Source organism: Octopus sinensis, linkage group LG17 (genome assembly GCF_006345805.1).
Source record: "Octopus sinensis linkage group LG17, ASM634580v1, whole genome shotgun sequence".
Lineage (NCBI taxonomy): Eukaryota > Metazoa > Mollusca > Cephalopoda > Octopoda > Octopodidae > Octopus > Octopus sinensis.
Window position 1 is genome coordinate 43,143,603 of NC_043013.1, and position 105,451 is coordinate 43,249,053.

The 105,451-nt window shown below is 38.8% G+C and overlaps 2 protein-coding genes and 1 long non-coding RNA gene across 6 annotated transcripts; 1 reads left to right on the forward strand and 2 right to left on the reverse strand.

The window, feature by feature from the left end:
• The first annotated feature begins 9,572 nt into the window (after nucleotides 1-9,572).
• LOC115220742 (SAFB-like transcription modulator) lies at nucleotides 9,573-73,188 on the forward strand. Of its 4 annotated transcripts, XM_036510530.1 has the most exons (21): nucleotides 9,573-9,876; nucleotides 14,627-14,629; nucleotides 18,569-18,620; nucleotides 25,439-25,464; nucleotides 32,308-32,553; nucleotides 37,946-37,979; nucleotides 40,337-40,547; nucleotides 45,505-45,539; nucleotides 46,439-46,467; nucleotides 48,661-49,178; nucleotides 50,027-50,067; nucleotides 52,260-52,351; nucleotides 53,986-54,135; nucleotides 57,216-57,294; nucleotides 59,585-59,775; nucleotides 61,609-61,868; nucleotides 64,944-65,042; nucleotides 67,714-67,857; nucleotides 69,838-70,041; nucleotides 71,542-71,678; nucleotides 72,543-73,188. In XM_036510530.1, exons 1-21 carry the CDS (start codon nucleotides 9,781-9,783, stop codon nucleotides 72,962-72,964), a joined length of 3,069 nt encoding a protein of 1,022 aa, XP_036366423.1. In that variant the 5' UTR covers nucleotides 9,573-9,780; the 3' UTR covers nucleotides 72,965-73,188. The 4 variants fall into 4 exon arrangements, with proteins under 4 accessions (XP_036366423.1, XP_029646746.1, XP_036366424.1 ...); XM_029790886.2 differs by lacking the exon at nucleotides 14,627-14,629; XM_036510531.1 differs by lacking the exon at nucleotides 32,308-32,553 and having other exon boundaries at nucleotides 9,578-9,876.
• On the reverse strand, nucleotides 40,904-68,107 carry LOC118766784. Its single transcript, XR_005002698.1, has 4 exons — nucleotides 68,073-68,107; nucleotides 67,456-67,461; nucleotides 57,149-57,151; nucleotides 40,904-41,052 (listed from the first exon to the last, which is right to left on the reverse strand). It is a non-coding gene; the product is annotated as an uncharacterized LOC118766784 (long non-coding RNA).
• A 13,855-nt stretch (nucleotides 73,189-87,043) lies between the features above and the next one.
• On the reverse strand, nucleotides 87,044-96,497 carry LOC115221011 (lysine-specific demethylase 8-like). Its single transcript, XM_029791228.2, has 2 exons — nucleotides 96,271-96,497; nucleotides 87,044-90,267 (listed from the first exon to the last, which is right to left on the reverse strand). The coding sequence occupies exon 2, from the start codon at nucleotides 90,251-90,253 to the stop codon at nucleotides 88,727-88,729; it is 1,527 nt and encodes a 508-aa protein (XP_029647088.1). The 5' UTR covers nucleotides 90,254-90,267; nucleotides 96,271-96,497; the 3' UTR covers nucleotides 87,044-88,726.
• Nucleotides 96,498-105,451: the final 8,954 nt, after the last annotated feature.

Sequence of the window (105,451 nt, forward strand, 5' to 3'; positions counted from 1 at the left end):
TGATATTAAGAATTGCGATGAGCCCCAGCTTAGAAATGTATCTGATAAAGCCTTGGGAATTCTGAACACTTAAGTAAGCATCTAAGGATGCACAATGCTTTTGATGTTACAAGCAAGGACCTAATGAAATTACAGGATATTTTAAACTCTTGAATGTGCCACATAAAATTAGTCATGATTAAAGCAGGATTCATGAAGCCCAACAATTGGTAAATGTTTGTTGTTGGTATTTATTAAGTGACACAATAAAGCTGAAATGTACTGACAACCAAAGTCTTCTAAATCAAAAGAGCACATCTGTTGGTAGGAATGGGATGCTGAATAATACAATGTGAACATGTGTGTGTGTGTGTGTGTGTGTACATGCATGTCTGTGTGTCATGTACTGCGGATGGATGAGGAGAGATGTGTGAAGAAGTGCCGCTCCCAAATAGTTGAAGGAATCAGGGGAAGAGGTAGACCCAGGAAGACATGGGACGAGGTAGTCAAGCATGACCTCAGAGCGTTGGGCCTCACTGAGGCAATGGCGAAGGACCGAGATCTCTGGAGATATGCTGCGACTGCAAAGACCCGGGATGCTTCCGGCACCAGTTCCGCATAGCCCCTGCCCATTCAAAGTACCTTGGATCCCAGAACATCTCGCTGTGCTTGAGTAGACCTGTTGAGTCAAGTGCATGTACATGAACATTGAAACAAATATCAATGGAAATAGTAGTTGTGATACCTGTGCCGGTGGCACATAAAAAGCACCATCCAAACGTGGCCGTTGCCAGTGCCGCCTCGACTGGCTTCTGTGCTGGTGGCACATAAAAAGCACCATCCGAACGTGGCCGATGCCAGCGCCGCCTTAGCTGGCTTCCGTGCCGGTGGCACGTTAAAAGCACCACCCAATCGTGGCCGATGCCAGACCCCTCTGGCACCTGTATAGGTGGCACGTAAAAAGCACCCACTACACTCGCGAAGTGGTTGGCGTTAGGAAGGGCATCCAGCTGTAGAAACACTGCCAGATCAGACTGGAGCCTGGTGCAGCCCCTGGCTTCCCAGACCCCGGTCGAACCGTCCAACCCGTGCTAGCGCGGAAAACGGACGTTAAACGATGATGATGATGATCTTCTCCTCTGGTGTAACATGTGGCAGAAGCTTCTTAATTATTGCTTCTATTACACTTCTGACATTGTACAGCTGTGACAGATCTAAATTACACAGCAGCAACTTCCAAGAATTGTTTAAAATCCTGCAAGATAGTGAATTACTTCTTCCTGATCCACAATTGATATTAATCTTCCTGATTAATATCAATTTAAACCAGTGGCTTAGCATATAGAAAAAATCTGATATAAGAGGGATGACCACTAGGTGGACATCCAATATGCTAAATGTAGACCCCATATGGTCTGACCACCAAGAAAAGATTGTTCTCAAGAAAATTCAGCAAACGCCAGACCCTAACCCTGACCCCAACCTTGTACCTATTGGTTTGCAGGTAAACTGTTTCCTGGAGGTGCCTGCAACAGCTGCTAGTTGTTGCTGTTGACTGTAATATTTTAGTGCTTTGGGCACAAGTATATCTTTTTCACACAGCTACTTGTGTGTTAAATATTGATATTGTAGGTTACGGAAACACATTTGATATCAATTTCTCTACTGTCTTAATCACAATGCTTCTTGGAGCTGGATCGATAGTACCATTATTGTTGGAAGGAAATCTTTCCTTTCCAGTTTGTAACAAAGTTTTGGTATACTGACCATACAACTAATCCCCCAAACAATGGACTTTCATAGAGTTGTAGGCAGATTAGTTATTTTTAACTAGAGTCCACAATGATGACAATTTAAGGCAGGTATGAATTTCGTTGACTTTTGTTCTGTTTGGGATCATTTGTAGGGTTTTTTTCTTCTTCTTCTTCTTCTTCTTCTTCATCATCGTTTAACGTCCGTTTTCCATGCTAGCATGGGTTGGACGGTTCGACCAGGTTCTGGGAAGCCAGGAGACTGCACCAAGCTCCACTCTGATCTGGCAGTGTTTCTACAGCTGGATGCCCTTCCTAATGCCAACCACTCCATGAGTGTAGTGGGTGCTTTTTACATGCCACCAGCACAGGGGCCAGAGGAAGCTGGCAACGGCCATGATCAGTTGGTGCCACCAGCACAGGTATCACAACTACAATTTCCATTTGATTTTTAGTTTGATGTTGATGTACTTGACTCAATAGGTCTCCTCAAGCACAGCAGGTCGCCCTACAATCCAAGGTAAGCACAGCAGGCCGTCCTACGATCCAAGGTACTTTGGATGGGCTGGGGCTGCTATGTGAAGCTGGTGCAGAAAACAGCTATGATGTTTGTCAAAATGAATTCCTGGCACTGAAGAATGATTCAGGAGTAAAAAATGTTTGATGAGAAATCAATCACCTGAAATAGGCTTTTGTAACTTTAGTGTATTAAGTTATTACTTATGAATATAAAATAACCTCTTTATTCAAATTTTAGTATCCATAAACTTTTTCTGTAGCTATTAAACTTGTAAAAGACCATTACAAGTAAAATGTTCCTTTTATTTATTATCTTTTACTTTGGTAAATATATCTGTTAAAATGAGATGTCAGTGATATTTTCATTTTTACGTAATTTAGATGACAGTTTATTCACTGCATCCAGCATATTTCCTAATCAATGTAGACAAATTGTTACAATGTCCAATACTTCAGTAGTCTTCCTGAGAAAACCTCTCACACAGATGCAAAGTGCTAAAAGTACACACACACACACACACACATATGACTTTTGCAAGGTGTTTGACTTGGTGGACAGGGATGTGCTTTATACGATGCTGGATCTACAAAGTATACCTCCTGAACTAATTGGGCTGATGATGGCTTTGTATACCAGAACAATCAGTGCAGTTTTGATTGGGAGCTCAACATCTGACTTTTCCCTAATTAGATCTGGGATTCATCTGAGTTGTGTTTTGGCTCCCACTCTGTTCAATGCCTGCATTGATTGGATACTCAGCTGAATGGTGGCTTGATTGAGATATAGTGCACTCATTGGCAAAACTAAGATTATAGACTCAGATTTTGCTGATGATGCAGTTATTCTTGCTGAATCACTGGATATCTTAAGGAGCATTCCCCTTTCACTGACAGAGGAAACAGAACCACTTGGCCCTAGAGTCTCTTGGGTCAAGACAAAGATATAGTCTGCCAGCTTCCTGGAGGGCTCCATCTCATTTGTCTCTGTTGCAGGTGAGACTGTCAAAGTTGTTAACCACTTCACTTATCTCAGCAGTGAGATTCATAACAGTGTTAGCTCCAAGTCTGAAGCCCTGAAAAGACTTGAGTGAGCTGGTGGATTCACAGACTTATTGGACAAGGGTGTTTGGCACTGCCGATATCTGTGCAGGAGGACAAAAGTTCAGGTCTTTAAGTCACTAGTCCTCCTTACCCTGCTCTATAGTTGCAAGATTTGGACACTGTCTGGGGCCCTTAGGTGCTGCCAGAAGTTCTTTGGTACCAGGATGCTTTGCAGGATTATGGGTTACCATGTTCTCTTCATTGTGCATCTGGCTGGGTTGACAGCTCACAATGGTAAACCAATTATTTAAAAAAAAGAAAGAAAGAAAAGGATCTAGAAAAAGAGAGAAAAGGGTGCATGGGTTATAATAGATTGAGAACTTCAGAGCTAAAGCAAGCGCATGAATCTTTATCCTAAAGCTGGCGCTCCAGCATGGGCACAGTCAACTGACAAACAAGTGAAAGAGTAAAGAATATGTAACAGGTGAAGTGAGATAAGATAATAATTTCTAGATGTTTCTCTATTCTATTGTCTTTCATATTCATCTTGAAAAACCTTGACCTCAGCTCTTTCCCTATTTTTTCAGATGGGCAAGCCATGTACTGTATTTTAACATATGTAAAGAACCCTTTTTTGTCAAATATTAGGTTAAAAAAATATGGGAGTTTCTTATAGTATTGTAATCCCTTACAAAACCTTTTTTCCAAATTTTAAGTCCCCAAAATTAGGGGGTTCTTTATACATGTTAAAATATGGTATTCACCTCTTTAGGGTAATCTGAAAGGGAAATCTACGGCACTCTGTTAACAGGCGTGATTAATGCCTTAAGTTTAATATTACTACAGTTGGTTCTCCTGGGATGAGTTGAGCCTTGCTTTCCGTAGATGTTCACAGAAAGCACCACCACCTGGGGTTTAAAGAGCAATGGAGTGGAATTCATGCACTGTGGCTGATCTCTCTCCTCCACACGAACACACATATATAAATACACACACATATTAATATTTGTTTTTATGTTCAGTTATAATAAAAACAATTTTACATTAATCTGATTGGGTTAATTTATACTTTTATAGAGTACAAATGCTTTATCCTTAAACAGAAATGTTGTTGCAGTCAGTGACTTTGAAATTTCAGCCAGCTATGATGGCTGAAACTTCGAAGTCACTGTCAACATCATTCTCATTTGAGAATAGTTTGGATCATATGGTGACCTGCTGTGCTTGAGAAGACTTATTGAGTCAAGTACATCAACACCAAAATAAAAATCAAATGGAAATTGTAGTTGTGATACCCGTGCCAGTGGCATGTAAAAAGCACCAACCGATCATGGCTGTTGCCAGCTACCCCTGGCCTCTGTGCCGGTGGCACAAAAAAAACACCCACTAAACTGAGAGTGGTTGGTGTTAGGAAGGGCATCCAGCTGTAGAAACACTGCCAGATCAGGCTGGAGCCTGGTGCAGCCTCCTGGCTTTCCAGACCCCGGTCAAACCATCCAACTCATGCTAGCATGGAAAACGGATGTTAAATGATGATGATGATATATATATATATATACTATTCTCAAACAGGAATGATGTTTATATAATCCAATTTCTCTCACCATCACTTACTATAGTCACTTCTTTCTCCATCTCTAAGCATCTCCCCTCATACTCTTATGAAACATCCCCCTCTATACCACCTATACTCCCTCCCCCCCTACCTTGTGGGTAGGTTCAGATGCATTTCAAGCACTATTTCTCTTTCCTTCTTTTCTTACTGGGGTAACCAAATATCTTCCCTATAGTAAGACCCCTATCTCTATCCTTCTTAACCTCTCAACCAGCACAAAGCCACCTCCTTCAGAACCATTCCATCTCAGCTGAGGAGATCTTTGTCTTGCAAGTTACTTGGCAACCTGCTGGTGTTGGTGCCACATAAAAAGCACCCAGTACACTCTAAAGTGGTTGGCATTAAGAAGAGCATCCAGCTGTAGAAACCATGTCAAAGCCAACAGCAGAACCCAGTGCAGTTCTCTGGCCTTGCCAGCTCCTGTCAAACCATCCAACCCATGCCAGCATGGAACTCCCAGCTCCTATCAAGTGGTCATTCTTCTGGAACATTGTCCTCATCACATTTAAGCATTACTCAGTTACTCCAGTTCTCTATGATACTCTTAGAAACATCATCTCTTTTACTGGTGTTAGTAAACAATAAAGCTGTAACTACCATAATCAAGGCAGAATATACCATGATAGCTTTCAAACAATGAACCAGCATGGAAGCCTTTCTGTGGTTACTTGAGCTGCTAAAAATTGTTGTGAAGTCTTCTTGAAATTACTTGCCTTTTGTTCTTGTAGGAATGAAATGTCTGATTTTATTATGCACCAAGTTTGACAGTCGTCAACTCTAATGTTTTATCCTGACAATTCTTTGTTTTACAACATTGAAGGGTTACATCATCCCTTTTTGAAATGCAATTCATGGTGTGAGTTTTCTCTTGTAAATCAATTATTGTGAACCCATGGATAGATCAAAAATTTGTGTTGTTTATGAATATGAATTCCATCGTGGAATCAATTCATCCTAAACAGCTTGAAACATCAATGAGGTTTTTGATGAAGATATGGCGAATGAATACACTGTACGATCATGGTTTAAGAAGTTCTGGTCTGGTGACTTTTCTCTTGAAAATCAGCCCCATGGCAGACCTGAGATCAGGATGGATAATGATGAGCTGGAAACTATGCTTGAGTTGGCAGCAAGGTTTGATGTTTCGATTCCAACTGCATTGGACCATTTGAAACAAATCAGCAAGGTAAAGAAGCTGGACAAGTGGTTACTGCACAAACTGAACGAGTATCAAATGATACGTCGTCTTGAAACTTGCTGTTCTTTGCTGTCACAGCGTAAAACCAAACCATTTTTGCATTGTATTGTTATGTGTGATGAAAAATGGATTCTTTTCAACAATAGCAAGCGTTCTTCATGGTGGTTGGATAGGGACACTGCTAAAATGCAATCCAAAAAAGAATATTCACCAAAAAAAAGCTAATGGTGTCTGTTTGCTGGTGTCATCCATTACTTTTTCATGAGACTTGGTAAATCACTTACAGCAGATGTATACATCAACCAACTGGATGAAATGATGAGTGAACTTGCAATTAAATAACCGAGATTGGTCAATAGAGACATGCCAATTCTCTTGCAAGACACTGCTCGACCAGATGTTGCACAAAGAACTTTGCTCAAGTTACAGGAACTGAACTTGGAAGTACTCTGTCATCCACCATACCTTACACCAACTGACTATCACGTTTTCCAAGCATTAGACAACTTTTAGCAAGTAAAAAACTTCAAATTTGAAGAAGATGCAAAAACAGCCTCTTGTGATTTCATCACCTCTTGCTCTCCAGAATTGTTTATTGCCAGCATAAGTAAGCTACTGATAAAATGGCAAAATTGTATTGATAACTCAGATGCATACTTTGATTAACTGCATTGCTTTTTGTTGAGATAAAGTAAAATAAACTTTCAGTTCAAAATTTGACATTTCATTCTCGATGACCTGATATTTTTGATAATGTAGTTTTGGTACAGTATGTCTAGAAAAACGAAAGCTGGGATAGTTATTACTGGATCACCCAGGTCTGTTCAGTAAGAGCTGACTTCAAGCTTAATATCTACCTTCAAACGTATGAGGTACTACATTAGTATATTGTCTTGTGCCAGTGGCACGTAAGAGAACCATCCGAACGTGGCTGTAGCCAGCACCGCCCTGACTGGCCCCCGTGCCGGTGGCACGTAAAAAGCACCATCCGATCGTGGCTGTTTGCCAGCCTCGTCTGGCACCTGTGTCGGTGGCATGTAAAAAGCACCTACTGCACTCATGGAGTGGTTGGCGTTAGGAAGGGCATCCAGCTGTAGAAACACTGCCAGATCAGACTGGGCCTGGTGCAGCCTTCTGGCTTCCCAGACCCCAGTTGAACCGTCCAACCTATGCTAGCATGGAAAGCGGGCGTTAAAAGATGATGATGATATAGTGAGGTAAGGTAAAGGATAACAAGCATCATGAAAAGGTTCACATCTTTATTGAACTAACAACTTGCAGAAATAATTTGCATTGATTAATCTTTAACAACAGCAGTATCAATCTCGATAATACTTCATCTAGTTTTATCATCATAAGTAGAAACTCTGCCAGATCAAGACTGGAGTGTGGTGCAGCCATCTGGTTGCCAGCTCTCAGTCAAAATCGTCCAACCCATGCTAGCATGGAAAACGGATGCTAAACAGTGAAGCCAGTGAAAGATTCTGTTTTCATCCCCATTTTCATTATCTCTCTCTCTCTCTCTCTATATATATATATATATGCAGGGTGGCCCCAAAGTAGGTTTACAGTTATCATGTAGGCACTTTAAATTTCTTTTAAAACATTTTATTACATTTAAATTTCTATCTTACAATCAACTAAATTAGCATAGAATAATGATTTCATATTTTTTTATAATTAAGATCTAAACTGTTAATTTATGAATGCGAAAGGGATAGTCAAATAACTGTAAACCTACTTTTGGGCTACCTTGTATATATGTATATATACACACATATATATACTTATATATAACTGGGGAAGGCTGGTTTATGGGATTATCCTGGTTTCCCTTTATGGATGGGAAACTCAAGGTAATGCCATACACTGGCCTTCCCGAGTAAAATATAAACTGCTCTACATCTAAGAGCATGCTTCTTCTTCATATTTATGTTTTCTACAAACGATTATATATATATATCGTGTGTAGAAAGCATAAATCCGGAGAAGCACTCTCTCTCTCCATATATATGTGTATGCATATATATATATTTATATATGAAAATTTATGCATATATACATATATATATATATATATATATATATATATATATATATATATATATATATATATATATATATTCATATATATACAAGATAAGAAAATGGAGAAATACATCAAAATCAAATATCGATTACCAGATAATACTCAATCACATACTTTATTAAACCACCACATAAGAGACTGTAGGGTTAATCAATTATAACTCGGTCTGAGATTTATTATTGAAAATATATGTAGAAATAGATATTAAAACATACGTATGTAAGTTTGTATGTATATATACATACATAGATACATACATATATATATATATATGTATATATACATACATACATACACATATATATCGAATATAGTACGGTATGTGCAGAAAATGCATGTTGCGTCTATTATTTGGTTTCACCATTCTGTTATCTTATTTGAAACTTAGTATGACACCTTACACGTTCTTCAGGCCTTTCTCCGCCCTAATGCAATATTACTATTATTGTTAATAATAATAATCGATAAAGGTATTATTATACACCTGACAGTTTTCCCTTAACTACGTCCCAGATTTAACTAAAGTTAACCTTGAAAAAAAAAAAAAAAAAAAAAGGAAAATGTAGTCAAGGGCAGATAATCTAGTTTGAATAGAGGTTCATTTTGAAAAATCCATTAAATATATCTTTCCTTTTTTAAATTCAGTTTCAGACGTCATATTTAAATTACATCTAAAAGAGAAGGTAAAATAAACAGTTAAAAATAAAGAAAGTGACATAAACAAAAACTAATCTCGAAAAGTGATAGTGTATTTTCGGGTTCCCATTCCTCAAGTATTGGCGCGTCTTCCAAATTCTCCAGTCTTTAACTGTTTACTGGAATTACTGCTATTGTAGTTATCGACTGTCTTATACTTTATTTATCTCTCTACTGCTTATTCAATCAAATTTTGTAAAGGTTTCTACATTTTTCTAGTTTACATTTAATACAATTTAAAAATGAATCTAATCATTTAATGTTTATAGATATAAGAATTCTTTTCTATATTTTGGGCATTTTCCCCAGGTTATATATAAATATATATAATATATATATATACACACATTATTTTCATGTGTGTACATACCCGATTCATACACATCACTCCACAAGTTTTCAAGCGACACAGATAACAATAAAAAATGTCGAAATATAAAATTTGATTACGTCAATGTTTTTCATTGAAAAAACATTTATTTTATTTTATTTATTTCTACATTTATTAACAATATTTTAAAACATTAATTTGCAATTATTCTTTTGAGAAAATTATTTCATGTATGTATTTGGCTGCGGGATTTCTCTTCTCTTCTGTTCGGCTTAGTTTTGTTGTTGTTTTAAGTAATATTTATATCTGTGTGAAGATATAAATATATATATATATATATATTTGTATATATAAGTATATATATATAATTTATTCTTCTTAATTTATTTATAGTTTCCATTTTTTTGTTTTTCACTGAATCTCTCTCTGCATAAATCATTAGCTTAGTATTTTTGTTTCTTTTCAATTTCTCAAATTTTTTCCCCCCCACCTTACTTACACCATTTCTATCCCCCGACTCTCTGTATTTCTCCGAATTTCAACATTGTCCAGTTTCTTCACATGGATTTAGCTGACCGAGATGTTGAAGGGAAACGTTTAAGATGTGAAAACGCATCAGAAGAATCGAGTAGAAAGAACAACGGAGTTTGCGAGAAGGTAAGTAAAAACAGCCCATTGGACGGACCTTCTTCGTTTTCTCTGGAATCGAAAACAGCGGGGAGGTCTGAGGGTTTTCAAAAGAAATTTACTTGGTGGTTTGTACGTCACTTGTTTGCTTATGAAAAACTCACATATACTCACAATTCGAATCAGTTTAGGTAAAAAACATTTACGAAAGAATGTATGCTACACGTCATGAATATTTACACTTATAGATAAATAAAAAGGTGTATACACACAAATAGATGAGGAACGTCCCCATTTTACACACAAGATTACACTATGTTATTTATATGTGTGTGTAGAGCATTTCAGTAGGTATGCTTATATATATATATATATATATATATATATGTATATATATATGTGTATATATGTATATAAATGTATATATCGATGTGTATATGGTTAAATTCATATCTTTCTATAGCGATGTGCATAACTACATAGGTATGCATGTGTTTTGTGTGAGTGTATACACATGCATATATATATATATATATATGTATATACACACACACACATATATATATATATACATGAGTTTATGTGTGTGCGTGTGTTTATATATATATATATATATGTATGTATCTGTATTTGTACACGTGTGTGTGTGTGTGTGTGTGTATATATATATATATATGTGTGTGTGTATCTAAGCACACGTGTATGTATATACATACATATATATCGGCGAAGTTATGATGTAAGCATTTACTAAAACCCCTCATAACTTTTTATTTTTACGAATTTTCACAATTTTTTTTTTGATTCTGTCTTCTGCAGATCAGAATTAATACGATAAGCAAAAAAAAAATCTGCCTATGTATCTGTATATGCACATATATATATATATATATATATATATATATATATTATATATATATATCACTTTGACCGACCAGTCCGTCAGGCGTCCATTTGACACTGCTGGTCACAGCATGCTGTCCACTCCTCTCTGGATCGCGCCTTTCTCATCCACGTGACCCCAATCGTCCCCCTGAAATCGCAACTCCACCGTCGTGGAGGTCTTCCGGGTGATCTTTTCCGCTCACGCGGGTACCACTCGACAACTGCATGCGTCCACCGATTATCGGTGAGCCGGGCGACGTGTCCAGCCCATCTATACTTGCAGCAAGTATATATATATTTATATATATATATATATATGCATACGTTTGTGTGTGCGCATATATGTGTCCCTTTCTGTAGAAGAGCATAGGCTCGAAACGTAAAAGACTTTTTCTTTTCCTGAGCGTTATACTTATACATCTGTTTTTGTACACACACACACACACACATATATATATATGTAGGCGGAGTTTACGAAAAAAACAAAAGACGAAGACAGGTGGTGTACAAAACAAACAGATGTATTAGTATAACGCTCAGGAATAGAAAAAGTCTTTTACGTTTCGAGCCTACGCTCTTCTACAGAAAGATACACAGAAAAAACAAGGAGAGAAAAAAATGTGTGTAGTGGCTAATACAACGGACTTCTTTCAGTTTCCGTCTGCCAAATCCGCACACAAGGCTTTGGTTGGCCCAAAGATACTTGGCCAAGGTGCCATGCAGTGGGACTGAACCTAGAACCACATTGTTGGGAAGTAAGCTTCTTATCACACACCCATTCCTGCGCCTATATATATATATATATATATAATATATATATATATATATATATATATCATCATCATCATCATCATCGTTTAACGTCCGTTTTCTGCGCTAGCACGGGTTGGATGGTTCGACCGGGGTCTGGGAAGCCAGGGGCTGCTCCAGGCTCCAGTCTGATCTGGTAGAGTTTCTACGGCTGGATGCCCTTCCTAACACCAACCACTCCACGAGTGTAGTGGGTGCTTTTTACGTGCCACCTGCACAGGTGCCAGGGGGGGTATATATATATTTATATATATATATATATACATCTATTGGATATCCTTGTTGCTTATTTTGAAATTGTATGGATAATACCATACTAAATTCTGGTGCCTCAACTGTGTTTTGTACACCACCTGTCTTCGTCTTTTGTACCATATTCATCTGAATCAAAATTTTTGCGAAACTCATATATATCTATATCTATCTATCTATCAATATATATATATATATATATATATATATATATTATATACATGGTATACACTCACATGTACATATATATATATGCATGAATGTATATAAACATATGTATGTATGTATGTGTGTATATTATATACCTAGTCAAGGATAAATCTCTGTACTTGGCATTTGTTGACTTGGAGAAAGCCTTTGACAGGATCCACCCCTCCCTTATCTGGTGGTCAATGCGGAAACTGGGGATAGACGAGTGGCTGATAAGAGCTGTACAAGCCCTGTACAGCGATGCTGTCAGTAAGGTGAGGGTTGGCAACAAGTATAGTGAAGAATTCCGAGTAGAAGTAGTGTTTCACCATGAATCAGTCCTCAGCCCCCTCTTATTCATTATAGTCCTCCAGGCAATAGCAGAGGAATTCAAGACAGGCTTCCCCCGGGAGTTCCTCTATGCGGATGACCTTATTCTAATAGCTGAGTCACTGCCAGAACTGGAGATGAAATTTAGAGTGTGGAAGCAAGGTCTAGAATTGAAGGGCCTTAGGGTTAAGCTAGCAAAAACCAGGGTCTTAGTAAGTAGGAAAGCTGTCAAATCACAATCCCCTTCAGGTAGATGGCCCTGCTCAATCTGTGGAAAAGGCGTGGGTAGAAACCCCATATGATGTACCTGGTGTAAGCTATGGATACATAAAAGGTGCAGCAATATAAAAGGAAGGTTAACCAGGAAAATAGTTTTTATGTGTGGCAGATGTACAGGGGCAATAAATACTGAAGATGTACATAAAACAGATTCCATCACATGCCAGGGGGAGAAATTGGAAGTAGTTAATAGCTTCCACTACCTAGGCGACCAAAAGCCTCTCACTCAGGGTGAAAGGTAGACTGTATGATGCATGTGTGCAAACAGCCATGCTTCACGGCAGTGAAACATGGGCCATGAATGCTGAGGACATGTATAGGCTTGAAAGAAATGAAGCTAGTATCATCCACTGGATGTGTAATGTCAGTGTACATACACGACAGTGTAAGTGCCGTGAGAGAAAAGTTGGGCATAAGAAGCATCAAATGTGGTGTGCAAGAGAGGCAACTGTGCTGGTATGGTCATGTGTTACATATGAATGAAGACAGCTGTGTGAGGAAGTGTCACTCCCTAACTGTAGAAGGAACCTGTGGAAGAGGTAGACTCAGGAAGACATGGGATGTGGTGGTGAAGCATGACCTTTGAAGATTGGGCCTCACAGAGGCATTGACAGGAGACCGGGACCTTTGGAGCTATGCTGTGATTGAGAAGAACCAGCAACTAAAGTGAGATCGCAGCCATGCATGTCCGGCCCTGTAAAGAATACCCCTGACGTGCTGGGCGATATGATATGCTTGAGAAGATCTGTTAAGTCAAATAAAACCAATATCGTAGCTGTGGTCAATTCCCCCAGACTGGCTCCCGTACTGGTGGAACAGAAAAAGCACCATCTGAATGTGGTTGATGCCAGGTCCGCTTGATTGTCTCCCACATAAAAAGCACCATCTGAACGTGGTCGATGCCAGGTCGGCCTGACTGGCTGTTGTGCCGGTGGCACATAAAAAGCATCTACTACACTCTCAGAGTGATTGTCATTAGGAAGGGTATCCAGCTGTAAAAACATTGCCAGATAAGATTGGAGCCTGGTACAGCTGCTGGCTCTCCTGACCTCAGTCAAACCATCCAGCCCTTGCCAGCATGGAAAATGGACATTAAACAATGCTGATGATGTATATATATATATATATATATATATATATATATATTATATATATATATATATATATATATATATATATATATATATATATAGATCATCATCATCATCATTTAATGTCCGTTTTCCATGCTAGCATGGGTTGGGCGATTTGACTGAGGTCTGGCGAACCAGATGGCTGTACCAGACTCCAATCTGATCTGGCAGAGTTTCTACAGCTGGATGTCCTTCCTAACGCCATGAATACACAACATTTATTTCAACAGGATAATTTTTAAGGTTGTGAGCCAATATAGCCTCATTGAAATTAGGTTACTTGCTGGTCCCTCTCTCTCTCTTATTATTATAGATTACTATATCTATTGGTAATACAAACTAAATTTTTCAAAACCATGATTATTTTTAATCTCTGCTCAATTTCCCATTGGTGGTAAGCGCAATATAAGATGCAATGAAGTTTTTTTGTTTGGAAAGACTGCGTCCAGTAGCTTTCTTCAGTATTTTGTTGAGTCTGTGTTTTTCACAATGTGTTATTAGCCTTAAGATGTTGCCCAAATTCCCTACACCTTCTAAAATTTCTGGCAGTGAACCTAAGCACCAGAAAAATGTTATGACGCTCCATGAGAAGGCACAACTGCTGGGTATGTTCCGGGAAGGTAAAAGTTATGCTGCAGTTGGTCACTATTATGTTGTCAACAAAAGCATCATACGCTACGTAAAGATGAACGAGATGGCGATCAGGACTATCGTAGCAGTAAGTTTCTGTGAAACTGCCAAAAAGATAACAATAGTGAGAAATAAGCACTTCGTCAGGATGGAATCTGCCTTGGCATTGTGGATCAGTGACTGCAAGAAGAAAAGCATCTCCCTGAGGGATAAAATCATCTGTGAGAAAGCTTGGAAATTATACCAGCAGTTTGACAGTGGAGACAAAACAGAAGGTACTGAAGAACTGCAACCAAGACCATTGACAGCAAAGAAACCCTCATTGTTTGCTGGAAGAAGGTGTGGCCAGAGTATGTCCAGGACTACGAGGGCTTCTCACCTGAAGATATTCAGCATGAGGCTGTTAACAATGTGGTGAAACTGGCAAGGTTTTGACATCACAGAAGATGAGGTCAACGACCTCATCGATGCCCACTTTGAAACCCCGATAGACAAAGATTTGTTGGAGTTAATGAAGTTTGCCAACAAAGAGGAGGAGGAAGCGTCAGATCCAGAGGAAGAGGAGTATGAGGTGGGCCTGGCAATTGAACGTCTGTTTGAGCTTTTAAGGATAGCAAAGGAATTTCAAGGGAAGGCGGGAGCATGGGATCCCTATATGGTTCGGTCATGCAGACGTATAAAACTCTCCTCATCACCATGAAGAAACAACGACAGCAACTTCCCCTCACAATGTTCCTCAAACCCACCAAGAAAGCCTTGGATGAAGATATGACATCCCCTAAAACACCTGAAGAGCTTTAAATTTTCTTTGTTGTGCAGTCATTACCTTCATTATTTTCATCATTATCGTCTTAAATCAATATCATTCATTATTGGTGAGTAACAGTACATTTTACTTTAATTTTTATTAAATTATTAAATATTATATATATATTTATAATATTTTGTTATATTTTGACATTTATAGGCATATTTATGGACCACGTTCTATATTTGCGGCTTTTCACTATTTGTGGGCGCTCTTGGAACATAACCCCTGCAAATACTGAGGAACTATTGTACTCTTAATAATTACAACCCATATAAATCAACAAAGTTTAGTAATAACATCACATTACCTACACATAAAAACTGTAATTGTAGAGACCCAAGTGCATGTATGTTAGACAGAGATTGTAAAAGAAAAGATGTAGTATACCAAGCAACAATCATAACACAGGATTCCTCAAAATATCATTATATTGGACGTACACAAAATTGGATAAAATCAAGAATAGCAAACCATGAATCAACATTTAGGGACCAAAGCAAAGCGAACTGTACTGTACTCTCAAAAAAAAAAAAATGTTGATTTCATAATTCAATGGAAAATTGTAACATTTGCACCTTCTTACAAAATTAACAATAAATTCTGTAGTTTATGCCTAGAAGAAAACTATGTGTTCAATACACTGTAACAAAACTTAAATTTTTTTTTTGTCTTTAGTCAGTAAGTGTTATTTCTTAATTGCCTCTATCTAGAAATCAAAGGAAGTGACTGCTATTCCCTTCAGATTTTGCTTTTGTGACCTGGACATCAGTATTTTGAAACTGACCTATTTTTCATTACATTTCAGATAGATTCGATACTGAGTTGCTGAAGCAGAGATATCATTATAGCAAATATTCTGCTCAATAGCACAGATTTGCTTGTCAGTTGCTTGACCTTATCCACTTGAACATGTCCCTTAGTTACATTATTTACATTTGACGGATATTTATCCTCATTTTGTTTGTTGTTAACAAACAAACAAGACGAGGACAAATATCCGTCAAATGTAAATAATATACATAATTCCTCATCTCTTAAATATAGAACTGTATTATGTCCCTTAGTGGCTGACAATATGTGCATCTCTGATCACGAGCAGGAGTAGTGGGGGAGCATCATAGCCATATGTTGGGAGGGATTCTTAGGGGTTTGAATAAGTTTTACAAAAGCAAAGTTTGAAGGAAATATTAACCATATTTGATTCTTTCTAGGGCTAAGCAAATAGGAAATAACAGTTACTATCCAAGGGCAAAAATTGTGTTACACAGTGTAATGAATTAAATGTAATTAGTAACAGGTATGGACTTACAAACATCACAAATCACAAGTAACAAAGAAAAAAAATGTTTTTTCCCCTGACCTTTTTAAATATGGAATCTATAGGTAAACTGAGTTAATCCCTTTAGAAACAACATTCCCAGGTATTCATGAGTGTTTTGGTTAAAAAAAAAAAAGAAATGAAAATAAATTAGAGCAATTAAGCAACAAGTTTATACTGAACATCCAGGAGATTACACTCAGGTGGTGGCTTTGGTAGACTTATCAACAAATGCCTGTTGTTAGTCAATCGTGTCTCTTTACATTCTGAATTCAAATCCCACTGGAGTCGACATTGTCTGTTATCCTTCTGGGGTTGATAAAATTAAAAGCATCAGCCAAGTACTAGGGTTGGTCTTTTACTTGAACAGGGCACCTCAGATGGGAATGGAATTATAATATTCATTGTCACCAAGGCAGTGAGATGGCAGAATCATTAGCATGCTAGGCAAAATGCTTAGTGGCATTTCATTCATCTTAACAATCTGAGTTCAAATTCTGCTGAAGTCGACTTTGCCTTTCATCCTTTTGGAGTCAATAAAATAAGTACCAGTTGAGCACTGGGGTCGACGTAATTGATTTTCCCCCTCCACCAAAACTGCTGGCCTCTTACCAAAATTTGAAAGCAATATTTATTGTCACCCGTGTTTTATGTCTGCTTTTCGACGCTGGGTTGGGTTGACAGTTTTTCTGAAACAGTGTTTTATGATCAGGTGCTTATCTTATTAGCAATCCTTCTTATAACATAAAAACACCCTTCTTACAACATGTAGCATATCTCTTCTAAAACTGGGATACAGTATACATGAATGGAATTGTAATAGAAGACAAGTATTTACAACAGTGGAAGCAAACCTGCTACTTACATACATTTCAACATGCATGTCTGTGTTTTGTGAAACCCGTTATTTTATTATTAATTCTACCTCCTATATTAACTCTACTTGCAATATCCACATCCTCAGTATAATAGAACTTAACTTTTACTTCCGTTGAAGTAATCTGTAATCTTCACTTCATAGCTTTTCATACCATTTTGTGTTCCTGTCAGTCTGTTTGGGTCTAATGCATATATTATTAGGCTTGAGCAGATGTTTTTGTGCATGTCTGTGGGATGGGGTAGGAGGCACATATCAGCTGAAGATTTTCAAGAAAGCCTTTTTCTCTCTTCTTCCCCAGAGCAAATGGGGGCTCCTTTGGTAAAGAATTGTTTTGTTATAAATAGTTCTACGTAGGGCTTTTATTCTAATGTATGACTTGTAAGTACATCATACATACCATATGTACACACACACACACACACACACCTGTGACTCGTATGTAAATCCTATATTTAGCACTGAGTATTAAAACACTTGATGGGCAGTGTGAAATTGGAGTTCACATCTCGTCTTGGCCTGTTATCTTTTGACATGAGATCTACATCTCACATCTGGCATGGACCTATAACCAGCTTTGCGTGAGCCTGCATATTGCTAACCTACAGTCTTCAGTGTATTTCTTGATTACCCTTAACTCTTCCTTTCTCCCTTCTGCCAATGTCCATTGTGGAGGCACAATGGCCCAGTGGTTAGGGCAGCAGACTCGCGGTTTCGATTCCCAGACCGGGCATTGTGAGTGTTTATTGAGTGAAAACACCTAAAAAAAAGCTCAACGAGGCTCCGGCAGGGTATGGTGGTGATCCCTGCTGTACTCTTTCACCACAACTTTCTCTCACTCTTACTTCCTTTTTCTGTTGTACCTGTATTTCAAGGGGCCGGCCTTGTCACTCTCTGTGTCACGCTGAATATCCCCGAGAACTACGTTAAGGGTGCACGTGTCTGTGGAGTGCTCAGCCACTTACACGTTAATTTCACGAGCAGGCTGTTCCGTTGATTCGGATCAACCGGAACCCCTCATCGTCGTAACCGATGGAGTGCTTCCATCCATCCAATGTCCATTGTTTTCAAAAATGTATATTTCTCACTCTAAATCTATCACTGGTCTGTCTTAATTAACTTTAATCAAAGTTAACTTCAATTAAATTACAGATATTAAATAAACAAAAAATAACAATTAGATTTTTGATTCTTCTTTATCCTTACAGATTCCTTTAGAGGAAGAAAACCATAGTGGAATTGACAATTTGCAGATTTCAGGTAATTATAGAAACTTTTGTCACTCGATTTGCTAAACTGGCGAGTATTGGCTTGTTTACTTCACTAACAGATATCATTATCATTTTCACATCCACTGTTCCATGCTTGTATGGGTCTGATGGAATTTGTTGAGATAGATTTTCTATGGCTGAATGCATTTCCTATCACCTGTTTTACAATCAAGGTAGTATTTTCCCATAATTGGAACTATTACCTTTCTTGGAAGATTGGAAGGAGCAACACCACTTCTATGATGGTGATGCTCATTTACAACTTAGATTTGATGTCAAGACATCACCCCTTCACACACACACACACACACACACACAATGTCCTTCTTTGATCAGACTTTGATAAGACTTTGATCAGTCTAGAGCTATAGTAGAAGACACCTGCCCCCAAGATGCAATGCAGTGGAACTGAACCTGAAACCATGTGGCTGGGAAGCAAAATGTGAGCGGTCCTCTAAATGTCATGGTCAATGTTCTTCTTCAGCCTTTGACTAACCTCACAAGTCAACCCTTTAGCATTTAAACTGGTCATATATCCAGCTCAAATATTCTGTTTTATGTTAAAACTAACCACATCTAGCCTCTCACACCTACCCTACAATGCCTTGCTAAAAATAGTCACATTATTGAAATCTCAAAGCTTTGTGATTATTCATGATTAATTCAAAACAATGGGAATAAATAAGCATTACATTAGACAGAATAATCTGAATGCTAAAGGGTAAAAGGGGCCATATTCAGCCCTTTAACCAGGGTGTGGAATGTCTGGATAATTGATGGCATAGTACTTTCTCTTTTGTATATCAGGTGCAGACATAAGTATATATGAAGTTTGCTTTACAACCATTTGATTTGGGGTTTCTTCCTGTTACACGGCACCTTGAGCAAGTTTCTTCTGCTATAACCTTTGGCAGATCAGTACCTTGTGGGTGAAATTTATTTCGCTGGCAGAAATAAATTGAAGCTCTGTGCATGTGTGCTTGTGCACACATGCACACACATGCACAGGTTAACAGAGAAAGAGCATTTGTATGTGGCAGATGTGCAGGAACAGTAGACTTAGATTTTCTTAGGTATTCAGGAGGATCCCTAGATGTTGTAGATCAGTGTTTCTCAACAATTCTTTTATTTATGGACCCCTTTGATTTTTGTTTTGCTTTGGTTAACCCTCATAACCATTCAGTGTTTAAAAAATCCTATTATATTTTTATAAGTAAATAGTTAGCAGTTGCATAAAAATAATTGTTAAAATATTTTGTGCATTATAGATATATAACAAATTTCATCATCATCATCGTTTAACGTCCGTTCTCCATGCTAGCATGGGTTGGACGGTTCGACTGGGGATCTGGGAAGCCACAAGGCTGCACCAGGCTCCGGTCTTATCTGGCAATGTTTCTACAGCTGGATGCCCTTCCTAACACCAACCACTCCGTGAGTGTAGTGGGTGCTTTTTACGTGCCACCTGCACTGGAGCCAGGCGAGGCTGGCATCGGCCACGGTCGGATTGGTGCATTTTACGTGCCACCTGCACGGAAGCCAGTCAAGGCGGCACTGGCTTCGGCCACGATTCGGATGGTGCTTTTTACATGCCACCGACACAAATTTATTGATGGTAAATTTTAATAACAAAATCTTATATGGACCCTGGTTGAGAACCGCTGTTGTAGTTAGTTTATGTTACCTAGGTGACCAAATTAGCAGTGGAGGGAAATATTCTGAAAATATAGTTGCAAGAATAAAAATAAGATGGAGGAAGTCCAGAGAGCTATTACATCTGTTGGTAACAGAAGACCTCTTTCTCAGATTGTATGATGCTTGTTTATAAATGTCTATGTTCTGTGGTAGTGATACGTGGGCCCTGAATGCAAGAGACTTGTGAAGACCTGCAGAGAGAAATGAATTTAGTATGCTCTGATGGATGGGCAACATCAGGGTGTAAGTTTGACAAAGTGGAAATGTGTTGAGAAAGTTAGGCATAAGAGGAATCAGATGTTTGCAAGAGAGAAGACTATAATGGTTTGGTCATGTGATGTGTATGGATGAGGACAGCATGTGTGAATGTGTATACATTTGTGTTTCCTTGTTTGGATAATGCATGATAGTTGTAAATGTGTGTCACTACTATATAAGCCATGTCATTCACTTCCAACATTCTGCATGTCATTGTCAGTGCCGCTGGACTGGCTCCTGTGCCGGTGGCACATAAAAAACACCATTTGAGTGTGGCTGTTGACAGTACCATCTGACTGGCCCTCGTGCCAGTGGCACGTAAAAGCACCCACTACACTCTCGGAGTGGTTGGCGTTAGGAAGGGCATCCAGCTGTAGAAACTCTGCCAGATCAGATTGGAGCCTGGTGCAGCCATCTGGCTCGCCAGTCCTCAGTCAAGCCATCCAACCCATGCCAGCATGGAAAGTGGATGTTAAATGATGATGATAATGATGCCTGGCCATGGGTAAATATTACCTTACTTGGAAAGAGGTCAGGGCTAGCAACAGGAAGAGTATCTGGCCATTGAAAATCTACCTCAATACACTGCCTGACCTGTGCAAACATGGACAAGTAGACATTAATAGGGAACCATCATAATGATGATATGTATGTATATATCTATATGAGGGTGCATGGTCTAGTGGTTAGAGTGTTGCACTCATGCTTCTGAGGTCATGGTTTCAATTCCTGGACTGAGTGGTGTGTTGTGTTCTTGAGCAAAACACTTCATCCCAGATTGCTCTGTGCTCATTTCAACACCTGGTGTGTGGTACACCATGCCTCTGTTTAGCCAACATTGATTTGCTGGAGGGAGTGAGCTAATGTACAGCACATACATTCGATCAATATAAACCAGTCATTTGTGCAGGTTGTTCAGCAAGAAATTGCACAGCTGTCTTTCTCAGACTACGAGAGACCACCATCATCTATCTGTGTCTGTCTGTCTGTCTGTCTATAATATGTGCATCATCATCATCATTATCATTTAACATCTGTTTTCCGTGCTGGCATGGGTTGGAGAGTTAGACCACAGCTGACAAGCTGGGGAGCTGCACCGGACTCCAGTTTGATTTGGCTTGCTGTTTTTACCTGGCACTACATGGGTACTTTAATGTGAACCAAACACTATGTAGTTGCTCCATATGTTAGAAATAGCAGCCAAAATTTCCTTCAGAACACATACTACCATCTTAAATAGAAAAAAAACACATTAGATAATGTAGTTGTGGGGAGATTATGACCAGAATGCCTTCGATTGTAGGTTTAAAACACTCGGGGATCAATAGCAGCTGCAGCAGCAGCAATATCAAAAACTAACCAACGAAAGACCCTCTTACTCAGTTTTTTGACCTGCTAGAAATAGCTGCCAAATCGCTCTTCAGGTCATACACTACCATCTTAAATAACAAGAAGATACATTAGAATAATGTAATTCCGGAAGATAATGACTGGAATGCCTATTATTGACTTGGAGATCTACAACAACAATAGCACAGCATCACCAAAAACTAACCAGCAACATAGGTCTCTTACATAGTTTTTCAACCTGATAGAAATAGCAGCCAAATCTTAAAATCACAGCTCTCCAACCATCTTATAAAAGAAAAGGCATATTGGATACACAAAAGAGATGGTGGTCATGGGTGGAGTGCTTTTTGTCATAGGTCTGTGTGATCAGAGTTGACCTGGAGATAAATGTCAACACCAGTAATAACACTGGTCAACACAATTAAATCTATTATACTCATTATGAATGCCAACCCAACTTTTTTAGATTATTTTTTTCATGCTGATTTCAAAATTTCACTCCATTTGTATGCAGCGTATATCAATATTTGCATATTTGTATATATGAAATCATTAATGTAATAATTAAGGACATATCATTTTTAGAAAGTAAATGAGTTTATTGAGTTAAAAATCCTCATTATCATTCTACAAAGAGTGAATACACAAAAAAATGGGATGGACAAAACAGACAAAGTTAGAACAACAAAGTTAGAAACATTGAGATTTGGATTTCCTGCGGTGTTCCTAATCTGGTTGATCATGGTAAAGTATCCATCAGTAGTCATCCAACATACTGTCATTCCAGAAGCCTTGGTACTGTTTCTCCATAGCACTAATGTCATGGTGAAATCTTTCACCATGTTCATCAGACACTACTCCAAGGTTATTTGCGAAGAAATCCATATGGGAGTCCAAGAAGTGAACTTCCAGTGACATGCAACAACCCATTGCTGAGTAACATATTAGAAGATTCTTGATGCCATCCTTGCAGTCCATTTCCTTCTTGTTGCCCAAGAAATTCTCACAGATCCAATTGAAAGCTTTCCAGGCAGGCAGTTTCAGTTCGTCCAGTATCGTCTTGAAGTTGACATTTTTGAGTACTTCTTTAATTTGGGGTCTGACAAAGATACCCTCTTTCAACTTCGCCTGTGTGATTTTGGCAAACTTGTCTATAATATACTCAAACCTTCTGGCATTTCTCTTCCCTAGTGTCTTTAGAAACTTGTTTCATCAGTCCAAGCTTTATGTGCAAAGGAGACAGTAGGACATTACATGGATCTACAGGAGATGTATTCTTGATGGTAGACAGTCCTGGCTTGTATGATGTTCTTGTCTGCCAGTTTGATTCCGAATAATGTCTGTCAGTTACCCGACTATCCCATAGACACGAGAAACAATAGTAAACCTGACTGCATTCCCATTAACATTCCAATGATTTTTAAATCTCCATCTATTTTCCATGAGTATCTTTCATAGGCAGTGGCATGATGTAAAAGTTCCATATTCTTCATGATTCATGAAGAACAGAGTGTGCAGTAGGAATGGAGAGTTTCAAATTACCATTATGGAAAAGTCCATCGATGTTACTGCAAAAGCAAAGCAAGCTCTCAACTGAAAAACATGTTTGTAGAAACACATTTCTCTGCCAAAAATAAGTTATATGAACACCATACTCTAGCAGATACTTCTCCTTCAGTCTTGATGCCAACAATTCTGCTTTATCTTTTGAGAGAGATAGGTCTTTGACAAGGTCATTCAGTTCAGCTTGGGAAAATTTCTGAGGTTCAAAGCTATCATCATCAGCCATGTAATCTTCCTTGGCAGCACTATCGTGACAGTCAGCATCATCATCTGATGTTTCAATACCATCATCTGGTGGAACTGTAATTGGCAAACTTCCATTGTGAGGCACAGGTCTCATTGCAGAATCCTAATTGGGATACACAATTTTGTGTTTATTCTTCATAGAGAATCCTGTGACATTTATTTTGCAAAAATAGCAGTCATTAAAGTGGTCTTTCATCACCCTCCATATCATTGGAATGGCAAAAGACATGGACTTTTGCCATTTTTCTTAATGAACCAGTCACGTAAGCCATTTGAGCAAGCTGAGCAGATAAAATGTGGTGTCCATAACTTGTCCTGATCTCCAAGAGAACAGACAATGTATAGCTTATAAGTCTTCTTGATCTCTGGGATTATTGTACATTTTTGAACTTTTACAATAAATTGTCTGCAGACATAACAAAATGATTTCTACACTGTCTTGACATTGTTAACACTGTAAAGCAAGTAAGGAAATAGATACAAACAGTTATACTATACTCTTTTATTCTTTTACTTGTTTCAGTCATTTGACTGCGGCCATTCTGGAGCACCACCTTTAGTCGAGCAAATCGACCCCAGGACTTATTCTTTGTAAGCCTAGTACTTATTCTATCGTACTAGGCTAAGTTACGGGAACATAAACACAACAGCATCGGTTGTTAAGCGATGTTGGGGAGACTAACACAGACACACCAACATATACACACACATACATACATATATATATATACACACGACGGGTTTCTTTCAGTTTCTGTCTACCAAATCCACTCACACGGCTTTGGTCAGCCCGAGGCTATAGTAGAAGACACTTGCCCAAGGTGCCATGCAGTGGGACTGAGCCTGGAACCATGTGGTTGGTAAGTAAGCTACTTACCACACAGCCACTCATGCGTCTACACTTATATTGAATTTGATGAGATATTTCATCAGACCAATTATGACTGGACAATTTAAGATGTTGAAATACCTATTTCATCAGACAAAACTTTGATTGATTGATTTAAGATGATGAAATATTGCATCTGAACTATGCAGCAATGAATAATGCAGTTTATTTTAAAGGTATGTTTCCATGATGTAAATGAAATACATGCATATATGTCATCAACTGGAAGTTCTATATAATGCATGAGCTGAAAATAAATAATGAATGTGCTCTTTTAAAGTCTAGCCAGGCTCATGGGCCTGGTTTCCCGGTTTCTACGGCGTATGTGTTCCCCAGCTGGACAGGATGCCAGTCCATTGCAGCGTTACTCATGTTTGCCATTTGAGTGGACTGGAGCAACATGAAATAAAGTGTTTTGCTCAAGAACACAATGCGTTGCCCAGTCTAAGAATCGAAACCACAATCTTACGATCATGATGCTGGCACCCTTACTACTAAGCCACGTGCCTCCACACATGAGCTAAAACCAAAAAAAAAATTTCTCATGAAAACTATACGTGATGTCAAAAAAAAACTATTTGTGTATTTGAAATCAGCGTTAAAAACTACACAGTATACCTTGATGTATGCTTGATGAAAAATACTTGTTGACCAATGTAATTAGTCTGTAGTGGAGTGGAAAGTCAGGAAACAACCTTTTCAAGAGTTTATAACTTACTGTTTATTTGAAAGTAACAATGTTTGTTCAGATACTTCATTTTCAAGCTTTTAAAAGTTTTTCTTTATTCCCTCTTTTTCTTTTGTAGACAATTTAAATATGGCTGAAAGTGTGGTGAGTATAACTTATTGTTGTTGTTATTAGTGCAAAGGCGGTAAGCTGGCAGAATCATTGGCATGCTGAGCAAAATGCTTAGCGGTATTTCGTCTGTCTTTATGTTCTGAGTTCAAATTCTGCTGAGGTCGACTTTGCCTTTCATCCTTTCAGGGTCGATAAATTAGTACCAGTTGTGTATTGGGGTTGATCTAATCAACTGGTACCCCTCCCCAAAATTTCGGGTCTTGTACCTAGAGTAGAAAAGAATCATTAGCATGCTGGGCAAAATGCTTAGAGTATTTTGTCTGTCTTTATGTCCTGAGTTCAAATTCTGCCAGGGTCAACTTTGCCCTTCATCCTTTCAAGGTCAATAAAATAAGTACCAGTTGATCAATGGGGTCAGTATAATCAACTAGTCCTCTCTCCTGAAATTTCAGGCCTTGTACCTATAGTAGAAAGGTTATTATTATTATTATTGCAAAAAAAAAAAAAAAAAAAAAAAGGTAGCAAGCTGGCAGAATTGTTAGCACACTGGGCAAAATGCTTTGTGGCATTTCACCTGTTTTTGTGTTCTGAGTTCAAATTCCACTGAGGTTGACTTTGCCTTTCATCCTTTTAGCATTGATAAAATAATCCTTTCTACTATAGACACAATGCCTGAAATTTGTGGGGAGTGGGGCCAGTCAATTAGATTGATCCCAAAATGCAACTGGTGCTTAATTTATTGACCTCCGAAAGGGTGAAAGGCAAAGTCAACCTCAGCATTGATAAAATAATACCACTAAAGTACTGGGGGGGGGGTCGATTAGCCCTTCCCACCAAAATTTCAGGCTTTGAGTCTATAGAAGAGAGGATTATTATTGTTATCGTAAAATGTTCAGCAACATTTCTTCTGGTTTTACATTATGAGTTCAAATTTCGTTGAGGTTGATTTTTTCCCTTTCATCCTTTTGGGGTCAATAAGATAACTGTACCAGTTGAATACTAGGGTTGATGCAATCAACATACCCCTCTCCTCAAACTTTCAGGTCTCATGCCTAATGTAGAAAGGATTATTATTATTATTATTATTATTATTTTTATTATTCAAGGTGGCTAGCTGGCAGAATTGTTAGTATGTTGGATGAAATGCATAGCAGCATTTTACTCATCTTTATGTTCTGAGCTCAAATTCCATCAAGGTTGACTTTACCTTTCATCATTTTGGGGTCGATGAAATAAGTACCAGTTGAGCACTGGGTTTGATGTAATCGGATCAGTCCCCTCCCCCAAATTTCCAGGTCTTGTGCCTGTAGTAGAAAGGATTATCAATAATATTAATATGCTTAGTTTTGTTTGTTTTTGTATGTACCTGTAGTGTGTGTCACACTTCAAAGGAAGAAGTGAGTGGCAAAGCGAGAGAAAAGAGGACAGAGAGGAAGTGAGAAAAAGAGAGAGAGAGTCAGTGAGTGGATCACGTTTGTTTTGTATTTTCAAATGTTTCAGAGAGGAAGTAAGAGAGAGAGAGAGAGAGAGAGAGAGAGAGTGAATGAATGAAAGAGACAGTGAGTGATGACAGCGTTTGTTTTGTGTTTTTAAATGTTTATCACATCGCAAGAAAAGTAGATACATAGATCGAAAGAAAAGTTGATGCATACACACATTGTTAAATTAAAAGCGGGAGAGAGGAGGGACACAGGAAGTGAAAGAGAGAAAGTGAGAGAGACAGTCGATACATAGATCGAAAGAAAAGTTGATACACAGATACATAGACATTGTTAAATCAAAGACAGATAAACACCTATGTGCAGGCTGTTGTTATCAAACTGAATGTGAGTCCAGGGCAAAGTCACTACATGGCATTATAGCAATTATTTCATCTTAGCTTTCACTGCTTATGACTAAACACGTGACATTTTTGCCTTACAATATGGAACATTTCCTTTGCTTTCACTCTTTAAAAAAAAAATGACACTCGTCACTTACAACAAGGTCCCTGTTTATCTGATCAACAGAACCGTCTGCTCATAAAATTAACGTGCAAGTGGCTGAGTACTCCACAGACATGCATACCATAACGTAGTTCTCAGGGATTTTCAGCCTCACACAAAACGTGACAAGGCTGGCCCCTTTGAATTACAGTTACAACTCATTTTTGCCAGCTGAGTGGACTGCAGCAAGGTGAAGTAGAGTACCTTGCTCAAGAACACAGCACATCACTGGGAATTGTGCTCATGACATTATGATTGTGGGCTGAATACTCCGAACCACTGAGCCATGCACCTTCGCTTAGCTGGCCTCGTAACTTAGCTGTTCGGCTGAAGAGACTCATAGAATAAGAACCAGGCTTACAGGGAATAAGTTCAGGTGTCCATTTCTTTGACTAAAGGGCAGTGCTCCGGCATGGTCACCATCAAATGACTGAAACAAGTAAAAGAATACTAGATGAAAGTTCCATACTACTAAACCAAGAAGGTTCTTTGAATATGTATGATGTTGTTTAAGGCTAAATAGTAATTCTGCTTGTGTTTGTGTACCTGAGATATTTTGGTTGGATTATATATGGTTACTGGTTTTACACTTTCTATATTCTGTAACTGTTACAATATAGAAACATTTCTAATGGTACCGGCACACAATTTACAGATGCTTACATTTTTTATGTTTCCTGTGAATTTTTCACGGGTCCAACTAGTTATTATTATTATTCAGTAGTCTTAGTTTTATCACATGCTTTCACTGCACTGATCACAGCTCTGTGTGCCTTGGGTATGTGCCATGGCTTGTGGTGCTCTTATTTCCACTGTATTGAAAGTGTTTTACATAGGATATGTGTGTCGCTTAGTAGTGCTATTTTCTGTATATAGTAGTGCTATATATTTGTAAGTCCTGATGTTTTTGTTATGTATTTGTCTGAATGTTTTTATCATACTTAATGTACTTACTATTATAGGAATTGTTTCTGATTTTAGGCTCCACATTCGAGTTACCTATATTTCCAGATCTTTGTATTTTGAAAGTGTCTCCATTTCTTTTAGAGAAACATCATCTGTTGATATTGATACATTGATTAGAAGGCATCTTTTTTCTTGGTGATTTCTGACAACTATATCCAGTCTATTAGCCTTGATTTCACTGTGTGTATTGGCATATCCCAGAGTATGGTTACTTTCTCATTTTCTGTGACCTTTTCTAGGGTGTGCCTATACCATTGTTTTTTCTGTTGTAATTTCATAGTGTTGTTATAGCTTCCATTGTATATAAGTCCCAACACTGTCATGTCTGAGAATATATTATTATTATTATTAATATTATTTAAGGCAGCAAGCTGGCAGAATTGTTAGCTCACTGGACAAAATGCTTAGCAGTATTTCGCCTATCACAATGTTCTGAGTTCAAATTCTGCCAATGCTGACTTTGCCTTTCATCCTTTCAGGGTTGATAAATTAAGTACCAGTCAAGTACTGGAGTTGATATGATCGACCTATCCCCTACCCTCAAATTTCAGACTTTATGTCCATATTAGAAAGGATTATCATTATTATTATTATTTCTGACTCTTTACATTTTGAGTTTAAAATCCTGCCAAAGTCAACTTTGGCTTTAATATTTTTGGGTTGATGAAATAAAGTACCAGTGAAATGCTTGGATTGATGCAATTGACTCACCCACTCCCTTCAAAATGCAAGCCTTGTGCCAGAATTTTAAAGAAATTATTATTTTTATTCTGAAGGGAGGTTAGTTGGCAGAATGTTGGATAAAATGTTCTGCAATATTCAGTCACCTCACTTCATGTTCTGAGTTCCAAATCCTGCTAAGTTTGATTTATGCCTTTCATCCCTCCAGAATTGATAAATTAAAGTATCAGTCAAGTACTGGGGTTGATATAATCATCTGGTCCCCTTCACTTCAAAAATTGCATGCCTCATGCCTATTATTTACAAATGACAATTATTGTAGGGAGAGCAATAGGATGGTAGTTCCTAGGGTAAGGTATGTTGCCCATTTTTGGAAGGGGGCGCTATGTTGGAGGCTTTTATAAATTGGGATAAATCCTCATAGATAAAGAGAAAGATTGAGTACTTTACAGTCAAAAAGCATTCCAACCCTGACTATTCCAGCTTTTTTTTTTTAACATAGAGACTTGAGGGAGATTTGGTTGCTATTTCTAGCAGGTTGAGTAACCATGTAGAAGCACCCTTATTGACGTGTGTATGTATACATGGAAGTATGTATGTATTTGTTGGCAAAACATGGTCCTATGCACAGGCCTCAATTGTACTGTGTTACCCAGTGTCCAAGTGCTCCAACACAGAGCCCAGTCTTGCTTGTGGGGGGGTCACTTTACCAAAAATGGTTGATGAACAGCTTCTGAAACCTCTTTGTTACAGCAAGGTGGAAGGGGATCAGTTGGAGGACAATGCAAACCAGGAAAGGGCTCAGAGTGTTTGAGCAAGCTAGGAATGGAAAAGGGAGCTAAGTACATTCAAAGCCATCTGTTTATTAGCAAAAATAAAAATAAATATTACTTTGTAGCCATTGATTATTGAAAGCATGGTCATCACCCATATAGGTAGATGAAAGAGGAATTACCATCATTGTTGGTACTTTTCCATGCTTGCATGGGTCAGCCTTCCTCCTTTCTATTGCCAACCTTCACCTGTTTTCAAGCAAGGTAATATTTCCTCATGACCAGACATGTTTTTGCTGAATATTGGAATTGAATGGCATTGCTTGTATGACAGTGACATTCATTTACATCTATCATGCTATGTCAAAAACAAGGAGGCATACACATATATGTATACAACAGGCTTCTTTCAGTTTCAATCTACCTTATCTAGTCACAAGACTTTGGTTGATCTGGGGCTATAGAAGAAAACACTTGCTCAAGGTACCATACCATATGACTGAATCCAGAACCATTGTAGCTGGGAAGCAAACTTCTTAACCACACAGCTATGCTTATATTTATAAATGGATCCATTTTGTACCAAGAATTGTCTCTGAATCTACCATTTCCCCTTTTTGTTACTGTTCTAACTTGCTTCTTTATTTCTTCAATCCTAATAACAGCATAATTAGTTGTCTTCTACTAACATCTGTTTCTCCTTGTTAACTCCTCCTCTTTTATTTTCCACTGCCTTTTAGTTTTCAATATTTTCTCTTACTACTTTCAATCTATTCAATACTGTCAGAAAACCTTTCAGTTTTCTCTGATGAAGAGTCCTGTTGTCTGAAATATTAGACTTTTCCTCTTCATTATAGTAAACTGATTTACTCCACTTTACAAACTTTCTATATTTACTAATAGCCAGTGCAGACCATCTCTAGTTTCCTCAGATCCTAATGTTACATTACTCATTTTATTTGGTTTATGTCTTGACAACCTTGCATGTAGGTGACAAATTGGCAGTCGTTAGACTATAAGACAAAATATCTTGCAGTATTTATTTCCACATTTTGCATTCTGAGTTCAAATCCTGACAAGGTCAACTTTGCTTTTCATCCATCTGGAGTTGGTAGATAAAATATGAGTTTAGAGCAGTGGGTGGAGGTGTGTGGCCTAGTGGTTAGGGTGTTGGATTCATGATTGTACGATTGTGGTTTCAATTCCTGGACCGGATGATGCGTTGTGATCTTGAGCAAACACTTTACTCCAGTCCACTCAGCTGGTAAAAATGAATAATCTTGTGATAGACTGGCTTCTTGTCCAGGGGTAAATATATATATATGCCATGGGAACCAGTAAGCTAGTCCTAACGAGTCCATAATACTTAAGAAGGATGCTTATGCTTAATGCTACAGCAGTGGACTGGTAGAATCATTAGAGCTTCAAATGGAATGTATTGTAGTATTTGCTCTGGTTCTTTGCATTCTGATTTCAAATCCCATTGTCGTGTAATGATAGATGCTTCTGATAGAATCCTATGGAGAAGATGCCTCAGGGCTCCCACCACCTTCCAGGAATAGAGAGTGGACAAAGTGAATGGATGGATGGATGACTATGATGATCTGATACAAGATATAGAATCTTACCAAGATGAAGTAATGAGGAAGATTTGATGGTAATCGTAGCTAAATCTCCCTCAAATCACTTCTTACTGTCTAAAATATAGGGTAAAGACATTGGATAATGTAGTATGAGTTACACTATACCTGAAAATAAAAATAAAAAGAGAAAATATATGCTCTTAGCTGAAATGTTTTGATCAGTAAAGACTTGGGGGCTAAAATAATATGTAAAGATGTTGTTGTGCACCAATTCAATTTGTGTAAGGAATGTAAAAAACAAAAAAACTTATTAAATCAATAATGATGATGATGATGAATAGATTGAATATACCAACACTTGAAACCCTTCTGGGATGGTTATATTTTAGTGTTTTTTTGCATCTCTCTTTGAGAACAACTGATGAAATCTAGTACCAAACCAAACCCTTAAGAAAATTGGAGTAGTGAGTCCAGCTGAGGGATTACTGGTATTAACCCTTTAGCATTTAAATTGGCCGTATGTGACCCAAATTGTTCTATTTGTTTTATGTTCAGTCTGGCTAGATCCAGCCTCTCACACCTACCCAACAATATCATTCTAAAAATAAACAATCACATTAATCAAACTCTCAAAGCTATGAGATAACGTATGATTAATTCAAAACAATGGGAATAAATAAAAATTACATTTGACAGTAATCTGAGTGCTAAAGGGTTTGAGTAGGTCTCCAATTATTTGCTAAGCTAATATCTGTGAAAGACCATGAGAACATAGACAATGGATATGAAACTGCTGATGGTGGTTGTGGTGTTGATGGCTATATATATATATATAAGCATGTGTTGGATAGAGCTATAAATGTATGGAATTGTTTATATATTGTTTAGGAAGTGTTGAAAACTGGAGATGAAGTTGTCATAGATGCCAATAATTCTTCTACAATGACCAGTGACCCTGTGGAACCAATGGAAGTTAAGCTTGATGACACCAGCAATGGTAACAGTTCCAAAGAGGCCAGCACTGTTGGCCAAGTGTCTGTGAAGGTAGAAAACAAAAACAATTTGAGTAAAATGACCCCAGAGGAAAATATGGTGACTACCACTGCTTTGGAAGATGTTTGTAATACTGAGAAGGTAAAGTCAGTCTATAGTTTTACCTTCTTGGTTTTGATCACTGAAATATTTTCATAATATTTTTAAAAGTTTTATTTTGTTCTGGCGAGTTCTCGGTCGTCGGCAGTGGTATCAAGCACGAGTGCGGCCGGTCGGTCGGCGGGGAGTAAGTCTGAGTAGTAGTCGGCCAGGAAAAAAGACCACGAGTGTGTGTGTCCGTGTGTTATCGACGAGGCACGAAGCGGCGAGTTCTCGGTCGTTGGCAGTGGTATCGAAGTATAAAGTTTTATTTTGTAGAAGAAATGATGTACCTCTGCTCACGAGCAGATGTACATGATTTGAGGTACCTCACATTAAGGTACCTCACTCACTTCCATTTGATGGATAAATAACTACTACATTTATATCAGCTTCTCTCAAAAGCTGTTAAAAATTCCCCTCAATACAAACAACCAAAAACCCTATTGAAATATTGCTGCCCTTGAGGCCAGTTTCAAGAATACCAACATAGTCAATCTATTCATTATCATCATTGTTATTATCATCATTGATTTAATGTTTATATTTTTTCCATGTCCTAAACAAGCTGGATTGGTGCATTACAATATCCCTGTGTATTGTTGTTGTTTAATCCCATGCCTTTCCTAATCCAGCAGATTTATGACCAAAAGCATTTCAGCGAGGATCTTTCATCTTTTTCCTTTTTCATTTTCTTTTTTCAGGTATAGTATAATCGGGACTATATCACACAATGTTTTCTTCCAGCCTTTTTAGATGGTGGGATGTGATTTGAAGGAGATTTAGCTGCTATTACTAGCAGGTCGGAGTACCGTGTGGAGTCTCCCTCATTACTTCATCTTTGCATGTTTCTAAATCCTGAATCAGGTCATCATCATCTGTGGAGCCAAGCATTTTCAAAAATGGTCTAAATTTTCCCCAAGACACATTAGTCTACCTTTCACATGGTATTTTCCACCTCCATCACAACCTCACAGTATCAATTATGTGTCATTTATCCACATAACATACCTCTACCAACATTGTTAATCTCTCCTGCTTACACTAAGCCAAACATTTTTATGTCTAGTCATTATATTCAACTCATTCCTCTAAATCAGTGGTTCTCAACCACTTTTCATCCATGGACCCCTTTGATTACTATTTTATTCTGGTGGACCCCCATAGCCATTTAGTATTTAGTTTTAGAGATTTTTCTTTCAAGAATTCCTATTTTGTTTATTACACACTCACGTGTTAAGGTTGAATTATGTAAAACATCAGAGAAAGAAACCTGGCTGTTTCTTGCAATAAATACATCTAAAAAGCACCCACTACACTCACGGAGTGGTTGGCATTAGGAAGGGCATCCAGCTGTAGAAACACTGCCAGATCTGACTGGCCTGGTGCAGCCTTCGGACTTCCCAGACCCCAGTTGAACCGTCCAACCCATGCTAGCATAGAAAGCGAACATTAAATGATGATGATGATGAAAAGAAAAGTTTTTTTTATGGACCCTTAAAATACTTCTGTAGATCCAATTTACTATTTCACTTGTGTGGACCCCCAATAATCTTATATCAACCTCATTTGAGAACCACTGCTCTAAAAGCTAGATTTAGCCCCTAATATTTCTTATCAGGTTCAATCCCACTATACAGCATCTTGGGCAAGTGTTTTCAACTATATCCCTGGGCCAAACAGTGCCTTATGAATGAATTTAGTAGACAGAAACTGTGTGGAAGCCTGTTGTATGTATGTGTGTGTATACGTAAATGTGTTTTTATGTTTGTGCTTGTCTCCCCACTGCCAGACAACCAGTGTTGGTTTGTTTATGGCTCTGTAACTTAGCAGTTCAGCAAAAAAAAAAAAAGTAAGTGAGGGGTAGATCTGTACAACTAAACCCTTGGCCATAGCTGTTTTAGGATATCAGACGCTGATAGCTTTTATATTCTGGTAGGTGTTTGATCAGCAACCACTGTGAAATAGTGTTAGTGGCAGTAAATAGATGAATGAGGTCATATGTTCAAGCCAATAATGTTGCCTGATGTCAATGAAAATCTTCTTTTAACATGTTAACCACCATGGCCTGTTACTGGAACTTACTGGTGATGCCACACATTTCTGATCATGCTGCATATTGTTTAACTATGAAGAAATGTCATTTAAAAAAATTTTTTTATAATATTTCACAAGTAAACTTTAATATTTAGCATCATGTTATTTAACCCTTTTGTTACTGTATTTATTTTGAGATGCTCTGTGTTTCTTTCAATTGCTTTAAATATAACAAAGAATTTAGTAAAATTACTTGGTTATCATTCAGCTAGTGTTAGGAACATAAATTGTGACTATGGTTTGGTGGAAGATTTTAATTCAAAACTTATGAAAACAAGACATTTGTACTCAGAGCCAGAGTTGGTTTCAGCCGGGTTGGTAATGAATGGGTTAAATATCCTTGAAACCATGTCAAAGATACAGAGTAAAATATTTTTTAAAATCATGAAAATGTATCAGTGGTGGTGCATATGGTGGTTGTGTGAATTTCGTGATGAACCACTGATGGTAGATGTGGTGCTTAACATGTTAATGTATCACTCCCTTTGAAGTCGATACCTTAGAACAAAAAAATAGCAGGCAAACACCCTCAACAATAATGGAAATTGTAGCATGTAACAGCTACCAGTTGATGTAAGCTGGACAAAGTGGAAATGCTTTAATTGGTTGAGAACCAGAGTTGTCAGGGCCAAATTGACACTTGACAGATGAGAGTATAGCTTCACTAATGATGCTGTGTGTGATGGTGGCACAGAGATACAAAGCAATTGAGCGCTTGTTGAAATGCCATCAAATGCTGAAGCCATGCACTTCTGCTTACTTTGCAGTGTACAATGAAAGAGAATTGTGTCTGGTTTGGATTGGACAAAGTTTAAGTGAATGTGAAGTGGGTTTGTTTGTTATCTTTTACTTGTTTCACTTATGGGGCTGTGGCCATGCTGTGACCATGCTGCCTTCAAGGGTTTAGTTGAACAGATCTACCCAACACTTATCGTTCTCTTTTTTGTTGAACTGCTAAGTCACAGAGCCATAAATAAACCAACACTGGTTGTCTGACAGTGAGAAGACAAATACAAACATAAAGACACATTTACACACACACACACACACGCACAACAGGCTTTCACACTGTTTCTATCTACTAAATTCATTCATAAGGCACTGTTTCGCCCAGGGACACAGTAGAAAACAACTTGTCCAAGATGCTGTGTAGTGGGATTGAACCTGAAACCATGTTACTGCAAAGCAAGCTTCATGCCAGCATTTGTTAAAAAAAGGAGAAACTAGGTTAAGGAAATCATCTAATCTTTCATTTTGAATACGTTTAAGTAAAAAACTCAAAAAGAAAAATGCTTTATCTACCACCTTTTATGTCTTTATAAGTGTCTATAGTCAATCCTAAAAGAGGTTATTCAACATTCTCCAGGTATTATACACCAATCTCTTGTCATTCTTTTTTTTATTTAATCCCCGAGCATTTACACTGTCCATATCTGGCCCAAATATGCTACCTGTGCTATGCTCTACCCAGCCTATTGTACTTACTCTTCAGTGCCATTATAAAATATACAACCACAGTATCAAAATTTCGAAGCTATATATAATGCATGATTAATTGAAAACAATATGAATGAAAAGGCACTACATTTGACTGAATAATCTGAATGCTAAAGGGTTAGATTATAATTTAATCAGTAGAGGAGGAGAAGTATTCATGATCTTATTAGATTGGAGCAGTTGATGTCCAGTTTGAATGCTAACAGTATGAAAAGTATGGGCATGAAAAGAATTGAGAGCCAGTACCAAATGGTAGTAAATACATAGACCCTGGTTAACATCCTTTTGATACCAATCCTCTTGAGACTACTTCTGGTTCTATGAAATAAACTTCCTTTTTTTTTAACATTTTGATACCTACCTGCCTGAAACTGCCCTTGGATTCTGTGAAACCTTCCATCAAAATTTCATCCACCCATCATCTTCTTCTCCCACTATTCTTGGGAGGGTTGTGAGGATAGAGTCCTTGAGCAACTCCTCCTTTGGGTCCTATCAAAAGCAACCGTTTTTACACTTTCTGGCTGGATTCCCAAGCATGGCCAGCTGAGTTGATATTATCCAACAATCTCGTTATATTTTAAATACCATTTAAATAACGTCATTTTAATAAATTCTTCATTATTTTCAAAATTGAAACAAAGGCAGCGTACAGTAATCTCTCAACTATCATGGGTGTTAAGTTCCAAAATCCTTCGCGATAGGTGAAAATCCATGAAGTAGAAACTGTACTGTACATTATAATTTGTATATATTTATTTTATTATAAATGCAAAACAACATCACAGAGGAATTGGTGTAAGCTGAAATAATAAACGGCAATAGGTGAACCATGACAGGTGCACTGTGGTATGGCGAGGAATTACTGTTTTTCAACAGAGATATGGCAGCAAAAAGATTAAAGGGATCTAAGTTTAAGCCTCCCACCTAAGTTTCATGTTCCAAACACACACTTTATAATGATAGTTATTTTATTAAATTCTTGTTTTCAAAATTAATTGAAAGAAAGGCTGTGTATTTCAACTGAAATAAGGTAACAAAAGAGTTAAAAGTGCACAAATACCAGGTGTTGATGGCGTTAAACTAGGTGACAGGTCTAGTATATTGTCTGAGTGTAAGCAGTTTGTATTGATAGGGTTCCGGCCTTTCTGGTCAAAGAGTCGGTTGGTTTGTATTCCAACACTGGTGTTTTGCTGTCTGGCAAAAACAGTTAACTCTCAATGGATTGGATCCAGTCTAACAAGTGATACGTATAACTAACGAGCATTTCATTAACTGTAAGCAGATGATGACATGTTTACTCTTGAGTCTCCTCCTTTTCATGGCTTGCAGATCTTTACTTTGATTTTGTAATTCAACTCCAGTTTAACACTAAGTAAACCTTTGGTTGAAGGTGTTCCAGCCGTAACCATATTAAGCACTGCCTATCTAGGACTACATTTTCTAAGTTTCTAGAGTGTAATTAGAAAGGTATTTGGCTGCTATTTCTAGCAGATCGAATGATCTCACAGGGCTCTTTTGTTTACTTAATGACATTATTCTTGTTCAAACTATTAAACTTACAAAAACACCTCAGTTTTGATGTTTCTATAAACAGACTATATACATACATGTTGCAAGGTGTGTATAACCCCCCCCCCCCAAAAAAAAATTCCTGTTAAAGACTTCATCCTATTCATACACTTCTCTGCACATCTGTGAAGACAAAGACTTCATTTTATCCGCTGCCTTATATTGTTCCAATGATCTGAACATTTTACTCTCCACCTCTTAACTGACCTCTACTTTCTCTTTCGTTGTACAGCTACCAAAGAAAGATGGCACTGCTGAATCCTTAGGTTTGTTGGTTTTTAATTGTTACAGTTTGGTTGAAATCTTGGTGGAGTCTTGGCCAGAGTTTGGTGGGGTGTTGGCCAGAGCTTGGTGAGGTACTGGTCGGGATAACCAGTGCAAAAGATCAAATGTTTGTATCCCGGATGTATTGTTACAATTATTGTTTACTATAAGCTGATGCGCTGGCAGAATTGTTTGGCATCGACCAAAATGCCTTGTGACAACTTGGGCATGTGTCTTCTACTATAAGTCCCAACCTAACCAAAGTCTTGTGAGTGGATTTGGTAGATGGAAACTGAAAGAAACCTTTTGTGTGTGTATATATAGATATACATAAAGGAATCCAGGCAAAAAACTTAATAATCTCTCAGTACAGGTAGATACCCGTGGCTACCGAATTTATCCTTTGTTAGATGGAATCTAGGTAATCCAAACTTAACAAGCTGTCACCAGTCCAATTTATAAATCCTAGGTTTGGCCACCAATTAGTATGTTGATACTGAGTAATATATAAAAAATATGCACACACACACACAAACATCACCTGGATCAGCCAGGCTGTTGTCGCTGAGTTGGATCTGCTGGCCACAGCTTTTGCTACATTCCCCTTGTGCTCTTGCCATTCTCCTCCATGTTGCTCCAAACATCTTTTCCACCTGATTGGCGGTCTTCCGAGTGGTCTCTTCTGCTCGCGCAGGTATCACTTGACAACGGCATAGGTACACTGATTATCTGTGAACCTGCGACATGACCGGTCCGTCATAGCTTTGCGTGGTGGTATTCTGCGATGATGTCCTTCATTCCAGTTCTGCTTTTGATTTCATTCTGGATGTGATCTCTTAGCGAAATTCCCAGCATTGACCTTTCCATGGCTCTCTGCGCCATAAGCAGATGTTGTTCTTCTCTCTTAGTCAAGGCCCAAGTCTCTCATGCACATAGCATTGCAGGCAAGACTGTTGAAGAGATTGGCACGAGTTGCCTTGTCTAGGTTTGCCTTCAGCACATCCTTCATTGAGTTGAACGCTCTCCATCCTGCTCTTACCCTTCACGAGATCTCATTCTCCATCTCATGCCTCATAGTCACTTCTTGACCAAGATATGCATAACTGCTCACCTCTTCTATTTCATCACTTAACACATATACACATGTATGTATATATGCGTGTGTAAGTGTGTGGATGCTTGACTCTCCTTGTATTGACATGTGAAAGTTGTAAATGAATGTCATTTTCCATTCAAGCTGTTGCATTCATTTCCAGTATTCTGTGAGAACACGTCTAGCCATGGGAAAGTATTGTCTTGCTTGGAAACAGGTGAGGGCTAGTGAAAAGGAAGGGCATCTAGCATAGAAAATCTGCCTTAAAAAGTTCCTCTCTGACTCATGCAAGCATGGAAAAGTGGATAGTAAATGATGATGACGAGGCAGACTTAGTGTTCTGAGTTCAAATTCTGCTGGGGTCAACTTTACTTCCTGGGCTTGATAAAATAAAGTTGCAGTTATATTCTAGGATCAGTGGTATCATGTTACCCCAGACCCTTCAAAACTGTAGACCTTGTGCTGAAATTGTAAACCACAGTTGCTAACTAGTCATTGTTAATTAGTCCCGCTTGAGCTTCCCTGTAATCAAAAGTATTCCACCCAGTATCATGTTGTCCTTTTAAGAATATTTTGGTCTGCATTATTCAATGTGTCCTCTTTTTTTTTTCAAGGTGGTAGAGTATGATTTGATCGAGAAATGGCTGCTATTTCTAGCAGGTTGAGTAACTACATACAGGTTGTGTGTGTGTGTTGGGGTTTTCTTACCCTCTCTCTTACTTTCTCCTGTTCTTATCTGATCTCCCATCTCTTTTGCTACAGCTGCTTATTTTGTACCACCACCAACACATTACTACCACTTGTTTCACACTACCATCAACACACTTCTACCATTACTATCCAATAATACATCACCACCACTACACTTGCATCCTCATCATACCACCACAGCCACTACTACAACCAATACACTATCATTCACCACCAACCTTCTACTAACACATTTCAACCACAAATAAACTAATACCAACTAACACTTTACTACCACCAACACGCTACCACCACCACCACCACCACCACCACTATTTTTACCTGTACAGGACCACCCACAACTACTCTACTATTACTACCACCACCAACACTCCACTACTGTCAATATACAACTATCACCTACACACTACCATCCACCAGTATTCTACCACCTGCATTACTACAACCAATACACTACTATTCATCACAAACACCCTACCACCGCCACCGCCACACACTATTACCTACCATTGCATTGAAAATTATTAACCAGGGCTTTCCATTCTTGAATAACAGCAGTGAAATCAGAAGAGAACGAGTCAATAATTGTACTTGATGATGATATCCCTAACGACCTGGATGCTGATTTAACTGCAAGCGGAAAGAAAATTAAACAGCTGGCCGGTGGCAAAAAGGGCATTACTACGAATACCACTGAAGGTGCCACCCCTGCTAAAATCCAGAAAACTGAGCAGAAGAGAGACAGTAAAGAAGGAAAGACCAAAAGGTATTGTTTATTTATATATATATATATATATACATACATGTTGGGTTTTGTGGTTGGTTACTGCAACTCCCCATGTTCCCTTACTCACTATTTCAATATATCCTCCTCCTCCTTACTTACTTACTTGTGGCGACATTCACCCTGGGCGGGTTGAGTCGGCTTCTTCTACCACCCTCGAGGCATCTTGTAGAAGTTGGAAGAAGTTTCGTGGGAATAAGTAGATTTCACAAGCGGTCTCCAACAATCCTGCATGTAGAGACATCCTGTTTGCCGCAGATTGTCCGCAGACGCAGGGACAGAACGACCGAGGAGCCGCCGGTTGCCAAAACAGACACTCCGAGGGTTTTCACCAGAGCCCTGTCTGCCGGGTTGTGGCCCTAATACCACTCGGTGTCAGACCAATCCGCCTTGGGTGGCCCTATCAGGAACCGAAGTTCCTGACGGCATAGCTCTGACACTACCTGTTGCCAGTGTGCCCACCACAGTGAGGAGGGGATGAACTTGGCTTCTTTTTTGTCCTTTTTTTTCTTTTTCCTCCTCCTCCTCTTTTTTCCTTGTTCTTGTTCTTTTTGTAGAGTACCTGCTTTAATTGTCTTGTAGTATCTGTTCCAGTTCTGTGTGTTCTCCATTCAAATCCTGTTTTGCTTTTCATGATTTGTGGGTTGTGGCTGTGTGGTAAGAAGCTTGCTTCCCAACCACATGGTTCTGGGTTCAGTCCTACTACTTGCCACCTTGGCCAAGTGTCTTCTACTGTAGCCTCGGGCTGACCAAAGCCTTGTCAGTGGATTGGGTAGACAGAAACTGAAAGAAGCCTGTTGTATTGGCTCCTGTGCAGGTGGCACGTAAAGAACACCATTTGAGTGTAGCCGTTGCCAGTACCGCCAGACTGGCCCTTGTGCCGGTGGCATGTAAAAGCACCCACTACACTCTCGGAGTGGTTGGCGTTAGGAAGGGCATCCAGCTGTAGAAACTCTGCCAGATCAGCCATCTGGTTCGCCAGTCCTCAGTTAAATCGTCCAACCCATGCTTGCATGGAAAGTGGACGTTAAATGATGATGATGATATTTATATATATGTATATATTTGTGTGTGTGTGTGTGTTTGTCCCTCCACCAGCACTTGTAGCAGTTCGGCACAATGTAGCAGTTCGGCACAACAGACCGATAGAATAAGTATCAGGCTTACAAAGAATAAGTCTTGGGGTCGATTTGTTTGACTAAAGGTGGTGCTCCAGCATGGTCGCAGTCAAATGACTAAAACAAGTAAAAGAAAAGAATAAAAGAATATCTCTTTAACATTTAAACCGGCCCAAGTATTCTATCTGCTGCTTTATGTTCAAACCATCCAGATCTTACCTCTCACACCTGCCCTACAATGTTGTTCTAAAAATAAGAGATCACATGATAAAAACCTCAAAGCTATGAGATAATGTATGAATAATTTCAAAACAATGTGAATAGAAAAAAACATTCCAAGCTGTGCTTACCTTGGATTGTAGGGCGACCTGCTGTGCTTGAGGAGACCTATTGAGTCAAGTACATCAACATCAAAAATCAAAATCAAATGGAAATTGTATTTGTGATACCTGTGCTGGTGGCACGTAAAAATCACCATCCGAATGTGGTGGTGGTGATGATGATGATGAAGAAGAAGTGAGCTGACAGGATCTTAGTGGCATTTCTTCCCTCTTTACATTCTGAATTCAATTGTTGTGGATGTTGATTTTGTCTCTCATCCTTTCAGGGTTGATAAAATATAAACGAGTCAAGCACCTGAGTTCAGGTTATCGACTAGCCCCCTCCCCCAGAATTTCAAGCCTTGTGCCTATAGTAAAAAAGATTATGCTGAGTTGACAAAAGTCCTGAAAATGACAACAGGTTAAATATCTTACGGAATTTACTTAATCTCTCAGTTTTTAATAGAATCTAGAATTGATAAGGTATTCTAATAACATGTATTTAGTTCATATGGTTCAATTAATCCAGAATAAATATATTCCAGTAACATGTATTTGGTTCCTATGGTTCAATGACAATTGGCATTGTTCTGCTTCAAAACAAAAGTAGTTTATTGTAGGAATGTAGGTATGAAAGCTATGTAAGGATTAAGATTATGTCAGGATTTTAATTAGAAGTGGTTAAACAGTTCTGTCACCACAACATGCTTCAAAAGTTACCAGATTTACATTTTCTTTTCGCTTCAAGTTATATGCTGGTGGTGAGTTGCTAGCAGTTCAAACACATTTTGGTTATATATATATATATATATATATATATTGGGTCATCCCATAAATAATGCAGTTTGTTTATACTTCTTTTATTTTTAAAAATCAATATAAACAAAGTTCTTTTTTAATCCAAAATATACTCTCCTTCATTTTCTACAATGCTCTTCCATCTATCTGGTAGACTTGCAAGGCCCCTCTTCCAGAATTCACTTGCCCGTAATGGAAAATACTCCTCCAGTACTGTTCTGACCTCAACTACAAAATTCATGTTTTTTCTGTTCAAATGATTTTGAAGAGTGTGGAATAAATGATAATCGGATGTGCAATGTCCAATGAATATGGTGGGTGGGGTATCATTTCCTATTCAAGCTGCTCCAGCCTCTGGAATCCTATCCTTGCTGTATGTGGCTGAGCACTATCCTGAAGGAAGGGCATCTTTCATCTTGAAACCAAAGATGGTCGTTTTTCTTCTAGTGCTGACTTTAGCTACTCAAGCTGCTTGCTGTAGATCTCCTTTGTTATCTTTTGGTTTAAGTTTAAAAGTTCAAAATAGACTAAACCTTTCATATCCAACAACACCTTATATGGGTGAAGACCTTCTTTAGCTTGGGGTGCTGGTGTTTCTCCTTTTCCTACCCACTGTCTTTGGCACTTGACATTTTTATAGAGAACTCATTTCTCATCACCAGTCACTATTCGGTTCATTCGTGAGACATAACAGCAAAGGAGAACACACATTCACTCTCTGCACAAGATTAGACTTGGAAAGTTTGTGAGGAACCCATTGATCCAATTTGTTGAGTTTTCCGATGGCACACAGGTGTCAGTCAATGGTTGAATGACCAAATCCAAGCTTCTCTGCTAGTTCCTCAGTAGTTACAATGGGATTTTGTTCCACCAGGGGTTACAGGACATCCTCATTGAGCTCTGCAGATTTTCCAGGACGATGTTCGTCTTGTAGGTTGTAGTTTCAGGCTCAGAATTTCTGGAACCACCATTGACACTGGTTTGCACTTATTATCTGATCCCCATATACTGCATTAATATTCCTCACACTTTCTGTTGTGTTGTTGCCTTTGTTGAACTCATAAAACAAAATATGCCAAATATGCTCCTTTGTCATTTCCATTATAGCTTTGAAAAAATAACTGTCAAAATCGATCTGCCTTTTTAAAACTTGCACTAACAATAAGTACAACTGCTTTCATAGCGAGTTGATGCAGGTAGTTTATCCCGTGTCCCTCAGAGTTTTAGTTCATGCATTTGAAAAAACCACATTATTTATGGGATGACCCAATATATATATATATAATATATATATATATATGTCATCATTGTTTTAATGTCCATTTTTTCCTTGTTCAAACTGATTGGAGAGAATTTGTTAGGGCAGATTTTCTACAGTTAGATGCCTTTCCTTTCACCAATCCCCACTTGTTTCAAAGCAAAGTAAAATTTCCTCACGATCAGAATTGGTTTGGTTTCCATGGTACTTCATAGTATATATATATATATATATATATATATATATACACACACACATACATACATACATACACACGAAAGGGTGCTGAAAAGATTCTGGCTTTAAACAAAAGAAAATACAGGAGGATCAGTTAATTATGATTTTATTCAACATATTCCTCTCTCAGATTCAAACACTTATTGCGGTGGTCCTTTAGTTTTTCTGGGCCCTGTAAACGAAATCAGAAGGTTGGGCCTCCAACTAGGCTTTTCACAATACCCTTAAAGCCAGAAACTGTGTGTAGGTGTATAAGTTAATATTTAAGTATAAGTTAATATGTAAGTTAATATGTAAGTTAATATTTAAGTGTTGGGTTTGTTCCTAGTAGTATGCCAATAAAGCACATTCACTGCCTATGGCTACCTGGTGTCATCCATGATAATTGCACAGTTTTTATTGGATTACATCTCCTGATGAGACACTTCTACAATGAGAGATGCACCACAACTAGTTGTATAGTTTCCTACCTGCGAGGTTATCGATGCAGAATGTGTTAAAGTGGTCATTGTGAACAATAAAATTTCTTGTGTATTCCATTTTCTATCTCTGTCGTCTGTTATATATGTATGTATGTGTGTGTTTGTCCCCCATCTCTGCTTGACAACTGCTTTTGGTTTATCTTTTATCTTGTATTTGTTTCAGTCATTAGACTGTGGCCATGCTGGAGCACCACCTTGAAGACTTTTTAGTCAAATGAATCGACCCCTAGTATTTTCATTTTTTAAAACCTGGTACCCTACCAGTGTATTTTGCTGAGCTGCTAAATTACAGGGCTGTAAACACAACACCACCAGTTGTCAAGCCATGGTGGAGGACAAACACAGACACACACACATATATGTATATACAACTGGCTTCTTCAGTTTCCGTCTACCAAATCCACTCACAAGGCTGTGGTCAGCCCAACGCTATAATAGAAGACACTTGCTCAAGTATAACTGAACCCAGGACCATGTGGTTGGGAAGCAAGCTTCTTATCACACAGCCATACCTACGTCTCTATGATTTAGCAGTCACAAAAGAAATTGATAGAATAAGCATTGGGGGTTGATTTGATGAGCTAAAACCCTTCAAGGTGGTGCCCCTGCGTGATTGCAGTCCAGTGGCTGAAATGAATGATAAAAGTTGATATATAATTGTTGTTATGAAGATTATAATAATATTAATGAATGGTGATGTCATGGAGTAAAATTTTTATTTTTCAGTCCTGCCAATTCAGATGACAAGAAAACAAAAGGACGTAAGAATCTCTTTTATGATAATATATTTTTGGTGTTATTATCCTTGCCTTCCTGAGCTAGTTTTCCACCACATTTCTTAAAAATTGTGGTAGAGGCCTTGGTCTCAGGACCACTCATGTCTAGAAACTGAGGTTGTGGGTAAGTAAGAGAATGCTCCCTGTAGAAAATCCAGCTCCAAAAAAGCCTCATGATAGCAAAGGAGAATGGGCACCAGCCAGCCTAATGGTTGGGGTGGACTGCACCTGCCTACCTTGGTTGCTATGGCATTGAGGTAGATCTGGCCACCCCTGTTAACAGGGAGAAAACTTGGATTTAAAACACTGGATGATGATGATGATGATGTGTTGTTAGTTTACTTCTGAAAATAAATTCTCATGTAATCAAGCCTGCATCATCTGGGTTTTGGAACCAAACTGCCTGAGACTGCCTCTGGTTCCCTGCTACAAAACTTTCTGTATTAAAGTGAATTAATCCTTTGGCATTTAAACTGACCATATCCAGCCCCAATTTTCTACTTGTTTTGTGTTCAAACTGGCCAAATTTGGCTTCTCACACCTGCTCTACAATGTCATTCTAAAAATAAACAATCACATCATCATAATCTTGAAGCTTTGAGATAACGCTTGATTAATTCAAAATAATGTGAATGAATAAGCAAATGTTGCATTTGACCGAATGGCCTGAATGCTAAAAGGTTAAATTAAAACCTACCATCAAAATTTCATGAATCTTTATGTTCCAGCTTAATAATGAATGAATTAACAACAAAGTTATTTTACTAAATCCTTTGTTATTTTCGAAAATGAAGGGAGTAAATTTCAGCAAACAACAAAACTGTTAAATTTTTTTGTATCATATTTCTAAAGCATTTTTTCTTTCTTTTTTTTTTTTTTTCTAGAGGAATCTGTAAACGTGGCTGAAAAGAAGGTCAGTGTAGATAATTTGAAAATTTTTGTGTTTTTATCCTGCATTTTTTTCTGATTCAGTAATTTACTTGCCACTCGTTATAACGTTGGTGGATTGACAAATTGTTTTTTTCTGACAGCTGGATGTCTTTACTGCTCACTTGTGACACGTGTGAGGTTTTTTTTTTTTGCTCTTTAGCTCTAGATCAAACTTGATTAAGCAGACTTGCGACCAGTGACATTCCATCCATGGCCATCCTTATCTTTTTGGGAGTATCCAGAAGTATCTGTTTTTTATGTCCTTTCCTTATTTTAGATTGGAGGAAGATTTGGATACCACTTCTATTTGGTTGATTGACCACATAGAGACTTCCTTGTCAGCTCATATGTTGGTTCAAGGCATCAGTATATTTGAAGAGGTAGTGGTGGTGGTGGTGGAAGTAGTAGTAGAGCTAGAAATCAGGAGATGACTGTTACCTGCAGTCAACCTACTCTAATTTCACAGCCATTAGATTCTTACATTGCTTTAAATTGTCGTTGTTGTTGTTGGTAGTGGTGGTGGGGGTAGTAGAGTGCTGGAATAAATGCCTTGCAGTATTTGGTTATCCTCTTTTACCGTCAGAGTTCAAATCCAGCCAGAGTCAGTTTATTACTCATTTTTTTTTCTAAATTAAAAAAAAAGTTTTTTAGTTGATTAAATAATTATCAGTAAAGCATTGGGTTGATTTAAATGACTGTTTTTTCCTCTAAATTTGTAACCTTGTGACAAGTAAAAATTATCACTATAATAATAATAATATTGCTAATACGATAGTAACATTATTATTGTTGTGATGATGATGATGGTTTCAAATTTTGACACAAGGCCAGTAATTTCAGGGGATGGGATAAGTTGATTACATTGACCCTAGTACTCAACTGGTGCTTATTTTATCGACCTCAAAAGGATGAAAGGCAAAGTTGACCTTGGTGGAATTTGAACTCAGGACCTAGAGATGGATGAAATGCTGCTAAGCATTTTGCCCAGCACAGTAACAATTCTACCAGCTCACTGCCTTAATAATAATAATAATAAGTTTCAAATTTTGGCACAAGGCCAGCAAATTCGAGCAAGGGGTTTAGTTGATTATATCAACCCCAGTGCTCAGTTGATACTTATTTTTTTGACCCCCGAAAGGATGAAAAGCAAAACTGACCTTGGCAGAGTAGTAGTAGTAGTTGTAGTTTCTAATTTAGGTGCAAGGCCAGCTGTTTTTAAGAGGAGGGGTTTTGATAGTGCCATCAACCCCAGTACTTGACTGGTACTTTATTTTACCGACTCTGGAGGAATAAAATGCAATGTTTACCTTGCTCAGATTTGAACTCAGGAGGCGAAGAACCAGAGCAAATACTATAAGGCATTTTTTTGTTTACTCTGATACTTTAATGATTCTGTTTTAACACTCATAATAATTCTTTGTGCTATAGGTACAAAGTATCAAATTTTGGGGGTAGAGAACTAGTTGATTACTAGTGCTTAACTCATATTTATCTTATTGGCCCTGATGGAACGAGAAGCAAAGTTGATCTCAGTGGCATTTGAACTTAGAACATAAAGAAGAAGTTTCGTGGGAATATGTAGAGACATCCTGTTTGCCGCAGATTGTCCGCAGTCGCAGGGACAGAACGACCGAGGAGCCGCCGGTTGCCAAAACAGACACTCCGAGGATTTTCACCAGAGCCCCATCTGCCGGGTTGTGACCCTAGTACCACTCGGTGTCAGACCAATCCTCCTTAGGTGGCCCTACCACGAACCGAAGTTCCCGACGGCATAGCTCTGACACTACCCGGTAGAAGAAGCCGACTCAACCCGCCCAGGGTGAATGTCGCCACAAGTACAAGTAGTAAGTTAGAACATAAAGAGCCTGAAGAAATGTTTGCATAGTATTTTATTTGACACACCGAAGATTCTGTTAGCTCACTGCCTTCAATAACAACAACAGCAACAATAATATTTCCTTTTCTTGACTGCAAGGGCCATGGACGAGGGCATATTGCAAGGACAAATTACAAAGCCAGTAGGATATTTACAGAATTGATTATAGAGGAGACAAAGAAACAAGTATTGGAAACAAAATGATACAATTATAGGCACTGTCATCTCCACACTCCATCTCTTTACATGCATGTGTTGAGTAGTGCTCTTAATGCGTACAATTGTTTGTATATTATTTAGGAAGAGTTGAACGCTGGAGACAAAGTGGAGTCAGGGATCAAGGCTGAGAGTAAAGATCAAACCGTAGACACCAATAATTCTTCTTCAGTGACCAGTGACTCTGCAGGACAGATGGAAAGCAAGCTTGAAGATGCTGGTTCTAAAGAGGCCAGCAATGGTTCTTCTTCAGATCAGGTGTCAGAAAAGCCAGAAAACAAAAATAATAATAACTTAAACCAAAGTACTTCAGAGCCAGATGCAGCGTCTAACGCTTCGAAAGTCATTAACAAGTCTTCGCTGCTGAAAACAGCTGCAAAATCTGAAGAGAACGAGTCGTTAATTGTACTCGTTGATGACATCCACAATGACCTGGATGCTGATTTAGCGACAAATGAAAAGAAAAGTGAGCAAGCAAATGGCAAAACGTCCACCACTGTCAGCACTACTGAAGCTGATGCTGGTGCTAAAAGCCAGAAAGACCAAAAGACGGATAAGAAGGTTGAACAGAAGAAAGATAATAAAGATGTCAAGACCAAAAGGTGAAGTTTATTATTGGATTCTTTACATATTTTTGTCCTCTTTTTCCAGGAGCTCTGCTCCCTTCTCTTAATAACTCTGTCCTCTTTCTCTAATAGTCCCGTCCCTTTTCCTAGCGTGGATGTGTAGTTGAGAAGCAAATTTCTGAACCGCATGGCTACAAGGTTCAGTCCTACTGCAAGGTATCTTATGCAAGTGTCTTCTGTTATAGCCCCAGCCTGACTAAAGCCTTGTGAGTGGATTTGATAGACAGAAACTGAAAGAAGCCCATTGTATATATATAATATGATATAATATAATATAATATAACATAATATAATATAGTATAGTACAGTACAGTACCGCACCGCACAATATAAAAGTTAAATAGATACCATTACCATTATTAATAATAAGAAGTGTACTATGTACACACTCACATGTACGTATGTGTGTGTTTATATTCTTGTTTTGTCATCATGTGATGATTGCAAATGAGCATCATCATACAAGCAGTGTTGTTTGTCTCCAGTCTTCCACGAAAAACATGTCTGCCCATTGAGAAATATTATCTTGCCTGGAAACTGATGAGGGTTGATGACATGAAAGGTACTCAGCTGTAGAAGAAAATCTTCCTCAATAAATTCCATCTGGCCCATGCGGGCATGGAGAAGTGAACCTTAAATGATGATGATGTCACATGTAGCAATATCCTAACCATGTTGTATTGTCTGTAATTCATACATCACATGTAAATATTCTAACTGTTTTACTGCTTGTGATATGTCACATGTAATAATTTTATGTTGGATATATTGCCTGGATTTGTCAATATTCTAATGTGATATTTCTGTTTTTTTTTTTTTTCCAGTTCTGAAGACACATCTAAAACAAAGAAGGGTAAACCACCAAGTAAGAATCTTTTGTTCTCTTACCATATACATTGTTATAATCTTTTAGGTCCAAATCTTAGGTGCAGGAGTGGCTGTGTGGTAAGTAGCTTGTTTACCAACTACATGGTTCTGGGTTCAGTCCCACTGCATGGCACCTCGAGCCAACCAGAGCCTTGTGAGTGGATTTAGTAGACGGAAACTGAAAGAAGCCTGTCGTATGTATGTGTTTGTATTTGTGCCCCCAGCATCGGTTGACAACCGATGCTGGTGTGTTTACATCTCCTGTAACTTAGCGGTTCAGCAAAAGAGACTGATAGAATAAGTACTAGGCTTACAAAGAAAAAGTCGATTTGTTCGACTAAAAGGTGGTGCTCCAGCATGGCCACAGCCAAACGACTGAAGCAAATAAAAGAATAAAAGAATACTGGTTTTAGTTCAGAGGTGGATTAAAACCCAAGAGAGGCCCTTGGCACTTACAAGATTTTGGTGCCTCTCGTATATATGTAATTCAAAATATAAACAATGATAAACCATAAAATAAATTTTCATTCTTCAAAATGAAACAAAACTAACAGTAAGGTGGAAAATAAACTTTATTTTTGTGTGCTTCCACTTTATTTATATTTGAAAGGTTTTCTACTTTTTTTTAAATTGCAGAGTCTTTGATCAGATCCTCAAAATTAATCTTGTGTAACACATCTGCTTCTACACTTAGTAGAGATAAGGCATCCTCAATATTATTTTAGCAAGTTTAAAGTGATTTCTTTTGTGCTGTAAACCATTTACCATTTCTGTGGTGTTCCCTTCCCTCGATGCCCTAAGCAGGTCCTTATTGTGATTAATGGTTAATCCAGCACTACTTTAGTTACTACATGCTGTGAAAAAGCAAGTGTTTTAAGGCCATTTTTCATGCTAAAGCATGGGTTAGCCTTGTGAGCCCATGACGATTTTCTTGATAGCCTCTACATCCCTCCTTTTCACCAGCCATCATCATCATCATTTCCTGCACACCAGTCATGTGTCTTAGGACTCATAGCACTGGTTTTCCAGTTCCCATGTAGAATATAATTGAGGAGGAGACCCCCTTTGGTCATGAATGACCAAGTAAGTTACCCCCCCGAGGCACAAGTCTGGGCAAGGCTATTTATGGAAGACCAGCCGTCACCCATGCATACCAGCCTCCATCTCTGTACCACCAATGTTATCTAATGGAAAGGTAAAGGCCGATACAGCTTGGCATCCGTGACGTCGCAACTCATTTCTACAGCTGAGTGAACAGGAGCAACGTGAAATAAAGTGTCTTGCTCAAGAACACAACACGCAGCCCAGTCTGGGAATTGAACTCTGAACCTCACGATCGTAAGCTCGACACTCTAACCACTGAGCCATGCGCTTTCACACAAATATAATAATATATATAGTATAATAATATAATAACAACAAATGAAATAGGCATCTAATTGGCTTTCACGGATGATATGAGGATATCTTACTGTGACAAATGGAAAGACACTGCATTGCAGATCCCAGCAATTCATCTCATCATGGAAAACTTGAAACTGATCTTCTTTTATCTTCTCTTATTTTCGTCATTGGACTGCGACCATGCTGGGGCACTGCTGTGAGGTGTTTAGTTTAACAAATCAACCTCAGTACTTATTTTGAAGTCTGCTACTTTTGCTATTGCTCTCTTTTGCTGAACACTTAAGTTACATGGCCATAAACAAACCAACAGCAGTTGTTGAGTGGTAGTGGGGTGGCAAACATTAAGACACACACAGGCGCGCGCACACACGCACATACACATACACGATGGGCTTTCACAAAGTTTCCATTTAACAAATTCGCTTGCAAAGCATTGGCTGGCCTAGGGTTGTAGTAGAAGACACTTGTCCAAGGTGTCGCACTGCAGGTCTGAACCCAAAACCACATGGTTGCAAAGCAAGCTTTCTTAACCATGCAGCCACAACATTTAAACCATGTTAATTTCCCTTCATATCTACAGATAATATTGACTACTACATACAACTATTCAATATGTTAAACTGGAATGGAAATTATACAAAAAATAATTTCAGATTTTACTGTGAACAACATTTAGACTTTTACCAGTTGCATTGAGTTTTAAAGGGTTAAATATTTTTGAAATTATAATGAAATTATAAGATAGATTATTAAACCAAAATTCTTTTCTTTTTTTTTCCTTTGTAGAATCTGCCAAAACTTGTAATTTGTGGATTACTGGACTCAAAGCCAATACCAAAGCTGCAAATCTCAAAGCACTGTTTGTCAAACATGGATGGGTTTGTAAATGATTTAAATTAAAAATATAAATATTTATCTGCTTCACATTCAGTTTTAAAATTTCATGTAGATGGTTTAGATTTGTAAAATTTGATCATATAGTCTTCACCACCATCTTCTCTCTTCTCCAATGGGGGAAACCATGTATCTCTTTTTTGACTAGACATCTGTTCTTGTCTCTCTATCATATTTAAACTTCTCATTACCTCCTTTGCTATTATCATGAGACGTTTTCGTAGCTGGATTTTCTATGGGGAGCATGCCCTTGCTTACACCCAACCTCAGTTTCTAGACATCAGTGGTCCCGAGAACAAAGCCCCTACCATGATTTTTAAGAAATTTGATGGAAAACTAGTTCAGGATGGCTGGGATGCTACTCCCTGAGACCCCTTTCAGAGCCCCGCTGAGCATGTTCTGAAGAGGGTGCTAGATTTTGAGGTAAATGGACAGCGAAAGTGAGGTAGACTGAGGAAAATGTGAAGAGGACATGTGGAGGAGAAGATTGGGAGGGTTGGCTTGAGAAGGGAGGACACCCAAAACTGGGCAAGATAGCGAGATGGTGTGAGGGCAGTTGTATGGTATTGAGGTAGATCTAGCCACCCCTGTTAACAGGGACAAAACCCGGATTCAAAATGATGGATGATGATGATATTACCTGGCATAAAGCCGCCTCGCTCCATACTACTCAGTATCGAGGGGTCTTGTCTTGCAAGTTAGTTGGTGACTTCACTGGTGCTGATGCCGTATAAAAAGCACCCAGTATACTCTGTGAAGTGGTTGGCATTAGGAAGAGCATCCAGATGTAGAAACTATACCAAAGCAGACATTGAAGCTTGGTACAGTCCACCAGTCCACCAGCTCCTGTTGAATCATCCAGCCTATACCAGCTTAGCTCTGCAAAATGATATGGCATTGTCGACTCAGCACAGAAAATGAATGTTAACTGATGATGGTAATGTAGTACCATAGCATTAAGATGAAGATGCTGGATTAATTAACTCTAATCATCATCATTTAATGTCTGCTTTCCATGCTGGTATGGGTTGGATGGTTTGACAGGGTCTGGCTAGGCAGAAGACTGCACCATGCTTAGCTGTCTCTTTTGGCGTGGTTTTTACGGCTGGATGCCCTTCCTAACACCAACCACCCTGCAGAGTAGACTGAGTGCTTTTTATGTCACACCAGTACTCTATTTTAGAAAAACAACTGAACTCTACATTCAAAACACAGGTGTGGCCACTCGGCTTAGTGGTTAGGGTGTTGAACTCATGATCGTAAGGTTGTGGTTTCGATTCTGGACCAGGTGATGCGTTGTGTTCTTGAGCAAAACACTTCATTTCACGTTGCTTCGGTCCACTCAGCTGGCAAAAATGAGTAATCCTGCGATGGACCGGCGTCCCGTCCAGTTGGGGAATTTCTACGTCACTGAAACTGGGAAACCGGCCCTTATGAGCCTGGCATGGCTCGGGAAGGAACAACTCAAAGTGTATGGATGGCCACACCTGTGCTTATAAAATGTATGCAAAATGAACAATTGTCTCATTTAATCTCTTTCGTCACCTCATAACCACCTTTTGTCAATGATGGTGGGTTTTCTAACTTTGGTTTTTCTCAATTGTTTTTTTTTTTCCAGGTTGTTGCTGCCAAAGTTGTGACAACTGCACGGATTCCAAGTCGTCGCTGTTATGGTTTTGTGATTATGGCTTCAACTGAAGACGCAAACAACTGCATCCGTCATCTCAACCAGACCAAATTCAATGGCACAGTTATTACTGTGAAGATGGTAAGTGGAGCGAAGTGGAGTTGAGTGCTGTCGAATAGGATTGGAGTGGTGATCATTGCTCAAGAATGTTTTTTTTCTTTTTAATTCGTATGTATGGCTGTGTGGTAAGAAGTTTGCTTCCCAACAACATGGCTTTGGGTTCAATCCCACTACAAGGTACCTTGGGCAAGTGTCTCCAACTACAGCTCTAGGCTGACAAAAACCTTATAAATGAGTACCAGTCTAATACTGGTGCAGCCCTATCCCTCTCTCCAGCTGTCACATCCCCAATGTTCTGCTGGTTGAAGGGACAAGGGGGTGTCTGTATGCTCAGATCTACAATGGCAATCTAAAGCAATTAGCAAAAGCATGGTACATTCACAGTCATTATTTGCAAGTGTCATACTCACTTGCAAATAATGACTGTGGTTCATATGTGTGTGTGTGTGTGTCTGAAGGCACATGGCTCAGTGGTTAGAGTGTTAGGCTCACAATGATGAGGTAGTAAGTTTGATTCCCAGACTAGGTTGTGTGTTGTGTTCTTGAGCAAGACACTATTTCACATTGCTTACTTCACTCAGCTTTAGAAATAAGTTGTGATGTCACTGGTGCCAAGCTGTATCTGCCCCTTTGCCTTTCCCTTGGATAACATTGGCGGTGTGGAGAGGAGAGGCTGGTATGCATGGGCGACTACTGGTCTTCCATAAACAACCTTGCCCGGAGGAGAACTTTCTAGGTGTAATCCCATTGTCATTAATTTCTGAAGGGGGTCTTGTATATCATCATCATCATCATCATCATTTAGCGTCCGTTCTCCATGCTAGCATGGGTTGGACGGTTCAACTGGGGTCTGTGAAGCTGGAAGGCTTCATCAGGCCCAGTCAGATCTGGCAGTGTTTCTACGGCTGGATGCCCTTCCTAACGCCAACCACTCCGTGAGTGTAGTGGGTGCTTTTTACGTGCCACCTGCACAGGTGCCAGACAGAGCTGGCAAACGGCCACGAACGGATGGTGCTTTTACGTGTCACTGGCACGGGGGCCAGGCGAGGCTGGCAACGGACACGAACGGATGGTGCTTTTACGTGCCACCAACACGGGGGCCAGACAGAGCTGGCAAACGGCCACGAGACGGATGGTGCTTTTACGTGTCACCGGCACGGGGGCCAGGCGAGGCTGGCAACGGACACGAACGGATGGTGCTTTTACATGTCACCGACATGGGGGCCAGACAGGGCTGGCAAACGGCCACGAACGGATGGTGCTTTTACATGTCACCGACATGGGGGCCAGACAGGGCTGGCAAACGGCCACGAACGGATGGTGCTTTTACGTGTCACCGGCACGGGGGCCAGACAGAGCTGGCAAACGGCCACGAACGGATGGTGCTTTTACGTGTCACTGGCACGGGGGGCAGACAGAGCTGGCAAACGGCCACAAACGGATGGTACTTTTACGTGTCACCGGCACGGGGGCCAGGCCAGGCTGGCAACGAACACGAACGGATGGTGCTTTTACGTGCCACCTACACGGGGTCCCTGATGTTGATCGACCTCAATTTGGTTTGATCTTGATTTTGACTGTTCTCACTGGTCTTGCCGGGTTTTAATATAATTATGGTAGTATCAAGTCTGAGACAGAGGGTTCTGCAGTTTCTTACTGAATAACCTGCACAAAATTATCTGTTTCTAGTGATCAAATGTATGTGCTGTAGATTAGCTCACTGTCTCCATCATGTTGGCATTACCTGTACAGGTGCCACATATCAGGTGTCAAAGTGATCACAAAGCGACATGAGATAAAATGTTTTTTATTGTAATCACAATCTTATGATGATGGGTGCAACCCCTAATCACTAGACTATGCACCTTATATATTTATAGTGACACAATAAAATGCACACAGACACATGCATACATACACACACACACACACTGTGACAAGACACGTCAGGTTTTGCATATATATATATATACATAAATATGCATATATATATATATTTATGTATATTTATGTCATGTATTTGTATATATATATGCATGTATATATATATATATGTGTGTGTGTGTGTATATATATATGCATGTATATATGTGGATATATATGTAAGTATATATATATGTATGTGTGTGTGTGTATATATATGTGTCTAGAAAGAAGACTTGAATATATGTGTATATTTTGGTCTCTGTGTGTGTCTGTGTTTGTACCCCCACCGTTGCTTGACAACCGATGTTGCTGAATTCATGTTCCCATAACTTAGCGGTTTAGCAAAAGACACTGATAGAATAAGTCCTAGGCTTACAAAGAATAAGTCCTGGGGGTTGATTTCTTTGACTAAAACCCTTTGAGGTGGTGCTCTAGCATGGCTGCAGTCAAATGACTGAAACAAGTAGAAGAATAGAAGAAAAGTAAAGAAATATATATAAATAAATATATATATATATATATCATCATCATCATCATCGTTTAACGTCCGTTTTCCGCGCTAGCACGGGTTGGACGGTTTCGACCGGGGTCTGGGGAGCCAGGGACTGCCACAGGCTCCAGTCTGGTCTGGCAGTGTTTCTACAGCTGGATGCCCTTCCTAACGCCAACCACTCCGCGAGTGTAGTGGGTGCTTTTTACGTGCCACCTGCACAGGTGCCAGAGGGGTCTGGCATCGGCCACGGTCAGTTGGTGCATTTTTTGTGCCACCTGCACAGAAGCCAGTCGGGGCGGTGCTGGCATCGGCCACGTTCGGATGGTGCTTTTTATGTGGGGGGAGGGTGCAGAAATATAGGGGAGCACCAGTGGGGAGGGGTGTTCGGAGAAACGATGACAGGTTCTAGACAAGTAGAACGTAGGATATCACGAGAGGGGTAATGCATGGTGAAATAGCGTATTGAAGAGTGGGGTTCGAAGAGTAGACACCTATAATGGTGGTGGGAGAAGCGACATCCGGTATAGATGGAGCAAAAATATAGAGATATCCGGTATTGGTGGTGGGGGTGGGCAAGGGCGGGTGCACCGGGAATATGCGAAGGTTGAACTTGACGGGCTGGCACACACACACATACATACATACATACACACACACACTCAAACCTATAATGTTTTTGCAGGCCAGAAATGCCTTGGGAATGCAAATACAAAAGAAAGCTGCTGATCCTGCAAAGAAACTGGTTAATACTAAAAAAGAAAGTAAGTAACATTTTGTTTTGTTTTATTTTTTTGATTTCTTTTGCTTTTTTTTTTTTTGAACCTCCGCCAAAGAAGGAGGTTATGTTTTCATCAGCGTTGGTTTGTCTGTCTGTCCGTCTGTGTGCAAAATAACTCAAAAAGTTGTGAACGGTAATATAATGAAACTTGCAGGAAAAGTTGTTGGTAACGACATAAGAAACAGATGATGAAATTTTGGGAGTGATCCGGAAATTTTTATGGATTCTAGAAAGATTTTTCATTTCTTATATTTGCTTTACATGAAGTATTACAATGCTACATTCTTTGATTTTTCTCCCTTGAAAACACGTTCATCGTTTCCACGTAACCTAATGGTGGCGTTGCTGTTTCCAAAGTTTATTTTCGTTTCTCTATTGGTGATTTTACTCACGTATCTATCTTAAAATGAGCTGCTTGGCAGAGGTCTGTGGAGGATGACATGACAAGCCTTGACTATTGGAATTGACTCAAAAAGCTCAGGTTTTGCTTCCTCTACTGCTGCTGTTAGCTCTATATTTTCTGTATGATGTGGAAAATATTCTATCAACATTGCCCATCTTTGAAATTTGTCCAAGGCTTGGCCCTTGTGGCATCCGTCCACTACAGAAATGTTTGGGTCGTATCACAACACTATGACAGAACTATTTCACCTCAATTGGCCCTGCTCTCTTCAGCATCATTGCCAAACACACATAAAGGAGGAAAGTGACTTCACGGCATTCAAATGATTCTGAGATGATTACCCCCAACAAATACCAAATAAACCACCCATACCCAGATATGTCTCTGAAAACAACGACCCTCTGCTTGAATGGGCTACGGTTCCAGGTGCTGCTATTAAATTAGACATGGCCTAAGTCAACTTCGGCCAATATCTATGCCATAACCTTTTAATCAAAGTATGACAATGTGGGTAGAGACTGATATCTTAACATTTCTGATGGTCTGAAGTATAAAAAAAATTATTTAAGATTTATATAGAACTACATATAAGCTATTGTGTTTAGACCTGCTTTCTATCCTCAAACTGTTCCGTTTTGTAGATTCAATTTCTTTTTTAATAAAGCACTCCAAAATTAGAAAAATCAAAAATCTGCAACATGAGTATCGGATAATGGATTTTCAACTGTGTACAGAAACTGGTTGTGGTGATCGTAGTTTCGACGGTGATTGTGGCATACAAAAGTGCCAAGCACTCCAAGTTAGTAGAGCACCTGAAGGAGGGAAACCAAAGAAGAATTGTGATGAAGTGGTGAAAGCTGACCTGAAGATATACACCTTGTTGAGGAGGAAAACAAAAGGACTGTACTGATTGTAGTGGTAATATACATACTACAAAAGGCCATTGGCAAAATACGCCTTAACCTTTTTAATACCATCCTCCCTGAAACCGCCTTCAGTTCTATGATACAAATTCCCTGTGTTAAAGTGATCTAAATGAAAATCTATTAAAATTTCATGTTAATTTGTATTCTAAATACCAGCTTAAATGATAAAGTTACCGTAAATCCTCGAGTATAGTCCACCCTTGAGTATAATACGCAGGGAATTTTTAGGGGGCTGTACCTCTGAAAAACCTAAACCTTGTGTATAATATGCACCCCTTCTCTAACTTGAGTCAAGAAGGTCAGTATAACGTCCTTGGTTTGTAAAAATGTATACAGTAATGTCCTTTATTATTATTGTATATGCAAACATGTAACTTTTTTGTGCATTTTGTTTGCAGAAAATAAAGAAGTAACAGTAATAGCGTTTAATAAATGTTGCTTACTGCAAGTTATGGATGATTCTTTTATGACTTCATTGCTTTCAGGCTTAGCTTAAGGTATTTTTCGTACCTGACATCACAAAATGCATCTGAATAAACATTGCCGGACAGCAAATAGAGACTTGGACATTACTTAGAAAATATTTTTCATTTTGAACCTCGTAAATAGTACGCACTAGGGATTTTGACCTTTAAATTTTGGGGAAAAAATGTGGATTATACTCGAGGATTTACGGTATCTTACTAAATTTATCTTACTAAATTTTTCATTATTTTCAAAATTAATTGAAACGAAGACAGGATAGTTCAACATAGATATGGTAACAAAAGGATTAACACAAAGGTAGAGTTTAAGAAGTTGTAATGTCATCGTCATCATTTTCTAATGTCTACTTTTCCATGCTTTCATACATTGGACTAATTTTATTGAGGCAGATATTCTGTGACTGGTGAAACACTGATAATGAAGACTGTTTGAATTTTGTTGCTGTTATTGTTTTGTAGGCAAACCAGCAGATGGTACAGAAAAATCCAACAAGGTAGTTAAGAAAAGCCCCCAAAAGACGGAGGGCGAGAAGAAAACTGCTGCAAAGAGCAAGGCTTCTACTCAGAGTAAATCTAAATCAGATAAGAAAAATTGGTCCCATGCCTTACTGGATCCTAAAGCCTCCAAGGATCCATGGGCTAAAGCTAAGGTAAGTATTTTAGGCACAGTGCTTTTATCTGTGTGTGTGTGTGTATGTGGGTAGGGGGGGAACAAGGAGCCTGAAGCATGAAGATATTTGAGATAAATGGTGACTGAATTTAAGTTACTGGAATAACTTCCAGCCATGACATCTCATATATATATATATATATATATATATATATATATATATAGGCACAAGCATGGCTGTGTGGTAAGAAGCTTGTTTCCCAACCACATGGTTCCAGGTTCAGCCCCACTGTTTGGCACCTTGGGCAAGTGTCTTCTACTATACTGTTGGGCTGATCAAAGCCTTTTGAGTGGATTTGATTGATAAGAAGCTCGTATTTATGTGTGTGTGTGTGTGTGTATATATATATATATATATATAATATATATATATATATATATATATATATATATATATATATATATAGGCACAAGCATGGCTGTGTGGTAAGAAGCTTGTTTCCCAACCACATGGTTCCAGGTTCAGCCCCACTGTTTGGCACCTTGGGCAAGTGTCTTCTACTATACTGTTGGGCTGATCAAAGCCTTTTGAGTGGATTTGATTGATAAGAAGCTCGTATTTATGTGTGTGTGTGTGTGTGTATATATATATATATATATATTATATATATATATATATATATATACACACACACATATACATACATACGCATACAGAGTCTGCTAAAAAATGTATGTGCACTTCAGGAAAGCTCTAGGGTTGATGTAATTGATGTGCCTTTCTCTTCAAAACTGTTTGGCCTTGGGTCCGGATGAGAAATATATATATATTTCTAAACAAATCCTTTTCCTATTAAAATTCTGGTCTTGTGCCCATGTTTGGAACTATTATATTGATTTGTGAAATAAACTGACTTAATTTTGTTGGTGTAGGACACCACTAGTTTCCTCAGACTTCATCATCATCATTGTCATCATCAGAGATGGCAAAGAACTGAGATTTTTGATGGTTTGCTGTGCTTGAGAAGACATGGCAAGCTAAGTAAAACTGTGGCTGTCCATGCATACAGGTTTGTCATGTATGTCCCTCTCTCAGCCAAGAGTGCCGGTGTCATGTAAGTGCGCCTGTGCAGGTGTCACGTAAGAGCGCCTGTGCCGGTGTCACGTAAGAGCACCTGTGCCGGTGTCACGTAAGAGCACCTGTGCTGGTGTCACATTAGTGCGTCTGTGCTGGTGTCATGTAAGCTTGCTTGTGCCGGTGTCATGTAAGAACACATGTGCTGGTGTCACGTAAGTGCGTCTGTACTGGTGTCACGTAAGAGCGCCTGTGCCCGTACCACGTTAGTGCGCCTGTTTCTGGTGTCACATAAGCGTGCCTGTACTGGTGTCATGTAAGAACGCCTGTGCTGGTATCACTTTAGTGTGTCTGTGCCAGTGTCATGCAAGAGCGCCTATGTCAGTGTCATGTTAGAGTGACTGTGTGTCACGTAAGAGCACCTGTGCTGGTGCCACATAAGAGTTCCCGAGCTGGTTTCATGTTAGAGCACCTGTGCCAGTGTCATGTAGGAGCACCTGTGCCAGTGTCACGTAAGAGCGCCTCTGCCGGTGTCACATAAGAGTTCCCGAGCTGGTTTCATGTTAGAGCACCTGTGCCAGTGTCATGTAGGAGCACCTGTGCCAGTGTCACGTAAAAGCACTGTGCCAGCGTCACATAAGAGCGCCTGTGCCACTGTTGTGTAAGAGTGTCTGTGCCTTTGCCAGTGTCACATAAGAATGTCTGTGCTAGTGTCATGTAAGAGCATGATTATGACTTGAGAGATTTTAATTATTATATTTTCTTAATTGTGTACGTGTCCTGCCTTTTGTGTTGTAGTTTGAAGAAAGCCAAAGAAGGAGGAAAGAAAGGGCAAAAGTCAGGTCCAGTTTACGGCGCCATCGCCCCGTGGAACCACATCGTTCACATCACCATAGCCATGGCCATCACCACCGTCTTGCCAATGCTGAGCCCGATATTCCTCCTCACCTACGCGAACGCCGCCGAACAAGTGAGCTCAGGCAGCTATTGTCTTCAAGGAGGGAATCCAGCTACGACAAAGAAACTTATAGACTGGAGAAAGCCAGGAAAGAACTTAGGTAAGCCATTACCATCTTTCTGTTTTCTCTCTCTTTGTCTACTCTTGCTGCTTCTTGATTGAACTCCTGACTAATTTTCTACTTTTTATTTTCTTTTAAATCTTTTACTTGTTTCAGTCATTGGACTGTGACCATGTTGAGAGACAACCCTAAAGGGATTACTTCAGTGTTTCATAACCATTTTTTTGCCTATGAACCCCTTTGATTTCTATTTTGCTCAGCTGGACCCTCCTAGTCATTTGGTGTTAAAAAAAAGATCCTATTACATTTTTATAATTAAATATTATTAGAAGATGGATAAAAATAATTATCAAAATATTCTGTATATTGTAAAAGTATAATTGATTTATTGCAGATAAATTTCAACAAACAAACCATATATGGACCCACCCTCCATGGCCATGTAGACCCCATTGAGAACCACTGGCTTAATTGAACAAATTGACCTCAGTACTATTTTTTAAAGCTTGGTACTTAAGTCTACTGGTTTTTTTGTTGTTGAATCGATCGCTAATTTACAGGGTTTTAAACAAACCAACACTGGTTGTTGAGTGGTGGTGGGGGAACAAACACATGACCCATATTCCACAGCCGAAGTATTAAGACTGGTCTCTCTGGCAGTGAAAAGCACTCATGGCAGTGTCACGTAAAAGCACCTGGTGCAATGTAAATGTGCATAGGGCCACATAAAAGCACATGGGTTCCATGTGAAAGTGCCCATGTGGTGTCACTCTGTAAAGTGTTTGGTGTTAGGAAGGGCCTCCGGTCATAGAAGCCATGCCAAATCACACTGGAGCTCCCCAGCTTGCCAGCATGGCCAGTGGATGTTAAATGATGATGAGGATCACACACACACACTTCTTTCAGTTTCCACCTACCAAATCCACTCACAAGGCTTTGGTCAGCCCGAGGCTGTAGTAGAAGACACTTGTCCAAGGTGCCATGCAGTGGGACTGAACCCGGAACCATGTGGTTAGGAAGTGAACTTCTTACCATACAGCCATGCCTGTGTCTTGCCAAAACAATACAGACGAAAAATAAATGGTTCAAGCTTTGTTGAGATTATTGGCGGACGGGGAGGGTGAGTGGGTCACATACAATATGTCTGAAGAAAAAATGGGTTGGCTATGAGCTGAAATGCTTCTTACCATGAGCTCAAGAACAACGCGTGCACACACACACACACACACAACCTCATACACATGGTCTCACACATGCACACACAACCTCACATATGCACAGCCTCACACATACACATGCACACACACACACACACACACAACCTCATACACATGGTCTCACACATGCACACACAACCTCACATATGCACAGCCTCACACATACACATGCACACACACACACACACACAACCTCATACACATGGTCTCACACATGCACACACAACCTCACATATGCACAGCCTCACACATACACATGCACACACACACACACACACACAATCTCTCTTGCACACAACCTCGTTTACATCGTCTCACACATACACACATGCAACCTCACACACAACTTCACATGTGCACACAACCTTTCATATGCACAGCCTCACACACACACTCACACATGCACACACACATGCAATCTCTCACACAACCTCATACACACGGTCTCACACATACACACATGCAACCTCTCACACACAACTTCACATGCGCACATAACCTCACATATGCACAGCCTCACACATACGCATGCACACACAATATCTCTCATACACAACCTCATACACAGTCTCACACATGCACACATGCAACCTCACACACACACACACACACACACACACACACACACACAGATATATAGGCTTTTAATGTTGAAATACAATACACAGCCTTTGTTTCAATTGATATTGAAAATATTGAAGAATTTAGTGAAATAATTCCTCATTATTAAACTGAAATCTGGAACATAAATTAGCACTAAATTTTGGTGGACAGTTTTGATTTAGATGAGTGTTAAAGCAAGAATTTTGTATTGTAGAACCAGGGTCAGTTTCAGGTGGGTTACTTTGAAAAGGGTTAAAAAAACAACCACATATCTAACAATATGGCAATATCTTCAGTTCTTTGGTACTTTCTCTGTGGCTGGTCAATATGATATTGCAGCTGATGTTTTGTATGTGCTGGTTTGTTTACATCCCTGTAACTTAGTGTTTAGGTTGTTGCACTCATGGTCGCTGACTGGGCAGTGAATTGTGTTCTTAAGCAAAACACTTCATTTCACATTGCTCCAGTCCCCCTTTGATCAGGGAGGGATTTTGGCCCTGTTCGCCTAGCCTGTGGGGTGGTGTTGTTTGAAGGCTAAAACAATGCAATGGTGCATTGTGACTAGCAATGTGTAACAACATCTGATAAGCCTGGTCGGTCATGCGATCACTTGATATGAAGCCTAAATACACTACCTGTTTTATATTCAAGCCAGTCAGATCCAGCTTCTCACACCTACCCTGTAATATTCTATTTTTCTAAAAATAAACAATCACATCATTGAAATCTTGAACTGACGAGATAATGCATGATTAATTCAAAACCACATGAATAAATAAGAATTATGGGCATTCCTTCGTTTTGACTCGACAAAACCAAAACAAAACCTCGGTTGTTTCCGTGACAACTCGACAATTCACTTCGGATATCTTCGTGACCTCCATGACAGCTGCTAAAATGTGAGGAGGAGACAAGAACAAGCACGTATGCACACACACACAGACAAGAACAAGCACGCACACACAACCCATTAGCTTTCTTCTCCTCCTCACATTTTAACAGCTGTCACAGAGGTCACGAAGATATCCGAAGCGAATTGTTGAGTTGCCACGGAAACAACCGAGGTTTTGTTTTGGTTTTGTCGAGTCAAAACGAAGGGTCTCCGAATTATGCTTGATAAAATAATCTGAATGCTATAAGGTTAAAAATAAGTCCTGGAGGAGGGGAGTTGGTTTGTTTAACTGAACCTTTCAGGGTTGAAAGTGGTAGCTCAGCATGGCCACAGTCCAATGACTGAAACTAGTATAAGATAAAAATGTATATATTTTCTAACATTTGTAACACTTAATTTCAGGACAGAAAGAGAAAAACTGGATAGAGCCAGAAGGAAACTGGCAACTGTTAATGAAAGTAACTTGTGGTCCAAAAGAGAGCGGGCACATTCTTTGAGCAGGTAAGAGATGCTTATAACTAGATTACACACTGGAATTACACTTTATGGATTTTTTCGGTTTGAACGGCAGTTTGTAACATAATTCCTAGGTAACTAAAAAATTTTAAACTTCGTATACTGGTAGAATGTGTTTATAAAACATCTTTTTCTCTTGGCTTTATTGAGAAAATTCTATAGTTTGTAAGATATTTGTTGTTTTTTTTCTTCAATTTCTGCAATTTCAACCAATCAGTGACGTCTATTGAGGTAAAAAAACATTCTGTGCCGTATGAATATGTCCCTTGTTTAAGAAACAGATTGGGTTTATTTACATTTGTGAAGAAAAAAAAAGATACCCTTCCCCCCACCACTAACCCTAAAACAGATTGAAATGCAATAGATCGATACTAGGGTCATAATTATGGGTGACAATTTCATATGACACCACTAGAAAAAACTGCCATTCAAGCCGAAAAGCTCCCACTTTATTTAATCTGAAATGTATATTAACAAGGCATTGGATTCGATTGATAAAGTCATTAGAGTATTGGATATAATGCTTTGCAATATTTGTAAAGGTGAAGTTGACCTCAGCAGATTTAAGAAATGCTACTAAGTATTTTGTCCAATGTGTTAAAGATTCTGTCAGAGTACCCCTGTTCACTTAATAAAATAAGCCCTTCAACTATAGGCATAAGGCCAGAAATTTGATGGGAGGGAGCTTGTCGATCACATCAACTGGTACTTATTTTACTGACCATTGGAAGGATCAAATATGAAGTTGACCCTGCTGGGATTTGAACTCAGAACACGAAGCTGAAAGATATGCTACTAATACTTTGTCTTGCATGCTAACAATTCTGCCAGCTTGCTGTCAATAATATGATTTAGGCACAAGGCCTGCAATTTTCTGGGCAGGGTTTGTCAATCCTTATGTTCTAAGTTCAAATGTTGCTGTAGTAGACTTTGCCTTCTGTCCTTCAGGGGTGAATAAAATAAATATGTATCAAATATTTGATTAACTGTATTTGTTGGCATATAAGTGCATTTTTTTTTTCCTTGAACAAAAAAATGTTGCAAAAAAAAATCAACCTGGTTTTTATATGCAAAGTTACTTTAAATATTGATTTCAAATTTTGGCACAAGGCCATCAGTTTTGAAGGCAGGAGCAAGTCGATTAAATCGACCCCAGCATTCAACTGGTACTTTATTTTATCTACCTCAAAAGAATGGAAGGCAAAGTTGATCTTGGTGAAATTTGAACTCAGAACATAAAGTCCGAAGAAATACTGCTAAGCATTTTGCTCAGCATGCTCATGATTCAGCCAGCTTGCCACATTTAATATGTCTGTGTGTCTTTTATGCCATCAAATATGGTGATCAGCTAACTCTCTTTCTTCATATTTGTGGCTTTTTACTAATGTTACAGACAATCATTATTATTAAGAGGTGAGATGGCAGAATTAGGAGTGTCTCAGGCAAAGTGCTTTGCCATATTCAGTTATGTCCCTTTATACACTAATTTCAAATCTTATTCAAGACGCTGGAGTCAATTTAATTGACTATATACTCTTTTCAAAATTTGTAGTTTTTTAAAATTTATACTACACTTACTACCCAGCGTTGCCTGGTAAAGTATTCATGGAATTGTTTGCCAGTTTGTAGAATGGGAATTCACAGTACTTATACATGTATATATATTTATTTACCCTAACTTCTGGACTTATTTAATTGGAACTATCCAAACAATATTCATCAATTTACATGAGTAGAAGCTCTTTTTTTTTTACAGTTTTTATCCTGAAAATCACTTACTTTTGTTTTAAAGTGAACGAGAGGACAAAGTAAAAGATGTATGAACGTGTATATGAAATGGATGTGTGTGTGTGAGAGAGAGAGAGAAAGAGAGAGAGAGAGAGTGTGTGTGTGTGCCACTTACACATACATGAGAACACACACGTTCACTCACTCTTCCTCTCTCAGACACACACGTACATACAAAAAAGATGTATGCATATGTATTGATGTATGTACGTATACATGACAACACACCCCTTCACTCACTCTCTCTTTCTCTCTCTCCCTCTTTCACACACACATGTCCAATTCATATACACGTACATACATCTTTCACTTTCTCCTTTCTTTCACTTTAAAACAAAAGTAAATAAATAAAAAAATTTTTACGGAAATTAGCGAACTCCGGAAGATGAAATTACATTCAGTTAAAAATATTTCTAAATGATTAAAATATTGTGTACATCAAAAAGTCAATTTGGAGTTACAACTATGATGTTGGTAAAACATGTTCTTTGTCTATCTCCTTATCCTCTTGGAGATTTTGGGTAAAATTATACTAATGTGTCCTTCTAATTTAATTAAATTATATATATATATATATATATATATCCCTCTCTCTCTTTCGGAGAGGCACAAGCACCTACACGCACATATACACACACGGCAGTAACTTCCACCTACCGAATTCAATCACAAAGCTCCGGTCGGCTCGGGGCTATAATGGAAGACACCTACCCAAAGTGCCACGCAGTGGGACTGAACCCGAAACCATGTAGCTAGGAAGCAAGCTCCCGAACCACACAGCCATGCCCGATATAATATATACACACACACATGCTCTCTTATCCTCTACAATGATTATTTTAATCATTAAGTTTTTCTTGTTTCTTAGTTTGCGGTATGAAGACGAAAGGTCTGCGAAGCGATCCTTTGATAGAAATCACATGCATGGTGACTCATTCTGGAACGACCACAGTATGGAGGACAATGGTGGTAGCTTATCTCTCCGATACGGTTCTCTGATTCCTGAATCAAGGTATGCAGTTTGGGAGATTCTGTTAGGCCAGTTTAGTCTAAACTAAATGTTGCTTCACCTCTCTCTTGCTGTGTTTTTTTTTTTTTTATATATATTTTTAATTCTTTTCCATTATCAAATGCCATTTCTGTGTTTGGTGATATGTATTGGGTTGTCCGGAAAGTGCGTGCCGATTTTTAAAGGAAAGAAAAAGGTCAATAAATACTTGTCATTACATTTTTAATCAACCAAATACGAACCATTTTGTTGCTACTAAGTATTTTGTCCAATACTGCTGGCCTTGTGTCTCCATCTTTCCTTCAACTTGAAAATACCCTCTTCCCAGAATTGTGGGGGTTTCATGGAAAAGAATTCATCAAGGTATCTTTTTACGTCACCCAAGGAATTGAAATTTTTACCATTAAGACTATTCTGCCGAGACCTGAATAAGTGGAAATCCGAAGGAGCAATATCTGGTGAATATTGAGGGTGGGGTAACACATCCTAGCCGAGCTGCAGCAATTTTTGTCTGGTTCCCAAAGCATCAAGTGCCGAAAATGAACTTTCTTTCTTATCTTCCATTTTAAAGGGTTACAGAATTAACACAGGTTATAGGAACATAAACCTTCTTCCACGAAAAGATAGCTTAAACTGTGCTCTAAATGGAGGTGTAGTCAAATCCTATTTTATGGACTCAACCATGTTCTAAAATAAGTCGAAAGGTAAGCTACTATAAATCGGCACAAACTTTCCGGACAACCCAATATAAAGTACCCATACTGGTGTCACACATATAGTGTCCATGCCAGTGCCTACCCATGCCTGGTGCCACATATAAAGCACCCATGTCAGTGTCACGTATGATGCACCTTTGCCAGTTCTACGTATAAAGCACCTGTGCCGGTGCCACATATAAAGTACTTGCACCAGTACCATGCCTAAAGCGTCCATGCTGGGGCTACATATAAAGCACCTGTGCCATGTACCAAGTATAAAGCACTCGTGCCGGTGTCACACATAAAGAACCTGAGCCGGTGCAATGTATAAAGCACCTGCACCAATGCCATGTCTAAAGCTGGTGCCACATATAAAACTAGTGCCAATGCTACGTATAAAGCACCTGTGTGGGTGGCATGTATAAAGCACCCCTGTCTTGTGTTGCAAAAGCACTTGTGCCTAGTGCCACATATACCGCATCTGTGCCAGTGCTACATATAAAGCACCCAGTACACTCTGTAAAGTGGTTGAGATTAGGAAGGGCATCCAGCTGTAGAAACCATTTCAAAATGGACAACTAGAGCCTGGGCAGTTCCTCTCCGGCTGGCCAGCTCCTCACAAACTGTCCAAACCATACCATCATAGAAAACAGATGTTAAATGATGATGATGATCATGATTTCTTATGAGATACTCAGTGTAGATGAGGTAGCAGTGGCCATGGTCTTTGCAGGCCCTCCCAGCCAGGACCACCTCTCAGATTGGTAAACAAGAAAGAAAGTAATCATCATCATTATTTTAACATCCTCTTTTACATGCTTGCCTGGCTTGGCTGTAGTTTTTAATTGAGGCAGATTTTCTACAACTGGATGCCCTACCTGTCACCAGCCTTCAACTGTTCCCAAGCAAGGTTACATTCCCCCCATGATCAACCATGTTTCCATGGAAGATTGGAAATGGACACCACTTGCATGATGGTGATACTCGTTTACAACTATCATGTGATATCAAGACAAAGACACACACACATATGATGGGCGTCTTTCAGTTTCTGTCTACCAAATCCACTCAGGAAGCTTTGGTCAGCCTGAGGCTACAAACATTTGCCTAAGGTGCCATGGAGTGGGACTGAAACCTGAAATCATATGGTTAAGAAGTAGGCTTCTTACGACACAGCCACGATTGAATCTTTACCAATCCAGACTTCTCGAACTCTAGTTTTATATTTTCATACAATATCTCTGTATTGTTATTAATTGACCTGTCCCCTATATTTTTTCCACAGATACAGTGACTTGAAAGATGCATATCGCCGAAGAGGTGGTCCCTATTATGGCAGAGAAAGCAAAAACCTTGGCTCCTCAGACCACTATGATGTGCCCCTGGGTAGAGTTGGTGAAAGTTCTTCACGGCTTCATGATAGATACAATGCTCCACTTGACAACAGCTCCAGATTAGACATGCACTTGAATTCCGATAAATTTGACAGGTAAAATTTTGTGTTCAATATAAAATAACTTTCATAATTCGTAATTCTTTCATTCTTTAAATTTTTGCAATATTTTCTCCCTGTTTCAAAACCTATGTGTTTCCATACTTTCCTCAGTGATCCCTCCCTCTATATCTTGTGTCTTTCTCATACTTGCTATGATTCCTCCAGCAATAAAGTCTTTCAACTCTCTCTCTCTCTTCTTACTGGTATTTCCTGAGGTGAAGCTGGCCATTGCTTGTCTGCAATGTGCCCCCACCATCTATACCAAAAATCTCTTCTCTTATACTGGAAACCCCTACTGCCTTGCTTCTGTACATGTTGTCTGCAGCCTGGTATCTTGGTGTTGTCAGCTACCAGCCCAGGCTCTGCTCTTCGTCAGGCTGAGCAAAGCAAACTGTCAAGGTATCGGTCCCTCTCTGACAGGTTTATAGTTGAGCTTGTGGAATTTCAGACCCCTGGCATCCTTGGTCCTCCAGACCATATCCCTGCTCTCTGCTATTACGGCATGTCGTCTGCAGCCTGGTATCTTCCCTGGTGTACACGAGGCCCATGGAATTGGTTCCCAAAAGAAAGAGGGGAAAAGGCTACTGGAGTTTTGTGATACGACTAACCTATTGATCTGCAACACAAACTTCAGAAAGCCAGCCAACCATCTGATAACCTACCAATCAGGTGTCTTTGCTAGCCAGATCGATTACAATCTGCCTTTCACTCTGAGGGAGAGGCCCTTTGTTGCCAGCGGAGGTAGGAGCTCTTTCAACTTTGTACAGCCCAATCTTATTCTCACAGCTATGCTCTTGGAGCATCCACCTCTGCTTCTCACTCGGTCACCCTAACAGAAGCTATCTACTACTAGCTTACCCCACTGGCAGTTTAATGGAGTCTATTTTCTATACATTTTCGGTGTGTATTGTACCTGTGTGTCTTCCACACAGAAAAACTATTTTCCTTGTTAACCTTCCTCTGATATTGCTGCACCTCTTATGTGTCCATATCTTGCACTGGGTACATCTTATGGAGTTTCTACCTATGCCTTTTCTACAGATAGAGCAAGGCCATCTAACTGAAGGGATTTATCATTTGTCTGCCTTCTTACTTACTAAGACTTTGGTTTTTGCTAGGTTAACTCTAAGGCCCTTTGGTTCTAGACCTTGCTTCCATACCTGAAACTTCTTTACTTCTGGTGGTGATTGAGCTATAAGAACAATGTCACCAGCATAGAGGAGCTCCCAGGAGTAGCTTGTCTTAAATTCCTCTGTTATTGCTTGGAGGACATGATGAACAAGAGGGGGCTGTGGACTGATCCTTGGTGAACCCCTATTTGTATCCTGAATTCTTCACTGCACTTGTTGTCAACCCTCACCTTACTGATGATGTTCTGGTCAGTAAATCAATGCCTAAGTGTTTCAGTCATTAATCCTGTGTAATGTGTGTATGTGTATCACTATATCCATCCCTGTTACCTTACTGTATGCATTTTATTTCCCACTTCTCCAGAATGGACACTGGCTTTAGAAGAGATCCAGACCACATTGTGTATGAGTCTGACCGTCGAAATATGCTGCACAGCAGAGACATTGACCACAGAAGTGTATCAGCTCACAACCGTCTTGGCAGAATGAGAAACTCTCCAGGTAAAACCTCCCCTCTTTATATAATCACACACACACACACATTTCTTTTATTCTTTCTTTTACTGGCTTCAGTCATTTGACTGCTGCCATGCCGGAGCACTGCCTTTAGTCAATGAAATTGACCCCAGGGCTTATTCTTTGTAAGCCCAGTACTTATTCCATCGGTTTCTTTTGCCGAACTGCTAAGTTATGGGGACATAAACACACCAACATCAGTTGTCAGGCGGTGGTGGTGGAGGGGCAAATTCGCACACACATACATACATATGACAGGCTTCTTTCCACTCACAAGGCTTTGGTCAGCCTGAGGCTATAGCAGAAGACACTTGCCCAAGGTGTGCTGCTGTGGGACTGAACCTGGAACCATGTTGTTGGGAAGCAAGCTTCTTACTACATAGCCTGTATATTTGAATATATATTCACATATACACATATATATACATACACACAAACACACACACACACACACACATATATATATATATACATATGTGTATGTATATATATATATATATGCATATATATGTGTATGTATATATATGCATACATATGTGTATGTATATATATATACATATGCATACATGTGTGTATATATATATATGCATACATATGTGTATGTATATATATATATATATATATATATATATATATATATGCATATACATGTGTATGTATTTATATATGCATATATGTGTATATATATATATATATAAAAGGGCACCATTCGAGCATGATCGTTACCAAAGTCGCCTTACTGACACCTGTGCTGGGGGCATGTGTAAAAGGATTCGAGGGAGGTCGTTGCCAGTACTGCCTGACTGGCCCCCGTTAAACAATGATGATGATTTATTTTTTTCTTTCTAGATCTTGACTGGAAAATGGATGAGTGGTCAAATATGTCTGGAAATGTGGGCAGTGGTGGCGGCGGCGGTGGAGGATCTCGACAGAGTGACCGGTGGATAAGCAGCAGTATGAGTGCCAACCATGACCATCAAGCGGGAGGAAGCAGCAGTATGAACAGTTCCAGTTATCTTGGTAGAGGCAGCGGCATGGGTGGCGGTGGCAGCAGCGGCGGAGGGATGGGTGGTAGTGGCAGTGGCGGGCTGATGTTGAACACAGGACCTGGCAATGTATTTTCATACTCGCACCACAGCGGAATGATGAGCGGTGGTGGTGGTGGTGGCGGTGGCGGAGGTGGCGGCGGTGGAGGCGGAGGTGGTGGGGGCATGGGAGGGCAGATGAGGGATTCACATTATGAGAGCTACACAAACATGCGTCGGTTCTGAGATTGGAAACACATGCCGATGCTGAGATTGGAAACAGTCTTAGTGGCAGAACACCTGCATCTCTCTCTCTCTCTCTCTTTCTCTGTCTGTCTGTCTCTCTCTTTTTTTTTTTTTAATCCATAGTTCCCATCAGCACCATCAATTTTTAATCTGTTTTGAGTTTGATGTTGAAATCTCAGTGTCCTTTGTGTGATATAAGGGAAGTAAATTTTATCCACACACTACTTTCTTGTTATTATTATTGTTGTTATTATTATTATTATTATTATTATTATTATTATTATTATTATTATCATCATAAAATGAAGCCATTATGCTTTGATGGATGTGCAATGTCAGTGGTTATGTATGACAGATGTGGTGTGCAAGAGAGATGACTGCTCTGGTATGGTCATATGATGCATATGGACGAGTACAGCTGTGTAAAGAAGTGCCATTCTCTAACTGTGGAGAGAACCCGTGGTAGAAGTAGACCCAGGAAAAAATCGCCAAAGGTCTTGGTCACTAGTCATCACCTCTGTGAGGCCCAAAATTCATGGGACAAGGTGGTGAAGCATGATCTTTGAATTTTGGGCCTCACAGAGGTGATGACTAGTGACCAAGACCTTTGGCGATTATGCTGTGCTTGAGAAGACCTGTCAAGCTAAGTGAAATCGTTGTTGTGGCCGATGCTGGTGTCACGTAACTGGCACCCCTGCCAGTGGCATGTAAAAAAAAGGCATCTTTCAAGCATTGGGCCTTCAAAGTAGCCGATGCTGGTGTTTCATGAAAAGCACCTTTTGAGTGTTGGGTCTCATGGAGGCAATGACGAATGACCAAGGCCTTTGGAATTATTGCCGTGCTTGAGAAGACCCATCAAGCCAAATAAAATCACAGTCGTGGTAGATGCTGGTGTCATGCAAATGGCACCCACGCTGGTGGCATGCAAAAGCACTCATTACATTCTTGGAGTGGTTGGCATTAGGAAGGGCATGCAGGTGTAGAAACCATGTCAAATCAGACTGGAGTCTGGTGCAGCCTTCCAGCTTGCCAGCCCTTGTCAAACCATCCAATCCATGCCAGTGTGGACAATGGACATTAATGATGATAATGATGATAATGAGTATTATTGTCACATTTCTCAGATTGAATGTATGTCGATATTTTTTGATCAGGAGTGGGTCATAACTAACGACTATGGATCCTGTTAGCTTTCTCATTCTAGTTATATCGACATAAATCTTCTCAAAATCCTGGTTGTTCTGAGTTGTGCTGTTTTCAGGAGCATATCAGTGTTGATAATGAGTCCAAGCCACTTCCGAAATTGATTTATCGTTGTTCCAAGCGCTCCTATAACATCAGGTATAACCTCCACTTTTCTCAGTTCCCACAATCATGCTCTCTCACGCTTCAAAATTTTGGTATCTGTCTGCTTTGTCCTTCTCTTTCTCTACCACACAGATATCTCCTGGGATAGCAATGTCAATTATCCAGCAATTATTATTAAGGCAGCAAGCTGGCAGAACTATTAGCACGCTGGGCAAAATGCTTAGTGGCATTTCATCTGTCTTTACATTCTGAGTTCAAATTCCACTGAAGTCGTCTTTGACTTTCATCCTTTCGGAGTTGATAAAATGAGTACCAGATAAGTACTGGGTTCGATGTAATTGACTTCCTCCCTCCAAATTACTGGCCTTGAGCTAGAATTTTAAATCATTATTATTATTATTATTATTAAAAAAGCAGTGAGTTGGCAGAGTTGTTAGCATGCCGGATGAAGTCCACAGCAGTATTTCACTCATTGCTATGTTCTGAGTTCAAATTCTGCTGAGGTCAACTTTGCCATTCATCCTTTTGGGGTCAATAAATTAAGTACCAGTGAAACACTGGGGGTCAATGTAATCGATGAGTCATCTCCCCCAAAATTTCGGGCTTTGTGCCTTTAGTAGAAAGGATTATTATTATTAAGGTGGCGAACTGACAGAATTGTTAGCATGCTGGGCGAAATGCTTCATGGGACTGAAGCCTTACTAAAACCAACCTCACCTTCAAGTGATTTTAGTTATCATATTGACTAGTATTTCAGTCTAGTATGCAACTTGATACCACGTTCTACACTAGTATATCTACCTATCTGTCTATCCTTCTACTTACCTTTCTACCTGTCTGACTATCTATCTATCTATCTGTCTAGTTGACAAAAAATCTATGAATTGGAAAAATAGGCACTCGTTAGGAGATAGCATGGATATAATATTATTATTTATACGTAGGCGCAGCTGTGGCTGTGTGGTAAGAAGTTTGCTTCCCAACTACATGGTTCTAGGTTCAGTCCTACTGCGTGGCACCTCGGGTGAGTGTTTTCTATTATAGCCTCAGTTTGACTAAAGCCTTGTAAGTGAATTTAGTAGACAGAAACTCAAATAAGCCCATCGCATCTGTGTGTGTGTGTTTGTCCCCTATCACCGCTTGACAACTGGTGTTGGTGTGTTTGCATCCCTGTAACTTAGCGATTCAGCATAAAGGAGACTGACAGAATATGTGCTGGGGTTGATTCATTTGACTAAAATATCAAGGTGGTACCCCAGCATGGTCACAGTCTAATGACTGAAACAAATAAAAGAATAATATAATTGTTTCTACTAAAAGCACAAGGCCTCAAATTTGGGGGAAGGGATTAAGTCGATTACATCGACCCCAGTGCGTAACTGGTACTTATTTAATTGACCCTGAAAGGATCAAAGGTAAAGTTGATCTCAGCAGGATTTGAACTCAGGATGTAGTGATGGGTGAAATACCACTAAGTAGAAAGGATTATTTATATATAATATTATAGTCTCATGATAGCAAACTTACCAAATGGTTTCATGTTAGGAATGGAAATTCAAATTCAGCCATCATCAGAAATAGCTGAATGGAATAGTATGTCCTTGGCTCTTTGTCACTGGCAGCCCGAAAGTGTCACATCCAGATTATGGGTCTTAGAGCTGCTGTATAAAAATTGAGAAAATGAAGTTATGTCCCTTGAGTTGGGTTGTGCCTCACCAGAAGGCCATGGCTGCCAAGGATAAGATTAGTTATATGCCTGATCCTATCCTCACCAAAAGAAAACACAAACTGCAAGGTTGCATACCTTACACACCTATTTTCCTCTTAATGTGAAGACTTGTGCAGGCGGAATTTTCCTTTGTTTAGTTGATAACCATTCCTCCGAAACACATAAATACAGAAAAATATTTAAGACACTGTCAGAGTCACTTTTGGCTGTGCATCTAACATTAAGAAAATATTAGTAAATTGGCCCAAATGTAGAACAGAGGCAGATTGTTCATGCTGAGTTAACTCCATTGCCAACTAAACTGCCAATATGATATAAAAACTGTTATATACGAGGTGGAGGTAGTGTTCTCACAACCTATATATATGATTACTGTTCCAGTGGAACAGTAATCATGTTTTACATTATTTACATTTGATGGATATTTGTTCTCATCTTGTTTGTTGTTAACACAATGTTTCATCTGATGTACTCTCCAGCCTTCATCAGGTGTTCTGGGGGAATTTCGAACCTCGGTTCTCATTCCTAAGGTATTTTCCCGATGTTGTTATTATTCAGTCCACTGAATAACAATAATAATAATAATGTTGGAAAAATACCTTAGGAATGAGAACCCAGGTTCGAAATTTCCCTAAGACATCTGAAGAAGGCTGGAGAGTACATCAGCCAAAACGTTGTGTTAACAACAAACAAGATGAGGACAAATATTCATCAAATGCATATAATGTACATAATTCCTCATCTCTCAAATATAGAACTGTATTACCAAGCATTTTGCCCAGCCTATTAACGATTCTGCCAGCTTGCCACCTTTATAATATTACTGGAACAGTAATCATCATCATTGTTTGATATCTTCCTTCCATGCTGGTATGGGTTGGACGGTTTGACAGGAGCTGGCCAGGTAGAAGACTACTCCAGGTTACTGTGTCTGTTTTGGCATGGTTTTTACAGGTGGATGCCCTTCCTAGCACCAATCACCCTACAGATTGGACTGAGTGTTTTTTACATGGCACCTGCACAGGTGTGACACTGTGAGGTGCAGGCATGGCTGTGTGGTTAAGAAGCTTGCTTCCCAACCATGTGGTCTTTGGTTGAATCCCACTGCATGGTACCATAGCCCTGGGTCAACCAAAACCTTATGAGTGGATTTGGTAGATGGAAACTGAAAGAAGATGTGTGTGTGTAACCTTGTCTAGATATTGCATGATGTTTGTAAATGAGCACCATCATCACAGAGGTGAGGTTGTTTGTTTCCAGCCTTGAAAAACATGTATAGTGGTGGAAAAAAGATTATATTGCTTGGCAACAGGTGAGGATTGGCAACAGAAAGGGCATCAGGCCAGTGAAAATCTGCTTTGACAAAATTTTATCTGACTCATGCAAGCATGAAAAAATGGATGTTAAATAATAATGAATGGAAGGTTCCTTGAGAACTAGGTTCAAAAACCACGAGTCTTCGTATAATGTTCAGGAGAGGCATAATACTACAACCCTTGGGAAACATATGGACATTGAAGGAAAGTAGTGTTTTTCAAAATCAAGTGGAAGATATTGGAGGATTTCAAGCCTTACTTTAACAGCAGTAGGAGGTGCAGACTATGTTTGGCTGAGAAAAGGATCATGTTGAAGAACTCTCTCTTTACTTGAGCACCTGACAAAATTTTTTAAATGAGTTCTTTTTGCTCCTGCCCTTCTGGGTGCAAGCATCCTTTAGTGAACTGGTTAGCTGTAACATAAATATAAACATTGGCTCTTCCCACCATCAATGTTTTCCCCCTGCTCACTGCAATGTGAAAAATTTATATAATGTCCCCTCACACCCAACTTTTATAATATTTATAAACCCATAAAAATATAAGCATACATTGTTTAAAAATTAACCCTCCTTCACCCCTTGCCCACCCTCTTTCTACAAACAAATATGTACTGGGATACTTTTTTTTTTGTCCTAATTCAAGGGACATAACTCTAGTGGACTAAATATTTCTTTCCTTAGATTTGGTCTGGGTGGTTTCCTCCATGAATCTCATTCTAGATTTTATTCAGCAGCTCTATGACCCATAATCTGGATGTGACACTTTCAGGCCGCCAGTGCCAAAGAGCCCAGGACTTAATATTCCATTTCTGATGATTGCTGGAGTTGAATCTCCATTTCTAACATGAAACCATTTGGTAATTTTGCTATCATGAGACTACGATATAATATTGTACAAACATTAATAATAATAATAATCTTTTCTACTATAGGCACAAGGCCTGAAATTTTGTTGGAGGGGGCTAGTCAATTACATCAACCCCAGTGTGTAACTGGTACTTTTTCCATCAACACTGAAAGAATGAAAGGCAAAGTTGACCTTGGTGGAATTTGAACTCAGAATGTAGTGACAGACGAAATACCACTAAGCATTTTGTCTGATGTGCTAATGATTCTGCCAGCTCGCTCACTTTATGATGATGATAATAATAAATGTTTCTATGAAAGGCACAAAATCTGAAATTTTTTCAGGGGAGGAGACTAGTTGATTACCTTGAACCCTAGTACTCAACCGGTGCTTTATTTTATTGGTCCTGAAAGGATAAAAAACAAAGTCAACTCTGGCGGAATTTGAACTCAGAACATGAAGACGGACGAAATGCCACCAAGCATTTTTTACATTATTTACATTTGATGGATATTTGTCCTCGTCTTGTTTGTTGTTAACAATGTTTTGGCTGATATACTCTCCAGCCTTCTTCAGGTGTTCTGAGGGAATTTCGAACCTGGGTTCTCATTTCTAAGGTACTTTCCCGATGTTATTATTCAGGTCACTGAATAATAATAATAATAATAATAATAATAATAACAATGTTGGAAAAATACCTTAGAAATGAGAACCCAGGTTTGAAATTCCTCCAGGTCACCTGATGAAGGCTGGAGAGTACATCAGCCAAAATGTTGTGTTAACAACAAACAAGATGAGGACAAACATCCATCAACTGTAAATAATGTACATAATTCCTCATCTCTCAAATACAGAATTGTATTATCAAGCATTTTGCCCAGCCTACTAACGATTTTGCCAGCTTGCCACCTTAATAATATTAATCCTTTCTACTATAGGCACAAGGCCTGAAAATTTGGGGGAAGGGGACTAGTCGATTACATCGACCCCAGTACTTAACTGGTACTTAGTTTATTGACCCTAAAAGGATGAAAAGTAAAGTCGACCTCGGTGGAATTTGAACTCAATGTCTTTAGGACAGATGGATAAAATGCTGCTAAACATTTTGCCTGGTGTGCTAACGATTCTGCCAGCTCACTGCCTTAACAGTAATAATAACAACAATAATACTAATAATCCTTTCTACTATAGGCACAAGGCCAGAAAACTGGTACTTAATTTATCGACCCCGAAAGAATGAAAGGTTAAGTCGACCTGGGCAGAATTTGAACTCAGAATGTAAAGGTGGATGAAATGCCACTAAGCATTTTGCCATACATACTAACGATTCTGCCAGCTCACTACCTTAACAATAATAATAACAACAATAAACTCACATGGGGAGTTGGCAGAATGCTTAGTGGAATTTGGCCTGTCTTTATGTTCTGAGTTCTAATTCGACTGAGGTCAACTTTGCTGTTCATCCCTTTGGGGTTGATAAAGTAAGAACGAGTTGGACACGGGGGGTGGGTCAATGTAATAGGCTTACTCCCTAACACAAAATTACTGGCCTTGTGCCAAAATAGGAAACCAATAATATACCTACACCATTTCTATTGGCACTTTATGTATGTGTGTGTGTTTGTATATATGAATATATATAAAACCTTGTGAATTTAAATGTCCTCAAACTATGATGAGTCTGGTCTCCATGACTGGTGATGAGAGTATTTCCATGTTTTCAGTTTTTCATTACTTGATTTGTAGCAGACACAGCATCCTACTTTTTTGCCTACATAATATATATATATATATATATATATAAGTTTAACAATTAAGGATAATCTCTTAGTAAGGGATCTTAACAAGAAATTATCAGGTAGCTAGCGTGAAAACCTCATAAAAAAAGAATCCGAAAATAATTTTTTTCTTCTGAACAAATTAATTATATCTATATTGTATAGAGGGCATTATTACACTAAATGCTTCACACTAGGAGGGACAGAGTCATTACTACCAAAATTATACTAATCATACCCAAATGCAGTTTTTCAAAGCAAGACATTTAAAATGAATTATGTTCTGTATCACCGTGATTTCACATACAACTTGCGTCTAATGATCGTCAGCAGAACTGATTCTGAATACATCATAAATAAACTAACCTTACGTAGCGAAGACGAACAGACAACTGCTCTCTCCGGCCAAGCACATGGAATGTTTATAAATCATATATCCGGTAAATGGCGGGCTTTTTACGAACTGCATGTCGGGTAATGAAAAGTATTTCGGAATAAGTTTAACAATTAAGGATAATCTCTTAGTAGGGATCTAACAGAGAAATTATCAGGTAGCTAGCGTGAAAACCTCATAAAAGAAAAGAATCCGAAAATAATTTTTTTCTTCTGAACAAATTAATTATATCATATTGTATAGAGGGCATTATTACACATAATGTCTCACACTAGGAGGGACAGAGTCATTACTACCAAAATTATACTAATCATACCCAAATGCAGTTTTTCAAAGCAAGACATTTAAAAATGAATTATGTTCTGTATCACCGTGATTTCACATACAACTTGCGTCTAATGATCGTCAGCAGAACTGATTCTGAATACATCATAAATAAACTAACCTTACGTAGCGAAGACGACGAACAGACAACTGCTCTCTCCGGCCAAGCACATGGAATGTTTATAAATCATATATCCGGTAAATGGCGGGCTTTTTACGAACTGCATGTCGGGTAATGAAAAGTATTTCGGAATAAGTTAACAATTAAGGATAATCTCTTAGTAAGGGATCTTAACAAGAAATTATCAGGTAGCTAGCGTGAAAACCTCATAAAAGAAAAGAATCCGAAAATAATTTTTTTCTTCTGAACAAATTAATTATATCTATATTGTATAGAGGGCATTATTACACATAAATGCCTCACACTAGGAGGGACAGAGTCATTACTACCAAAATTATACTAATCATACCAAATGCAGTTTTTCAAAGCAAGACATTTAAAAATGAATTATGTTCTGTATCACCGTGATTTCACATACAACTTGCGTCTAATGATCGTCAGCAGAACTGATCTGAATACATCATAAATAAACTAACCTTACGTAGCGAAGACGAACAGACAACTGCTCTCTCCGGCCAAGCCATGGAATGTTTATAAATCATATATCCGGTAAATGGCGGGTTTTTACGAACTGCATGTCGGTAATGAAAAGTATTCGGAATAAGTTTAACAATTAAGGATAATCTCTTAGTAAGGGACTCTTAACAAGAAATTATCAGGAGTAGTAGCGTGAAGTGTGAAACCTCATAAAAGAAAAGAATCCGAAAATAATTTTTTTCTTCTGAACAAATTAATTATATCTATATTGTATAGAGGGCATTATTACACATAAATGCCTCACACTAGGAGGGACAGAGTCATTACTACCAAAATTATACTAATCCTACCCAAATGCAGTTTTTCAAAGCAAGACATTTAAAAATGAATTATGTTCTGTATCACCGTGATTTCACATACAACTTGCGTCTAATGATCGTCAGCAGAACTGATTCTGAATACATCATAAATAAACTAACCTTACGTAGCGAAGACGAACAGACAACTGCTCTCTCCGGCCAAGCACATGGAATGTTTATAAATCATATATCCGGTAAATGGCGGGCTTTTTACGAACTGCATGTCGGGTAATGAAAAGTATTCGGAATAAGTTTAACAATAAGGATAATCTCTTAGTAAGGGATCTTAACAAGAAATTATCAGGTAGCTAGCGTGAAAACCTCATAAAAGAAAAGAATCGAAAATAATTTTTTTCTTCTGAACAAATAATTATATCTATATTGTATAGAGGGCATTATTACACATAAATGCCTCACACTAGGAGGGACAGAGTCATTACTACCAAAATTATACTAATCATACCCAAATGCAGTTTTTCAAAGCAAGACATTTAAAAATGAATATGTTCTGTATCACCGTGATTTCACATACAACTTGCGTCTAATGATCGTCAGCAGAACTGATTCTGCTTGGCCGGAGCGAGAGCAGTTGTCTGTTCGTCTTCGCTACGTAAGGTTAGTTTATTTATGATGTATTCAGAATCAGTTCTGCTGACGATCATTAGACGCAAGTTGTATGTGATGAAATCACGGTGATACAGAACATAATTCATTTTTAAATGTCTTGCTTGAAAAAACTGCATTTGGGTATGATTAGTATAATTTTGGTAGTAATGACTCTGTCCCTCCTAGTGTGAGGCATTATGTGTAATAATGCCCTCTATACAATATAGATATAATTAATTTGTTCAGAAGAAAAAAATTATTTTCGGATTCTTTTCTTTTATGGGTTTTCACGCTAGCTACCTGATAATTTCTTGTTAATCCCTTACTAAGAGATTATCCTTAATTGTTAAACTTATTCCGAAATACTTTTCATTACCGACATGCAGTTCGTAAAAAGCCCGCCATTTACCGGATATATGATTTATAAACATTCCATGTGCTTGGCCGGAGAGAGCAGTTGTCTGTTCGTCTTCGCTACGTAAGGTTAGTTTATTTATGATGTATTCAGAATCAGTTCTGCTGACGATCATTAGACGCAAGTTGTATGTGAAATCACGGTGATACAGACAGAACATAATTCATTTTTAAATGTCTTGCTTTGAAAAACTGCATTTGGGTATGATTAGTATAATTTTGGTAGTAATGACTCTGTCCCTCTAGTGTGAGGCATTTATGTGTAAAATGCCCTCTATACAATATAGATATATTAATTTGTTCAGAAGAAAAAAATTATTTTCGGATTCTTTTCTTTTATGAGGTTTTCACGCTAGCTACCTGATAATTTCTTGTTAAGATCCTTACTAAGAGATTATCCTTAATTGTTAAACTTATTCCGAAATACTTTTCATTACCCGACATGCAGTTCGTAAAAAGCCCGCCATTTACCGGATATATGATTTATAAACATCCATGTGCTTGGCCGGAGAGAGCAGTTGTCTGTTCGTCTTCGCTACGTAAGGTTAGTTTATTTATGATGTATTCAGAATCAGTTCTGCTGACGATCATTAGACGCAAGTTGTATGTGAAATCACGGTGATACAGAAATAATTCATTTTTAAATGTCTTGCTTTGAAAAACTGCATTTGGGTATGATTAGTATAATTTTGGTAGTAATGACTCTGTCCCTCCTAGTGTGAGGCATTTATGTGTAATAATGCCCTCTATACAATATAGATATAATAATTTGTTCAGAAGAAAAAAATTATTTTCGGATTCTTTTCTTTTATGAGGTTTTCACGCTAGCTACCTGATAATTTCTTGTTAAGATCCCTTACTAAGAGATTATCCTTAATTGTTAAACTTATTCCGAAATACTTTTCATACCCGACATGCAGTTCGTAAAAAGCCCGCCATTTACCGGATATATGATTTATAAACATCCATGTGCTTGGCCGGAGAGAGAGAGCAGTTGTCTGTTCGTCTTCGCTACGTAAGGTTAGTTTATTTATGATGTATTCAGAATCAGTTCTGCTGACGATCATAGACGCAAGTTGTATGTGAAATCACGGTGATACAGGAACATAATCATTTTTAAATGTCTTGCTTTGAAAAACTGCATTTGGGTATGATTAGTATAATTTTGGTAGTAATGACTCTGTCCCTCCTAGTGTGAGGCATTTATGTGTAATAATGCCCTCTATACAATATATATTATATTATATAATTATATATATATATATATTATATATAATTATATATAATACACACACACACACACACACACACATAAACGTGTGTAAAGATAAGATCCAATAATCAAGGTGTAGGAAGATAGTAAGCTCTGAGCAGTCCATAGAAGGTATTAAAAAAAAAACTTCTTCCAGGAATAATAGAGGTTTATTGGTGTAGAAGGTTACTCATTTACTTGTTTCAGTTATTTGACTGCGGCCATGCTGGAGGACCACCTTTAGTCGAATAAATCGACCCCTAGGACTTATTCTTTGTAAGCTTAGTACTTATTCTATCGGTCACTCTTGCCGAACCGCTAAGCTATGGGTACGTAAATACACCAGCGTCAGCTGTCAAGCGATGTTGGGGTGGACAAACAGAGACACACAAACATATATATATATATAACACAGGCAGGATCTCCAAGTAACTTGCAAGACAAAGATCTTTTGAATAAGGTGATCTTGTACCAGTTGATGAAAGATTAAAGTGTGACAGAGAGACAGAAAAAAGGTGTCTTGCTGTGATGGAGATACATGGTTACCCGGTCTAAGAGAAGGGAAGAGAATGGAGTGATCAAGATTGAAGCCAGTAATGGGTGTGTTGCTGTAGAGGAGATACATAGTTAACCAGTCAGAAGGATAGAGCAAGAAGAAGAGAGTGGAAGAGAGCAAGAATGCAAGCAAGCAGAAGAGTTAGTCTCTGATATACAAATAGATTTTATGGAACACATTTGATCAAAGGCCTTCTGAATGGAATCTAATTTGGTGGTGGTGAGTGGGGGGGGGGCAATCAATAACAACAATGTATTTAGAAAACACCAGTGAGAGAAACTCTTCATGGAAACAGAGCATCTGTAGGCTGGAAGTTGAAATGTTGTTAGGTAATTCTTCAAGTGGCTGTGAAGAGGAACTTCCTGTGTGCGATCCCAGTCATTCATGACCAAAGGAGATCTACTGATCCCCATTATTTAAATATATATATCTCTATATATATATAAACAGCAAAATGTCTGTGTGTGTGTGTGTGTGTGTGTGTGTCCTTTATACAAATCCACAATTTTTCAGTTAGAGGGCTTGCACTTTCTATGGTCATTCAAAACCGTCCAAGGGTGGTCGTGCACATCTTTACATTTCCCCAGTCACCCCGCAAAGCCATTACAAAATCAATAGAAGTGACTTTTTTGTGAATTTTCTATCCAAAACCCAATCAAAATGCCCGAAACTTGACATGCCAATTGAATGCCAGCTAGCTGTATGTGATTGGTCAGAGATTTGGACAGTACTCGTGTGTATGTGCACATGCACACAGCTGTATATGCATGCACTAGCACTATGACCCGGCATTGCTGGGTCTTAGTGCTAGTTATATATATAATTCACTTTGCCCCAGTTCACTCAACAGTAGAAATAAGCTGCAATGTCATTGGTGCCAAGCTGTATCAGCTTTTCCTTTGGATAACATCGGTAGCATGGAGAAGGGAGAATGCCTGGACTTGTGCCTCGGAGTGGAACTTTCCAGGTGCAATCCCATGGTCATTCATGACCGAAGGGGGCCCATTCATAGTATCAGTTGGTCATGTTTGAGAATTCAGTTTAATGACAGTTGATTCTGATAGGATCATGTGCAGGAGGTACCTGAAATATCTACCCTAGAGGTGCAGTGAAACTGGAATAGAATACAACGGAAGGTAATTTCATTCTATTTAATAAACATTATCAATGTAAGCAGAGAGACATGCAAACTACCAATCACTGGATTATGTATTCAGTCGATCTGAAACTTCAACATTTTAAAAAACCAATACACACACACACAAAGCAGGAGCTAACTAGGAAGTTTCTGTGAGGTCACTCAATCCGCTAGAAATAGCAACTAGATTTCCATCAAGCCACATATAAGCTTCATTTTCTTTCCTTACATTTTAGTCAGTGGATGAAGGACAGCAGCCATGATAAGTTTCAGGGCTTCCCTGACTGGTGGTGGTAGTGGGGTGGGATTGTTGTCCTCACACTGGAGTCTTGAATCCAAGGGCCAAGTGGATTAAGCCTACCTTTCAAGGACAGGAACAACCTCTTCAATAGGCTTTTTGCAGTTTCCATTAATCAAATTTCACTCTTAAAGACTACAGTAAAAAAAAAAAAAAAATTATTCATGAAGCAGAGCAGAGGGATTGAACCTGAAATTATGAAGTTGTGAAGTGAACTCCTTTACCACACAGACATGCACAGAAAGGGGACAACGAATAATGCAGATCCTGGTATGCAATCTCCTAGAAGACAGGGCTTGTAGGGAGGGTCATGACTGGAACGTCAGGTCATTAACCTCCTTAGGACACACAGCAGCAAAACAACAAAGACAACAAGAATACATACAGTTTTGTAATTAAAAAGTAAAAATGTTGTGAGATAAAATTCCATCTTTTTTAAAAATTGGAAATAAAAATAAAAATTATATTTTTTAAATAAATTTTATTTAAAAAGTTTGTCTCACACCCACCCAGTCTCCAGTTGCATGAGATCTTCAACATTTAAATATTTGCATGAGATGTCTGTGGCAGTGTGGGGTGTATGTGCATATATATATACATATATAATATAAATCTCTCTGTATATATATATATTAAATAAATAAATAGATATACATTTATTATATATAGATTTATTGATTTATATATATATATTTATTTATATTTATTGATTTATATATATATATATTTATTTATATTTATTGATTTATATATATATATATATATATATATATATATTATATATAGATCTATATATTATTATATCATCACGGACGTTAAACGATGATGATATAATAATATATATCTATATATATATATATATATATGTATGTATATTCTGACAAATAGATATTAATTGAGTTTCTGTCTTTTTAGCAGGGGACATGAGTTGACACTTTTAGGATGAAACAAGGGAATGAGATTTAGTGATCTTCATTCATGGCCCTTCCCAATGACATCAGTAATGTCAATGAAATGAATTAACAGCTACAACCAGGAATCTGAATCAGGTTCTAAAGCTGTTTTGTAGAGAGGTCATCGTGTTTATAGATTTTTGTCCCAATAAATAAATAAATAAAATAAATATAATTTAACTATTCAATTTATAAAATTTTTTTTTCTTGAAAATTATTTTGTCAGTTTAATAGAAGCCAGTATGGGTTGAACAGGTGTTAAATATTTAAATACTGAGTGCAGTTTCGTACTTTGACACAAGGCATGTTAGGAGAAAGGAAATGAGATCATGTCGTTTTCATTGTCAAGGTCCAATGAAAAAAAAAAAAGCTTCAGCAGCAAAAAAAAAAAATAATATAAAAATAAAAAATAAAAATACCCCACAAAAAAAAAAAAGTCTTGCATACTCAGCCTGTCAGAGGGTAAGCAGTTTATCTCTTTGTAAGTTGTGCTTATCACTGTGAGATTGAACTTGAGTGATCCACATTAGAATGATGATATTAGGGTTTGAACCCAGAATGTATACTTTGTAAGTGGTGCTTATCACTGCATGATTGAGATTGAGTGATCTACAATAGAGCTGACCTTGGTAGGGTTTGAACCCAGAATGTACAGGGCCATAATTACTAAACACTGTAAGGCATTTTGTCCATCATTCTGACAATTGGTTTAGAATGCTCTTGATAAAAAAAACACAAACATTACATACGTTATTCTCCTCCTTTCCATTCATACCCTTCCTTTATGATTATGATAGTTATATTTCATCTTGGAGTTTCCTTTTGTTTGAACCATTGGACAAGTTGCTTGATATCCATCTGTAGAGCTGGTTTTTACAAAGGTAAAGAGCTATGTAATTGAGGAACCATTACTCCTGGGCAGCAGGCAGCACAACAAGTAGCAGTGTTTTGTTATTTTAAATTCTTGATGAATTATTCAGAAGAAGCAATGCAGCATCAACGACCCTTTTTCAGGGTCATTTGGGATTTGGTGGGACAAAAGGAAGAAGTTATCCTCAGACGAGAGACTTCGCTTGAATACTTACAACATCGACATTGCTGAAGGCATCTCAAGGGTCAGATGGTTTAACACCAGATTGTGATGTTAAGGAGGATGATGGATTAAGTTTACAATCTGGTTAGATTAGACCTGAGGAAAGCATTGTAGTTATGGCATTATTGCTTTGAGGCTACACAAGGAAAAGCATGTGGGAAGGTTATAACTCACAATATATTTCTGGAATATTAAAAATAAATGCGCAGTTTAATGACTCGGTTATGACACTTGAATTTCTTTTGTTCTTCATATCATTGCTTTTTATCATCATTACTTTTTTTTCAAAAAATTTCATGTCATTCTTTTCTATTTTGATATAAAGGCCATTTTGGTGGTGTTGAGTTGAAATTGTTAGGTTGGTATTTTCTCTTCCCCTTTCTCTCCACGATTGATGAATTATAGATGCTGAGGAATATTTCTTCGGACCAACGAGTTCATTTATGACCAAACAGAACTAAGCATGGACAGAGATGGTTTGTGTTGTACCACACAATCACTGTATATAACCATACAGAACTAGACACGACCAGAAATACTGAAGAGTTCCTTCAGACCAGAGAGACCATGCACGGCCAAATGGAACTAAGCATGGACAGACATAGTTTGAGCTGTACCAGACACTGGATATAACCATACAGGACTAGATATGACTAAACATCACCAAACACTTGCAGACTTGACCAACACAGAACCAGAGACACCTTCTGAGGTACTGTACTTATCATTACAACTCAGATGGTTGAAGCAAGCATATTATGTGTGTGTGCGTATGTGCATGAGGTGAGACGGTGAGCTTACTCCCACCAAAAACTAACAGAAAAGCTAACTGACAGGGATTTTACAAAATGCCAATACTTCGGAGGAAGATACAACATTTCACCCGGCTCTAATATAAATTCATTATAATTGAGGTTTTTAAAACATGGGAATTTCTCCAAGTTTGGATTTTCCACATCTACTTGACTTGTGTTGTCAAGAAGGTGGCTGTCATACGGATAGAGTGATTCAGTGTCTTGAGGGGAATAAAGGCGGATGAGTTTCTTTCCAAACACTTGACACAGAAAATTATGTTTAGGGTCGTTATGTAGGGGCGAGACTGTTCCTTTCGGTCCAAACCAAGCGTTTACATCAACATCTTCACACGTTCCCAGACAACAATATATAGGAATACTTATATCGTTCCTCAGTTCTTGGATTTGGTCAAAAAGCTGGTGCTGGGCTAAATACCCAACATTATCAGTTCCTTGTTTGGGATCGATGATAAACTCATCAATGAAACTGGAGATTGTCATTAATTTCTGGCTCCAAGAATCCTCAGTGTACTTTGAGCCAATTTCAACAGGAACCAGACGGGCGCCTGCAACACTTTTGATGTAATCTAAATTCCATGGCCGGCTGCTCATGGCCGGCCAGTAGTTAATGGCGTTAGTTATGATGACTGGACAATTCATGTTGTAGAAATTCTTATGGAAGTGTTCTAAAGATGGACATTTAACTTTGGTGATTGGTAAGTTGAAAGTGCTGACTTTGGTCAGAAATGGTTCACTGTTATTATTCTCAATAGTTCTAACACATGTCACACCATTCTCACTTCTCAACGATGAAGATGATAATATGCTATTAGTCTCCATCTCCTTTGTTTTGTCCACAATGTTGTTGCAAACATCGCTAGGTTTTTCTAGGATCAATCTGTTAGTCGAGACTTTTTCCAAGCAGTTTTCTACAGCATGGTTGTGAACAGATTCATCAACACTATTTAATCTCTTATCCTGAGACACCATAACAGTGTTGGCGTTACCTTCTTCTTCTTCCTCGGGAGCCACAGATAACACGGCCGGCTGATTTCTACTTAATTTCTGCGTTCCTTGGTTTTGTTTTGTAGAACAGAACAATCTATGAACAGAAGAGGCTAAATTTGTTAAGTTATTTCCTTCAAGAGGTGAACCCATCAGTAAGCCCATATCACAAGATTTAAGGACATCAGTGGCAGAAATGCTGGACTCTTGGTCTGACGTAAGCCACAAGGCCAGCTGGGAACAGGCTTTACAAAGGGAGACAACTGAATATGAGATACGCCAATGCATGGATACAGTTTTCCAATGACCCTTATTAAGCATTTCCCATATTCTGTCCAGCAGGATGGAACTCTGTGCTAGGCAGTCATAGTAATGGCCATTGTATAGGCTATCGACACATTTATTTAGAAGGTGATCAAAGGCAGGATCAAGTGACTGTCGGTCAAGTATTTGATCTAGTAAATCCTCTTTGTTATCTGGGATGTGAGACTTGAGGATGTCTGAAGCTTCCTCTCTGGTTGTCATAGTGATAGCCTCACCTGGAAAAAAAAAAAGAAATATAACTATATGTTTCTTTATTACCCACAAGGGGCTAAATATAGAGGGGACAAGCAAGGACAGACAAATGGATTAAGTTGATTACATCAACCCCAGTGTGTAACTGGTACTTAATTTTATTGACCCCTAAAGGATGAAAGGCAAAGTCGACCTTGGCGGAATTTGAACTCAGAACGTAACGGCAGACGAAATACGGCTACACATTTCGCCTGGTGTGCTAACAGTTCTGTCAGCTCGCCGCCTTATAGAAATATAACTATAACAGGAAAAAATGTTAATGACTGACACTTAATAATATTGATTTCTCCCAGGGGCGTACACACCGTCATTACTACCAGCTATTCCCTTCCCTGATATTGCAGCAGCAACAGCCGCTGCTGTCATCAGTATTTTCACCAGAACCCTTTTAATGTCCCCTTTTTTCCATGCTGGCATGAATTGGGTGAGAATTCTCGAGGTAAAATTCTATGGTACCTAACCATAGAATGGTGAGATAGCCTTCCTGATGCCTTACTTGTTTTCAAATAAGGTACATTTTATTGCACTGGAGTTAGTATGTTGGAACTACTGAGTTTTGGGACTTTTTGGTCATGTGGGACACAAACATACAAAGATATATCATCATTTAACATTTGTTTTTCCATGGTGGCAATGTATGTATGTATATATATATACATATATATATATATATATATATATATACATATGCATATACACATGCATATGTGGGCACAGGACATGACAAAACAATCAACAAAAAATACGAAGTACGATGCATATATATATATATTATTTATATTATTATTATATGATTGAATGCTACGCATCCTTTTCCAAGTATATATATATATATATATACATACTGGCGATAGTGGAAGCAAATAAACAGAGGATAAATCGAGCCTCCATCATCAGTGTAGAAAAAAATCTTACATTTCAAATCATGATGCAGATTTTTTTTTTTTTTTCATTCTCTCTTCTTTTTTTATTCCTTTTAATCCTTTCTGTCAAAGAGCATAGGCTTGAAACGGAAAAGATGTTTCCAGTCATCCCAAGTGTTAAAGTAATACACCTGCTTGTTCTTCCTACATCTTATGTTTTCTGTAAATTTGAACAATATATATATATATATATATATATATATATAATATGTGACAGTTATTCAGTAGCCATGATAAAACTCTGAGTTTCGGATGTCGGGGCAGAAACCCATGCCACCATCTCTTCAGTTATTGGGCCATTGATGGCCTGATAACTGTGGAGATGGCGGCGTGGGTTTCCGCCCCGATATCCTAAACTCAGAGTTTTATCATGGCTACCGAATAATTGTCACATATTATATTTACAGATAAATTCCTCTATTTACATAATATCGAGGTCTCTTTCATTCTTTTGTTGTCTTACCATTTCTATCAATATATATATATATATATATATATATATATGTACGGGGCACTTGTCTACTTTTTGCAAATTTCACTCACAAGGTACTGGTTGAGCTGAAACTATAACAGCAGATATTTAGCCAAAGTACAACAAAATGGAATCAAACTTGAAACCCCATTGTTGTAAAGTAAACTTGTCTTTTAACCATAAGGCCTTAAATACATTTATTTGGTGAGATTACTTTCAATTAACCCTTTAACACTGATTAATCTGTCAAATGTAATACTAATTTATTCACATTGTTTTAAATTAATCATTCATTATCTCGTAGCTTTGAGATTTCAATGATGTGACTGTTTTTAGAATGACATTGTAGGGTAAGTGTGAGAGGCCAGATCTGGCCGGCTTGAATATAGAACAAGTAGAATGTTTGGGATGGTCATGGCTGGTTTAAATGCCACAGGGTTAAATCATCTCCAGTACTTCACAGGTAATCCTTTTATCAACCCAAGAAGATCAAAAGTCAAAAATCAATTTTGGCAGGATTTGATCATTGAACAGGGATACAACTAAATATTGCAAGCCTTCTATGTGGAGCCCCACCAATTGTGACACCCATAAATATATTGGTTTCTAACATAGGTGTATAAAGTCACAAATTTGAGAGGGTGTACAGATAATTAAATCAATGTTATTTCTTTATTGCCTACAAGGAGCTAAACATAGAGGGGACAAACAAGGACAGACAAAGGGATTAAGTCGATTACATCGACCCCAGTGTGTAACTGGTACTTAATTTATCGACCCTGAAAGGATGAAAGGCAAAGTCGACCTCGGCGGAATTTGAACTCAGAACGTAGCGGCAGATGAAATACCACTAAGCATTTCGCCCGGCGTGCTAACGTTTCTTATTTCTTTATTGCTCACAAAGAGCTAAACATAGAGGGAACAAACAAGGACAGACAAAGGGATTAAGTCGATTAGATCGACCCCAGTGCGTAACTGGTACTTAATTTATCGATTCTGAAAGGATGAAAGGCAAAGTCGATCTCAGTGGAATTTGAACTCAGAACATAGCGGCAGACAAAATACCGCTAAGCATTTCGCCCGGCATGCTAACGTTTCTGCCAGCTCGCCGCCTTATAATTAAATCAATGTACTTGATTGAGTCTTTATTTTATTGGTACTGGAATTAATGGGAAGTAGAGCTGACCTTAGTAGGGCTTGAACCCAGAATGTACAGAGCCAAAATGACTAAATGCTGTAAAGCATTTTGTTCTTGATAATGCTCTTGATAAAAGCACAAACATTACATATGTTATTCTCATCCTTTCCACTCACAGCCATCCTTTATAAATGTGATGCCTTCATCAATATCACCAGCAGCAACATCAAACGTCTATTTACCATGCTGACATGGGTTGGACGGTTTGACAGGAGCCGCACCAAATCCCAAAGTTTGTTTTGGGTTGGTTTCCACAGCTGGATGATTCTTCCTAATGCCAACCCCTTTACAGAGTGTAGTGGGTGCTTTTTTACATGGCACATTCACAAGTGCTTTTATGTGGCACCAGCATTTTTTAATGTGGTACCATCACCAGCACTTTTTAATGTGGCACCATCACCAGCACTTTTTAATGTGGCATCATCAACAGCGCTTTTCAATGTGGCACCATCACCAGCACTTTTTAATGTGGCATCATCACCAGCACTTTTTAATGTGGCATCATCAACAGCGCTTTTTAATGTGGCATCATCACCAGCACTTTTTAATGTGGCATCATCAACAGCGCTTTTCAATGTGACACCATCACCAGCACTTTTTAATGTGGCACCATCACCAGCACTTTTTAATGTGGCATCATCAACAGCGCTTTTTAATGTGGCACCATCACCAGCACTTTTTAATGTGGCACCATCACCAGCACTTTTTAATGTGGCACCATCACCAGCACTTTTTAATGTGGCACCATCACCAGCACTTTTTAATGTGGCACCATCACCAGCACTTTTTAATGTGGCATCATCAACAGCGCTTTTCAATGTGACACCATCACTTTTTAATGTGGCACCATCACCAGCGCTTTTTAATGTGGCACCATCACCAGTACTTTTTTTGTAGCACCAGTGCCCCTCATAGACAAGCCTAACCAGTAAAAACTATATTTCATTTTTAGAGCTGGTTGGGGTTATTTTCTAAAAAGATAATAGTAAGTTGAGAGATTTGACTGCTATTTCTAGCAAGTTGAGAGATCACATAAAAGCTCCATCAGTTGCTATGGCCTACAGTTATTTTAGATGGTGAATAAGAATAATTGTGTGGAGGTGGCTTGGTTGGTATTTGTTTAGCATTGTTCTGCATGTGTATAATCCTTGTATGGCTTAGGCAATAGTCTGGGTGAGATAAGTAGCTATGGCTAATTTCATTTACTCCTTCAATGACTTTCTCTGATGTCAGAAGACTAATCACCCATTGATGAATACATCTGATCACAAAAGGTCAAGCAACTGCACTGGGGCACACACACAAGGGAAATAGATAGAGAGAGAAAGAGATGGGCAAAGAGAACCAACCAGACAGACATAGAATGACATACAGACACATCCGGAAAACTTCAACACCATCTATTCATTTTTATTCATTCATTAATTAGTCTTTTATAATCCTTGACTGCCACTGGTTGATAATCATATGACGGCGAGTGGCAGGGTAGTTTTCGACGTGAAACCATCCACAACTATAGTTGTCATCACCATCACTACCATCGTCATCACCGTTGTCATCATCATTGAGTGTAATAATCGAATAAAACAAGGAATGGTTCGTAACAATTGTCATGTGATTTGAGATGTCGATAGTCACAAGGTGGACCCATTTTCATCGATAAACCCCCTTCGCCTACATCACTGTCATCGCTATCATTTGGAAGACCGCCACCGCTACTATCATCATCATCAATGTGTAGTAGCCAACACCATCACCATTGCCGCCACGATTATCGAGCTCTAATGACCTAATTGCATAAAGTACAGGGTTTCCGATTTAAGTTCGTTCCCTTGGCTTGAGTGTCATGTAGGGCTGGGTTACCCGAGGCAGATGACATCGCACCCTACTTGCTACATAAGGTAACATACTCCCTTAAGAAAAAAAAAATGTTTTTATCATCATTATCTTGATGCAAACGAAAAAATATAATTATCATTTTTCCTTTTATTCCAAATGTTGCACATCTTAACGAAATGATTGATGGGGACAGTTTGGTGAAGTCGTTACCAATCGCGATTGTTACGAAGATAAACGATGGACTTGATTTTTCTTCATCAGAACTGAATCTCCCGCATCCACCCTTCTTCACCCCCTCATTGTAGTAATTCGTACTAAACATCAACTATGCTATCCTCACTCAATTTCTGCAATCCTCTCGTAGACCGTTATCTAAGAAAGCCTGACAAAAAGCTACAGGCACCCTCTTTAATGTTTAGATTAATTGATGTTACAAACTTTTTAACATTGAACCTTTAGGAAAAACAAGCAGCCAAACAAAACCTCTGCATTTTACAGTTTCCCCTTTTTAAAGAAAAATATTCAAAGGAGGGTGGGTGCACGGTTAAGAGGCTACAATATCTCGCTGTCGAGTATTCACTACAAATAATATAATAAATACATTTCTTAGAGGGAAATTTAGTTAATCGAATCGATCTTATACTACTGTTAATGCATTTACATTCAACATAACAGGGTTAGTGTAGGGGTTAAGGAATTATTAAGCGAATAAAGACCGGTGCTTAGGTCTGGTTTTGTGACGTTAAGCAGATAAATGAAAAATTCCTCCACATTTGGCGAGAGAACGCGAATCTGTTGCTGATAACATTTCCTTGGAATTCCGTGTCCTATTTTCGATAGTAGTCAAAAGGAAGGATGGAGGGGGGAAAAAAATTGGGTGAGATTATAAGCATGAAAATAAAAAAAGAACCACAAAGTAGAACGTTTGTTTGCTTCATAGAGTATATTGGCCAGAATCTGCTAGCGTCTGCTACCATATGATATCATTACAACAACGAAATATGAACCATTATGAAATATGAAAATTCAGACGAGTGTCTTACGAAATTAGTTTTACTTATTTTGGAAACAATTCTTCTTATTTTACGAAGACACAAGTTGGCGGATTTTATGACGTTTATAATGTAACAAGATGAAGGTCTCAGGAACACTTGAGGAGTGTCTGTCTTATCTTGCCACATACAATTGTCGAAGGGAGGACCAAAATCCGACTGTCTTCAATAGCAATAAATAATACTTTATTTTTCCGGGTTTCGCAAATACAAAATATATATACATATATTGTCCTTAAGGGCGAACCGGTAGCCAAGTCCACAATAACTTTTTTTTACAAAGGCATTATTAAAAACAAAGATGTTAAATGAAGTGAATTGACTTCAACCGGGAACCGAAACTAGATTGACGCTTTCAATTTTCTGAGTTCACCTCTTGTTCCATTTTAGTACTCGGCACTGGTTAAAAATTAGAAACCTTAATTTCTTTTTTTTTTTTTCAACGAAGAGAAAAGAGAAAGTGATGACAAGACATTACTTACTGTTGTTGTCATCAAATGTAAGCAATTAAACCGAACACAATACAAACAAAGTAAAAATCGCTGCAAGAAGTTGGTAGGAATCAATCAGGTTGCAGAAACGGAGACCAAATAAACCGGGAAACGACCAAAAAATTTTCTTCACTTCGACGAAGGAAAACCACTTTTCGTAGGGGAGGTAACTCTTTGAGTGCCAATGTTGAGTGAAGTCTTTCTGTCGGTGTCAGAGTATGAGTGAATTTATATGGGTGTGCGAGTGTGTATGCATATGTGTTCTATTTGTATGTATGTGTCTTCGTGTGTGAGTGTGTTGTATTTGTATGTATGTGTCTTCGTGTGTTGTATGTGTATATGCGTATTTGCGTGTACACATGAATGAGTGTGTATATGCATGTGTCTATGTAAGTGTATGTGTGTGTATATATATATATATAATGAAATTATTGTTTACAGTGCTCAGGTGCACCACAACATGTATGTATACGAGTATACGTGTATGTGAGTATAAGTGTGTGTGTGTATATGTGTGTGAGTGTATATATGTGTGTGTCTATGGAGTGGCAAAACTAGGGGAGAGGATAAAGCTGTCATCTAGCATTTCGTGGTTTCTGAGATCAAATCCACTGCTGGTGTTTCGTGAGGTATCGTGGTAGGGACATGACAATTCATTTACAATGGTGGTGGTGGTAATGATGTTAGTGGAGATGGTGGTGGCGTTGTTGTTGGAGATGGTGTCGATGTTGATGGCCTTTTTATGTATCGGTGGTTGTTGTTTAACCCTAGGTCAGCCCTGATTGAGGATACATATGATAAGACATTCCAGCGGTGACAATCACTTTTCTATGTGCAAAGAAGCCAGTACCACATTATCCAGAATGTCGCATTTTTTAGACGGTGGAAAAGGAGATTTGACTGCTATTTTTAGCATATCAAAAAATAACCAATAGAGGCTTCTTCGTTGGCGTATCTGCTGAATGTATGTGTTTTATTAGGAGATAAATGGATGTGTGTGTTTGTGTGTGTGAGTAAGGCTGTATGAATGTGTGTGTATGTATCTATGTATATATATATATACATATATATATATATGCATATTTATATCTATATATGCTTGTATGTATCTGTCTGTTTGTCTGTCTCCCCGTATGTATGTATGTATGTACGTATGTATGTATGTGTCTATCTATCTATCTATCTATCTATCTATCTATCTATCTATCTATCTATCTATCTATCTATCTATCTATCTATCTATCTGTCTGTCTGTCTGACTGTCTAAGTATGTATGTATGTATGTATGTATGTATGTATGTATGTATTTATACATGCATGCATGTGTATATTTACAGTGAGAGAGAGAGAGAGAGAGAGAGAGGTGGGGAGGTGGGGGAGGACAGAAAGTTGTATAGTATAAAGTATATAGCATATAGTTGTATAGTGAGCGAAACCTTGGAAGTGGTAAATATCTAATGTATGTGTGAAACCCCACCACCAAAAAAAAAAACCCCAAAACAAAACAAAAAACAAAGTGTGCGTGTTTCCATGTGTGTGTGTGTGTGTGTGTGTGTGAGTGAGTGTGTGTGAGTGTGTGTGTGTGTGTGTGTGTGTGTGTGTGTGTGTGTGTGTGTGTGTGTGTGTTGTACAGTTCATGTCCAATGCAAGACCTGTTTTATATAGACTTATTAATTATTACCACTGATCTCATTTACATTCGTCCACCCGCCCTCAACTCTTACCATTCATTTTTTTTATATTCCGTTGTTGTAAACCTTGGTCAGTTTGATTTATGATTAAAAGCATTCCAACCGTGGCCACCTTGTCTTTTCCCATGCGTCATTTCCTTTATTTAAGACAGTAGTTCCCCACTGGGGTTCAAATTTTGCTACTAAAATTTATCTGCAATAAAATGGGTATACTTCTACAAATCACAAAATATTTCAAGAATTTTAAAAAATACAGTTCCTAATATCTAATTAAAAAAATATAATGGTACTTTTTTAAACGCCGAATGTTTATCAGGGTCTAGGAGATAAAATAGGAATCAAAGGGGTCCATAAGCAAAGAAAAAAAAAGGAGATTGAGAACTACTGAAGAGAGTCATTCGAAATTGATCTAGTTGCTATTTCTAGCAGACCACGTAGAGTCCTTCTCATTTGCTAATATATAAAAGAGAGTTCTATCATTCTGATGAGTTCTGTTCGAAACCTTATGTCCTCCTCTACTTATTCTCTTTATCCTATTTTTAAAAAAATTTATCGATCCTCGTGTTTCTTTTTAAAAATCTGCTAATTATTCCATCGATCTGTGTTGCCGAACAGCTAAGATACGGGGACATAGGCATAGGCACAAAGGCGCGCGTGCGCGCGCGCACACACACACAACACACACACCACACACACACACACACACACACACACACACACACACACACACACATTCACAAGAATTAAGGAATGGGGTAGATAGATCCGGGCTACATATGTTTCATAGCGAGCGGAACCTCGGAAGTGGTAAATATCCAAGCGAGGTGTATACCGCAGGGTACCCTTCAGGCTACCCTTGGCTTGAAGAGTAGCCTGCGGTACACACCACGCTTGAATATTTACTACTTCCGAGGTTCTGTTCGCTATAAAACATATGCAGCCCGGATTTTATCTACTCCACTCCTTAACTCTTGGATATTTGTTCACATACACAGCAACCCTGGCTGCCAACCGTGAAATATAGAATAATTTTTCAACTTCGCTAAGGAAAAAAATTCACAGTGGCTGTGTGGTAAGTAGCTTGTTTACCAACCACATGGTTCCGGGTTCAGTCCCACTGCGTGGAACCATGGGCAAGTGTCTTCTACTATAGCCTCGGGCCGATCAAAATCTTGTGGGTGGCTTTAGTAGACGGAAACTGAAAGAAGCCCGTCGCATATATATATATATATAATATATATATTATATATATATATATATAATATATATATATATATATATACATACGATGGGATTCCACACACTTTCTCTCTACCAAGTATCTTCTATAGAAGTCACTTGTCCTAGGTGATGCATAGCGGAACTGAACTCGAAACCATGCGGCTGTAAAGTGAGCTTCTTATCTATACAGCCTCCAAGCAAGGCACGGTAAGGTAAGGTAAGGCAAATAAATAATGAGTTGTCCTTAAATTTTACTCCCACATAAACCAGAATCACAAGCAACGAAGTCAACTGGTGCAAGTGAGGCATAGAGTGGGTTCTCCACCAACAACCTCCGTACGGGAGCCAAATTGCCTGCCCCTTTACTTAAACGAAACATACCTTCGACGGAAGCGAACACACATATACAGAGTGGCCTCCCCTGTGCGGTCGCCCTTTGCTGTTGTCGTCTGCTGTTGCCTTTTGTGGTCGCTCTTTACAGTTGCCCTCACTTTGCGGTCGCTCACCCTGTGTACCCCACGCTAGGCCATTGTAGTGTGGATGAAATTTTATACCAGTAATCTTATCACGTGAAAGTGTGTGGGCCAGTGTTTAGTGTGCCACACTCACGATTGTGAGATCACAGTTTCGAATTCTGGACCGTGCTGTACGTTGTGTTCTTGAACAAAACACTTCATTCCACGTTGCCTCAGTCCACTGAGCTGTAAATAAGCTCCAGCAATAGCTGGGAAGTTAACCCTGTGAACAGATCGACGTCCCGTTCAGAGAGCAGAGAGTGTTGTAATCTCAGACACTTATGCGATACGGAAATCAGGTTAAGCTCCGGATTTATGAATCCTAGGGCTCATGACAAATTTAAGTTATCTTACCATATTTCAAGTCAGTCGAACATATTCCATTTCCTACTAAAATTGGTCTTGTGCCAAGCCAAAAAGAATCAAGATTATTTTCATATAGTAAAACCACAAAGAACTACAATACAGTTTAAATTATTTATGGCCCAGCAATATTTCCTTGCTTTGGTAAAATGCCAAAATGAAATTTTGGCTTATTTTATCGACTGCGGGAAGAGGAGAAGATGAAGCTGACTCCAACCAGATTTGATGTGTAGTGATCGCTGCCGAAGAAGCAGAAAGCTTAACTTAACCTCTCACTTCTTAACGTTTAGTTTAAGAACGTCTATAGATTTTCGTCTTGTTATTAATCTGAAATCTCAAGAGTTAGAGAAAACGTTATTGTTTATGTGTCTGTAGAACTAGATATTTGTATGCGTGTGTCTATCAGAAGCCAGTTACTTTGACACGTTTTTATGTCTACTACCATAAGCTTACATATATTATATTATATTATACCCTTATACCATGTGAACTGGGTTCTCTGTTGACAGTCATCTAATCTATTATATAAAATCCGTTCTGTGTGTATGTGTGTGTGTGTGTGTCTTCTAGGATCTCGGGCATCCTCCATCTGATTGCGCTCAAATTTGATATGTAGATACCGACGGTATCAGGGCGTGTATAAGTCTTGAAAAAATTACAAAAATCGATTCCAGGTGAGAATGCGATCGATAAAGCCGTGGAAACGTGAATTTGTACGCGCAAGTACATCAGCTGTTGCAATCGATACTACGCGTTGTGTGAATAAAATCGTTTTTCTTTGGAATAGAAAAAAAGTCTTTATTTCTTCTTTTGCTGGTGTCTCAAATTTAGGTTAAATCAGTGTTTCTCAAAGGGGAGGCCTATGGGACGGTCGGACAAGTTGTTTTGAGAAAATTTGGTTTAAATGTTTTACAACTCAGCACCGTCCATTGGACGGGGGGCGTTTTGCTTGTATTAAAATAAAATGTCACTGAAGCTATGAGGTTTAATGTTTATTTAAATGCGCTGGTAGCTTATTTCTCTGGGATTGATCAAATTGTGTGGACATCACTGATGAGACTCCAGTGAGAGTCAAAAATCGATTAAAGCTCTTTAATTTTTTTTTCTAATCTATGTAGACAGTTAAATTTTCCATGTTTGTACGTTTCCATACATATATTTTTTTTACATATATTGGTTTCAAATTTTGGCACAAGGCCAGCAAATTTGGGAGAGGGAGATTGTCAATTACATCGAACCTAGTACTCAACTGGTACTTATTTTATCGATCCTGAAAGGATGAAGTTACGGGGATGTAAACACACCACCATCGGTTGACAAGCAATGCTGTGGGGACAAACAGACAGACAGACACACACACACACACCACACACACACACACACACACACACACACACACACACACACACATATAACAGGCTTCTTTCAGTTTCCGTATACCAAATCCACTCAGATGGCTTTGGTCGGCCTGAGGCCATAATAGTAGACACTTGCCCAAGGTGTTACGCAGTGGGAATGAACCCAGAACCATGTGGTTGGTAAGCAAGCTACTTATTTCTTTATTGCCCACAAGGGGGCAATAAGAGGGGACGAACAAGGATAGACAAAGGAATTAAGTCGATTATATCGACCCCAGTACGTAACTGGTACTTGATTTATCGACCTCGAAAGGATGAAAGGCAAAGTCGACCCCAGCGGAATTTAAACTCAGAACGTAACGGCAGACGAAATACCGCTAAGCAGTTCGTCCAGCGTGCTAACGTTTCTGCCAGCTCACCGCCTGTGGTAAGCAAGCTACTTACCACACAGCCACTCCTGCGCCTATATATCATACATTAATATTGTGTGGACCGAGATCCCCCTTGATATTAAATAAAGAGTTGACACTGATGGTATGTAAATTAGTAGAATCAGTTTTCAGGAGCTACAAGATTTGAGAAGAGAACGGCACCCCGTCGATTACGACGACGAGGGTTCCAGTTGATTCGATCAACGGGGACAGCCTGCTCGTGAAATTAACGTGCAAGTGACTGAGCAATCCACAGACACGTGTACCCTTAACATAGTTCTCGGGGAGATTCAGCGTGACACAGAATGTGACAAGGCTGGTCTTTTGAAATACAGGTACTACTCCTTTTTGCCAGCTGGGTGGACTGGGGCAATGTGAAATAAAGTGTCTTGCTCAAGGACACAACACGACCCCAGGAATTGAACTCACGACCTTACGATCGTGAGCCGATTATCCTAACCACTAAGTCACGCATCTTCACACACTACTAGATTTAATATGTGTGTAAACAGATTGACTGCTCTTTTATTTGGCACTAGCAGAGGCCTACTCAATGGAGTAGTCGTTCAAATGAACCGAAAAACTTCCGTCAAACACGACTATAGGAGTAACAATTTACAGGTGTTGGCCCTAAAGAGGGCCTTTGAACGTTCTCTATGAAATACCTCTGCGGTGGTGCTGCCAACAAAGATGAATCCGATGGTAACAATTTAATCTTACCCTGAAGAAGGCATTGGATAGTTCATTCTAAAAAGTCCCAGCGGCGGAGCTATCTGCAAAGACGACTCCGATTAGAGATGGTGGCCCTTAAGAAGTCCTTTACACCACTTTGGTGTGTCGTATTTGCTTTGCTTGTTATTTGAGATTGTAACCTAAAAATGCATGTAAAAGTTGGTGGCCACAAAAATGGCCTTGGCAAGATCACGCTGGAATGTCAAAAAATGTGTAAATAAGATGTAGGGAAAAGTAGATTAAACTGCGGAACATCGATAGCAAAGCGTGATAGCAACATACAAATGCGGAAAATGGAGACAGTGAACATTTATTTATAACGTATAGCAAAAGCAACCTCACATGCGTACGTGGTATTGTCAAAAGGATAAAGATAGCACACGGATACAGCAAATGTAAGCACTTATAAAAAAAAACAAAAAAAAAAAACAATGATTACTTGTTGGCGAATAGGGCGCCTATAAACTTCCTTATAGATTATATTTTGGATTTTCTCGCAAGGTTATGTCGGTTTCCCACCCGAGAGCAACCAGCATATAGTTGACCATGGGAGAAGCACGGTTCTTCTAAATTAAGCCCTACGACCGTCAGTGTCTGACCCTGTGGTTTGTTAATCGACATGGCGAAACTGAGCCGGAGAGGGGAATTGCAGCCTTCTGAATGTGAAAAGAATGCCTTTACCGGATGGAATGAGAGGTATCCTTGGTATGAAGACAGTATCCACCTTACCACATCCTGTAAGTATTGTTGCCTCAATAACATGAAGCATCGCGTTTTGGACGACCAGACGAGTTCCAAATTCCTGAGGAGTAATAAGTGTGGTGGCAATCCAGGAGGCTCTCGGGTGTTAAGAAATTCTGTGGGGTAATTAACAACCCACATACGTAAGCGTTAACATTTACACCTGGGTTAAATCGCGCTTTCTTGGCTAGGAGTGTGAAATGACGCCAAAGTTCAAGGCAAAAAATTTAGCTCCCCATTCCACACTTAATTATGGTGAAATTACACAGGGGAGGCAACCGGGTGCAAAATTAAATTCAAACATCCTGAAGTTAACTAAGCAACCGAAAGTTTAGTCAGGGGGGGATTTAAAATTCGCTCCTCCAATTGTAGGACATGAGTAACCGATGCATCAACTTTCGTTTAAATTGACTGTTATTTCCAGAAGTTAAAATGCTTTACTGCGACCATAATATGAACTTTAAAAGTGGTCTAAAGAGGCTCACTGCCACGCGCGCGCACGCACACACACATATACACAAATACGTCCCCGTAACTTAGTGGTCCGGTAAAAGAGACCGATAGAATAAGTACTAGGCTTACAAATAATAAGTATTGGGGTCGATTTGCTCGACTAACAGGCGGTGCTCCAGCATGGCCGCAGTCAAAATGACTGAAACAAGTAAAAGAGTAAAGCGTAAAAAGAGCATACGTAGACCAGAATTGCCTAATTTCATTGATGCTGACTTCGAAGATTCACCGGTCGTCGGCCTCGTCAGAAATTGTGAGGTCGATGACCGGCATTTACTTGCGTGTCGACTGTTAATAACGCTATTGAAACGGCCCGATTCTTTACTCTTGTAATGAGTTCTATATTCGGTTATATTTTACTGTTTTTTTTTTAATGCTTATAGAGGATTTTTTTAACACATACATGCATACATGCTTACATACATACATATACAAACATACATACATAAATACATACAGAAACATACATACATAAATACATTATACACATACACAATTACATACATATACACATACATACATTCATACATACATACATACATACATACATACATACATACATACATACATACATACATATACACATACATACATGCATACATACATACATACAGGATACATACCAACCTGTCTGGAGCAAAGTAAGGCTGAACTTGGGGATCTCGAGATCTAACTCATACACTAGAAATGATCATGAACTCTGGCATTATAAGAATTTGCAAGTCCTTCTTCAGATTTAAAGGATGACTGTTAAATCATGATACTTTCCTTTACAAGTCGGTGGCCGGTCAAAATTTACTGTAAATTAAAATGGGAAAGAACATACAGGCACACATACGAGGTTTGATCGTCGCAGTGATCATGATAGAGAAAGTTCTCATGGTGATATCTGCTCAGAGGTCTACGCAACGTTGCAGAAAGTGTATGGAGAGGAGTGTATGAGCCGCACACAAGTGTACGAGTGGTTTAGACGTTTCCGAAATGGCCGAAAAAATGTCGATATTGACGAATGTTCTGGGAGACCCACAACTAGCAGAACTGAGAAAAACATCACAGATGTGCATGCAGCTGTGAGGGAAGATGTGTGTACAGTTCTGAGTTATCAGAGGATGTGCAGATTAGTTACGGTTCAGTTCAGTCCATTATCAATGCAGATTTGGGTACGAGACGCATGTCTGCCAAGTTCGTACCAAAACTGCTTTCAACTGACGAAAGAGACACTAGGGTTTCAGTTGCACAAGATCTTGACTTTGTCGAGAACGATGAAAACTTTGCGTAGGCCCCTGATCAGGTATAACCAATCTTTTGGGAAAATTTGATGCAGATTCTCTGTTCAACTTTCTCTGTCATGGTCAATGCGACGATCACACGCTACACACCTTCCTTCCAAACACTGGCGTAAACAGCGGAAATGAGCTATAACGTTAAAACCCTGTGCGCATGCACAGCAGAGTTCAGGGTCAATCCGTGTCAAGTGGCTTTACTCTCTGTGCTTTAGCTTCGTTACTATAGCAACAATCCGGATACTTATTGATCAGACTACGTACATGCACCCTGACAGTAAATTCTCGTTTGTACCTATCATCATAGGTACATTAGGTTATATACCA

What these genes read in the sequence shown, in the direction of transcription:
- LOC115221011 (XM_029791228.2), bottom strand. Translation starts at nt 90,253, where the DNA reads ATGACAACCAGAGAGGAAGCTTCAGACATCCTCAAGTCTCACATCCCA.
- LOC115220742 (XM_036510530.1), top strand. Translation starts at nt 9,781, where the DNA reads ATGGATTTAGCTGACCGAGATGTTGAAGGGAAACGTTTAAGATGTGAA. An exon ending in TAAACGTGGCTGAAAAGAAG is followed by an intron (nt 46,468 to 48,660) that starts GTCAGTGTAGAT and finishes TATATTATTTAG; the next exon opens with GAAGAGTTGAACGCTGGAGA. An exon ending in AAAGCCAGGAAAGAACTTAG is followed by an intron (nt 61,869 to 64,943) that starts GTAAGCCATTAC and finishes ACTTAATTTCAG; the next exon opens with GACAGAAAGAGAAAAACTGG.